Source organism: Mytilus edulis, chromosome 10, assembly GCF_963676685.1.
Source record: "Mytilus edulis chromosome 10, xbMytEdul2.2, whole genome shotgun sequence".
In the NCBI taxonomy this organism is placed as follows: Eukaryota; Metazoa; Mollusca; class Bivalvia; order Mytilida; family Mytilidae; genus Mytilus; species Mytilus edulis.
Genome location: NC_092353.1, coordinates 42,543,160 through 42,664,958, shown reverse-complemented (window position 1 = coordinate 42,664,958; position 121,799 = coordinate 42,543,160). Strand labels below are relative to the sequence as shown.

At 32.1% G+C, this 121,799-nt stretch overlaps 2 protein-coding genes and 1 long non-coding RNA gene across 4 annotated transcripts; all 3 read left to right on the top strand.

The window, feature by feature from the left end:
* The first annotated feature begins 11,190 nt into the window (after positions 1 to 11,190).
* On the top strand, positions 11,191 to 38,714 carry LOC139491213 (zinc finger MYM-type protein 3-like). 2 transcript variants are annotated; one of them, XM_071278684.1, is made up of 19 exons: positions 11,191 to 11,461; positions 13,004 to 13,076; positions 14,150 to 14,821; positions 15,409 to 15,510; positions 16,113 to 17,107; positions 18,511 to 18,544; positions 19,359 to 19,462; positions 20,103 to 21,348; positions 22,664 to 22,798; positions 23,804 to 23,877; positions 28,037 to 28,196; positions 28,942 to 29,123; positions 29,922 to 30,054; positions 32,508 to 32,642; positions 33,108 to 33,584; positions 33,989 to 34,114; positions 35,077 to 35,337; positions 35,875 to 35,983; positions 36,791 to 38,714. In XM_071278684.1, the coding sequence occupies exons 1-19, from the start codon at positions 11,417 to 11,419 to the stop codon at positions 36,978 to 36,980; spliced, it is 5,253 nt and encodes a 1,750-aa protein (XP_071134785.1). In that variant the 5' UTR covers positions 11,191 to 11,416; the 3' UTR covers positions 36,981 to 38,714. The 2 variants fall into 2 exon arrangements, with proteins under 2 accessions (XP_071134785.1, XP_071134784.1); XM_071278683.1 differs by having other exon boundaries at positions 32,466 to 32,642.
* A 4,173-nt stretch (positions 38,715 to 42,887) lies between these two features.
* On the top strand, positions 42,888 to 65,638 carry LOC139491210 (uncharacterized). Its single transcript, XR_011656488.1, has 2 exons — positions 42,888 to 42,995; positions 63,338 to 65,638. It is a non-coding gene; the product is annotated as an uncharacterized lncRNA (long non-coding RNA).
* On the top strand, positions 46,472 to 48,807 carry LOC139491209 (zinc transporter ZIP1-like). Its single transcript, XM_071278681.1, has one exon. It carries the CDS (start codon positions 46,560 to 46,562, stop codon positions 47,631 to 47,633), a length of 1,074 nt encoding a protein of 357 aa, XP_071134782.1. The 5' UTR covers positions 46,472 to 46,559; the 3' UTR covers positions 47,634 to 48,807.
* Positions 65,639 to 121,799: the final 56,161 nt, after the last annotated feature.

Genomic DNA, 121,799 nt, shown 5'->3' with positions numbered 1-121,799 from the left:
TATTGTTGACATGTACATTGGAACTCATACTATTGTTTACATGTACATTGGAACTCATACTAATGTTTACATGTACATTGAAACTCATACTATTATGCATGTACATTGGAACTCATACTATTGTTTACATGAACATTGGAACTCATACTATTGTTTACATGTACATTGGAACTAATATACTATTGTTTATATGTACATTGAAACTCATACTATTGTTTACATGTACATTGGAACTCATACTATTGTTTACATGTACATTGAACTCATACTATTATGCATGTACATTGTAACTCATACTTTTGTTTACATGTACATTGGAACTCATACTATTGTTTACATGTACATTGGAACTAATATACTATTGTTTACATGTACATTGAAACTCATACTATTGTTTACATGTACATTGGAACTCATACTATTGTTTACATGTACATTGAACTCATACTATTATGCATGTACATTGTAACTCATACTTTTGTTTACATGTACATTGGAACTCATACGGTGACATCTTCTCATATTTATGATAACAGATCTTTCAGTTTATAGAATTTTCCTTATAAAATAGACTTGAAATACCGCCATTTAATCTCTAGGAATAATGAGTACACAGACATCAGCATGATCAGTGCCTAATAAAAGTCAAGTTATCTGTGGACATGTTTTGCTGAGACCAGAATAAAATATAAGTAAATTTTGTAACCATGGACAATTTATATAAATAATTTGTTCGCCCGCGGACACATATTTACAGCAGGACTGTTTTATCTCCTGTGCTGTTACTCCCTCTATCATCCGACATTTGTTGTACAACGTCTCAGTTGACAATTACTAAAATATGAAAGTTACCAATGAATTGTAGAGTAATGAGTGTCGGCAGTCGTATACACTTTGAAAGACAATCAAATTAAGACTGGTAATGTGTATTCAATATTTTTCAATGTTGTGTTTGGTATACTGCTTTTGTCTTTTATTTTTTGCTCTGACAATTTCAGTTTGTACTCGGCTAGTGAGTTTGAATATTGGGATCCATAGGCGGATCCCCCCCCTTTATGGTTAAAACAATGGTTGATTACAGACGGAATCACTGATGTATGACTGGAGCGCCCCTTTTATTTAGGTCAGTCGGTGGGTCCCCCTTACAAAAAGGTCTGCATCCGTCACTGGGATCAGTCACTTCTCTTCTTTGTTAAAGTCTCGAAGTTCCATTTTATCAGTGCAGGTTCTAAAGCTTCATTCATGCATGGATAACATTATACAGAAAATATAAGCTCTGTTAAGCTTTAAATCGATCCCCCTCCCCCCCCCCCCCCGATTTGTAATGACCACATCCTTAAAATTGAGTAGATTAGTTAGCATATGCATTTGGAAGATCTTCTGCATGGTCCTAGCTGTGCAGTTATATGTTGATGTATGCTAAATACATCAGGAATCTGATGTACAGTAGTTGTCGTTTGTTTATGTAATTTATACGTGTTTCTCGTTTCTCGTTTTTTATATAGATTAGACCGTTGGTTTTCTCGTTTGAATGATTTTACACTAGTAATTTTGGGGCCCTTTATAGCTTGTTGTTCGGTATGAGTCAAGGCTCCGTGTTGAAGGCCGTACATTGACCTATAATGGTTTACTTATTTAAATTGTTATTTGGATGGAGAGTTGTCTCATTGGCACTCACACCACATCTTCCTGTATATATATCTATAAACATTATATCTGATAAAATTTAATTCTCCTGTCTGTATATGGTATATGTGTCGTGTACATGTTATTATTTTGAACAGGTTATTATACTTGTACAAATATTTTTATATTTTATACAAGTAATTACTTGTATGAAGCATAATATAAGTTATTATACTTGTACAAAAACAATTGTACAAGTATAATTACTAGTACAATTTTTATTGAGAAAAAACATAATAACTTGTACAAATCATCATTGTACCTTGGCCTTTTTGATTATCAATTCACGTTGTAATAGTTCTTGAATGTTTATTAAAGTTCATTATTGGTTATTAAAATAGTGTATAACTGTGATATCTAAAGCTTGCATATCCCCTATTCTATTAGGATTGCTTCTATAACAGTGCTAGTAGGTAAATGGCAGAGAAAGCGGTTCATGCTTTGTGGCAACTATTGTATGTGCATTTAAAGTATTTCTATGAAATTTAAGTGATATTTTTGACATATGTAAAGTTTCTGGGCCAGTAGGAGAATATTTATAAGTCTTTGTAGATATTTAATATTCTGTACTTGGGTCCAATCTGGACCAGAGCCCATTAAGGAGCATTTGTTCTTCTTGCTAATTTAATACGGTATTTAATATATATTAATTCTTATTATCTCGTTTTTCGTTCGTTTAATACATAGATCAGTGAGTTGTTGGAATTTGTTGGATCAATAACATTTCCGTTCAGTTACCATTGGTATGCTTGGTGTTGTTGTTACTAAGATGCAGTGTACACTGTATCACTTTATAGTTTTGGTCGGAAGAATATTATATTGCAATCTGTAATTAAAATATTGATCTCTGATTACGGTATACTAGTATAACGAAACCAGAGATCAATATTTCATGTAGTATAACGTAATCAGAGATCAATATTTTTATTAGATTGATTATATTGATATTGATGCGTATAGTCGAGCATAGTTGCACTTCAGATGGATTATAACTAAAGATATTACCCAAGTGCATGTAATCCTATTGAAGTGGGCTTGATATTGACGGTGCGTGAGAGCAATTTTGAAACTCATAAAATACTCGGTGCGCACACTACCGTGTGTCTTCTAGTTCTATGTGGGTCCATTCGATCACTGTTTTCACAAACTGAAAAGGCAGAGGCGGATCCAGGATTTTGGGATAAAGGTGGGGGTACATCATACATGGCATCGATCACTCCCGGTTTTGGTTGGGATCACGCTGCCAGTGATCAGTCTTTCGATGTTGTCTTCTGTAGACTGATTATGTCGCAAGTTTCGTTATGTCTTTTATAGCTATGACGTTGTCGTCAAATTGTGTTCAACTTATGAGTTTGAAATGATCCTTTGATATCTTCCATCTTTCTTTGATTTTATTGCAGTTTATGTTATTTAATTAAACTGAACATTCATCTATCTTTAAAGTAGAAAATAGGACCTATATATGAACGTGCTTAGTATATGAACGTGTTTAGTTTTGTTTTCGCCGCTAGAAGAATAACAAATGCCAGACTGAGTATATACATTTTGTTTAGTATGACGTCCAATTTCACTGAAATAGAACACATTTTTTTCGCTGTGTTGAAGACCCATGTGTGCATGGCCTTCTGCTGTTTTCTTCTCGTTGGTCGGGTTGTTGTCTCTTTGACATATTCCCCATATCTATTCTCTATCTTATATCTTTTAATATACGAACCGGGACTAAACATGAGACGTTGAAACTTACAGATATTCATGCAATGAGTAATTCACTGACAGATCTAATTAATATTGGTTTTATTTTCTCTCAGTTTTGATTTTTAATTAGACTATCTTATGATGTTTAGTAAGAAATCATTAAAATGTGCTAGGAAATCACATATAAACAAAAATTTAAGCGACAATAACATGAATAAGGCAGTAACCATTTAATCATTTGATTTTTTTTGCTGGCTGGCGGTGGATTGGGTTGGGTTGGGGGGGGGGGGGGGGGGGGGGCTATGTATTTTTTGGAAAAAAAAAGTTTGTTTCCAGTTTTTGGAGAGAGAAAACAAAATGTTTTTGACCCTGAGAAAAACATTGTTTTGTTCACCCTCAGCTGCCACTATACCGAATTAAGGCTAAATCAGAAGTACAAAAACGATTTCAACTTGTTGCCGAAAAATAGATTGTTTTTCGCCAATGGCGGGAAAAAAGTTTGTCCGGACAAAAAATCCATAGCACCTCCCAGAAAATCAAATGATTGCTGCCTAATTGAAATACTCACGAATGATAGAATGATATTATGTTTCTTGCACATTAATTTTATTTTTAAAATGCTGCCATATACGCTCATTTGATAAATTCCCCAATTATTTCAAACATTCCCTAACTTTTCATCATTTCCTCCCTTATTGAGATGATACAAATCATCAACAGTCCGGCCCAGGCTGATTCAATATAACTTCTTTGTATTTGTTTGCTTACTATTTCTTATAAGAGTAAAGACTGTGGAAGAAACTACCCAACGTAATTGTACTATACTATAGTTGATCATTATAGGTCATTATAAAGAAAATGACAGGTACAAGTTTCAGTGAGGGTCAGCCTCGGGCTATTTTATCTTTCAGGTTCGTAATATATTTTTTAAACAACGTTGTTTATATAGGAATCGATACTGAAGAATACAGATGAAAATAAATTTTCCAAAATGAAAACATTTTGGTCTTATATTAAAAACAAAAAAACTTACTACAGTGGAATGACATCACTTAAGCAGAATGGGAAACTTATAACTGACATCAAATAAAAATCTGATGCACCCAACAGGCAGTTCCAATCAGTTTTCTCAGAACCAAACAAAATCACTGCTACTAAATTTGAAAACAATCAATACATGCAACAGAAAACAGCTTACCCTATCATGCCCGACATAAATATAACCATCCAAGGTATCTCAAAACTACTTCTAAATTTAAATCCATCCAACACGGCCGATACTCGGCTAACCGAAAGATTGGTCGGTTAATCTATATTGAGTATGCGGCTATATCGGCGGTTGGTCTGTTAATCGGGTTGGCTAAAGTCTGTTAATCAGGTGTTATCGAAAAAATCATTGAAACTTCAGCATGTTTCATTGTATAACTTTCTAAATATATTTTCATCATAAAAAGTATTCATGTCTAACAAAACAATTCAATGTACTGAATTCAGTGATGTAATTATCATTTTTCTAGCTTCGATGTACGATCTATAAAATGAAAAGGCGGGTTACTCATCAATAAATTCATACACATTTACACACATAAAATGTACACAAAATGACACGTTGGTTAAATTTACTTGCATTCAATATTTTGAGCATCGAAAAAAAAAGGCATTATGTTTGTTAACCATATTGATATCATTGTGTGTGAAAAATTTACACGAAAATCTGTATTTTGGTTACATAAATCAATCTTTTTTAAAAACCTGGTCTGTTAATGGGTCGAATGTATAAAACCCGGTCTGTTAATTGGTCTGTTAAGAGTTATGAATGGCAATAAAAGTATAATTTTATTGCTATATGGGGTGTTATCGGATCAAGTGAGTAGCCTCAAGACGAGCGGCTAAAATATACGAAAACAACACATGAGCAATGAAACATAACATATACGGAAACAACACATAAAATTGAAAATTGATAAAAATGGTTTCAAAAAGTGTAATATTAAAGTAATATTAATTTCATCCAAGAATGATCGCATATATCATGTTGATTCTGTTTAATTTTCATGAATGACACAATTTTGTCATCTACATTGGTAACCAGTATATAAATCAGAGATAAACGTCGTAATGTTTCTAAACATCAGTAAGTAAAATATATTGGGATGACAAAATAAAGAAAGAATAATGAGTAAGATAAATAAAATGTAGAAAAAAATGTCATAACAATTTTAAGAATACAGAAATAAACAATACTCCCAATCAGGACCCTCATGGTATACACGAGAATCTGGATGGAAACGCAGAATATAGAATAATATATAATGACAGTAGAGAGTGATACATTACGAGAGAAAAATAATACTTGTTTAAGAATACACACATGAAACACCGATGGCTGTTGAAACAGTAACGGATTGCGATGTACTTATATTGGTGACAAATTCTAGAAGTTTACATGCGGACAACTATGGTGGCAGGTTAATGCCTTTTTGCATTTTAGCGCTTTAGCGTTTTCGCCTTACATATTCTATATAGCGAAAACGCGAAATTGCGAAGTCGAAAACGCGAAAACGCGAAACCGATTTCTCGTTTTCGACTTCGCGATTTCGTCTTTTCGTGATTTCGCGTTTTCGCCCTATAGAATATGAAAGGCGAAAATGCGAAATGGACTTCACCGGCCACCATAGACAACTGTAGTTCTCCTCTGCACTCATGTAGAAAGGAACTAAACGGAATAAAATGAATTGAAACTTAAAATAACCAAATGTAGCTGCATTCGCTCCTTTCCGTTTACTTCTTTAGAGTGATTTGTAAACAACATATGATTAAGTAATAGAAGAGATGATGCTGACGAATTAGGGTTTAACGTCCAGTGACAAATCTCATGTTCATATGTGAACGAGAACACGTTATATGTATCCTGTGTTGTATTAGAAAGACACTTTCAGTCGGAATTGAAAACGTGCTACTTCGAACAGACACAAAAATTAAGACTGATTGAAAACGTCAATAAAAAATTCATGCATATTCCAGAGGTCAATCCATATCACGCTATATTGAAGTGACACACCCTTCAATAAAATGCAAAGAAAGTCAAAATAAAAATGCTCTTTCTATGATACTGTGGCACCGTATTGTCATTTTTGTTTACTCTGGAACATCTCATTCTTAAATTTTTCAAGGGGAAAATATAAAGGTATCAAAATTATTGTCGTGGCTAAATAACTCTTAACTGACACAATTTCAATTGTCCAACCCATTAACAGACTTTATTCCCATAATTTTCACTAAAACTTGGTATTATTCACGTTATTTTACAGTTATGAAATATTTACTAATGTCAATTTATTTTTAGAACCACAGTAATATTGTTTGTCCTTTAAATGATATCTAAATTTGTTTATTTTGCCTTTCATTAAAAAAAAATGCTATGCGTATAAGCATAAATACTACATACTTGCTCGACGCCTTTTAGTTTTACTGAAAACTACGCAGACTAAGAAATGTTTTTACAAGTGCAAAATGTTCTATGATAGATATCATTTTGTCAGACACTTTTCTTTTTTTGATTTGGTTCTTATAACATGCCAAATTTCTGTATATTTAATAGAGTTTAACATAAAATTAAGCGTTTTACTCTTAACAGACGTATAACCAACCCGATTAACAGACCAATATCCCATATAGCCGCATCTCAATATAGATTAACCGACCAATCTCTCAGTTAGCCGAGTGTCGGCCGTGTCCAAGGCAAGTGGACAAGACGTACTCAAGCCACGTCTCCTTAGTGAGTTAGCACATGAGATTTCACCAATACTATGCCTTATATATAAAAAAAAATCATTAGACACTGGCGAAGTCTCTACTGACTGGCGTACTGCACATGTTTCACCCATCTACAAGAAAGGTTCCAAATATATTCCAGAGAATTATAGACATATTTCTTTGACATGCATATGTTTTAAAATGATGGAACATGTTGTAGTTAGCGCAATCATGACACAAGCAGACAAACATAACATCCTGTATCCCCTACAACACGGCTTTCGAAAAAAACAGATCTTGTGAAACTCAACTTTTGGAATTTATAGATGATGTCACTAAAAATATGGAAAACTCAAAACAAACAGATGTACTTATAACGGACTTCTCCAAAGCTTTTGATAAAGTCAGCCATAACTTGTTAACACACAAATTAAAGTACTATGGGATACAGGGGAAAACAAATGCATGGATACAGGGCTTCTTATCATGTCGTACCCAAGCAGTTATCCTAGCTGGTGAGACTTCAGGCTTTGTCCCTGTAAAGATCGGAGTGCCTCAATGATTGGTTCTGGGCCCAAGTCTGTTTGTATTTTACATTAACGACATACCAGTAGGGCTAAATTCCACCATACGCCTATTAGCAGACGACACCATTGCATATCTGGTAATAAAATCAAACAGTGATTGTGAAACCCTTCAAAAAGACCTCAACACACTAGTCATTTGGGAAAATACATGGAAAATGGCTTTCCATCCTAACCATTGTTATGTCATGTCAATCAGCCGACATAAAAATCCGTTCGCATATGGCCATTTTCTTGAACATGTTCATAAGGCAAAATACCTATAGGTGTGACAATTCAATCAGACTTAAAATCTGTAATAAAGCAAACAGAACACTCTAAGGTTTCCTTCGAAGGAATATTAACATCAGTTCCACCTCAGTAAAGGAACAGGCATATAAATCCTTAGTCAGACCATCACTAGAATATGCCTGTTCAGTTTGGGACCCTTACTAATACTGATGATATTAACAAAATAGAAAAAGTACAAAGAAGGGCTGTTAGATATGTCACCGTAACTAACCGACACAGAAACACCTCAAGCGTTAGTGACACGATAGATAATTAAAATTTGAGAGACCTCGAACACAGAAGAACAGATTAACGCCTGGTCATGTTTTATAAAATAACATATCATCTCATTGCAGTCACAAAAAACAGACACACTAATTCAACCGCTCAGACAGTCCAGGAACATGCACACACTCTCATACCAAATTCCATCCTGCAGAACACAAATAAGGCAACAATCATTTTTTCACGCACAATTAAAATCTGGACTGACAACCTTCCCCTGAGTGTTGTGATGAGCGACTCTATAGAGTCGTTCAAAGTAGCCGTCTCAACCTACACCTACAGTCAGCAATTCATCATGTGTAAATAGTCGTATCTTAATATTAAAATAATAAATTAAAAATATGCACTACCACTATGTAATTTTAGTTGTTGTTTATAATCACAAATTTGTTATATTTCACCGTATATATATATATATATATATATATATGTCTTCACCGTGACAAAGCAATGCGCAGTACAAGTGACGTAAACTTCAACGTGTCGAAGGACTTGAAGGCGGTCATTATATATAGAGTGGGGTGCTCATTTTCGCCATATCTTTCCATGTTTTCTTCAGTTTATGTTCAGGTTTTTGCGTTGTTGAAGTATACTGATATTTCTATATGAAGATAACTTCAAATGCAAAATATTCTTAGCTTGAAAACGTGTTTGTTTTGAGAAAAATCATCGGAAATTTGGATTAAAGTGTGTTTGAAATTTCCTGATGTTTTGTCAACGGGGGACACATATTCGCCGTTTTTACACATCTATTTAAAACCAAATATCTGTAGCTTTAAACAATATTTATTAAATAAATTTCATTATAAATGAATAGCAGACATTTTGAAAGTGTATAAAACTGAAATTTAGGGCAATCAGTCAAAGAATTACTAAGATATTCTTCTTTGAAATCTTTTCTTCATTCAGGAAATTGGCTGAAAATCGTTGTCCGTTTTTCGGTCCATTCCTGTAAGTGCTGAATGTTGGTCTCATTTTCAAAAATAATCATATTTGTTATAAAAATATAATTTACCGGCATATATTTCTTCCATTTCTACCATCCTTTGAAGTTTTTGCACCTCAAAATCTTAAAACGGCGAAATTGTGTCCACGGCGAATATGACTGAGCGCCCCACTCTAGTAGAAGTAGAAGCGAAGAAACAAATAATGATGTATAACACCATCATGTCAGTTTATCTTTGTGCAGGGACTTTCTATAATAAGTATGATCAAGTATAGACTGTCACGGTTCTGTGTTATACAGTGGCGGATCCAGAACTTTTCCTAAGGGGGGGGGGGGGGGGGGGGTGACTGACCTAATGGGGGGCCCGCTCCAGTCATGCTTCAATGATTCCCTATATAATCAACCAAATTTTCCCGCGAAAGGGGGTCCCCCTCCCTGGATCCGCCTATGATTCCAAGGACGTATATTAGATGTTAGTTATACGTCCTTTAATAGTGGTAATTTTTGTATATAATTATTCAGTTTTCTATTAAATATTTGCTAACAGTGTTGATAAAATGTTTTAAAATTTATGAACAAACTAATTCTTTAATAAAAGCATCTGGGAGTAATATTATTTGTGAAGACCCAGAAAAAATCTTGAAAATGATATTATCAAATTATGGGGAAGTAACTCTTGATAATTTTTTCGATTTAAAGGGCAGGTCGCAAGCAAACGCTTTGTTTTGGTTCGATTTCGAAAGTGAGGCTATTCGCCAGCCATTCATCATTTAAATGAGTTACCGCACTTTGAGATGCGAATTCAGAGAAAATATTAACAAGTTGAAATTACAACATGTAATGAAAATTACTTTAAACCATAGAAAAGAAGAAATTTGATTTTTAAACCGGAAGTGCTTTTGCGTTGTTGAAGTATACTGATATTTCTATATGAAGATAACTTCAAATGCAAAATATTCTTAGCTTGAAAACGTGTTTGTTTTGAGAAAAATCATCGGAAATTTGGATTAAAGTGTGTTTGAAATTTCCTGATGTTTTGTCAACGGGGGACACATATTCGCCGTTTTTACACATCTATTTAAAACCAAATATCTGTAGCTTTAAACAATATTTATTAAATAAATTTCATTATAAATGAATAGCAGACATTTTGAAAGTGTATAAAACTGAAATTTAGGGCAATCAGTCAAAGAATTACTAAGATATTCTTCTTTGAAATCTTTTCTTCATTCAGGAAATTGGCTGAAAATCGTTGTCCGTTTTTCGGTCCATTCCTGTAAGTGCTGAATGTTGGTCTCATTTTCAAAAATAATCATATTTGTTATAAAAATATAATTTACCGGCATATATTTCTTCCATTTCTACCATCCTTTGAAGTTTTTGCACCTCAAAATCTTAAAACGGCGAAATTGTGTCCACGGCGAATATGACTGAGCGCCCCACTCTAGTAGAAGTAGAAGCGAAGAAACAAATAATGATGTATAACACCATCATGTCAGTTTATCTTTGTGCAGGGACTTTCTATAATAAGTATGATCAAGTATAGACTGTCACGGTTCTGTGTTATACAGTGGCGGATCCAGAACTTTTCCTAAGGGGGGGGGGGGGGGTGACTGACCTAATGGGGGGCCCGCTCCAGTCATGCTTCAATGATTCCCTATATAATCAACCAAATTTTCCCGCGAAAGGGGGTCCCCCTCCCTGGATCCGCCTATGATTCCAAGGACGTATATTAGATGTTAGTTATACGTCCTTTAATAGTGGTAATTTTTGTATATAATTATTCAGTTTTCTATTAAATATTTGCTAACAGTGTTGATAAAATGTTTTAAAATTTATGAACAAACTAATTCTTTAATAAAAGCATCTGGGAGTAATATTATTTGTGAAGACCCAGAAAAAATCTTGAAAATGATATTATCAAATTATGGGGAAGTAACTCTTGATAATTTTTTCGATTTAAAGGGCAGGTCGCAAGCAAACGCTTTGTTTTGGTTCGATTTCGAAAGTGAGGCTATTCGCCAGCCATTCATCATTTAAATGAGTTACCGCACTTTGAGATGCGAATTCAGAGAAAATATTAACAAGTTGAAATTACAACATGTAATGAAAATTACTTTAAACCATAGAAAAGAAGAAATTTGATTTTTAAACCGGAAGTGCATAAAAAACCGCGACCAGAAGCGGCGTGGAGATGGACGAAGAGAGCGGAGAGCTATTGTCCCAGGACATAATAGAGGTTTTGTGTTATAATTTTCTTAAATTAAGCTTAATAATTAGTCCACATTATTTCAAGAAGGTCTATTTGAATGTCTGATTACACTTTTCTGTGCGTCCAGGTGGAATCAATGCGGACAGCGTGTATTTTCGAAATCGTTAAAGGGCGACAACTCCAGCGCGGCATATATTAGAAATTCAGAAAATAAACAAAAGATTAACAGGTGCTGCATAAAAAAAGTACATTATAAACTAATTTCATTATGTTGTTTCAACACAGTTTCAAGTTAAAAATTGACAGGCAAAAAGCTCCTGGTATCATGATAAATAAAAAAAAGAAGTGGACTACTTGGGGCACTACTGGATTAGTCCAAATAATTATGGCTATTATAAATTTTGATGCCTTCCACCGACAGACGGAGAAAGGCGTCCAAGAAAAAATTAAAATAGCCTTGCACGTAATAATTATTTGGACTGGCACTGGATCTGCTTACCATTACAGAGTATACACCTTATCTCTATTTGTCCGCCCTTTGACATTGCAAAGGTTCCCCGTATTATTTTTTTTAAGTACCAATAGAAAATATGTGACAACATAATGAAAGCAATTGTTGTGTGACGTCAATAAATGCTATTCTGTCCCGGTTGGCCGCTTCAACTATTGACGTCACACAACAATCACTTTCATTTATGGTTGTCTTTTTAGAAAACTGTACAGGTTGTCTTACTTATATCTGCCAACTGTCACTATTTCCCCCCTGGAGGTTCCCAAATTGAAATTTTGAAGAGCAATTTTGTCCACAATTATAAACAACCTGTACCGTTTTCATTAAAAAGACAACTAACATGACTCAGTCGCCAAAAAATTATGCCAAGTCGAAAAAATATGAAATGAAATTTACGCTTTTATTCCAAATATAGAATCACTGTGATCATAGATTATTTTCAATTGGATGTAAAGTTGTCCCCATTTATGTAAAATCATACAAGTTCCCAATAAAGTTGACATCACAATTTAAAGTAAGTTTTATTATCAATTAACATGATTAATGAAGAATAAGAGTAAGTAGAAGTTTGGCTTCACTTGACTTTGAACAATCTATTTCTGTAAATTCACCAATTCTTTCATGTAAATATATGCATCCAAGGTTATCCTGCGGTAAAATTTCATTTGCATGTACAACAATTTTATAAAACATCTATAAAAAAGAAGATGTGGTATGATTGCCAATGAGACAACTGTCCACAAGAGACCAAAATGCAAGGTTATCCTACAGTAAAATTTCATTCGCATGTACAACAATTTTATAAAACATATAAAAAAGAAGATGTGGTATGATTGCCAATAACAACTGTCCACAAGAGACCAAAATAACACAGACATTTACAACTATAATTCACTGTACCGCCTTCAACAATGAGCAAAGCCCATACCGCATAGTTAGCTTTAAAAGGCCCTGATATGACAATGTAAAACAATTCAAACGAGATAACTAGTGGCCTTATTTATATAAAAAATGAAAAAAATGTATGTTTATCAATTATGTATGTTATTTTCTTTCAGGAAACCAACACAAAACAGGATTCTGTTTCAACAGAGATTAATGGAGATCAGGAAAACTGTTCTGTGTCCAAAGGTAACCTATATGCTCAATATATATAGATAATAATATTATGATTTTTTTTCACTTATTTCTTTAATTGGTTTAATTTTATTAGGCCAAACAAGATTTATATGTGGCCTGTCTCCAGACAGTCTAAAATAGGGGAAGCAGCTGGTCAATCAATTTTGTTTTGCTTAACTGCAAATGTCTAAAAATTGTTAGGGTTAGGCATTGCAATTTATGGGAAGTTAATTTGTAAATGTAGGGAGACGGGAAACTGAACTATGTTTTGCCTAGGAAATCTACATCAAATTGTTTTCAATGAATTCTGGTAAAGAAGAAAAGGCTGTGCACAACATTTGTTATAATTATTGTCTAGTTTTCAAAAGGCTATTTTCCTTTTTTACTCTTTACATTTTCTAATTGAGCTGGTGTCAAATGTCATTTTCTTTGTTTTGACCTGTATACAATGTATATTGCAATCATTTAGAAAAGCTCCATGTTTAGAAGAGCCTGTAAATGTGACCAGTTTAAATCAATATGTCTGGGTTATATACATGTATGCATTAGACTCATTTAGGTTTAAATTACAATGTTTGATTTTAATATACATACAGGACCCATCTTAAACAATAACAGTCAGAATTCATAAAAAAATATGTCTAAACATGATTAGACTCTTCTAGTCAGTCTGCGCATTTAGCCACAAGACTGATTCCCCAGACTAGTAAAATTTTATTTGGACTAATAAGTTTTCGTAAAACTTTGTTTAGACTTGTATTAAAAATGTTAAGTTATAAGTCTCCGGATAAGTAGTTGGAAAAGATTTTTGGTGCAGATTGCACTAGTCAAAATAAGTTTGATGGAAGAGTTACTTTTCAGTTCCTTATTAGCCTCTATTCGACATAAACAATATGATGCAGTCAAATTTTAGTCATAGTTGACCTGCACAGGTCTATAAATGCCAACAGTAGCTGTGTTTATACATTTTCTTTGTAATGATTTATAAATCCAAATGCAGCAAGTTATTCTTGAAAAGAATAATATGATGAATGATCTTTTCAATAAACTATCTAAAAGGTTATTAGTAGCTGTTTTTATTGTAGATTTGAATATTGAAGAAAGTCAGAGGATAAATGGAGAAGTTGGTGATAACCTTACTACAGAAAAATTAATAGGTGATAGTGGAGAGACAGGAACAAGCGCAAGTGGAGAGACAGGAAATAAATTGACAGACGAAACTGGAGATGGTTCATCTGGGGATGCATTAAACAGCTTGGCTGAAACAACAGACAATGGACCAGGTGTGGTTCAGGCATCAGGAGAGGGTGAGGTTAAGGAGACAACTGATGGTTTGGAAGGAGAAATGGGAGACTCCTCTGATGTCATGCCAATACAACTTGGAGACACAAGTCAACCAGACGATGATGATGATGTACTAGATTTAATGGAAGATAATGGAGATGACTTAAAGAATGATCAGACTGATGGAATGGTCACCTCTGATGGGCCAGAATGTGATGGGAAAGTTACTGACTTACCTGAGGAAAGTGTACAAGTTTCACCAACAAATGAAATATCTGAAATTGTTGAGACTAATGAGCAGACAACTGACCTGGTGGAGGAAAATCTGATAGAAGATACCAAGTCAGTGGAACCAGAACAAATATGGCTATCTGGAGAGCATGAACAAGTTCCCGAAGTTTCTGGTGGAAATGAGCTAAATACAGAGCAGGAGGATTATGATGTTCTGGATTTAAATGATGAGTCAGACTTGCGTAAGAATAACTCATTAAATCTAATTACAGCTTATGTTTAAAAACATGTTGAAACATACCAAAGTACTTTCAACAAGTTACAACCTTCATTCAAGATGTCAGATATTATTGTCATGGAACAAATGAGACCATGTACAATAGAAAAAAACTTTAATAAAAATGATCAGTCATTAAGAATTTTATAAAATATATGTGCTCTAAGAGAGTATGAATATCTATCCACATTTGAGTGACACCATGCTTGCAAACAACAAAACACACATCTGTATTGGTCCCTGGTTAATATTTTGAATACCATTGCAGTTTAAAGACTCAGCATTTTGACATGTTGACAACAGCTGTGTTTTTCCACCAGATAAAATTTTGAAAAAGCAATTTGCAATATTAGTGAAACACAGCATGATCACTATTTAAATTATACCATATTTTAAGAACAAGGGAGATAATCACTTGCCAAACTGTCATTTGGAACTTTTAAAATGTGACAGAAAATAACTAGATAAAAGTTTTGCCCAAAGATGGGCAATGACTGTTATGTATTTCTTATTCCACATACATTGTGCATGCATTAACTTTGTGTTTTTCAGCTGCCTCTTCAGACCAGAATAAATTGTTATCGAATGAGGATGATAAAGATGTAATAGCAGAAGCCAGAGATGTCATTGAAGATATTAAACAGTTAGATACAGGTATTAATCATCCTATGTGTTATTCAAGAATAACTATTTTGACTTGCCATGATTAACATTGAAGGATTCACAGAGAAATTGAAAAAAAGGTCGCAAACGTGCAAAAAGGCAGCCTTTATAAAAATGTCTAAAATTTTATTGTATTATAAAAATGAAGATGGGGTATGATTGCCAATGAGACAACTTTGCACAAGAGACGAAATGACACAGAAATTAACAGCTATATGTCACCGTACCTCTTTCAACAAAGAGCAAAGCCAATACTGCATAGTCAGCTATAAAATGCCTCCAAATATCCAATGTAAAACAATTCAACCGAGAAAACTAATGGCCTAATTAATGTACAAAAACTCATCAGATGGATACAAATAGAAATACATATAACAAAAACATGTGGACGTTACCAGGTACTTGTACATCCCAACTACAAAAAGATACTAAGTACAGATCTGAGAGTTGACTTATTCAGGGATATTTTTAAGCCCAACAAACAGTGGAGACTATATGTAGAAAAACGACATTGTAATTTGATATGATTGTATCCTGTTGTGTGTTGTTTGAAAACAAACATGTTTTTTTGAAACATATTTTTTATAATGCAGAAACTGAAAACCAAAGTGACATGGAAACAAAAGATGAAATAAGTCAATCTGGAGAAAAAGATGAAGTCATGGAAGTTTGTAAAGATGACACTGAAGATATTGTACTGAATACTGACATAAATGATGATGATATCACAACTTCTAATGATCAGGAAGATTGTCTATTGAATACTGAAATGGAGGCTGAACCAGAAAATGCTTCAACCATGGAAACAGGAAATGATGCAGGGGAGATAAATCTTGATACAGGTGAAATGGTTCAAAGTGAAAGTGGAGTGGAAAATGTTGACATGGAAAAAGCAGATGAACCAGTTGAAGCAGTGATGGAGAATGAAGAAACAGAAAAAGATGTAGATATGGTAGGAAGTGAGGAGAAAGAAAATATAGAAGATAAAAACAAAAATGAAAATGATGCTGATGTTTCAATGGAGATATTGGAGGATAAGGAGAAAACAGAAGTTGTTGAAAACGTAGACAAAGAGAAAGAAACTGATGTTAGTCAGCCAGAGGATTCAACAGTTCAGGAAGCAGCAGTCGACAGTGATGGGGGACTTAAAATTACTCAAGTTGAAAGTATCGTTGACTTGAAAGAAGACAGTGGAGAAAAAGAAAGTGGGGAAGAAGTGTCTGTTGCTGCTTCTGGAGTGGAAAAGGAAAGTGGAGATCAAGATACAACACAGGAGAAGGCTGTAACTCCCAATGAAGAGGGAAAGAAAGAAGAAGCTGAATCAGAGGTGGCTGTTAATACCACTGAAGAGAAGAAAGATCAGCCAGAAGAGACTTTAACTACAGAAAATAAAATTGAGAAAAAAGTTGCTGAGATTAAGGCAGATACTGATGATGTACAAATTGTTGAAAAACCCAAAGAAGAAGAGATTGATATCATAGATTTGGATAGTGACACAGAGAAAGAGGTAAAGACAGAGACAACTGATGGTACAAGTGGAATACAGATAGCTTCTGTTAGTGGTGGTACTGATATATCCAGTGTTAAGGTAAGTTTTGATGTCAATTAAGTAATATAAGATACAAAACTTTAAACTTTAGTCTTCATATTTCATCAGATCATATCTTGTTACATTATATGAATTCCAAAAATAAATGGTTGGGGGGGGGGGGGGGTGTAAATTCTGCAAAAGTAAATATATAAATAAATTAGAAATATGAATGTGTGCTTCATGTGAGAACATTTTCTGCCAAAAAAATCTCATTGTAGGACAGTCATGACACTTGTTTATGATGTCAATGATATTGATACCAAGGGTCTGGAAACGGTCATATTTGCCAGTCATGTCCTAAACTGAAACTATAATGTCCTAAACTTTTAATTGGGATTTAGGTCAAATTTTATTTTTCAACAGTAATAATTTGGTCATTTCGTTGAGATTGACTTTCAAAATCGCCATTTTGAACATATTTTTGTTTTGTTATCGACTTCCTGTAATTAAACTGCCAATCCAATAAAGTGTTATCATGTTATAATCCTGAGGGCCCTCCTAATAACTATATTAATGCCTCTGGGAGCTATTGGCTAATGATTGCTAATCTCTTTACCTGTGTTTTTAATTCACACCTGGCAATTAATCACAAGCTCCAAACTATTATTATAAAGAAATAAAAATTCCATACCAACTGGCTTCATTATTTAATTACCCAACAGGTCAGACAATTGTCAATTATGATTTAAAATTAAATTAAAACTTGGTTTAATTTATGTAGAAATTTTTTTTTTACTTCTAACACACGTGCTTTGTTTACTATGTAATACGCATGCTTGAAATTCTCTTCCACAGATTTAGACAATTAATCGTAAATTTAAAATAATTTCATCCTAATTAAAGCTAGTGCAACTATTTTAATTAATATTCTTGCACTATTAAAGGTAAAATATTAAAAAGCCGATGATTTCCTGTGATTTGGGTAAACAAAACTAATCCCGGAAATGAGTCCGGAATTGTTTGTTTTAGTATTGTTGCATTACATCCGGTTTGAATTTTGACTTCAGAATCGAAAGAAACATAAGTGATAACTGAGAATATTATCGTTTTGAGTCATTAAAATCATTTTATTTATAAACTGTTGCCTTCCCTTAATTGCTCTTGATCGATTTTTGAAAAATGGTAGGACAAATCATGAAGCAAATGCGATGCAACAGTGAAACAAGTTTGTTGATGCTACGAACATGACGATCGAGTTTGAGCATACTCATAATGAGTCTCATGCAGTAATGTGATTTTGACAATCATTTTTTGAAAAGGGGCATCAACTTTTAAGTTGTATGAAAATAACCGAAATTAGGTGAAAAAATTTCCGGATCCTTGATTGATACTATGTATATTTAGAAAATTAATTTGATGTTTTTATATGATAGTTAACTAGTATTGTTTAAACTTTGTAGGAATCTGAAAAGGTCAAAGTAGAGGTGAAAAAAGGTAAATACAAAATTTATGGAAGGCATCATATAAAATGATTTATTCATCAATATGTTGTATTTCAGAAAAGTAGAAGAAGACATATACAAATGTTTAAAAAGTAGAAAAATAAATAAAATATTAAAACTAGATGTTACCATAAAAGCAGAAATTTTCATTAGGGATCTGATTTCATTTATTTCGTGGATAAGAATTTGATTATTTATATGAGTCAGCTATACAGTGTCTGTTCTTTAATATTCAGAAGAAAAATCTTATTTAAAGCATCGATTAGACCGTGATTCGTTCGTTTTAAACAAACACCGCATAGCACTAAATTTCCGGAAATTGAAAATTGTAAATTGTCTAGACACACAGGCTATGATGAAACAACTTATCCTAGACCAATCGCAATTCTTCTAGCCTTGGGCTATCCATCCTGCATAAATTTCGAACCCTGCTGTCTGGTGCGTTTTCAGATTCATTACTCAACAACTTCCTGTTTACCGAACACTTACATCATTTTATACATGACGTCCAAGTTGAAAATTTTCTTCACATTTTCTCAGGAACTACATTACAAGGATTTCTGAAATTTGGTTTCAGGGTTTATATAAGTCAGCTAAACCGTGTGATGCAATTTCATATTCATCACTCAACAGTTTCCTGTTTACCATCAAATATTTGGGCCGGGGTATCTTCAGTGAGAATCAGCTCACAGTTTTGCTTGTTCTTTATCATTACAATGTTAAAACACGTAAAAAATGTCATATCACTAAATATCAAGGTAGAGGCGAATCATTTTTTAGAGTAATTTAAAATATGGCTTTTTCAGATGTTAAACCAGTTGTGCCTGTAAAACAAGAGGTGAAGCATGAAGTTAGAACTGATAATAAATCTCCAAAGAGTAAAATACAGACTTGTATTGTGTGTAAAAAGGTAGGACTAAATTAGTGAATATAAGAGAGGCATACACATTTCATAGCCATACATAATTTACAGAAGCTCAGTGAAAAATTTCAAGATTAAATAATTTATTTGTTTATTGTTTACTAATAACAAGAATATTAAATTAATTCCTATCAATGTGATCACTGTAATACCGTAACTAGAATCAAACAAATTTAATTGCAAAGAAAATATTTTAATGGTTTAAAACCAATAAAGTAGTTTACTAAGGCTTAGGTATTAGGTCTGTAATAGTAGTTAAATAAAGTATAACCATTTTTAACTTGATTTCCTAAGGAAAAATCGGTTATTGATTAGGTAAAAAAAAGGCCGGCATCTGGTAGGGAATCGGGTTGGGTGGCCAGAATTTGGTTTTTGGGCGACTGTCAAACAGTGTCTGTGCATTTACTTGTAAATCATTCAACCCAAGCTTTTCAAATTTTAGATGTTGCTACTGATTACAAAATGGAGGTCAAGTTCAAAATTGATGATTGTCACTTTTATTGATCAGGAGTGATGATCCTTGGGATACTTAAAAATGTCAAAACACAAATAAATTCAGTGTACTGTCATTCTGACAGCTCTTGTTTAGGTATTTTATTGATATGACAAATATATATTTGTTTTTCAGGTTGGAAAATGTAAATATAACATTGTTAGAAATGGTGACATCAAACATCTATGTGATGATGACTGTTTTAAACGATTCCGATCCAACCCTACAACATATTTACGATCATCAACACCACCGCAGCCGCCACAGGAACCCAAGACAGCGGCTCCAGCAAACAACCAACATGGACAATTCAAAACCTGCCAAGTCTGTCAAGTTATGAACATAAATGCCTCAACAGCAAAACCATTTCTGAATTGGCAGGGTATGGATTTTTGTGGTGAAGATTGTCTTGGCAAATTCCAGAGTAGCCTGAATACATCATGTTCAAGCTGTTCGAACGTTATACAGCAAGCCACTAAAGGAAAATTTTGTTTCAAGTTCGGAAACCAGATCAGGCAGTTTTGTTCTCAGGGTTGTTATAACGATTTCCTGAAAAAGCAAAAACTTTGCGAATGTTGTCAAAAGGACATTACTAAAAGTTCAGATGCCTTTGTAGCCCCAGCAGGTCCGGATAGTTCATTTAAAGATTTCTGCAGCCAAAGCTGTCTTCAAAAGTATGAAGAAAAAAATAATCGCGACATTGAAATCACTGGCGTTGACCCTGGGAAGAAAAGTGGTCCTGCTCCTAAAGGTACACACACTTGTTCCGTCTGTTCAAAGGTCAATACCATGAAACATCAGGTGCAGCTGGAAGGGAAAACCAATTATCTCTGTGGAGATCCCTGTTTCTCAGCATTCCAGTATGCCAACAAATTGACAATGAACACTTGCGACAATTGTGGCATTTATTGCTACAATGAAGGGATGCATCCTCAGTATATTCAGTTTGAAGGGCAGCAAAAACGCTTCTGCAGTTTCATGTGTGTAAATACATTTAAAACATTAAACAAAAAAGGGGTCTCGTGTTCATGGTGTAACTGTAAGAAAAGTAACTTTGACATGATTGAGCGGGTTGATGCTAATAACAAGTACCAGTTATTTTGCTCGCTTAATTGTCTTTCCTTGTATCGTGTGAATCTCCAGGCTACTTCGAATCAAGCAGTGCTATGTGACCAGTGTAAAAGATATGTTCCTGCACAGTACCATCTGACCATGAGTGATGCTTCTGTTCGGAACTTTTGTTCTTATAATTGTGTCATGAAATTTCAATCACAGTTTACCTCCAATGCTGCACCGTCGGGGACAACAACAGCTGGTCCAAAACCTGGGGGGATACAGACCAGATCAACAACTAGGCCACCCCAGCCAGTGCAGCATAAACGTGAGTTACCATGGTTTTATTAAACAGTATGTACACAAATGTAATCAGTTAAATCAGTCAGGACAGTTTCAAGTTAATCTCTTTGAAAAAAAATATTTATTTGGCGATTGCCTTAAGTTTTCTTTCAATAAAAGATAAGAACATCCATTTAAAAAAATGTATTTTCAAATTGGGTCATCCATCAGATTTACAGACAATTAGCTAAATGTGGTTTTAAATTGCATGGATTTTTCTAGCATTCCACAGGGTCCGGTATTCGGACCCATTCCCAACGGCAAAAACCCTACATTTTTCCCAATTTTGGCAGCAAAATTCCCAAATGATCACAAAATTCATTTTAATCTTTATTATTCATGACAGAGATGTTTATTTTATTCAACCGCTAGCTTTATGTAAAAAAATCGCCAACAAGTAATGTGTAAATCCAAGTTGAAACATATTGAATGAAAACAACATTGACAAACAATGGCTGCCATAAATAAATAAACAGGAAGTGTGGGAATAAACTAAAACCAGGTCAAATCCGGAAACGGACAAGTATATAAATCCGGGTTTGTCAATCAAATACAGTAAATAAAAAATGAAAAGAACCAAACATGTGACAGCTATCATAGCAACACTAAAATTGAAAACTAAAAGATATATAAAAAAGAAAATAGAAACAGAATATATTTTATACAGAACTTAAAATATTTTATTTCACAAATTTTCATGTCAAAATCAAAAAAATGTAACAATCCTTTAAGAAGTTGGAACTCATTATTTTGATACTCAAATAAACTGAAATGCCATGTTGTTATATTTAAAAAACAAAGAAGGTGTAGTCCTTACTTTATTTTCACCAACAAAAAATAATTTTATGAACTAATCACACTAAAATAACATCTGGTATATTGGGTTGTTTTTCCCAATTTCATTGAAAACTGCGTTAAAAAAATCCCTAAACTGGCCAGGGTCCTTTTTCCCAAAATACCCAGATAAACCCCTGAATTGGATTAACCTGCAGGAATAGAGTGATAGCTCGATTGTTTGAATATTTCAAACCTTTACTGAGGTAGAAATATACTTAAGAATTAATCTATTTAGATATATACCTTTATCCAACTCAGATGAGTAGTTGTCTCTTTAACAATAAAAAAAGTATGGGTAGAAAATTTGCCTTGCTATAGGTCAGATATGAACTCTTCAAAGAGATTTTGCAAGCATTCTTGTCATAAAATGCTTATCATAGAATAACAGTCAAATATTGCTGAACTCACATTTTCATCTTTCAAAATATGCATCCAAATGATTGTTATCAAATTATTTTTTTCAGCTGCCAATCCACAAACTGCAATTAGGTCTGTCGCACCACACAATATGATCCGACCGCCATTACAGAACAGACCAACCAATCCAAATATGAATCAGATACCAATAATATCAAATGTGGTCTCTCTGGCACCTCAAGGTAAGTTACATGTACTTGCCATTACAGAACAGACCAACCAATCCAAATATGAATCGGATACCAATAATATCAAATGGGGTCTCTCTGGCACCTCAAGGTAAGTTACATGTACCTGCCATTACAGAACAGACCAACCAATCCAAATATGAATCAGATACCAATAATATCAAATGGGGTCTCTCTGGCACCTCAAGGTAAGTTACATGTACCTGCCATTACAGAACAGACCAACCAATCCAAATATGAATCGGATACCAATAATATCAAATGGGGTCTCTCTGGCACCTCAAGGTAAGTTACATGTACCTGCCATTACAGAACAGACCAACCAATCCAAATATAAATCAGATACCAATAATAATGGAAGTTGGTGCAGATTGAGGGGAGATAATTGTATACACAATGATGAACGTAAAACATGCCATTGTTACAATGTGTGTTTATGAAGACTTAGTAATGTCAGAATCTTACCTCTGAACTTCAAATCTTTAAAATAAATAATTCATTAAAATTACATGTACCATGTAATGAGTTACCAAAGAATATTTTTTTATTGTTTTAAACTTTTAAGTGAAACTGAAGACATATAGCTTTCATCCTTATTGTTGGTTATTTTGCCAGCATATTGAATTTAGTGGGAGGAGAAGTCAAACTTTTTGGAAGTTGGAATGTTCAACAGTGATTTTCCTTCAAAATACAAGGCAATAGCTTTTTAGTATCTACAAGAAGTAATTCCTATGTGTTAAAATATTAATATATGTGATTATGATAATAAAAAAAATGTGAATGAAATGAAAAATCATAACTTATGAAGAATACAAATTTATATTGTATTTAAATACTCTTTCTTGCTTTTACTGTTACACACAAGACTGATTTTATACACAACACATTTTACCAGTAGTGTTTAGAAAACTTCAGACAAGAACTAAACCAAAAATTATTTGAATAAGCATTACTTTATAATAAAGCTATATTTATATTTCACTGTTTTATTTTTTTTAGTGAACCAACAAGTGAATTTCAAGTCAAATCAACAAGTTCCATTGGTTATCAACAATAAAAATACTAATATCAGGGTAAGTATTGCATCATGGGAAGGCAATGGTTTGGTGAAAAGAAAGATTGCATTATAAATGTCTAATCTGAATTCTCTATTAGCTGTGACTTAATTACAAAATGTTAATCATGGTTAAATGTATTTAAGTAGACATATCAAGGAAAAGATTATTGGAAAATGTATATTACACTTCACATATATATATGGGGAAAAAAGGAAAGCAAAGGAAATACAAAACTGGTTCTTCAAACTTTTTGTAAAACTAGAACTTTATACTAAGGGTTCCATACTGGAATACAGTTGGCTTTTCTCTTATATTGGTTTACTTGAAAGTCGACATGAAATGAAATATTTCATTGATCCAACTGTTTAAATACTCCTTTGAAATTGCAATTTGTGATGACTGGACCCTAATCTATAAATACAGAGGCGGATCTGTCATTATAAAGGGGGGGTTCCAACTATATGTCCCCAGTGTTCTCCCCAGGCTGTTTTAGCGTCGCGGTAACGCGACGCTATATTTTTTCACCGTGATGCTATAATAATTCCCGCGACGCTATAACTATTTTGAAGATGCTATTTTACTTTTCCTCAATTTTGAACTTTCATCTATTATCGATTATGATCATAAAAATTATATCACCTTTAATTGTAATCCCTTTAAGTCGGACACTAAAGGCAATTAAGAGATTAAAAATAGCTAGGTGTTAATTGCCCTCAGGGTGATAACTGTTTGGATGCGAATATCCCAAACTGACACTTGTGACATGACGAATACCACGTGTCTGCAATCACCAATATCGACATGGAAAAATGCAATCATAAAACAATTCGAAATCTACGTTTTGTATTACGAAATTTCAAAGATTAAAACGATTTATATTTTTTTTTAAAAAGGTCGTTTATTTGTGCAACTTTCCAAAAATTACTTTCTTTCTCTTCTGGTAATACGAGAGCGAGAATTTTGGTTAAGAGCTAAAATAAGTTTAATACTTCTTTAAAAAGGTATCATAATTGGCTTCAGTTTATGTTTAATCCATTTCATGCATTAAAAGCGTCTTATTCATTCACAATCTCTTGTCAAACAATGTTTATTCTCGGACTCATTTTCGTAAATTTTACTACGACCGCCATTGCACATTTTTGTGTTAACTACGGATCGGCACCGGACCAGATATGACAAAAATCGGCATTTTCACGATAATGACAACAGATGGACATTAGACAGAAAAATTAAACCAAGAGAGAAAACTATGCATTACCAGACTTTTTGTTAGATAACTTTGTTAAAAATACATATGATTTTGATGTAAAGATAAGAAACAACTGGGACTAATTCATTGAGTGGCATGAAACAATGAATTTCATAAACATGATAAAAAAAAGTTTTTAAATTGATTTTTTTTGCTTCTTTTGCTACTTTATCTTTACTTGATATAATATAAAAAGCAGTTAATTTTGTGTACTAGATAATTTAGTTTTGTATATATACAGGTTGCACTATAATGAACCATTCATTCATTTGACTTATTGGGTAACTGAAACCACATATTTATTTTTATTTGGCACAAGAGGAAAAAAATAATTATGTAACTATAAATGAATAAAGAAGACATAAACTGAAACAACTGTTTTTGTGGTTATAGTTTAATTTTATTCTCAGTTATGAATTGAACAATATAAACTAAAACGTATAAAGGAAATAGAGCATCCACGCGACGTGACAAACGACATTAAAAAAAATACAGTTATTTTTTTTTACGCAAAATGTGATGCTATCCAAAATTTCTGGGGAGAACACTGTGTCCCCATTCAAATGCATTGATCGTTCAAAAAAAGGAGGGTTTACAACACCGAAACCCTCCCCCTTGATCCACCAATGAAATAGATATCAGTGTTCTCCCCAGAAATTTTGGATAGCATCACATTTTGCGTAAAAAAAAATAACTGTATTTTTTTTTAATGTCATTTGTCGCGTCACGTTGATGCTCTTTTTCCTTTATATGTTTTAGTTTATATTGTTCAATTCATAACTGAGAATACAATTAAACTATAACCACAAAAACAGTTGTTTCAGTTTATGTTTTCTTTATTCATTTATAGTTACAGAATTATTTTTTTCCTCTTGTGCCAAATAAAAATAAATATGTGGTTTCATTTACCCAACAATAAGTCAAATGAATGAATGGTTCATTATTGTGCAACCTGTATATATACAAAACTAAATATCTAGTACACAAATAAATAATAAAAATTGTTTGACAAGAGATTGTGAATGAATAAGACGCTTTTAATGCATTAAATGGATTAAACATAAACTTAAGCCAATTATGATAACTTTTTAAAGAAGTATAAAACTTATTTTAGCTCAAAACCAAAATTCTCGTTCTCGTATTACCGGAAGAGAAAGAAAGTAATTTTTGGAGAGTTGCACAAATAAACGACTTTTAAAAAAAAAATTGTTTCAATCTTTGAAATTTCGTTATACAAAACGTAGATTTCATTTGTTTTGTGATTGCATTTTTCCATGTGGAAATTAGTGATTGCAGACACATGGTATTAGTCATGTCACAAGTGTCAGCTTTGGATATTCGCATCCAAACAGTTATAACCCTGAGGGCAATTAACACCTGGCTATTTAATCTCTTAATTGCTTTTAGTGTCCGACTTAAAGGGATTACAATTAAAGGTGATATAATTTTTATGGACATAATCGATAATAGATGAAAGTTCAAAATTGAGGACAAGTAAAATAGCATCTTCAAAATATATTATAGCGTCGCAGGAATTATTATAGCATCACGGTGAAAAAATATAGCGTCGCGGTACTACGATTCTAAAACGGCCTGGGGAGAACACTGGATATTACATAATGTAAATTTTGTTTATTAATTAGAAATGTTACAGTGTTCTCCCCAGGCCCTTAAAGGACCACGGGCTCGCGATGTATAATTTTCTACCGCGGTGGTATCGTTCTTGCCGCGATGTATAATTTTTCTCCGTGGTGCTAAAGTTTTTGGTAAAAAAATCATTAATCGGTAAATATTGAGACGACTTTCCGTGAGGTTGAAAATTGACCAGTTCTAACCAGTTTAATCCAGATCTGACAGGTAGATTGTTTACACCACGTGATCGATTTACCTTTTGAGGTTAACCTTGATGATTGGATTTAATCGATGTACATGATTCTTTTGTGTTTTAATTAATAAAGAGATCATAATTTTAATAACAGACTTGTGAGTGACAAGCAGACATTTGTTAATGAACTCTATTACGCCAGTCTTGAGTCAAAATAATTTGCCTGTTGGAAATTAATTGTGGAGTTACTTCCCCTGATTTTGCTTATCACAAATAAATGCTCCTAAAATATAATTTCTCATTGAAAATAAAAATAAATAACAAATTGAATGCAAAATTATATTAGAATGTTACATTAAGGATAAAAACTTTCTTAGAACATACCAACAAAAATGTTTTGAAAATGATTTTTGAGAATCATACTTTTATTGATGCACAGACATATTATATTAAATTAGTAGATTTTTCAATTTTTGAAGTATATAACTGTGCCAGGGCTGACAAGCCTACTGCCAAAATTATATCAATTGAAATGTTATATCCAAAGTCCATACAACACAGTACCACAGTTAACAAAACAAAGGCAAAAAGGTAATGACAAAAACTAACAAGAAAAAAATAAGCGACGCAACGTGACACAAAATATTGTAAAATTCATTTCGTCACGCGTTACCCTGGTGCTATCCAAAAATCCTGGGGAGAACACTGTGTTACTAAGACTGTTGATAGCTGATTTGTACCATACTGTTATATGCTTCTAATAAATTTTTAATTATTAACTATTGACTTTTGTGATTTCCCGATATTTAAAAATGAATTGTCAAAAAACCTATAGGATAGACAAGATAAGCAGAATTTATTGTTATATTGTTAGAATTTCAGAAATTATAAATGATTTATTCTTGGAATCTTCTCATTAGAATAAGAAATCGGTCATGTAATGCATAAACATGATATTGTAACATAGCTAAAGAACAAAGAAGAAAATACTGATTCTGAATCACTCTTGTAATAGGTGAAATTGTAAAAACACACTAACTTTGCATGGCTTACCAATTAAAGTTCATTCAAAATATTTTGCATACTAATTTTTTTTCCAGACAACCGTTCCAGCTCAGGCTACACAAACTATTCAGACAGTTATCATCCAACCTCCACAACCAAAAACATTCAAAAACAAGTCATGTCTATGTAAACCATTTGTACAGACAAAGGCCACATCATGCCGTCCTCACACACAAACAAAGGAAACACAAACAGGTATGGCTTGTATTCTCCAGTACTTTTGAAGTGCAATTAGTTTGAAAATTTAGTATTAAAAAAATATTTGGTTCTTGATAACTTTCTTACAAATCATATATCTGATTGTTCAGACTTATCTTTAAATTGTTGTAAAATGTTATATGCAATATCTCCAAACATAAGTCAGAAGTAGAGAAAAAAGGATATAGTTTATCAATTCGAAAGTATAACATGCACATGAGAAAAACAAATTCAAAGGAAAGTGAATTTATTGCTGTTCTTTGTCTTAAATGCAGTATGGCCTCATTATGGAGCAATCAATACCTTTTATCTCATTACATTCAGGACCCCTCTTGCCTCAGTTTGAGGAATGTTTTTTTAAAAGATCAAGAGTTCTGATGCATTTTGAATATTTCACATTGAAAGAAACAGTCTGTAAACTTATTTGATGGTTAGATTAATTTAGGATCATTGATTAATTCTTTTATTAAGAATGTAAGGCTCTTATCAGTTTTATGTAGTGGATTGATATAAAAACACACCACAAAGTATATATTCTAGTAAGTGTTTTATTATTGTTTGAGTTTGCCTTTACTAGTTATCTAATTATTACCTCTGATTTCATGAATGAAACTTTCAAATATAAACAAATAAGGTAACATTTATATTCAAACTATATTTCCATGTTAAAATGCATAAATGGACAAATTTGAATGAACATGTAAATAATGCACTGTTTAATAATTTCCATATTTTTTTTCAGACAAAGATATGGAACCCCAGAATGTTCTGATACCTATTCCGATCCCTTTCTATGTGCCAGTACCAATGGCAATGTACTCACAGCCAACACCAATCCCCTTTCCATTCCCCATACCTATACCTATACCATGCTTTATACCAACCACCAAGAAAAGTACCAACAGTATTCTGAAACATATAAAGGTACGTACTAAACAGATGGTTGCAGTGTTTTGCTATGGATGTTTTTAAAAGGAAACAACTGTATGTACAAATGACCCAAAATGTGCCTTCTGAACGATACAGTTGAATTTTCAATGCAAGGGTCAAGCTTCATGTTTTGAAAATTACTTAAATCAACCTGAGACCAAATAGAAATAAAAAGATGTGGTATGAGTGCTAATAAGACAACTAGTTATCCAAGTCACAACATGTAAAAAGTAAACAATTATAGGTGAAAGTAAGGCTTTCATCACAGAGCCTTGGCTCACACCGAACAGCAAGCTATAAAGGGCCCCAAAATGTCTAGTGTAAAACCAATCAAACGGGAAAGCCAATGGTTTTATCTATGTAGAAAATGAGAAACGAGAAAATACACATCTTCATTCTCGACCAGTAATCCTGGCTACCATAAAACATTCAAGGTAGCTGAAAGCAACACTAACAAACCATACCTTTGGTCCTTCTTTGTCAATACAAACAAAAGTAAAGTCAAATACCCTGAAATCAAATTAATTGCTCAAATTAAAAGTCACTTTATGTAATTTGATAACTGTAAAAGCAGAAATGTTTGTGGCGGATTTGATTTCGTTTAATTTGTGGAAAGAATATATCCACGAAATTAAAACCACCACGAAAATTTTAACCTACATTTAATGTCACTTCAATGTACTGGAAACCACGAAATTTTAACCCCGCGAAAAATTAATGTTTGTACAGTATTTACATTTACATCTATTTATTTAAAGATAAAGCATTTGGAATTTTTTCTTTTGATTTAAGGAGATTCGCGAGAAGATACCTGACGATCCTTTAGAAGCTGAACTTTTAATGATGGCAGAGGCAGTGAGTGCTGTGGCAAAGGACTCATCAGACTCAGAATCAGAAAATGAGGCAGAAATGGAACCAGTAGAAGGTATAAACAGAAAACCAGTCTTTAAAGCTCAAATAAAGATCCAGTATATTATAATATCTCACTGTGCTATTTCTTGCCTTTAATGTTTATGTTGTTTTCTGTGTATATTTATATATCTGATCTGTTAAAATAGTATGTGTATGTTGTTTCTGTGTGTATATATGCATCTAGCCTATTAGAGTAGTTTTTGCATGCAAAATGTTATGTAGATATTTATATTATGTTATATCTTACTAGCAGTTAGCTATTTTTTCACTAAAAATGATTTTTTTCAAAGAACTTGTTTTGACTTATTGAGAGAATTTAAATGAGGGCTATTCCAGAAAAAAATGTATGGGGGGGGGGTTGGGGGGTTGGAAGGCAGTTTTTGTCAGCACCCGCCACCCAGACAATTGTAATTGAGAATTATAGTGCATTATAGTGTGAAAAGTTGCTCTGATACCCATCACCCATGTATTATTAATATAATGTGCCTTCCAACCCCCCCATACATTTTTTTCTGGAATAGCCCTGAACAAAATGACAATTGATGTGAAAACTTAGTTTTTGTTTAAAAAATCATATATTTTGGAAATATATCTTTGTGCTAGGATTTTATAAAAAATTGAAATGCAGGTACAATTTGCTGTATTCAAAATTTAACCCAATGTCCAAAATTTATTTTTCTGAAGTTGGAAAAAAATGTGAAGGAAAAAATTGCCTTTTTGTCCCTGAATTTCGATGAAAATTCATTTAAGGGAATAACAATTTACAAATCTTTTTTGTGCAAATGGAAATTGATATAAACTATTGTATTCCAAATACATTTTAATAAAAATTGATAATATGCGTTTCCAAATTGGTTCCCAGTGTCAAAAATGATCCTTTGTCCACAATTTTCAAAATTTGGTGTCAAAATACATAAGTAACACATGGTGCTTTGATTTAAACAGAAATTGATGTTCATGTAGAACATATCCTGATTTAGTTTTGTTGTCACAGTTGAAAAACTATGTACATATATTTTGCCTTGCTTGCATCAGCATTTATTTGTTTCTGTTATCTGAAAAATGTACAGGTAGTGCCCTTAGTTACATGTCAGATTTCTAGTTTACATTCTATGCAATAACTATCGCCTGCTTTTTACCAAATTTGGCATGTTGTAAAAAATGGTGAATTTGTATGAATGTTATTAGATAAGATCTAGATAACATTGCAATCTTTTTCAATTGAACCACACATTTAGTCCAAATAATTAATACTTATATTTTGTAATCCATTTAAATTTGAAAAAGAAGGGATAAGAGAATGTCCAACAAAAAAGATGTGAAGTACAAGGAATTAAACAATATATTACTGATGAAAGTAGTTGGGGGACTTAACAAAAATGACAGAATGTGTACATGCTGAATCGAAATATAGCTTATTCCTTGCTATAATATAAAAATAAGAATAAGTATAGGTCACCAAGTTTATATATATTCAATCTACAAATTTTGAAAAGTTGACACAATTTGTAAGTAATATACAGAGAAAAGGCATTATTATTTGTGCATGTAAAGAATGAAAACAAAATGACAGAATTTTGAAATAAGATATGATAAGAAAATCATATAAAATAAGTTTGGAAACTTATATTTATAACCCCTGTAGCAGAGATTAAGTTTAACCCTTGTCTGTCTGTCTGTATGCATGTCAGTCTGTACGTCCAAAATTGGTTGCTGTTCTGTAAGTTTAGATTGCCTCAACCAATTGTTATGAAACTTATATACAATGCTTATTTACCACAAACTCAGGTCAAGTTTGAATTTTGGTGTCGTCACTTTTACAGTTCAAGAGTTGTGCACTTTTACAAACGGAAAAATTGGTGTTCTAAAAATATAAATGATGTCGTTTTTAAAATCTTCTTTGAAAATCTGAGTTTTCTTTCTTTGTCAAGAATGGTAGTTGAATCAACTACAACCAATGCCTTTATACAATGCAATATTCAATTTTACTTCCCACTGATGAATTAAAGCAATCTTTACCTTTCAGTGCTTGCAAGCACTTTGATTACAATACTAGGGTTAAACCCCTTTATAAACATGATAAATGGAAAAATTGCTGATTTTTTTTCATTTTTGTTCCCTAACTTAAGTTTGTCTCAACTAAATTTACTGAAATGTATATATATAATGCTAATTAACACTAAACTCAGTTTAAGTTCAAATTTTGGCAGCTTCACTTTTACAGTTCTTGAGTTATGTCCCTTTATAAAATAATTTTTTTAGATAGGTGATAAAATTTAATTTACATATTTTTATACAATGTATTGAAACAAAAATTTGAGTCTAATTTTATTGAGATTGTGAAGGCAATTTCTCCTATGAGAGCTTTCAAACACTTCTAATTTTCATTTGGCTAGATGCATAAATGTACACTTCCTCCTTCAGAAATAGCAGACACCAAAATATCTCCCCCTTCTGATTCCCCAGAACCTGAAGTTCCAGAAAAACCTGCTGACCTTGGAGAGGACATGTTACAGATGGCACTCAGAATGGCGACAGAGATGACCCCTGAACCCGTGATGGATTTAGAAGAAACCATTGAACCTGTTCCTGTCAGTACAGGTATGATAGATTTGTGAGGTCATGCTTAAATAATACAATATGGAATGCAAGTACAGGATTTTTTAATACTGTAAATATAGATTTTGTTGCAATGCTCTAGCTATTGTATATAGATCTATAGTTGTTAATTTCTGTGTCAATTGGTCTCTTGTGAAGAGTTGTCTCATTGGCAATCATACCACATCTTCTTTTTTATACACACAATTTCATCTTGAAATAATAAACCAAATTTTTTTCTGTCAGAGAGAATGCTTACCAAACATAACCTACCTTTTAGGCTGGATATAAATAACTGTTTTGTGATTACTAAATTTTCCTAAGACATGAGAAGAGACATTAGGGGGATTGCTGTCACACACTATTTACTTTTTCACAAAAGTTAGTGGTAGAATAATGCAATTTCTTGAAACTGAACTTTTATTTAAGATATAGAATTATAATTATATTTTTGTTTCTATATTAAAGAACCCCCACCGAAGCCAAAACCAAAAGAACAAGAGGATACTGAAGAAGACGAAGAAGACGATGAATACACACCTGTCAGAGAAACTAGGTCACAAAAGGGCAAGGGGACAAAGAGATCAGGCAGCAATCAGGCAAGACGTAGATCAAAAAGACAGAAAGCACCTGTAGTCTTGAAAGCGGAGGAGTCACCTGCTCCAGAGCCTGAACCTGAACCAGTAAATGAAACACCCCCTGATGCAAATATGTATCTCAAATATACATATGGTGTGAATGCATGGAAACATTGGGTTGTACTGAAAAATAATCAGTTGGACAAAGTTACTAAACAAGGTTCTGGGAAGTTAAAACTGTTTAAGACTGACATGTTACAATGCTCGGCAGATGAACTTAATTATTCTTTATGTTTGTTTGTTAAGGAAGTACGGAAACCAAATGGGGAGGAATATGCACCAGACAGCATATATTATCTTTGCATAGGTATGTGATATTACTTCCTGGCATGATACGTACAGAGAATAATGTTTTAATAAAGAAGTTTAATTGAAAAATTGCATAGATAATAAAGAACTTTTATATAGAGGTCATAAAAATACCATCCATTATCCCAAAAAACAGGAAATCGGTACTCATAAATAACCTTGGTGTCATTTTGATTATAAATTATTTTTTTGTAATAATTTAGGTGTATTGAAATTGACAATAATAAAAGAATATTGAAATTGACATATTGAAGGTTAATAAGTTTGAATGTTATTTTTACTATTTTGTATAATAGGTTGAAATATTAATAGCAGTAACTTTTGAAAAAATTGCATTCTTGATTTTTTATATTTTTTTGCAAATAGTATTAAAAACATTACAGAACTTTTGAAATTTTACAGGTATTCAGATGTTTCTCTTTGAAAACGAAAGAATAGACAACATCTTTACCGATATTTACTATGAGAAGTTTACAGAATGTCTTAATGAAGTTCTGCAGCGATACACACCTAAATTAAATGCAGCAGGTATATCAGTTTGTTAGTTTAATTTCAAAAGATGTTTCTTGAGTAAACCAATGATTATGTTAAATTTTCTTAGATACTTTTCTTTGAAGAAATTTTTCCTGTCTGTGTGTCCGTTGTTCATCTGTTTGTCTATTTGTCCATCTATTCGTTCGTCCGTCTGTTCTGCTTCAGGTTAAAGTTTTTGGTCAAGGTAGGTTTTGATGAAGTTGAAGTCCAATCAACTTGAAACTTAGTATACATGTTCCTTATGATACGTTTTATTTTAATTTTAGTTTCTTGTGTACAATTTGGAAATTAGTATGGCGTTCATTATCACTGGACTAGTATATATTTGTGTAGGGGCCAGCTGAAGGACGCCTCCGGGTGCAAGAATTTCTCGCTACATTGAAGACGTGTTGGTGACCCTCTTCTGTTGTTTTTTATTTGGTCGGGTTGTTGTCTCTTTGACACATTCCCCATTTCCATTCTCAATTTTATCCTTATGATATGATCTTTCTAATTTTAATGCCAAAAAAATACCCCAATTTCACAGTCCACTGAACACAGAAAATGATAGTGCGATTGGGGCATTCGTGTATTATGGACACATTCTTGTTTAAAGCAACTTTTCCTGTCTAGTGTTCTTCCAAAATTTCTTTGAAGTAGTTGTATAGTTTTCTTGACTTGCAACATTGGTAATTGTTTACGTCATCATTTTCATAATCAAGTTCACATTAGATGCTAACTGAGAAAAGCTCAAAACTTTATTGTTCAGAGACATGAATGATCTAAATTTTCCTTTAAACAATTATTATTGTTTTTACTCTAAAATAAAGAAAAACTGTTAATGGCAAAATTGGAATTATATTCAGATAAAATCTTAAAGACATTTTAATTATGTTAGAATCTGAGTTTTGACTTTTAAATTCAAAATCATTATTTATAATTATTGTTAATAATTTTGTTATTTGTTTACTTTGTAGCTCAGATTGTGTGTAGGATTGAAGAAGAACATTTATGGGAATGTAAACAATTAGGTGCTCACTCACCACATGTACTGCTGAACACATTAGTGTATTTCAATACCAAGTTCTTCCAACTAAAAACACCTGAAGATCATTTGAAGTTGTCGTTTACACACATAATGAAACACTGGAAGAAAACGCCTGTTGGTAAAGGGAATACCCAGGGCAGAAGTGTGTATCTGAGATATTACTGTCCTGCCCCTGTGAGACCTGCATCAGGTATGTAGTTCACATAGCATTAGTATCTTAAATATATACAATAATTAAAATATAACATTTATTGGCCTTTATAAGACAGAAAGAGCAATATCTTACCTTAAATGATTTGGTGCCTAGCTAGTACCATTAAATTGTCCTTTGAAAGTGTTAAAAATATTTTTATTCCTTGAAAAAAGTTGAAAAATTATTTAACAGTTTGAGAATTATGTATTTATTTTAGGAGGAAACCCAAACCATATTTTATTTTGGCCTCATTTGTGTACAGTATGTGAAACCATGTAACTTCTACATTTAAATTTCATTACATGAAAATGTTATAGGGACAATTTTGATTGAATGAGAAAAAACTGCATTTTCATGGATATTTAATAAGTTTGCATAGAAACCTACAGAAAAGTAGTACTTTGTCTAAGAAGTTGAAAGTTTGTTGTTTATTTGAACCCACCAAGTTCAAGAAAAAATTGTAATCTAAAAATAATGAATCTGAAGGAATATTTTTTTGTAAAAACAAGCTATAGATTTCTTTCTATATTACAGAAAACAACAGGAAGAAGAAAGAAGAACTCCCAGTATATGAGCAGGCAGAGAATTTGGATAATCCTCTGAGATGCCCTGTCAAGCTATATGAGTTCTACTTATCTAAATGGTAAGTTTCTAATCATTTAAGGATTTACTTAAAAAAGGAAGAAGATTTCTCAAACTTTTACCTTATATTTGCATTTGTACTATTTCGGTCCCAAATTGAAGGAAAAGAAATCTAGAATCTGCTTACATTTTGGTAAATGAACTTGTACGAACTATTTAAGTCTTATATGAAGGAAAAAACAAGTGTTCTGGGGCAAAATATTTTACCCTTAATTGTAGGAAAAAAAGGACACAAATTCTTAAACCTGACTTAAGTACATCATGAAGAGAAGTTATTCTGTGCTCGAGTAATTATAAATAAAGGTTTAATCACTAGTTTTCATGGAAACCAGATATTGGGCTATGTTTTCAAACAAAAGGAACTAGTTGTCTGGTTAACATTTGCTGTTTCCAGCTCTCTAAAGGCAAGTTAAGCAAAGTGATTCTGATAAACTTGCATAACAAATTAGATTACAAATAGGCTCTGATGCTAATTTCTAAATCTCTTTTTATTTCATTGCTTAATGAATTTTCTATACATTTATATTATACATTTTTTCTATGCCTACATGTATTTGTCTTAAACAACAGTTTTGGGGATATGTCAAGAAGTCTGGAAGACGACTGGGTGTTGTTTTGATGGCACTTAACAAATACAATGTTGTTAGTGGGGGAAAAGAGTATTATTAATAGAGAAAAGTATGAATTCCCATCAATCTTAAACATATTTTCCAACTTCTTTCAATTTCACAGGAAAATGACCATATAGCACATATCCATTATATGATATATCAACATCCATGTACAATACATATTTACTCTTTTATAGTCCAGAAAGTATAAAGAACAGAAGTGATGCATTCTATCTGGTACCAGAACGATCTTGTGTTCCTGACAGTCCTGTCTGGTACTCAACATCCAACCTTCAGACTGAGGCTATGAATAAAATGTTAAATAGAACATTACTAGTCCGCGAAATACAGGAGTCATTTATACATACACAACCTATCTATGCATAATATCATTGTTCAGCTTTAGATCATACCTTTACATTGATCATGTACATTTCACCCAAGCCAGAATAGCTAGTACTTATAATTTTTGTAATGGTTCGATGATTTTCTTTTTAAGTGTACAAAGTATTCTGTTTTAGTCTGACAAACTTGTTCATAAGTATGTGGTTATTTCTAGATCATCAACAGCATCATGTTAACATCAGTTTTCAATAAAACTTTATTATTTCTAGAATTTGAAAGCAACTAATTTGATTGTAAAACTTAGAATAAGAAAACTTTGAATATTCACAAGATCTGCAAATTGGTTTATCTAATATACCGGTAAACGAAGTGTTTACAGTTTTACAATGACACACTTTTAAAAGTTGTAATCTGTCTTTACATTATTGGGCCATGCAGGAAATACAATAGTCATGTAATTAACCTGCAATCTCATGACTTTTGTCTTATTACAGTTTTATGGGTGTATTTAATTGTTAAAACCATAAATAAAACATTATTTTAATCAAGTATTAACCACCAGCATAATCATACATAAAAGATGATGCAATTATTGATCATTATGTAGATATATGTTTTGATGTATATATAAAGGTTGTATTATGACATGCATTTTATTTTTATCCATGAATTTATATGTTGTGATCAATAAGTTCACCTCAAATTGTCTCCTCCACAATTGTATCGGTAGACAGATTAGTCATGTCCCTCTGTCTGTTTGTCACAAAAAACTTTGTCAACAGACATATCCCCTTTATTTTACATAGGAATGGACTAAAACTTGACTAAACTACTAAATAATATGTTAAGTTGTTTAATTCTAACATATTATTTGTTTTTATGCCCCATTTATGAGCATTATAATTTCTGGTCTGTGCATCTGTTCGTTCGTTCGTCTGTACCGCTTCAGGTTAAAAATTTTAGTTGCAGTAGCTTTTAATGAAGTTTAAGTCCTATCAACTTGAAACTTAGTAGGCATGTCCCTTATGATATGATCTTTCTAATTTTATTGCCAAATTAGAGTTTTGACCCCAATTTCACAGTCCACTGAACATAGAAAATGATAATGTGATTGGGGCATCTGTGTACTATGAACATATTCTTGTTTTCTATCTTTCTATCTAAGAAAGATAAAAAAATCCTATCATTGTCTGTACAATTGATATTTCTTTATTGTTCATATTTACCATTGAATATCATAACATTTAGTATTTCATTTATCAACCATAAGATATAATATGTTATATATTTCATGTAATTGTTTTGTATATATAAGTAGATAGTGTTATGAATTGTTAAAAGTTTATGTGACTATGTACTTATGATGTTGTTGGTTATTTTTTCAAAGTTTTATATTATCGACCATCTTATGTGTATTTTTATGGTTTGAACTTAGAAATAGTTGTTAGTCAATTAGACAGCTGTTTCCACCCTCTGTTACTTGAACTGTTTAAAGAGGGATTAATTTGTTATGTTTCATAGACTTATTACATAATCTTCAGTCAATAGTGTACTTTAGAAAAGCTTAAATCATTTGAACTTTAAGTAAATACAGTTATAATGCCTTTTTAAGATTTCAACCATTATTACACCATTTGTAAAGATTATTGCATACATTTGCATAAATAAATTTAATTTTTGCCATAATGGAAAAAATCACTTTGAAAGGTGTTGTTAAGATTGAATGTAGTAAACACCCAATGTATTTAATTTGACCTGTAAAAAAATTAAACAAAATTTCACATACTGTAAATTCAAATTTTTGCTTTGTTTTTATCATTGTGAAAACTTAGACTGGATAGGGTTTGTAAAAATAAATCTCATTCTAGGTTTTGATATTATGAAATAATTACATTAGATGTATGTTTCATTATAATACGTTACTCTGATTGGCTAACTGCACATCACATGTTATTCCTTAAGCAGTTGTATCACACAATAAAACTTAACATTCATGATGACACGAGGTCCCATAATAAAGTGCACAGGTAAATTAAATAAAAACTTGATGTAAATCGTGTTTTCATGATCCTAGCTCAAAAATGTAATTATAAGTATTGAATGCTTCTTTTTGTAACTTCATAGGGTTGTAAAAGCGTTGACCATGCGCACATTTTTAGAATGAAGCGTTTCCGCGCTTCATACAAAATGTACTTCGGTCAACGCTTTTACACCCCAATAAAGTTACAAAAAGAAGCATTCAATTCTTAAATGCATGCAGTCTTTCCTGTAAAAGCAGTAGTTTAATCTCATACTTATGTTCATTGTTCACCAATTATAATAAAAATTGCATGCAAACATTTCTGAATTTACCATTTTACCATAAAATTTGTTACGGATGTTAACTGTATAAAAATGCCAAACTTAATTATGTATTTTTTTTTTACATATATGTACTTGAAACTTGTGAAAATTGATGTACTTATTTGTTATAAATACAAATTGTAATTTTTGCTACAGAATTCTGCTGCTTCACAATTAAAAACTAATTTTGTACAATCGTTTGTTTACAAATCTTTCTCCCCTACAAATATGTTGCTATAGATTCATTATTATTCGTTGAATAGCAAATTCATAGGCGTGTATGCAGACTTCAACAAAACTATGAAATAAGATATCCACCAACATGCAACTTTTGCGTCATCCCTGAAAAATTGGTACCCACGAAAATATAAAGTGGATCCACAGTAAATTTTTAAGCCGCCGAAAGTCAAGGTAAATTGTCTGGAGGTGTATTTCACATAACTATTATAACCTTTTTCTGAAGGTTTACATAATATTTTCCGAAATTTGGTTTCAGATTTATTATTTGATGTTTAAAACAAATATAATCAGCATTCAACTGCCTTGATGGTATAAAATCAGGATATTTAATTATGGGAGGGGGGCACATTTCTTCCTCCAGACTGTTTGTTTACCTATGGGCTAGTTCAAAGCATCCAAATGAATTTAATAATTAAAAAACTCATCATTTAAATCAACATCAAGAAGCTTGGGCTTTTATATATTGCACAAAAAATGTATGCCCTGACTAAGATAGTAGAGGGGATTTATGTTTTCTGGTTTGAGGGTCTTCCATCCATTTGTTTGTAAGGGCTGATGTCTGTCCCATACAAGGTAAAACATGTTGTTCAAGGGAGTTTGTGGTAACGTCAACATGAAGCTTTATACATGTGCTTATTTTAAAGGGAACTGTTTAATATATATTCCGATAGTTGTTTTGAACCAGATTTCATTGTTCACTGAACATGGAAAATTGGAAATGTGATAGTGTGACTTTGGCTTCTTGTCCTAGAACACATACTTATGTTGAAGTAATGTAGAAGTTTTTACATTAAAGATACTGGGTAAATTTTGTTGCGGAAGTTTCTGTCTGCATTGGAAGGCCCATAAAGCTCTTTGGTCAGGTTTGCTCTTTGAGCAATTCCCAGTTCCCATTCTCTATTCTATTCTTTATTCTATCCTTTCACTGAAATACTAGTTAAGAGGGATAAGTTAAATTCCTCTACTAGAAGACTGCTCATCAGAGACCAGGGTGATTATGAAAATTGAAAAAAGAATTTCAGAGGCTCCCTTGATACAAGTAGATACACCTTTACCTAGTAATTAATATATATGAGGTAATGACATCATCTGGGGTAGAGGAGGTTAAGACATTGTCTAGGACAAATGAGGTTATGACATTGCCTATGATGGAGGGTTCAAAACATTGCCTAAGATAGAAGAGGTAAACACATTGCCAAAATTGAAGAGGTAAAGATATGGCCTATGATAAATGGTGTCAAGACATTGCCTAAGATGGCAGAGGTAAAAACATTGCCAATGATAGAAAAGGTAAAACATTGCCTATGATAGAGGAGGTAAAAACATTGCCAAGGATATAAAATGTAAAGACATTGCCTATGATAGAGGAGGTAAAAACATTGCCTATGATAGAGGAGGTAAAAACATTGCCAATGATAGAAAAGGTAAAACATTGCCTATGAAAGATTGCCTATGATAGAGGAGGTAAAAACATTGCCAAGGATCCAAAATGTAAAGACATTGCCTACGATAGAGGAGGTAGACATTGCCAAGGATAGAATGGGTAAAGACATTGTGAAGGATAGAAGAGGTAAAGACATTGCCTACGATAGAGGAGGTAGACATTGCCAAGGATAGAATGGGTAAAGACATTGTGAAGGATAGAAGAGGTAAAGACATTGCCTACGATAGAGGAGGTAGACATTACCTATGATAGAGGAGGTAGACATTGCCTACGATAGAGGAGGTAAAACATTGCCAGGGATAGAAGAGGTAAGGGCATTGTCAAGGATAGAAGAGGTAAAGACATTGCCTACGATAGAGAAGGTAGACATTGCCAATAATAGAAAAGGTTAAACATTGCCAAGGATAGAAGAGGTAAAACATTGCCTATGATAGAGGAGGTAAAAACATTGCCGAGGATAGAAGAGGTAAAGGCATTGTCAAGGATAGAAGAGGTAAAGACATTGCCTACGATAGAGGAGGTAGACATTGCCTATGATAAAGGAGGTAGACATTGCCTATGATAGAGGAGGTAGACATTGTCTACGATAGAGGAGGTAGACATTGCCTATGATAGAGGAGGTAAAAACATTGCCAAGGATAGAAGAGGTAAAGGCATTGTCAAGGATAGAAGAGGTAAAGACATTGCCTACGATAGAGGAGGAAAAAACATTGCAAATGATAGAAAAGGTAAAACATTGCCTATGATAGAGGAGATAAAGACATTGCCAAGGATAGAACAAAAACATTGCCAATGATAGAAAAGGTAAAACATTGCCTATGATAGAGGAGATAAAGACATTGCCAAGGATAGAAAAGGTAAAACATTGCCTATGATAGAGGAGGTAAAAACATTGCCAAGGATAGAAAAGGTAAAACATTGCCAAAATTGAAGAGGTAAAGGTATTGCCTATGATAAATGGTGTCAAGTCATTGCCTAAGATGGCAGAGGTAAACAAATTGTCAATGATAGAAAAGATAAAACATTGCCTATGATAGAGGAGGTAAAAACATTGCAAAGGATAGAAGATGTAAAGACATTGCCTATGATAGAGGAGGTAAAAACATTGCCAATGATAGAAAAGGTAAAACATTGCCTATGATAGAGGAGGTAAAAACATTGCCAAAATTGAAAAGGTAAAGGTATTGCCTATGATAAATGGTGTTAAGACATTGCTTAAGATGGCAGAGGTAAACAAATTGCCAATGATAGAAAAGGTAAAACATTGCCTATGCTAGAGGAGGTAAAAACATTGCCTATGATAGAGGAGGTAAAACATTTTCAAGGATAGAAAAGGTAAAACATTGCCTATATATATAAATAATAGAGGAGGTAAAACATTGCCAATGATCGAAAGGTAAAACATTGCCTATGATAGAAAAGGTAAAACATTGCCTATGATAGAAAAGGTAAAACATTGCCTATGATAGAAAAGGTAAAACATTGCCTATGATAGAGGAGGTAAAAACATTGCCAAGGATTGAAGCGGTAAAGACATTGCCAAGGATAGAAGCGGTAATGAATAGAGGAGATGAAGACATTGCCTAGGATAGAGGAGTAAGACTAAGAGACATACAAACAGGTAAATCATTGTTCGAAATGACAACATTACTAGGCTCAAATATATCAAAATACATTTTTGATAAGAAATGGTATAGGTAAACACTATTATAGATTTTTTAGAGTTTTCTCAGTATTAAAACTTTGTTATGTTTTTTTTTTGTACGCTTTTTTTAACCACTCATAAAGATAAAAAAAACAAAACGATTTCAAGCTGTTACTGGCTATCATTGCAGAAGATATAATAGTATTTGTCGTTCAAAACAATTGATAATCGTCACGTGTAAAACAGATTTCTGTTTGATTGCCATTACAATTGTATCGTGAAATCAGGTAAAACTCCAAAGTTGACTGCTTGCATCAGGTGGAGGAAGTCCTGTAGATTCTTACCACAGTGAAAAAAACTAATTGCTGAATCAAAGCTATTAGAAGTAAGTAAACAGACTAGTTGACTTTGATTCAGCGTAATTTGTCCAAGTATGACAATTGTCTTTCAACGGGTACACAATTTACCTTGTGTTTTTGCACTTTAAAACCCTGACCATCACGCTAGTCTTGTTCAAATCGAGATATTTTCATGTGACCTCTATGCATTGGCAATTTGCGCTGAATGTGCATTAGTTAATTGGCACTTGACATGAGGCAGTCGTCATGTAATCAATCGATCAATCAATCAACCACCCAATCAATCAATCAATCGATAATTTGTAAATCCGTGTATGCTAAATTATCAGGTGTGCTAAACGTAAACATTCATGAATGAGTTTTCAAAGACTCATACAGAACGATTCACTTTCAACTTAATTTCTGATTAGATTCGTTTTATAACCTCTAAATTTTGAAATTAAGCCGTTGTGAATTTAACAAGTATATTGATGTTTAAAATATCAGAGGCGATTTTGAGGGGGGCAGGGGCCTGGGCCCCCCCTTTTAAGAAAAAAATGTGGTTGCTTATATAGGGATTCACTGAAGCGTGAAGCGATCGGGCCCCTTCTAAGGCAGCCAGTGGGCCCCCACTTATGAACATTTCTGGATCCGCCACTGAATATAATAATAGTAACTGTTTGCATACTTGAAAATGCATGTTTGTGTAATCGACAAAGATGTTTCATTTTTAAGTGGAACACAGTTGTAAAAAAAATGTTATTACTAAAGTGTGTCCGCTAAGTACAAAAAGAAGGTACATGTATTTTAATTATGTAAGTCACTGGATTTGTTGCGGACTAATTGACGTTTACCCTACATAGTTCAGTGGCCGTAAGTTTTTATTGTTGGAGGAATTTGGATTGCCCGGAGAGAACCACCAACCTTCGGCAAGACAACTGACATTCCTAGAGTTTAGCACATCTGTCACTGACGTGCCTGGTTAGAACTAATATTAGGGATATAGAACTACTTTGACCATGTACTCGCAGGGGTTAACATTTTTTGTTACAGCTAACTAGCCCAGGACTTATGGCAGCAGGTTTTTACTAGCCCTGTTGGAAGAACTGCTAGTCCATCAAAACTGACCTGCTAGCCCTAGTATGCCTTAAAAATCAAGAGTTTGTCGCATAATACAAAGTGGGTGTCCTTTGTTTTGAAGGAGACATTATACACTGTATTTAATATTTTTTGTTGAATTGCTATTTATTGTTGGTGCTTAACCTAACTTAGTTGTTCCCACATTCAAAGCAGACTTTTTATTGGCATGCTTTGGGCAACTAACGGTAATATTCACAGAGCATCGTCTGTTTTTTTTATCAGCAACAGCCAACCTTCGAGGGGAATCATTGTATCCCAGTTTTGCCAAATTCTCAGGAAGTAAATGCGTGATTTTTTGGTCAAATTGTAAAGATCAAAGAGAAAAAACAAAGGAAAATGCCGCCAAATAAGCATGAAAATGTGTGAGTCTCGACCTAAAGACTTGGCAGGTTTGCTGTCTTGGATAATATAATTTTTTTCCCACTTTTCCCGGTCGTATTTTGCATTTTTGGGGGATGAATTTTCAGTCTCGTTACCCCTCCATCTACCATTTTTAGTTTTGAAACTGATGAAGTTCATAGAGTGTGTGCGACTTGGCAGCCCTGTTCCTGGGGTTCCCGTACTAAAATATTAAGAAATAATATGTTGCATGGTTTCGTGCTCAAGAGCTTTGCGACAAGACAGGTCAGTACCGATCAATACATCATATCCCCAAATACCGTTAATTGAAAATCTCGGCATAAGCAATGTACAATACCCCAGGCCATGGTATGAGAAATCGATATTTAAAGTACGAGAATTGCAATCAACACATGATACCGGGCCACCTAGAGTTATTTGTTCTGTTTTTAAAATATGTACAATAGAACCTGTACAAACCAGTTCAAATTCTTGGAATCCCTGATGACTTATTAATTGAATCGGATTGGCTAACATAGAATAGTAATGAAGGGATTTTCCACTTTTGAAAACGTCAAGATTTTTTTGTTACTAGTCCGTCGGGCATATCGGGTTACACATTTTAATTGCCCGAGGCATAAATGATCTAGTCCCGGGCGTCGGGCTAGTGGATTTTTTAACCCCTGATTAATTTAACTCGGCCATTGAGATTTGATAGACGTATTCTGTTATCAAATACAGTCGTACTGAATGTTGAATTGTTGATATATTTGTCATATGTTTTATACATACGGAGAAAAAAGCCATAGTTTTAACTGAACATATTTCAAATAATAACCAGAGGCAGATTTAGAGAGTATGTTAGAACCATTTGGTTGATTATTTTGGGAATCACTGGAGCGGACACCCTCTTTTTGGCAGCTTTGTGACTGAAATGGCAATTTCCTGGATCCGCAACGGATAACGTCGGCCTCAGTGAATATCATTTTTTCAAAAGTCAATAAAACCGCATATTTTCCTTATCAAAAGACAGTAATTGTATATTATTACAGTCAAAGACTGTTATTCATTCGACTATTAACGTTTGAATATATACAATTTCAAAGGAATCATGCGGCCGAAAAAATATACTCCGAATGCACACGAAGCTGATACACAGTGGAAGCTAACATTAATGAATTGTTAACAAGCTTGCTGTTCGGTGTGAGCCAAGGTTCCGTGTTGAAGACCGTACCTTGACCTATAATGGTTTACTTTTATGATTTATAAATTGTTACTTGGATGGAGAGTTGTCTCATTGGCACTCATATCCCATCTTCCTATATATCGATTGTTGATGAAAATCATTTGAGCTATAAAGTTCATAATATTTTACAATTTGAGATATATAAATATATATGTATGTATATATTAAATGACTGAATAAATAGTCAACGATAAATCTTACGGGGAGATGGATCATATAATTATGATTCAGCCGTACACTACAAAATATAATATATATCAAGTCTATCGTACAAGCGTCTATGATGTTCGCTTTAATTGTATAAATTTCAAGATTTTGATAGTGTCTTAATTTGAATATATTGACATGATTCATTTGACATCGTGCTATTACCGAGGAAGGATATCTGTTATCCGAAATATTTAACATATTGTTCGTTTTATTATGTTTTTTTGGTGATGTTGTACCCTTTTAGACTTGTTATATATATATATAGCAAAACTTCCAATCGATTTCTTTTATTATCTAAAAATATATAGAAACATCAACATTATTTAAACTGCATGACATATTTTACAACTCACTATACGATTTCAAATTCGGGTCACTTGTATGCCCCATACAGATTATACAGAATAGAATGTTCCAAATAAAGATAGCAATATTATAATCTATGTTCTGAAACATGATATTATTTGGGTAGTTTAATATATCAAAAGGTTTGATAATCGATTCATGATAATAAAAGAAAAGTTTTCAAACGGAATTTTCATACTTTATACCGGTATTGGTCCATCGTTTAGTATACATCAAAGTCACATGACTTACATTTTTACACATCAACAACAACATAATTTCATGATCATGAACAAATTACTAGCATGACTAGTAAAACTTATGTGACAGCATGGAGCTTACCACTTTAAAAGTTGTCATTATTTTTGGACTTTTTATTGCCACACTACTTTTGGGATTTTTTCCAATAAAACTAGTTGCACACATCAAAAAGAGAAATGCCAGTAGAATACGATACCGACGTGCGATAAGTATTTTGAGTTGTTATGCGGCAGGTGTATTTCTTGGAACATGTTTACTTGATTTACTACCGAGTGTCCGGAGGGATCTGGAGACAATACTCAGAAAAATGCATCTTCTATCTGGATTTCCTGTGTCCGAATTCGTAATGGTGTTTGGTTTGTTTTTAATTCTAGTTGTTGAACAAATCATTCTTTCTTGGAAAGAAAATCAGCAAAATTCGTCATTTCTAACAACTGGTAAGGACAATAGTCGAAAATCGTTGCTGTCTGATACAGATGACAGAGATTTTATGAGCTCTACAAGATCTGATCTAAGTGAACATTCAATTGGTGGAATTAGTGATGAACCTTATGGACAAAAACAGCTGTCAACTTGTTCAAATGTACATGTATCAGGGGACGTTTATAATGACACTGAACAGGAACCATTTTATTCAAAAGAAAAACATGAAAAAGGGAATGAAAACGAATTTGAACACAATCATTCTACTCTTCGTTCTATTTTATTGCTAATAGCCTTATCTTTACACTCCGTTTTCGAAGGACTTGCAGTGGGATTGCAAAGAAAATCTGCTCAAGTCATTGGAGTATTCGCTGGACTATTTCTACACAAAATGGTGCTGAGTTTTAGTCTGGGGATGAGCTTGGTTCAAAGCAAACTTTCATATAAATCGATGTTGCAATCTGTTACAATATTTTCTCTGTCTTCACCATTTGGTATAGGTCTGGGTTTACTGATCATAGACTTATGGGATTCAAGGATATCTGTACTAATACAAGGGTTGTTGCAAGGGATTGCATGTGGTACCTTTCTGTATGTAACTTTTTTTGAAATTTTGCCACATGAACTGAATTCTAGTGATATTAGACTAATCAAGGTTGTATTTTTAATTCTTGGATTCAGCACAGTGACTGCAGTTGTGTTTATTAATGAAAAGTCGTGAAAAAAAATCGTGTAAATAACAGTTAATATATTACATTTTATTTTAGCATTATTAGTATTTATATTTTATTGTCATTTAAAAATACATGTATTTAATTTGTGACAAAAAAAAGAAACAAGCATAATATATGTTGGTAGTTTTGGGGGATGAAATGCAACCCAAACTCTCTTGTAATTAGCTTGATATACATTTAATACAAACTTACTTCGAAATGTTTGACAGTTAAAACAAAATAATACAGCTATATGTACTTAAAAATCTTCTGGACTTATCCAGTTTTTTAAAACAGTGACATGTTCATATGTACAAGTATGTAGGCTTTTCATTTGGTAAAAGTTAATTAAGCACTGTCAAAGTCGGAATGTTGCTCCCATAGACTCAATGTTAAAAAAAAAACACCCTAAAAAATCCCTTCCTACCTACCCACCCTAACTTGTTTTTATAGATTAAAAAACTAAATTAAACTGATTAAATGATTGGTGATGTTTAATGGTTCTTTCAATACTACATGTATTGGCTGTATTGTGACAGCCAGAATATATTTTGGTGGAGGAAGCCAGAGTCCTCGGATAGGACCACTTATCTGAAGTAAACTTAAGGCACTTTCTTTTATCATGTTTTTTGAGACATATATCAGATAGGATACATTGATTTTAAAACCCCTGATTGCTATGTCTCATTAAAAAAAATATCGTAGTAAGATACATGTATTTCATAATTGCTGAAGAGAACACATATAAATGGGTGTGATTGCATACAGATATGTCAAAGAGTTCATTAAAACGATGTTTTGGAGAAAAAAAACACACATGTCATGATTCAATACACAAACATGTATAGTTTCAAGTTTGAGCAATTGTACCATTGTACACTGTGGATAATTATAACACTTAAGAGGGATGACACATACATTTACATTTATAATATGATAAACATATGTAGGTACATGTACATTTTTTAATAGAAATAGTTTGCATGGTACAGAATCTCAATTTAAAAATAAAATGCAACAAAAAAAGGGGAAGGTCGTACACTTGTGTCTGTGACCTCAATTACTCATTATACATATATATGTTTGTTCATGCAAATTGTATCTACACAATGTTGATATCCAGATGTGTTCATTACTATTTAATATTTCATGAAAATAAATATAAAATAGTTATCAAAGGTACCAGGATTATAATTTAATTCGCCAGACGCGTGTTTCGTCTACATGAGACTCATCAGTGACGCTCAGATAAAAATAATTATAAAGCCAAACAAGTACAAAGTTGAAGAGCATTGAAAAACTTGATTTGATATGATTTGATATTGTTATCAGAGACTTCCCATTTTAATGCATCTTTGGACACACCAGTTTTGAAAATGGTGAGTCCAGACAGATTCCCATGCGTCCAGGACTCATGGACTCGCCTTAGTGAAAACTCTGTCAGAGACATACAGTGTACAATATAATGTATCGTATGTCTCTGTTGAAATTAAATGAATAAGCTGTACGTGTATATCACATTCATGGGGAAAAAATGAAAAATAAAAATACCAATTTAGAATAATAAGTTTACAAATAATATTTGTTTAATAGTTCTCTTTCTTTATAAATCACTTGGTTAACAGCTGTTTAGTTAATGATTCTCAATCATTTATGTTGCATGCATATTACATCGATTTCATAAGATTTTATTGTTTATTTTAATCTACTCCATATAATCTGAATTTTAAAATATTCACAAATACGCCTGAAACTCGAAATTCAATAACGACACCCTGTCTGCAGACTCGTAGTTGCCCACACAAGGTTAGGGACCTGGTAAATGCTTAAAAGAGACGATTGTTCAAGATAGGATGAACAAGAATGTTTCCCCAGTACACGAATGCCCCACTTTCACTATCATTACTATCAGTTTCTATGTTCAGTGGATCGTGATATTGGTATAAACACTCTAATTTGGCATAAAAATTAGAAAGATCATCTCATAGGGAACATGTGTACTAAGTTTCAAGTTGATTGGACTTCAACTTCATCAAAACTACCTTGACCGAAAACTTTAACCTGAATCGGGACAGACGGACGAACGGACGGACGCACATACCAGAAAACATAATGCCCCTCTACTATCGTAGGTGGGGCATAGAAAGAATATATATTCCCTCACATAAAAGCAGAAATAATTGAGTACAAAAGCTTAAGTAATGTACATGTGTTTGCCAGAAAACAGTATGTGTAGTAACGTAGGAATTTGATGACAAGTCAATCTGCAGAAAAATTCTCCGACCAGTTGAGTTGGCATTAGTATTTTCTGTTTAATGAATAAAAAATCTGATAATACATTGTTTTTGCCATAAGGGTCGTTTTTGCTTGTCGGGCGTATATATTTTAATACTGAAATTAAAATTACTTAGTGAACTGTTTGATATCACATGCTGTTGTTTTAGGCATTCAGTCACTATCGAATCATCTCTTCTATTCAGTTCTGTAACAGAAATAAAGCTTTTTTAGTCTGTAGATGTCTCCATGGTTTTACATTTTCACAACACCACCTCCCCTCCCCTTTACCCGAAAGAAATATCTTGAGATTGATTGAAGTCTAGATAGCTGTGCATCACATGTTTTATAAGTATAAGAATACGACATATGCCAATGAGACGCAATTACTATCAACCAAAGTTCAAATGAATTGAATATGTAAGCAATTATAGGCTACGTACGGCCTATAACAATGAGACATGGACGGCTATACCTAGGTAACATGTCATGACATGAAAACTATAAAAAGTTACAACTTATCATTATCAAAACGTTTACAAGTATCAAAATGTCCTTATAAATAATTAATTTATCCAAGGATTTGTATAGTCTAACTTAACAAATCCTTGATTAAACATTTGTTTTCTGAGATTAGTACACGATTTGTTTTCAAAGTCATATACCTTAGAATGTATTGCTGGTAGTTCAACGTATACATTTCAATTGTGATAATGTGAAGAAATAAAAACGTCTGTAGACGTTACCGTTGAATAGTTATTATTTACCCAGACATGTAATGCCGGGAAAAGACATCCAAATGTGCGACTTTTTGAAGTCAATACTAATTTAAACGCAGATAACTTAATGTATTGAGCTATCATTTATCATACGCTTCCTGGTCCGAGTACACAATTATTTCGTAGTGCATTTTTTTTAGACAATAAATGGAAATATAAAAAATCCCACCTGCGCTTTCTCAATAATATTTTTACAGTGTTATGTATTACTTTTGGGACAAATTATTTCAAAATTATAGAAAACTTCATCGGCTCTAACTCAAAATATGGACAATTTTATGTTCAGGGGGTCTTGAAATCTTTTGACAGCTTCCGAAATACTTATTTTTAACCTTTTTCAGCTGGACCAAATCACTACTTTACTTTCAAATTCATGAACAAATTTTTTCACAGTGTAATTTTACCCCCCTACTTGCTATTTGAGGCATAAAACATGAAGAAATAAATTTGGAAGGGATATAAAAAAGATTTGCAAGTAACACACTGTCCACACTAGGGACTATATACGTGGATAACAATCAAGGGACGATAACTACATGTACTCGGACCTCCTGCAGCGGATCGCAATAACCAACTGACCTGAACAATTTATTGACGGGACTCTTTGTTTAGGCGTGTATTACCTTTTCTTAATATGCTACATTTTCACGCAAACTTGATAAAATACTTTTAAAATCTTCACTTAGTAATAATTTAAGATTTAATCAGTTATGTTTTAAATCGTATATACTTAACAATCAGTTATTCAAGATTCGACATTTTATTTCTAGATTTGCAATATCAGAAAGCTAGAAAGTCAGCTCATTCTTTGCCATTAGGAGTTGTCGAATATCTTTCATATGATTTTCGTTGGTAAGAATTTAGATTGGCGAATCGCACCATGCAATATCACAATTCCATTTTAAAATGTTATGTTTAATGTGTACAAAAAGATTCTTATGAAAAAGTAAGGTCTCAGACAAAAAGAAATCTTCATTTTCATTCAGTCTCTGTTTAATTGTTGCATATATGTGTTGATAAGACGGGATACTGGCACCAGTCGTATACAAGTGATGGCTTTATTGAGAAAAAATACCGGTTTCACATATCCGTATGCATGTAGAAAAAAATGAACAGATTAAAACAAAATATTAAATAAAAAAACCATGAAATGAATTTTTGCTCACTAGTATTTTCAGCCGATTTCATTGAGTGTGAAGTCAAAGGTAATATCTTTAGTTCGCTTGCTTGTTAGATGAACCGTGAAGTCAATGTTAGGTCAGGTTAACTACCCTCCTTTAAGAATACACTAGTCCAGCAGATTACCAATCTATCTGTCTGATGGACTATGCTACTTCTAAAGGAGGGTAGTAAACCTGACATAATAATGACTTCACGGTTCAGCTAACAAGCAAGCTTACCAAATATTTTACCTTTGGCTACACACTCAATGAAATTGGCTGTAAATTAAAAAAATATATCTTTTTTTGTGCTAAGCACTATAAATAGATGATTTTCTCTTTGTTCAATGGCATCGAAGTATTCTTTTGAATTTTTATCACCATAGATTTAGCATTAATTGAGGCAATAAAAGAGATAAAACTATGAATAATTTATTTAATATGTATTTACTAATGGTTTACCTCACTGATGTTACAAGCAATCAAAACCTACGAACACGATCCACTTGATATTTCACGGTGATTTCACTTTTATATTAGAATTTAGTTTTAAAAACATTCAGCCAAATTTTGACCATAAGTAATGTTATTTTTGTAACTTTATGTACATGTTGATTTGTAAAAGTCGCCAATGATTAAATGAGCTTGAGGGAAATACTATTAAACGGGTGGATACTTACATATTTAATTACTTGTGACGTATGTAAAAACTACTATTAGGAATTACAGATATGCGACGAATGACGAGCCAAAAAAAAGGAGTTAGTTTTAAAAGATAAAAAAAAGTACTTGAAATTTATTCAAAATGAAATCATTGTTCTGTTTTGTGATATTAGGAACAATTTTGTTGGTCAAGTCTAATTGGACTTCATTACACAATTCATGTAAGTATAACACCATTTACTAGTTAAGATTGTATTGGTTATATTTATCTATTCTGTGGATTCATTATTATTTGTATCTGGTCCTCAATGCTCTTCAACTTCGTACTTTATTTGACTTTTTAAACTTTTTTGGATGATGAGTCTTTTGTAAACGAAACGCGCGTCTGACGTAAATACAAAATTTAATCCTGGTATCTATGATGAGTTTATTTATTACAAAGACATTTCTTTATTTTAACAAATCTCACTAAAGAAATAAAGATTACAAAAATAACATAAGCCTTCAATTTACCTGTTCACAATCGGCGCAAATAAAAGACAAAATCGTCGCAAGTGAAATTCAGATCGGCGCAAATGCAAAAACGCCGTCTATAGTATATTAAAATAATTTTAAATGTTTTAGCTTAAATCCGTTTTTGAAAGAAGCTTACATGAGAAACAGAAGGACTAAACTTCTGGTACCTATACAAAGTACATGAACTTAATTTAGATATTACACAACTACAACAACAAAAAAAATAGTTCAAACCTAAACATAAATAATTCATATATTCTTAATGAAATAGGGAACTGAAAAATAAACTTTTCAATAAGTTTGAAAGAAACATTTCTATTCAAGATTTATCTGATAAACCAATCTTTATGCTAAATCCACCAACACATCACAAGTAAATACATTGCGGTCGGTTTATTCCCGATTGTCCCACTTTTTTAAATTTTAGAGTTCTGATTGTCCCAGATGAAAATCTCGAATGGTCCCACATTGTTTTATGAAGTTAAATATTCTTAGATAAACAAGGTTACTGTTGTTTGTTTTGGTGGTGTCTTCCTCCTATTCCCACTTTTTAAAAATACTATTCCTTCTATTCCCACTTGCAAATAACAATAGATGTTTTGATAAATAATTTGTTTTTATAACAATCAGGGTTAATTAGAATTTCACCTAAGATTTACCTGTATTTTTTTTTAAAGCATAACATATTTGGTACACTGTTTAGGTATAATACCTTGTTTATTTGTAATATGTTTCTTTTTTCATCAAATTGATACTTAAAAATAGAGAAAAATTATGATAAATAGATTGGAGTTAGATTTATTTTTAAACTTTTGAATTTGTACTTAAAAATGAAGAAAAATTATGATAAATAGATTGGAGTCAGATTTATTTTTAAATCTTTGAATTTGTAACTTTAAAAAATTGTCTGCTTTACTAATAAATCATGAATTATGATGGTATTCATCACCAATGGCATCTGAATCACACAATACACATTTTCTGTTTTCTCTTTCTATGTTTTGCCATCTTCCAGTTTCTTTTGGAGATTTCATGTTCAAAGTTCCAAAGGAGTAGGTCCAGTAAGACCCCTTTTTGGCCCCAAAATATAGCAGTTTTACAAAATTGTTAAAATGTAAACTTTTAGTCATTTATTGGATAGTAGAAAGGTTCTGTTACATAAATATGGGCTCTTTTTGCCAATACAATGCACATATATTGAGAACTAGCACCATTAATTCATACTAAATTACTGAAATCTTCACAATTCCAGCATTTTAGTTAAATTTTAGACGGTTTCCGTGTAAAACGAAAGTGGCCGCATTCGTGTTCATCCAAAATATTGAAATGGAAGTTGTATTTAATGATAATACATAACATATATAAAGATTGAGGATGAACACGGATGCGGCCACTTTCGTTTTTGACAAAAACCATCTGAAAAGTGACATTTTTTCACATATTTGGTAGATTTCTAATATTTGAGCCAGAATCGGATCGTTTTTAATGACTAAATAAGTTAAAATCTTTCACATAAATTAAAGCATAACATATTTGGTACACTGTTTAGGTATAATACCTTGTTTATTTGTAATATGTTTCTTTTTTCATCAAATTGATACTTAAAAATAGAGAAAAATTATGATAAATAGATTGGAGTTAGATTTATTTTTAAACTTTTGAATTTGTACTTAAAAATGAAGAAAAATTATGATAAATAGATTGGAGTCAGATTTATTTTTAAATCTTTGAATTTGTAACTTTAAAAAATTGTCTGCTTTACTAATAAATCATGATATAAATAATATTATAACCAAGTATAATCTTATATGTATATATATATATATCTTTATTCTCACAAACCAAATTACAGAAAGGTATAGAGATAATTATACATATTTCAATACAATTACATAAATAAATAATGTATGATTGTAGATAGAGGCATTCACAATTGTTCACCCAGAAAAGTTCAATTTGTTATTGATCTCCTTAATAAGTTTACAAAGTTCGTTCAGTTCTGTACATTTTGGGGAATTCATGATCATTAAGTCATAAAACTTCAATGTGTTTGTTCTATTTCTATAATAATAATTGTAAAATGCAATACATTGTTTTCTATAATTATCGAAAGCTGAACAATTAAAAATGTAATGGTATTCATCACCAATGGCATCTGAATCACACAATACACATTTTCTGTTTTCTCTTTCTATGTTTTGCCATCTTCCAGTTTCTTTTGGAGATTTCATGTTCAAAGTTCCAAAGGAGTAGGTCCAGTAAGACCCCTTTTTGGCCCCAAAATATAGCAGTTTTACAAAATTGTTAAAATGTAAACTTTTAGTCATTTATTGGATAGTAGAAAGGTTCTGTTACATAAATATGGGCTCTTTTTGCCAATACAATGCACATATATTGAGAACTAGCACCATTAATTCATACTAAATTACTGAAATCTTCACAATTCCAGCATTTTAGTTAAATTTTAGACGGTTTCCGTGTAAAACGAAAGTGGCCGCATTCGTGTTCATCCAAAATATTGAAATGGAAGTTGTATTTAATGATAATACATAACATATATAAAGATTGAGGATGAACACGGATGCGGCCACTTTCGTTTTTGACAAAAACCATCTGAAAAGTGACATTTTTTCACATATTTGGTAGATTTCTAATATTTGAGCCAGAATCGGATCGTTTTTAATGACTAAATAAGTTAAAATCTTTCACATAAATTAATTGCATCATATGAAATAGACACTTAAGTGTTTAAAAAGTGGTCAAAATCTTTCGTCAGATGAAACTGAAATTTGAGGCCAAAATCGGTCCTTACCGGACCTACTCCTTTAAGAAATAAGGATATCTGCCGGTCATCCAAAATAAATGTTTCTCAAACTCCAAAGTAACTTTAAATAAACGATAATTTAATGCTTTTGGTGATTCCTGTTGGCTTAAGATGTGGAATAAAAGTATACTTTAAAATATAATTACTTGGAGCAATAATCAAAGATGTAAAATAATGGGTGAAAACTGTTAACTTTACTTCATTATTTATCTTGTTTAAAAAAAAACAGAATTTAAACAGATGCAAAAATAACTTATTACCTGTTCTAATAAAAAAAACCTGGTCAATTAACAGTTGATTAAAAAATGTTTGTACAGTATAATCCTTTGTTTGCACAAGTTTTCCTTCTATTCCCACATGCAATTTTACCTTTTCTTACCAGATTTATAAAAAGTGGGAATAGAGGGAATGAACCGTTTTGGTAAATAAACAAGAATTAATTATTTCACATTTGATATTAATGTTATAAAAGTATATAAAAAAAAATCATTAGATTAATGCACTTTTAATTAAGAAAAATGTATCTACAATGTTCAATTTCAATACCGTAACTTTACATTTTCTTTACAATGTTTTTAAATAAATTCAGAAATAATGCATTCAATTTAAAAAAAAAAAGGTATGAACTTATTGACCATTTAAACTATACACGAACTTGTTGATGGAGAGATGTTTCCACTAGTCTTTGTAATTTTAATATGGAAGTCAGAGGACATTAATATGTAGCATTCTCTGCGCCATCAATGTCAGATTCACCTAAACAGCTTTCTTTATTGATTACGAAGTTGTTGCCTAGAATTCTGCCAGATCAGTCTTTCCAAGAATGAATAATAAAATTTTGGTTTACAATATTCCGCCATAAAGCGCAGTCAACAAGACTCGTTAACAACTAAAAAGAACCAGACTTTCATAAAAAAAAGGATGATGTGATATGATTTCCGATGATTCCAAAATGATAAAAAAATTAAAAACTGTATGTCACCATACGGCCTTCAACAATGAGAAAATCCACACTGGATAGTAACCTTTCAAAGGCCTTGATATAAAAAATGTTAAAAAAAAAATCAAACGGTATATACTAATTACCTAATCTATGAAAAATAATGAACGAAAACAAATATGCTTCACAGCAACTAACGACAACCACTAAATTATAGGTTCCTGACTTGGGACAGGCACACACAGAATGTGGCGGGATTAAACTTTTTTGAAGACGCCAACCCGCCCACTAACACGTGACAGTGTTAGAACAGTACATCATAAGAAGAAACAAAAATCAGTTGAAAAAGTCTCGTCTCATCAGATGGATACAAATAGAAAAAAAGCTAACAAAAACACACAGTTGAAGTGGATGGTTAATTATTCATCCCCACAACAAAGACACTAAGGTCTGAGAGTACTCACAGTTACTGACGGTTACATGTAGTTCAAAACCAATAACTTTTTATCTGTAATTTCAAAAAGTGGGACAATGCAATGCATTTTGGTGCCACGATATATCAGTAGCACTAGTTCGAATCCCGGCCAGGGAAGAACGAAAAATTTGCTAACACAAATTTACAGATCTAACATTGTTTGGCTGCTATTTGGACGATTTTTTGTTATGCGTTAGTGCAATAACATTATTATTTAGTTTTTTTAAAGGAAAAACGTTTTTGTGATTAAATTATTGATGAACTTTTACAGATATACAAATCATACATAAGAAAGAATGAGACGCCTTAGAGGCTAAACTAAACGGGTCAAGTAAAAGACCAAATCAGAGCCATTTAACTAGCTGTTTCTACTGTTGACTTTAATTAAATTTTGGTTTACTTGAATGACCATGCGATTAGCCTTGCGGATGTAAAATAAAAAAATATAATTCAAAAGACAACATACTTCAATGTTAATAAATAACGAGACAAATAAATGAAAATTGCTACATAGAGATTATACTAAGACCCAACGACGGATCAAATCCAAGTCATATAGCTTTTTCAACTGTTGACCTAAATTTAACTTTTGCTATGCCCTCGCGACAAAATCTCGATGGACATATTAATTTACTCCTGTCCGTCCGTACGTTTGTCCCTCTGTATGTAGACTCATGGTTTGCCCGGTATTATCTTCTACAGTTCTTGATGAACAGCTTTAATATTTCTAGACATGTAGAGGTGTGCATGTCCACAGGATTTTGATTACTAGTATTTTTATTTGTACTTGATTTTTTTGGTACTACACAAAGTGTTCATGATTTGTTCAAGATATTTGGACTTAAGATAGATTCATGGTATACCGCCATCTTAGATTGAACAATCACAGTAAAAATTCGGTCTAGTTATTTGCCTAAATCTGCAAATTTGAAGACAGATTTGCAATTTAATGGTTAGACTGTTTAAAAATATAAAGAAAACTTGGCAATTTATTGTATAATCCAAAATATTTAAACAAATATAATTTTTTTTTGCTTTTAGAATCATTTTTTTCAAACAAGCCATTTAAGGGAAGATAACTCTTTTAGTAAAAAATTTATACTGGACAGATAGGGAATTTTTTTCTTTTTACTTGTAGCAAGAAAACAAGTTCGGTGACACCATTTTTTCTTTTTATTTTCTTAAAACATATTACAAAACCTATCTTTTCACAATTTTTTTCAAAATTCTATCTCGTAGATTTTTTTTTATGCACACAAATGTGTTTTCCCATGAACAATCTAACCAAATTTCGGTAATTTACAACGACTTATAGCTTGAAAAATAGCACGGTGACCCCTCCTTTTTATTATATATTTGAATAGAGCATATTAAAATCTTCATTCTGGCTAAGTATAAGAAAATTCTGTCTCAAAAAATATTTACTTATGATCAACCTTAACCTTTTTCTACACTAAAAATCAGCCAGAGGATGCAAGATATTCACAAAAAAATAGTTGGACTTCATTTCCTTCTCAGTTGCTATATAATTGAAAACATTGATTTCACTACCACAATTGAATGTCCCTATAATGCAATAAATAAGATTAATTCTAGCAAATATTGAATCAATACCGGGAAGTTGAACTTGGTGACCACTGGAAAAAGAAAGTTGAACTTGGTGATTATTAAAGTGAAGAGTTGAAAATATTTGGCTGAAAATTTAGTCCTGCAAGTGTCAGCCATTCAGAATAAAATAAAAGTAAAATATACAAAGTGTAAAAATTACAATTTCTAAGGGAGCTACCATTTGATTTTTATGGGGGGGCTAGGATGAAAAATTTTGTCCTGCATTTTTTTTTTGCTGTAATCTCTGTCCTGCCTTTTCATTTTTCACTCTGTTCGGTCCTGCCTTTTTTTTTTTTTAGTTTATCCTGACTTTTTTTTACCTAAATTGTCGTCCTGACTTTTTTTTTTTGCAAGTGTCTCATCCTGCCTTTTTTTTTACTCAAAACTCCTGTCCTGCCTATTTTTTTTCAAATTTCATCCTAGCCCCCCCATAAAAATCAAATGGTAGCTCCCTAACGGTCAGGCGGGGGCATTTTTCGTGTCTTACAGACAGCACAACAATTTCATGTTGTACTTCAACGCCACTGTTTGTCAAATCTAAAATATATGGAACTATATTCATCAGAGTTGAAAAAGGAGGGGGAGGTCATCGTCCATATCTAGTTAACTTGGATGACAACACTTCTTAGCCCTTAGTTTTGAAAAAAAAACCAGAAGTAATATAATTCAAAATATAACGAACTTCAATGTTTCTATAAAATGAGCATATATACAAAGATCATACAACAATAAGACAGAGACACATAATTATGTTTAAATTACTTTAGTGGTTACATTAAAAGGCAAAGAGACACAAAATACAATCCAAAAGACAACAAACGCCAATGTATCTAAATTAAAGAAAACCGATTTATACTAAAATTTTAATGTCATATGTACAGATATACAAAGGCGTATACAATTTAAACAGAGAAAACAGAAGTGAAATTAGTTTATTATATGTTACACAAAAAAAAGGACATACCAAACCAGAGCCATAAAGGTATTTCTACTTTTTACTTTGAATAAAACTGAGAATGGAAATGGAAACTAGGGAATGCGCCAAAGAGACAACAACCCTACCCCTTAATTAAAATGTGTTCAGTGAAAATAGACGTCATTCTAAACTCCAAACCATATAAGTGAACTAAAATTGAAATTAACTATTTATTTGTTACATGAATGAACGAACATTCTCCTCAGCCTTACGGGTGTAAATACAGAAAAAAAAATGATCTTTCAAAAAGCAACAAATGTCAATTTTTCTAATCTATTGAAAATCAATTTTTATAATCAGATAAATCAAAACCACATACACAAGCACGTCATAAATAAATATATCGAAATTAGTTTATAGGTGACACTGATCAAACCAGAGTCGTATAGCTATTTACACTGTTGACTTAAATCAAACTTATTTTTACGTGAATGACCCCATATTCTTAGTCTTACGGGTTAAAAATCAGAAGAAATATAATTTAAAAGACAATAATCGTCATTTTTACTAATTTAAAGAAAATGAATTTATAACAAAATTATTAATTCATATGTACAGATATACCCCAAATACATACAAAAGTAAGATAGAAAGAAATATATTGAAATAAAGATTTAAAAGCTGCCACTTGTAAAAAATGATAGATTAAATCAAAGCCGTATAGCTATTTCTTCTGTTGACCTAAATTAAACATATTTTTTTTTACTTGAATGACCCCCAATACTTTGAATAGCCTTGCGGGTTAAAAAAAATAGAAGAAATATAACTCATCTTTACTCATTTAAAGAAAATTAATTTTTAACAAAATTATTACTTCATATGTACTGATATATCAAAAAGAAGAATAAAATACATACAAAAGTAAGATAGAAGCAAATATATTGAAATTAGTTTCTAGCTGACTCTTTTGATAAAAAGATAGTTTAAACGAAAGCCATAAATCTATTACAACTCTTGACTTGATTTTTTTTTTAATTGAATGACCCCCAATTCTAAGCCTTATGGGTTTAAAATCAGAAGAAAGATAATTCAAAAGACAATTAACAATCGTCATCTTTACTTATTTAAAGAAAATAAATTGATATTCTAATATGACGTTCTGCTTTAGCTTTGGGTACAAAGTCATGTTCTAATTCGAATAGAACATGGGCTGCACGTGATTGACGTCACAATTGAAATTGCAACGTCAGATGAATTTTGAACAACGCCAGAGATCAAAATGGACATTTTGTATGGTGTTGCTCGCTAGGAAATTAAATAAAAAACATTCTAAAAGTAAGATTAAAAGTAAGTAAATGTTTTTGTTCTTTTTTTTATTGACAAACTGTTGATTTTTCTATAACGTTTTTGTTCATCAAATCAAAATGGCGACATTTCGAGCGTCTACTATAGGTCCGCTTCGAAGTAAAAAACTTCATAATATTCCTATTAGAATCGAAATAATTCTATCATGCCATGCTCTATGCTCATTTTAACATGGGTAGGCATTATATTTGTAAACATTAATACCTCGCTAACGCTCGGGATTAAGATATTATAATTCTTATATGATTTGCATATCTATAAATACTTGAATTGGATTGGTCAATTAGAATTTTTCTCTAAGTTTACACTTCGATAAACCATGTTTCCGAAACTACTTTTGTAATCTATTCATGCGCGATACACAAGCTTGCAGTGATCCCGGGATTTTCAGCAAATTGAGATTATAAAACAGTTGCATATAACAGTTGTGACTATTCTAGTGCATATATAACAAAAAAAAAGAAATAAATTTATTGCACTAAAGCTTTGAAAATGTACAAAAAATAAATTTAATAAAATTCCGCGAAATTTCATGAAGGATTTGGCGAATTTACGTCATGGCAAAACACGACGTCATACGAATGGAAATTTTCAAGGGAATGATTATTTCTTTACGTGTACGCTTCAAATTCGGATAAAATTTAATTAAAATGAAGTTTTTGAGGTAGGTGCTATTTCATTTAAGATTCCGTTGTATTTATCGGACATTTATGGTTTTTAGAAAGTCAAGATGGCGGCGTATTCCTTCGTTACGACTTGCCATTGTGCTTTTGGTGGAAAATATTTATAGTAGCCATCAACAAAAAAAATGTTTGGCTGAAGCATTATAAGGATTAAACCCATTTTTCTAGAGGTTATTGATGTGTAAACCGGGGCTCTTACTCACAAACTCAACATAAAAGTTCTTCGGACTTTTATTCAGTTTGTGAGTTAATCGCCCCGGTTTACACATCAATAACCTCTAGAAAAAAATGTGTTTAATCCTATAAACAAATATAATGCCTACCCATGTTAAAATGAGCATAGAGCATGGCATGAAAGAATTATTTCTTAAACAAAATTATTAATTCATATGTACATATATACCCCAAATAATACATACACAAGTATGATAGAAAGAAATATATTGAAATTAGTTTCTAGCTCACACTTTCAAAAAAACCTTAAATAATAACTTTATTAAAGCACAAATTACACCCGTAAGAGGGCCAAAGGCGGCATGATAATTACATATACATTGTAGTAACAAATAATGATGAAATTAAAATTAACATAGACAATAAAAATAAATCAAAACATTAAACACAACAAATGACCTCAAGTGCCCCCTGTCCTCAGTTCCATAGACTGTTTAATAAAGGAGCCTAAAGATTTCACTTGCAGCCCAGTGGTTGGATTTAGTATATATTTCCTCATTTTATCAGAAAAAAATCTTTAGATTGAGTTTTTAAATCATTAAAAATGACATGTCTTAAATCATCATGTATTTTACATATTAAAAAGACCTGGGATTCATCATCCAGAACTTTGCACTTATTACATAGTCTTTTAGGTAGTGGACTATTTTTATACCTTCAAGTTTAAATAGCTAGAGAATGATCACTCAATCTAAATTTGCATATAAGTTTTCTTGTATCAAGATAAGGGTAAACCAAATAAAAATCTTTAAGATAGATTAAACCAAAGCCGTTAAGCTATTTCAACTGTCGACGTAAATTAAACATTTTTTTACTTGAATGACCCCCAGTTCTTAGCTTTATGGGTTTAAAATCAGAAGAAATATAATTTAAAAGACAACAATCGTCATCTTTACTAATTTAAAGAAAATAAATTTTAACAAAATTAGTAATTCATATTCAGATATACAAAAAAATAATCATAATCTAATATAAAAATTCCTGCCAAGAATCCTGTTGCATCCTAGAAAAAAGTAAAATCACAAAAATGTTATCTCTATACATACAGCCACGAATCAAAGAACATATCATTGTAAATACAATTTTGTGTTTTGTTATTTGATTTTGCCGTGTGATTATGGATTTTCCGAATTGATTTTCCTCTAAGTTCAGTATTTTTGTGATTTAACTTTTTTTTTACCAGGATAGGTACCTTTTGTACATAACTTTGTTTCCTCTTAGAAAATAATCTTTTGATATAGTGTAATTTAGATGTGTTTTTTTTTTATATTTCAGCTGAACAATTGCAAGAACATTGTCCCGCAAAGGATATTTATGAAATAGCTTTATCTACTGTCGGCGGAGAAATTTTTTCAATGTTGAATGCCAATCATTCTATTATTGTGCGGTTTGATGATTCTAATTTTTATTCTATTAATATCAACAAAGAATGTTATGACTTTCAAATCGAAATCGAGGTATATTTTGGCTATTATATTGATGTCCTCGAATTACAAGACTTGTTGGAACTGTGTGAAAACGGAACCGTTATTGAGAAATTATTTTGTGATCCGTTTAGCATTTATAATGTAGACTATGTTGATGATCCAGTGTTTCCATATTTTTCTGGTGTAAATATGTTTTTTACGGACGAGCTCCATCACTGTACCGCTTGGTTCAGAAATTTCATCACGCAAAAGAACTATACAGTGTCTAACGTTGATTTAAACTTTTTTCTTTACAACATGACTTCCTGTTGGGGAATGATGTCACTACTTAATCAACAGAACGTTTTCATTCTACCACCGAATGAATATGATATGCAAGGAATGTTAGTACTTGGAACGGTGGCAGCAGGATTTAGTCAACCTGATTACAAAGAGGTTTTTATTGGGACACAAGATGGCTCTTGTATGAAACGTTTTGTCGAGTACTTTCGTCTAAACAGTTATTATACTAGTGAAGAGTACCTTCTTAGCCCTGATGTGATCATTGAATTTAAAAATGAGAACTCTTGCCTAGAAGTTTATTATAATTGCCGCAAAGATTGGGATTTTATTTTACCTGTTGATATACCAAATAAATCACTTGCATATTTGCAGATGGTAATAGCCGGAGAAGTGACGCTTGTAAATTGTTTCGTACTATATATATTTCTTCAGAAATCCAACCGTTCGCCTACAACAATACTATTATCAATGTTGGCAGTGTCTGACACTCTAACAGCGCTGTTTATATGTATACCAACGATTATCGCTTACCAGCTATATCAACACCACATCAGTTTCAATGGTACTGTTCTTTCATGGAACTTAATTGATTACAATTCGTGCATAATAAGCGGGGCAACACATTTTAAATATGCTTTCCATCTATTGTCCGTTCTCATAACAACTTTGTTGAGTATACAGAAGGCAATAGCTCTTCGTTCTCCATTATGGAGCATTAGAGGCTTAACCAATAACAGAAGTGTCAAAACTTCGGCTGTTGCATTAACACTGAGCATAATTCTATTCTTACCAAATGTCGTAATATGGAAGATTTTGTCAAAAGACGTTGATGGAAGATGTTGCATAGATGGTGACTTAATCTTAAAGTATTACGACGTGTACAGAAATATTAATCTAACAAGCGATATATTGACTGTTATTGCTATATTCATTTCTTTAATATGTACATTTTACATAACTTGTAAGTTGACATGCCTTCGACGAAATCTCCCGTGGTCTGACAACATGACTGTCAGGAAAAAACACCTTATGTCCGCCATTACTGTCGTTGTCATCTGCGGCATATTCATTGCATCAGAAGTATTGCATATCATGACAGGTGTAATGTTCTGGATTGTGACCTATTATGAGAGTGATTATAAGCTTGTAACTTTACTTGAAAGTACCAAGCAATATTCCGACCTTAGTTTATTGATAGGATTTTCCTTAAATTTCGTCGTCTATCTTGCAATGAGTACGCAACTGCGAGAAAAACTTTTAAATGGTGTCAAAGAAATAACTGGATCCAAACGGCGTAAGAAAAATGACCGCAAAAATGGGTCAAATAGCACTACTAGGAAATATACAAATTCGAATTCGAATGAACCTTTATCTTTACAAACACTTATCATATTGTGATATTAACAACAACACGGTTTGCACTGTGCCCACTGACATAGGCTAACTGACCAACCAGCATAATGATAATAACAATGTCAATGACTCGATGCACAAATACATATAACTGTGTGTAATGAACCGGTCGATTGTTTTACTTCCCGAACACGTTCGAGACACTGATGTCTTTGGTGCCTCAATTTGAATAGTCACAACCAACCGAGGAATACCTATTTATGAGAGTAATATTTGACATCTGATATTTTAAGAATTATATATTTATTACATTTGTGTCGTATTTTTACTCTCATTTTCAATTATGTATGGGTAGTTAATAATTTTTCATCGATTTCAAAGTTTAGCTAATCTACTTATATTAGATATATGATCATCCATTAAAAAAATTAGATTGTTGTTTAATGTGTATATAGAAAATGCTAATTTCATTTACATGAGCAAGATTTTAATTTAAATATTTGCTTTCTTTTAAGTTCTTTTTCTTTTATTTGTCCTATATATATTATTGATAGAATATTTTAAAATAGACTCAGAAATAAGCGAAAAATATCAAAAGAATATTCAAACTCATACCTCGAACACAAACTGACGATGCCATGGCTAAAACTAAAATGAATCAAAAGACAAAACAAAATAACATAAAACACAACATACTAGTAGAACACAAGACACAAGACAAAAACACACCAAATAGTTATCAAAGGTACCAAGCTTATAATTTAATACGCCAAACGTGCGTTTCGTCTTATTTCTAAAAAATTCGTACATTTGTAAACAGGAAACTTATTAAAATGACCATATAACTGATATTCATGTCAACACCGAAGTGATACCTTCGGGGACAAAACGTCCACCAGCAGTGGCATCTACCCAATGGTGTTAATAGTTATCAAAGGTACCAGGATTATAATTTAATACGCCAGACGCCTAGGTTATCTTAGTGCCTCTGGAAGAATAGCTGATCTGGCGCCATATGTGACAGAACCTGACACAAACCAGGTGATTAGTCATAGGTGACGTTCGAGGAAACGAGAACGGGTTTGTAAATGCGACAGTTGCAGCATACTCGTCGTGATCTGTGAAACAATTTTTCCATAAATGTCAAATAAACCATGATGGCATCCATACAATTTTGAAGAGATGGTTTTAATTTGAAAAAGAGCTTTGAGAGCCCAGGTGGTCGTGTGGTCTAGCGGGACGGCTGCAGTGCAGGCGATTTGGTGTCACGATATCACAGTAGCATGGGTTCGAATCCCGGCGAGGGAAGAACCAATAATTTGCGAAAGCAAATTTACAGATCTAACATTGTTGGGTTGATGTTTAGACGAGTTGTATATACATTATGTACACAGCCATGTATCACCATCATTGATGGCGATCCGATGGATACATCTGTTGTAGGGTTGTCACTGACTCAGTGCGAAAGCAAATTTACAGATCTAACATTGTTGGGTTGATGTTTAGACGAGTTATATATATATTAGATATATACATATTGTATGGTTTGTCACTTGTTTAGACTTGTTAGTAAAATATACTTATTTCTAGTGACTGTATAATGAAATGAATCATGATCCTATATGATATATAAAAATTGTTGAGTTAGATTGCTGACAAATAATAAATACATTGTGTATGAAAATAATAATATAACATCTACACACGCTTAAAAACACGTGTCTCATGTCTATCTCTAGATTCACCTTCCGTGACAAGGTAACACTACGACTATTGAAGTTATATTTTTATATAGCGGATGTGGTCGAGTGGTCTAGAGCGCTGGACATGAGGCTAAGCGATTGGTGCTGTAGTGTATCAAAGGTGTGAGTTCGAATCCCGCTGAGGGACGGACAAAAATTTGTCAGTATAAAATCTAACTCTAACACTGTTTGTTGTAATTTTCAGACTTATATATATATATATATATATATATATATATATATATATATATATATATATATATATATATATATATATATATATAACTCGTCTAATATATATATATATATAGTAATAATGACATGTATGTAACTGAATAGAAATAAGATAACATGATGTATTATAAATTCTAATTCATGAAATTAATTTAATTTTTTGTTGCAACCAGATTATGGAATTTTTCATATTTGCCTTCTTTATTTATCAATATTTCATGATTTTGAAGAAATTCTTTTTTGAAAATTTCAAAACATATTAATTTGTTTTGTTTTTTGTTCGGATATATAGTATCCTTTGTATACAGTAATAAGAATAATTGTTATTAAATCATTAATACTGTAATAACTTGTATCGTTTATTTTGTATCCGTACAAAAGTGATCTAATTGATATTATATGATGTCCTATTTTAAGTTTATCAAGTAATAGTTTTATTTGATCCCAAAATGATTTTAGAAATTTGCATGTCAAAAAGTAGTGCTCATAATCTTCGATGACATCACAAATATAACGTAGCGGAGTTTTAGTTATTTTCCAAGAGAAAAGTAATTGTTTGGTTGGTAAAATGAAGTGCAGAAATTTCCATCTTTACATTTTGAATTTATTATCTTGTATATAATAAAAGATATAATTTAGCATTTGTTGTCTTTTGCTTGTGTTGTTTTCCAAGATAAATATGTTGTCCCATTTTTTAAAACCTATTGGTTTTTCATAATATCTATTTAAGAGGGAGATGTAAATGTCTTTGGAGGAACTGTTTTTAAGTGATACCATTTTTCCTTTTTTATCTTTAAATTTATATTCGGAGTCAATGGCAACTTTTGATTTTATTGATTCTTCTTTAGTTAGTACTTGTAACCACTGTTTTGGTATTGCTTTCATTAATTTAGAATATTCCGAAAACTAGTGAGCATGACAGGATAGTTTATCTAAAATCATGTTTTGATTAAATTTTCCTTTATTATCAATAATGTCATTTAAAAACAGAATTTTACTGTTTATCCAGTTTTTGAAAATGAGACTTTTACCGTTTAATTTGATATTTTTATTGCCCCATATAAGCTGCTGTCTAATTTGTTTATATAATAGATGATCTGATTCTTTTTTTAGATTTTGAATTTATCCATGATATGATTATTCTTAAGTAAAATTGTGGAATTAGTTCTTTCAGTTTGTAGACCGAATTAATATTGTTGAAATTCATTTTAAATATAAGGAATTCTTGTCCAAATTTATCAAAATAAAATTTTGGTAAGACTTTCCATTTTCGTTATCGATGAGTTTTTTTACCCAACTAATATTTATCGCTTCTAGATATTTATCTATGTTTATCATTTTAAGCCCGCCAGCATGGTAGTTTTTACTTATTATATCCCTTTTAACTTTTTTCTGATTGATTATTCCATATAAAACGATATATTATTTTTTTAAATTTTGCTAGGTATTCGTTATCAATATCGGTTACAGATGCAACATAAGTAATATTCGGTAAGATTAATGAGTTAACAAGAGTTATCTTACCTAACATAGTTAAATTTCTTTTATTCCAATCTTTAATACTTTTTTCAGATTTTTCGTATTGTCGTTGCAAGTTTAAATTTTTACACTCATTTTTATTAAGTCCAAAAGAGGGACGAAAGATACCAAAGGGACAGTCAAACTCATAAATCTAAAATAAACTGACAACGCCATGGCTAAAAATAAAAAAGACAAACAGAAAAACAATAGTAACACGAAACAACATAGAAAACTAAAGAATAAACAACACGAACCCCACCAAAAACTAGGGGTGATCTCAGGTGCTCCGGAAGGGTAAGCAGATCCTGCTCCACATGTGGCACCCGTCGTCTTGCTTATGTGATTACAAATCCGGTAAATAGTCTAACTCGGTAGGTCATATTCATGAAAGGGAAGGGGATTGTAGTTACGACGTAAGGAACATATCCGATATCATTTGTGAAACGGTTATTCCATAACGGTCAACCAACTCGTGATGGCGTCCGTAAAATTTACGAAGGGATGATTTCAACTTCACCATTTGGAATTCTTGGTTTAATAGCTTCCTTGTGAGCAGCAAACCTCTATCATGAAAATCATGATAGGAAATGCAAGCACGGGAATATCGTATCAATTGGGAGATATATACCCCGTATGCAGGTGCTGCTGGAATGTTGCTACTTAGAAATGGAAAGTTCACAATTGGAAAGCTGAAATCATCTCTTTTGTCGTAAAGTTTTGTTTTCAACCGACCCCCATTGTCAATTTCTAGATGTAAGTCAAGATATGAAGCCGACTTAACTGTATCTGTAGTATCCTTTATCTCTAGTTCGATTGGATAAATGCGTTCCACATAGTCACCAAATTTTGAATTGTTTAGTGAAAGAACATCATCTATATAGCGGAAAGTAGAGTTAAAGGATATTGCTAACTTCTTATCTTTCTTCCTAAGAAGTTCCTGCATGACGTCAGCCTCATAATAATAAAGAAACAAGTCGGCGAGTAGAGGTATATTCAAAGTATATTCCCAAAACTTTTATAGGTTTTTGTGTAAAATTAATGTTTTCAACTTTATCTTTGCAGGACTTTAAATTGCCGAGCCATATTCCTTCTGTTTTATTTCGGTTAAGCTTTAGGCCTGAAAGTGTCTAAAAGTGATCCAAAAATTTCTATAATATTCAAAGTTAATGACACTTCTTGTTTTGAATTTAAAAACAAAGTGGTGTCGTCTGCAAGCTGGCTTAATTTTAAGGTATGGGTTTTATTATCTAATTTAATTTGAAAACCTTTAAATTTTTTATTTTGTCCTAATCTACTATCTAAAATTTCAACAGCAATAACGAAAATTATAGAACTCGCGGGACACCCTTGACGGATTCCGCGCTCAATGTTGAAGGGTCTTGAAATCCAGCCATTACTTAATATGCAACCCTTTATATCTGTGTATAAAGTATTTATCCACCTCAAAAGAGATTCCTGGAAACCAAATTTCTTTAAAGAACAATACATAAATTCCCATTCTAGCGAGTCAAATGCCTTTGTGAAGTCTAAAAATAGGATTGCTCCATCTACATTGAATTTATCCGAATAATCTATAATATCTTGGATTTGTCTAATATTAAATCCAATATATCTGTTTTTTTACATAACCGTTTTGATCACTATGAATGATTTTATGCAATATTGGTTTCAGTCCTTGTGCAAGAGAGTATGCTATAATTTTGGTATCTACATTTAGTAAGGTAATTGGTCTATAATTATATAAATTTAATGGGTCGTTTTTCTTGTATATATGGGTAATTAATCCTAGTTTCTGAGAATTTCTCAATTCTTTTTTTTCATAGCAATGATTAAAAACATCTACAGCAAAGTTTTGTAAGTTTGACCAGAAAGCTCTATAAAATTCAATTGGGAGACCATCGATACCTGGTGTTTTATTAGGTTTCATTTTAAAGACAGATTTTGTACATTCCTCTATTGTCAGGTTGCTGTCAGTTTCATTACCTTCTTGTGAACTTAGTTTGTAATTTATTTTAGTTTTTTCAATATAATTTTCAATTTCTCTTAATTCAGGGTTAGTTGACTTATATAAATTGACATAATAATTTCTCCCCGTTTCTAATATTTTGCCTTGATCTTCTGTTATTTCTCCTTTACTCTCCCTTATAGCAGTAATGTTTTTCCTTGTTTGTCTTGATTTTTCTAATCCCAAGAAATATTTTGTATTTTTTTCGCCCTCTTCTATCCATTTAACTCGTGATCTTATTTGTGCCCCTTTTATTTTATCTGAATATAGAGTTTGTAGCGTTTCTTCTGTTTTATTTATTGAATCTATTATGTTTGGCAAATTATTATTTTTTCCATCCAGGTTGTTATCATGAATTTCATTCAAAAGTTTAAGTTCTTGTTTTAATTTTGTAATTTCATCTCTTTTATGTTTAGCTTTTAATTTATAATGTTCTATAGTTTTCTCTCTTACTTCTATTTTAAAGAGATCCCACACAATTGCTGGACTTTTTTTATTTCTTAATTTTTCATATTTATCTATTAAAGTATTTATTTTTATTTTGTATGATTCTTCATTAAGAATACTGTTGTCTAATTTGAAATATCCCTTTCCTTTGTTCCCTTGACAATGATTAATTTTAAGTGAAATTGCTAAGTGATCTGTATATTGAATTGTTGCAGGTCGTATATCAGTGCTGAGTACTCTTGGTCTCACATCTTGACTAACTAGAAAATAATCAATTCTACTAGTTACTTCATTATTTTTTCTTTTCCAGGTATATTGCGTTTTATTTGGATTTATTGCTCTCCATATATCTATAACTTTTAGTTTTTTTTTTATCAGAGTTTTAAGCCAATTTATGTTATTTTTTTATTTTTTGTTGATCTTTTCTATTACTTTTTCTATCTTTTATATTAAGCGTTTCATTCATATACCAAGACTATATTTTTCAATGACACTTAAAGCTTTTTTAAAGATTATATTTCTATCTTTACATGTATTTGGGGCATAAAGGTTTACAAAAGTAAATATATTTTTATCGATTTCTGTGTTGATTAAAACAATTCTTCCGTCTTGATCTACATATTTATCTATGATTTCATGCTTAATTTTTGGGTTGATATGAATCGAAACATCTCTTGATTGTGTGCTTCCAAAACTATGCTAGAAATCGCCCGTAAATTCTTTATCTATTGAACATGTTGAATTGTTCGAAAAATGTGTTTCTTGTAAAAATATTATGTTGCATTTTTGTTGTTTTATCCATTCTTTTAGTCTAATTCTTTTTTCATATTTTCTTAACCCCTGACAATTCAAAGAACATATATGCAATGGATTAAGTGACATCTTAGTTTTGTTTTAAAAAAAGTATTTGGTACATATATTACAAATATAAAAAGCAGAATATACATACAAATATATACAGAATTTAGAGATAAAATTACAATCATATGTGCATCTCTAATGACAGTTTTAGCTTTGACTGTGTGAGTTGCTAGACTAAGTATAAATACATGTACACACATACTTTTAATTTCATATTGACCGACTTTAATAGGTTTCCACCTATTTCTATATTTAGAACGTTAGTTGGTAAAATATATTGACCTTCACATGTAAAACGATTAATTCGCACGAGGATTAACTTAAATAGACTAACATCCTTACATAGAAATAGATAAATGTGTTTGATGTTATATATATCTTCCTAAATTGGTGAGTATTGAATTTATTTTTCGTTACTGTTTATTTTTAAAACACGTTTCAGAAAAAGAGACATTAATAAACAAGTAGCAAAAACAACGGGAGATTATTATCAAATACTTTCGCATGCTTATGATAACAGTATAGATATTATAACTATTTTGTTTACGGGGCTTGACTTTAATTATACAGATATTTAGCAGGACACGGAGATCTTGATGCAAATAATAAAGAAAATGAAGACAAAATACATGAATCGAAACTTTTGAGGCTACAACTAAAAAAGGATAATTATCTATATATAAATACAGGTATATATAGATCAAACTGATTTGTTTACATTTTGTATACAGGTGTGTGGAAATGGCGATGTAATTAATTTGCATATCTATATAAATATAGTAGAGTGCTATTGCTATTATGTTTACAGGATTATACAACATAGCGCACGTATTGATATTGTGGTACATTAAAACACAAATTATTACATATGCATATTTAACTATACTAGTTATTTCCTATGAAAAAAAATGGAGTAGTTTCATGATCTACACATATTATATTGACAACAATCTATATAGAATTTGTTGTTCTATTTGTTTTTTGCAGAGTATATACAATCTAATGTTATTGAATCATACACTGCCACATATTTTTTTAATTGTTTTTTATAAATATATATAAAATAGGAGTATATCCATTAACTTAGGCATTGTTGTATGGATAATATATTTTGAATGGAAATGGTATATGGTAACTGTTCTTGTATCTATGTCTTTGAAGATTTACTGTCTGTTGTGATATTCATCTGTAGGGGTTACTGCTGGTCTTTTCCCCTGTTTTTGTACTGGTGTTGTTGATTCAGGGTTCACAATAAATTGGTCAATTGGTGCCTTTGATTCAACCTTTTGTTTATTTTTTGTTTTGTTTTGTCTTTGTTTTTCTTTTTTCTTGTTTTTTTCTCCTGCAAATCAGGATCAATTTCTGTGATGACTTTACTGATAGCTGTTGTTGTTGCTATTATTGCTTCTGTAGGTAGCACTATGGACTGTGAAGGTGGGGTTTCACTGTGATCAACATGATCACCAATATCAGTCTCTTCCACACTTTCACTCTCACTAGAATCAGACTGGTCATCCGTTTTATTAGCTTCATTGTCTGATGCTGCTTTATTAGGAGTTTGACATTCTTTTGCTTTATGCCCTTCTTTTCCACATTGATTACAAACCCAATCGTTTTGGCATTTGTCTTGTTTTTGTCCCATCGTCCTGAATATGCATGAAATATTTGCCACTGGACGTTAAGCAACCAACAATCAATGTTTGTGTCCCTTTTGCAGGCATTTTTGACAAGTAATATGAGCATTTATGTAGATTTGGCCTTTATAATATATTTTGGCATTGTACTTGCTTATTCTTGTGAATCTGGGTAGTGTGCCCTCCAATGGTTCGACATAAAAGATTCTGTCTCCAGATTGGCAGTCAGTAATAGCGCCATCTATTCTCACTCTCTCTCTGAAATAGCTTGTAACGACTACGCCAATAGATTGAAAGAACGAGAAAATCATACCGTCATCAGCTGATAATGGAATGTTGGACACACGTACTCGGAGGTATTCTGGGTGTTGCTCAGCTACAGGGATTCTTTGGTTTTTATTGTATACTGTTAAAAGTTTATTACGTATAGATACACCAGTTGTAAGGAGGTGATATCTTGCTAGTTTTTGTGGAAGATAAATACGTCACATTCCCTTGACTCTTTGTAACCCTTTCATTTGGATTCTGGGTACCTCTGAACCGATACTTTTGTAAACTTCTTCATGTTGTAAAAAGTATTTTTGTTGGAGTTCTGTATTGCCAAATTAATCTGTTTCTAAAATGAATACCGGTTTTACTGACCTCAGTTCCTCAAGACCTTCATGTATCGGGTAAAAGTTGACATGTTTATGATATGCTGGTTGTGAAACCACGTCGGAATATGAGTTATTGTCAGCCATGTTGTTTGTTTTGGTTTACTTGACTGGTTGGATATATTAAATTAACGGTTTTAAGCGTTTGTTAAATTGTTAAATATACTTTTCTAACTTTCCTGATTATTGTTTTCTGTAACACTATACAAATTGGTAATCCTAGACAAATATTTCTATGGTTATTAAACAATTTTTAAGGAGCACGAACAGTTCCGTGGATATCGTTCGATGCCCCTTACGACCAAAGAATTTATTTTTAGTGTACAGAATGGATCATCTACTCATCTCTTCAGTATAATTACAGGATGCTAATCTATTTTTAGAAGCAAACAATCACTGTAAATAGATATATGTATATGTCTGCCTGTGTGTAGTGACAACTGCAAATTATACCTTGTCCATCGGATTTCTTATGATTAAGAAATACCAGGCCTTAGAATATGTATAAAGTGCCTATAAAATCAACCTAACGATGTTAGAGTAGATTTGATTCGTAACTTCCTCCCCGGCGCCGGGGCTGGAACCTGTACTTTATTTTCTAACTTCAACGACAACACCGCCTAGCATTGCGCAGAGAGAGACCTTAAGGTGGCACGGTAGTATTTGCATTCCAGAATTTAGGTTGCTTTTTTGTGTACCCTACTTAGGTAAATGTATCTAAACAGTGTGATTGGACAAAAAATACAGTATAAACTGAACATACTTTTCCAAACTGAGGGATGAATCAGGTGTAGAAAAATATGATATAATTTTACATACAGATGAAAATGAATTTTTGAGATTTTTTTTAAATTTTGTATTCACTGCACCGTAAAAGACCTAAAAGTACTAGTGGCCTTAGGTTTTTAAAAATAGCAAAAAAAGTAAACGGTCATGATACATATTCAAATTCATTTCTGAATAGTAAAATGAAAGTACTTCAGTTAACTGTGAATGTGGTATTTTTTGCAGTGTTAGAAAGTGGTGAAAATTCTAAAAAGGCTATCATTATTTTTGACAAAAAATGTATTTATTATGTTATATCAGCAAGATTAAATGGTTTATTCATTTTCAATGCAAATACCATTAGTTGTTAAGATTTTCTGACAGTGAAAAGCACAATAAAGGCAAATTGATTATGTAAGGGGACATAATTTAACTTAATGCATACATGAGAAACAGACAAACAGTCAACTTAGAGATGTATTCTAGTACATGTATTGTCAAACAGATTTTGGAATAATAGTTAACTGCAATCTAAAGTCTCTTGTTGTATTGCTTTCATAATCTGGAAATGTTAAAAGTAATATAAGGCATGCTGTAAAATGTGGAATGGACTTTAATATCAGTTTTCATAATTTGGTGCAAATATTCCATTGGGTTAAAGTTATTTTGCAAGGAGAGAACTTCATTATACCATTTTCTTGATAAGACTGTTCGGTTGTCTGTATCTATCTTGTCAACACTACTTACGCTACTTTAGCATGCTCTATTATTACTTATTCCTGCTATGGAGAAACGTTTTTTTATCACGCCGAACCAGTTAGTTCAAAATAATGCGTACTGTACCTCTATATCTGGTCATGCAGAATACATTGACCGTTTAAGCTAAGTCTTTGAAATTTTGGGTCCTCAGTGCTCTTCAAATTCGTATTTTTTAAAATTTTTTTTTGCATTTTTTTATTAGAGCGCATCATCTTTTTTAGACGAAAAAGCGTCCGGCGTAAAAAAAAATATAATCCTGGTATTTACGATGAGTTTATTTATACTGTAACTTGTCATGTCTCGTTAAACGCCTTGCATTGTATCGGTTTCTAAAATGTTTATATCTAGAAACAATGTATACTAACATAACGGTTCCAATTTGAATGCACTAGATGTGCATATATAATGATTTCAAGTCAATCCCACATGTGATCAAAGTGTCTCTCGCAATAAATCTGTGATTTAAATTACTGCAATTGGTAGCTTATCTATCATATAATTTAGAATAATTTTGTAGACATTCATTTTTTAACTGTTAACTTTATAATAACCTTTGGCTGAAGTATCATCAGAATGTGAATACATCTTTTTTTTAAAACATACATATGTGATAAGACTCCTTCAATGCAGGTAGCAACTCTATGATTTTTTTTTCGAAACAGTATCCATTGGCTGCATAATGAAATGAAGTAAATTTTTTTCTTAGTGTTATATAAATAATTGGTTTTCCTTATCTGGAGCAAACGAAAACCCGAATTTTTTTCGTTTTTGATATGGTATTCATCCCAGTTAACAGATATGTCAAACTTTTGAAAAAGGGAATTTGTTGGTTCGATATACGTCCTTGCATTTTTATGTGTGTTTGATTAGGGTCAATTGTTTTTTCAAATGGTCTATATACAGATGCTCTATGGTCTTTTTTTCTTTTTTGCCACGGCGTTGTCAGTTTATTTTCTCTTTTGTAAAAAAAACCCTGTTCAGTTCGACACCTCAAGGTGACATAACTGGATATAATTCAAATCACCAATTTCAATTATAAAAAATATATAAAGATATCCTTAAAGTATCAATTTTGCTGATTGGTATACGTCGGTGAAACGAAAGGAAGGCTTAACAAACGTATGTGCGGTCATAGATCAGACATTAACATTAATGCTAACGATATTCTATACCAGCATTTCAATCAGCCCGATCATTCCATCGTTTCCATGACAGTTCGCATTATCGAAAAGATATACCATAGCTCTAACAATCCTAATCTTTCAACAACTCTCTGTAGACAAAAAGAGGACTACTGGATTAGACAATTGGGAACTGCGACACCTTATGGTTGCAATGACAAAATTGATGGTATAGGTATTCTATCTAGTCCTTCGTGTAAATCGGTGAATGTGATGAATATTTTCAACTCGACTCCTCGACGTAGACGCAGTCATGGTCATCGTCATTATACATCACCTTCTATGCATGATGTATCTATTAATGACTTGCTGCCATTTATACAAAAGCCGTTAGGTATTCATCACATTCGCACGAAACTTTATTCGTTACCCCTTTCAAAACTTCATTCTCTGTTCAATTTATGTTTGGAATCCACTGTTACAAACCCTCATTCAAACCTATAAAAATTACAGCTATAATTTCTGATATTGCAAGTCACAGACTTTTCAAGCCAGTCCGCATTGGCCAAGATGAAAAAGAAAAAAGATCTTTCCTTAATCTTTCCTTTGCCAACAAAGGTATCGATGGCGTCAACTTAGGCAATATCCTTCATCATAAATTAGTTCAATCGAAAATACCTCCTTATTTCAAAGACCAGTCTGTACCAATCATTTCTTATACCTATACCAAACCTATTGCAACTAAAATTTTCAATTACAAACACGTTTTGCAGGATCTCGATATTGACGACTTCAAGTCTAAACCTCCCGATTGCACTTGTGCTAGTTCCCAATTCACATATAATCCCGCTGGCCACGTTATTACCGGTGACCTCAACATTGTTAATAACACTTCTCTACGAAATGTGTTATCGAAAGGTCCGAATTATCGTGAGCCTAAATCCATCAATTGGAAATTCAACTTTAAAGTTTTGATGGATTCAGTTGAGGATTATGCCAGGCAATGGGCTAAGCGCGAGAAGGAAGATGTAGACACTCTTTCCGAATGGATTAAGGCAGTGCGGTCGTTGATACAAATCAGAATTAAGAAACTGAATGAGTCAATGCCCATGCTACGTCAATCTTTAAAGACCCAAATGTTGCAAAACACCTATCCTACCTCCATGACAAATATGTTGTTGTTCCCGCAGATAAAGCCCCAAACAACATCGTTTTTGTATGTAAAACTCATTACATTAACTGCTTGATAAACGAATTAGGTATTGACAATTCACTTGGAAACTCAACATATACCCTCACGACACTTACCAAAGAGGAAATCCTGGATAATCATAGGTCTGTTCTGTGTTCCTTTGGAATTTCAACCAAAGATGAAGAACTGGATCTGCCATCACTGTATTGGATACCTAAACTACATAAGTGTCCTTACAAACAACGGTATATTGCTGGGTCTTCCAAGTGCTCCACGAAACCTCTTTCTAAATAATTAAAATTTATTTTATCAGCAATCAAAGACGGGCTTCAAAGTTATTGTGAAACTGCCTATTCTAGAGGGGGCGTGAATCAGATGTGGATACTTAAAAATTCCAAAGATCTTTTAGAGTACATACAATCTAACTCTCTTTCATCTTGTAACAGTATTAAAACATTTGACTTTTCTACTCTGTACACTAGTATTCCACATTCCAAACTAAAAGACAAATTGAAAGAGTTGGTATTGCTTTGCTTCGTAAAAAAGAATGGCCAACGTAGATACAAGTATCTTGTCTTAGGGAGGGATAAATCCTACTTTGTAAAGGATCACTCTGATTCGAACAAAAAATTCTCTGAAACTGATATTATCAAGATGCTTGATTTCTTGATTGACAACATATTTGTTACGTTCGGAGGACGTGTTTTTCAACATACTGTCGGCATTCCAATGGGAACAAACTGTGCCCCTCTACTTGCCGACTTGTTTCTTTATTATTATGAGGCTGACTTCATGCAGGAACTTCTTAGGAAGAAAGATAAGAAGTTAACACTATCCTTTAACTCTAATTTTCGCTATATAGATGATGTTCTTTCACTAAATAATTCAAAATTTGGTGACTATGTGGAACGCATCTATCCAATCGAGCTAGAGATAAAGGATACTACAGATACAGTTAAGTCAGCCTCATATCTTGACTTACATCTAGAAATTGACAATGAGGGTCGGTTGAAAACAAAACTTTACGACAAAAGAGATGATTTCAGCTTTCCAATTGTAAACTTTCCATTTCTAAGTAGCAACATTCCAGCAGCACCTGCATACGGGGTATATATCTCCCAATTGATACGATATTCCCGTGCTTGCATTTCCTATCATGATTTTCTTGATAGAGGGTTGCTGCTCACAAGGAAGCTATTAAACCAAGAGTTCCAAATGGTGAAGTTGAAATCATCCCTTCGTAAATTTTACGGACGCCATCACGAGTTGGTTGACCGTTATGGAATAACCGTATCACAAATGATATCGGATATGTTCCTTACGTCGTAACTACAATCCCCTTCCCTTTCCTGAATGTGACCTACCGAATTAGACTATTTACCGGATTTGTTATCACATAAGCAACACGACGGGTGTCGCATGTGGAGCAGGATCTGCTTACCCTTCCGGAGCACCTGAGATCACCCCTAGTTTTTTGGTGGGGTTCGTGTTGTTTATTCTTTAGTTTTCTATGTTGTTTCGTGTGTGCTGTTGTTTGTTTGTCTTTTTCATTTTTAGCCATGGCGTTGTCAGTTTGTTTTAGATTTATGAGTTTGACTGTCCCTTTGGTATCTTTCGTCCCTCTTTTATATTTGTATTTCATATGAAAAAGAGCAAGAACATAGTCGGAACCGTTATTGAGAAATTATTTTGTGATCCGTTTAGCATTTATTATGTAAGCTATGTTGACATGGTTGATGATCCAGTGTTTCCATATTTTTCTGGTATAGATATATTTTTTACAGACGAGCTCTATCACTGTACCGCTTGGTTTAGAAATATCATCAAGCAAAAGAACTATACAGTGACTAACGTTGATTTAAACTTTTTCCTTTACAAAATGACTTCCAGTTAGGGAATGATGTCATTACTTAATCAACAGAATGTTTTCATTCTACCGCCGAATGAATACGATATGCAAGGAATGTTAGTACTTGGAACGATGGCACCAGGATTTAGCCAGCCTGATTAAAAAGAGGGTTTTTTTTCTCGACAAAAGATGGCACTTGTATGAAACGTTTTGTCGAGTACTTTTACCTTAACAGTTATTATACACCTAGATAAGAGTGCCTTCTTAGCCATGATGTGATCATTGAATTTAAAAATGAGAACTCTTGCCTAGAAGTTTATTATGATTGCTGCAAAGATTGGAATTTTATTTTACCTGTCGATATACCAAATAAATCACTTGCTTATTTGCAGATGGTAATAGCCGGAGAAGTGACGCTTGTAAATTTTTTTGTATTATATATATTTCTTCAGAAAGCCAACCGTTCGCCTACAACAATACTCTTATCAATGTTGGCAATGTCTGACACTCTGACAGCGCTGTTTATATGTATACCAACGATTATCGCTTACCAACTATATCAACACCACATCAGTTTCAATGGAACTGTTCTTTCATGGAACTTTATTTACTATAATTCGCGCATAATAAGCGGCACAACACATTTTAAATATGCTTTCCATTTATTGTCTGTTTTCATAACAACTTTGTTGAGTATACAGAAGGCAATAGCTCTTCGTTTTCCATTATGGAGCATTAGAGGCTTAACTAATAATAGAAGTATGTCTATTGCATTAACACTGAGCATAACTCTATTCTTACCAAATGTCGTAATATGGAATATTTTGTCAAAAGACGTTGATGGAAGATGTTGCATAGATGGCGACTTAATCTTAAAATATTACGACGTGTACAGAAATATAAATCTTACAAGCAATATATTGACTGTTATTGCTATATTCATTTCTCTTGTATGTACAATATACGTAACTAGTAAATTGACATGCCTTGGACGGAATCTCCCGTGGTCTGACAACATGACTGTCAGGAAAAAACACCTTATGTCCGCCATTACTGTCGTTGTCATCTGCGGCATATTCATTGCATCAGAAGTATTGCATATCATGACAGGTGTAATGTTTTGGATTGTGACCTATAATGAGAGTGATTATAAGCTTCAAACATTACTTCAAAATACCAAGCAATATTCCGACCTTAGTTTATTGATAGGATTTTCCTTAAATTTCGTCGTCTATCTTGCAATGAGTACGCAACTGCGAGAAAAACTTTTAAATGGTGCCAAAGAAATAACTGGATCCAAACGGCGTAAGAAAAATGACCGCAAAAGTGTCAAATAGCACTACTAGGAAATAAACAAATTCGAATTCGAATGAATCTTAATTTTTTACAAACACTTATTCTATTGTGATATTAACAACAACACGGCTTGCACTATGCCCACTGACATAGGCTAACTGACCAATCAACATAATGATAATAAAAATGTCAATGACTCGATTCTTAAATACTAAGTACATATAACTGTGTATAATGAATCGGCCGACTGTTTTACTTCCCGAATATATTCGAGAAGATGATGTCTTTGGTGTCTCAATGTGAATAGTCACAATCAACCGAGGAATAACTATATATGAGAGTTATATATTACATCTGATATTTTAAGAATTATATATTTATTTCATTTTTGTCGGTTTTTTTTAAAACTTTATTCGCTCATTTCAATTATGTATGGGTAATAAGTCAATTGTCATCAGTGACGCTCAGATCAAATCAGTTAAAAAGCCAAACAATTACAAAGTTAAATGGCATTGAGGGCCAAAAATTCAAAAAAGTTGCGTCGTATACGGCTAATGTCATCTAAGGCTGGGATAAGAAAATACTTAGTATTTAAAAAAAATCATACATTTGTAAACAGGAAACTTATAAAAATGACCATATAATTGATATTACCGAAGTGCTGACTACTGGGTTGGTGATATCTTCGGGGACAAAACATCCACCAGCAGTTACATCGACTCAGTGATGTAAATAATTATCAAAGGTACCAGGATTATAATTTAATACGCCAGACGCCCTGGTTATCTTAGTGCCTGTGGAAGAATAAGCCGATCTTGCGCCATATGTGACACCAGCGTGACACAAACCAGGTGAGAAGTCACAAAACGAGAACGGGTTTGTAAAAGCGACAATTGCAGCATATTCGTCGTGATCTGTGAAACATATTTTCCATAACAATCAAATAAATCATGATGGCATCCATAAAATTTGGAAGTGATGGTTTCAATTTTCCACTTGGAACTCTTGATTTAATAGCTTTGTTGTAAACAGCAAACTTCTTTAAAATAATTCATGATAGGAATTACTCTAGAATATCGCATCAACTGGTTTATTTATACACAAGATGTAGGCACAGTGCAGCTAGAATTTTATTACATAGACATTGAAAGTTAACAATTTGAAAGCTGAAATCATTTCATTTATCATCTCTTGTATCGTAAATTCTTATTTTTAACCAATCCTCTTTGTCAATTTAGCTGTTAGTGTTATATACTTTAGTTTGACGGGATAAATACGTTCAACACACTTGTAATCATCACAATTTTAATCATCTAGTGAGAGGGCATCTATACAGCGGAACATGAAGTTAGATAATAGATCTAGTTTTTATTCAGGTATGGAATCAGCCTCTTATGAATAAAGGAACCTGTCAACAAGAAGAGTATGACAATAGTTTCCAATTGAATAACGATTGATTTTTGAAAAATACGTCATCTAAACGTTACAAATATGTTGTCAATCAAGAAATACATTATATTGATAATGTCAGTTTCAATTTCCTCAGGAAAAGTTGACATTAGATGGATTTGGCAATGTTAAGGTTGTTTTTTTTTATATATAGTTCTTCTGATGGTTCTTTTACTTTCTTGGCATTCAAATATTCGGCTTTGAGCGTTCCTTCTGAAGGTAAAGCCAGAAAAGCGCATCGGAAGTATATAATTTATAAATTGTTGTTTTCATTTTATTCATAGATTTTTATGTTTGAATCAGAGAGATAAGTTTTATAAACTACGATATTTCCCTTCCTAAGACAAGGCACGTATATCCACGTAGGCCTTGATTTTTTTAATTAAACATAGAAGGACCAATTTTTCTAATTAATTAGTTTTAAATCGGGAATACTTGTTTAAAGGATAGAGAAGTAAAATGTTTTAACACTATTGAAACGGGAACTTAAATTGCTTGTACTCTAATATATCTTCGGAATTTTCAAGTATCCATGTTTGATTCACGCCACCCTAAAGTAGATAGTTTCACAATAACATTGAAGCCCGACTTTGATTGCCGATTAAATTGACTAAATCGGTGTTAATATTTTAGAAAGAGGTATGGTGATGCATTTGGAAGAACCGCAATATCACATTGTATGTAAGGAGATTTGTATAAACTAGGTATTTAATACAGCGAAGGAAGAAACATTCTCATCCTGGCTCGAATTTCCAAAAGAACTTAGAAAAGACCTTTGAGTATTCAGGATTTTACTTGGTAAGTGTCGTGGGGTAAATGTTGAGTTTCCAGGTGAATTGTCAATCTTTATTCCTTTATCAAGCAGGTTTTTCTAATTGTGATATACACACAAAATGATTTTGTTAGGGTTTTATCTACTGGGAACAACATATTTGTCATAGAGATAAGTGCATAGCATCATTTGTAGATCTTTAAAGATATATGTAGCATGCGTATTCATGACTCATTCTGGTTTTTAATTATACTTTGTATCAACGACATAAAATCCCTAACCGATTTAGAAAGAGCTTTTAGTAATTTTATCGGAGAGTTGATCACCTTAACTATCATACTAGTGAGAAGTTTGGCTAGTAATAAATAAATGCAACAGAAAAACACCGCTGTTCAATAGTCATTAATCGATTAAACGAAATCACAAACAAAAGTCGAGGGAACACATCAACTATAAGAGAAAAACAACAGAGTAACAAAAACACAGAACTGCTACAAAAACAAACGCCAACATATATTTTTTTTATAACAACTGCCATATTCGCGACTTGGAACAGGATATTCTAAATTTGGGGTCCTAGAGACTTTAAAAAATTTTACCAAAAATTGTTAAATCACATTCTTTTAAAATTCAATTGTTCATGCCATTATGATTCGAATTGGTTACCTCGGTGTAAAAAAAATATATGATATCTAGGTACTTAAGCATGAAATAATGAAAACAAAAGTTCATACGGTTTACACTAGCTCAGCGCCAGTTGACTTCTGACACGTCTCAAAACTTTATGAAAAATGCCCTATGGCTTTATCATGTACTGGTACCAGTGTGAAGTTATACTAAATATCAAAATAAAGAACGTATAACTTACCTTTGACTTGACCTCAATTTCAATGTCAATTGTCATGGACTCCCGATCTACTGTGGATTCATTTCCACAGTGTAGATACTATTCTGTATGCTATCCGGAAGTCGCGATTTTCGAATCGATGATTTCCAACTGGTTAATCGGACGGTTTTGCCTACGGTGACTTTTCTCATCATTTGTTTACTCCTTTATCTATAAAGTGCTTTGAACATCTTCAAGGTATGTATAGCATCATAAATATGAGTACCTGTAACAAAAACATGCATTAGATTATAAAATATACGTGTGCATCACACCAACTTGATAGAAAAAGTGAAATCGATGGACTATTTTGCTCTCGTAGTACAGAGCAAATAATCTTTTATTGCAAATATTTGCATCAGTTTACACCTAAATATATACTGTTTCAATATTCTTTTCGTATTTAAGCAGAATATTCGTATTTCCCATAAAAAATATGTTTTCCTTGAGGATCCCAAAATAAATGACTGTACGATCAGTCTAGAACTGACTGTATTCTAGAAGCGATTTCAGATTTTTTTACTGTATGGCCAGTCGTGATTTTGAAGGATAAAACAACGGCAATTAGAAGGTATATACGTGTCTATGCGATATTATGAACTGTCCAGGGAACTATAACATGCAATTTCTTTCATCGGACAATACAAATATAATTCTGATGATTTTTGTAGACGGCAAAAAAATTGTGTTTTTGTTCCGTCAGCCTTATTTAAAATCAAATGCCTACAAAGCAATACATGATTCGCTTGTGGACTTTTTTTTATAGTGTATCGTTGCAGTTATCTGTTCAGCTATTAAATTTTCAAAGACTATTTACACTGTCCGCCGGTGACCAATTGATGATAAGATAAATCAAGCTTGTCCATAATGCATTGATTGATAAAAAATGAAGCAATTTCAGAAAACTTTAATAATTGGTTTAGGAGATGTTGGAAATACCCGATGGGTGGCCCCATATAATGCAATGTTAAAGTCCGTATCTTATATAAAGAAACCCCATAAACGATTTTACTAAAATTCGATATAGACGGTGCACAATACAGTCATTATCATTTATGATAAGGAATTCGAGAAAGATTAATTAATAGTTATATATCAGTGACGGATCCAAAAAAAGGAAATCCGGCCGTTTGAAACCCTTTTTTTTAACTATCAATGAATTTGTATGGGAACATATATTTGGAATCCCTTTTTCTCCTGAATTGGACCCCTCTCCATTTAAAAATGGCTGGAACCCCCAGTGTATATAAAGTGAGGAGCTGATCTTACAAAACCGACGAAACATATTGTACCGGTCCAGAAAGACGGACTTCATTATCACTATAAACCCCCGCTTTACAAAGTGGTGTACAATTGAGTGTCAAAGGGACAGCTCTACATCCAAAACAAAGTGAAGGAACTGTGATCAATTATAGGCTACAGTACGGCCTCGAATGTGTGTAAATACATGCATTTTTATATAACAATTAAATCTCTGTGTTTGTACAATTTTAAGTATAACGGATGACATTTCTGAAACTTATATTTACAACAAACCTTCCTCTTATTTTAGCAACATTTAAACATCCTTATACTTAATGAAGTAAGTCGAGTACACCATATCAAGCTAAAACATGTTTCATAAGTTTTCAGGATGTGGATTTATTGAAATATATTTGTTTTATTTAGAAAAATGCCACCTTCTAATGTATCGTAAATAATTTTGAAATCACCACTAGAATACAGTGAAACAAAGACTGATCATACAGTTTCAAAATATACAAGCGAGACTGATCGTACAGTGAAAAATTCAAAAAAGTGTACTTTCTTATTTCTGGCTTCAAAGATATGGTTGAAACTTTTACCACCTCTTGAAATATACTTCATTTAGTTAATTAAGTCTGGTGTTTACTTTGATGTGTACACTAAGAGGGTGAAAAGATTGTTTTTAGGTTCACCGACTGATTTTCCGTAGTGATGCACTTGAAAATATCTTGATTAAGGCAAAGATAAGAATAATAAATGTGCTGAATTTAATTCTAAATCATTTGAAAATATCAATGTCAGCTGAATTAATCATTAAGCAACGTACAGATGATCAACTTACCGTTTAATTCAGTAATTATCAAATTTAAAATGTGATCCAAAAAGTTCTCGCTTCGAAAATCGCGACTTCCGGATAGCGTACAGAATAGTATCTACACTGTGATTTATACCAACACTTTTTAAAAACAATATTCTGGTGCAAGAGACTGAAGTTGTCAAATTATTTATTATTGTGTTGATGGTATATGTCATTGTACTTTAAAACTTTGTTTTGTGGTAAACATATGTGATATATCTATTGTATATAAATGTTGAATAATTGAATCAAGATAAAAAAAAAAATTAAAAAATATGTAAGGATTATTATGATACTGTAGTCACTACACTTACTATCTATCACAGAGGCAAATTTCATGAAATGTTATAATTTATTTAGTATCAGTTAATGAGCTAGAGGATATTCAAACTGCGGTGTGTTTAACTATTAAAGCAATTAATATAAAGTAATATGCCAAACCCTAATAAATAAGCATGTAGTAATAGTGACCCATAGATACCATATAGCAATGTCCATACACCAATATTGTTAAATAAATCAAATATATGAGATAAAAACATAAATTATAATTCCCTGTTTCCTTATAGATAATATTACGATAAAAAAATTCTTGCAAATGGATGCATACCTCCACATACAATAAATCCTTTCGTTTGTTATATAACTTAAGTGTTTGAACTTTTGAATTTGCCATTTGATTTGGGACTTTCCTTTTTGAATTTTCCTCGGAGTTCAGTATTTTTGTGTTTTTACTTTTTTAGTAAGTTTTCTCTCGATCTCTTATAAGCTATATCATTATGTCTGATCTTAAACAAGGAACAAGGACCACATATCAAAAGAGTTAATTAGTGACCCAACCCACATTTTGATAAAGGACACAAAAAGGGAAATAACGCATATTTCAGTTACCGGACAAACAATTAACCGGGAGATAATCTCCATTTGGAAAAGTATCGATTAAAAAGGGAAAGCTTCAAAAGTGCAATAAATGTTCGACATCAAATATCTTATCGACAAAAGCGAGATTTCAGTTTCAAGAGTGGCGGGGGTATTTATAGATTTTGCGGTGAACCAAACACAACTGATTAGAGACATTTGCGTCTGGCGTAAATATAAAATTTTAATCCTGGTATCTATGATGAGTTTATTTGTACCTGTGTTTGTTCACGGATTGACATGTTCATAAATTCATAACTCACAAGCCGCCGTAAACTTACTTTTGTTTGTTGATCAAGACTTCTTTGTAAACGTGATTGGTATGAGATCCACATTTTATTTGAAACTCTATCGTTGTCTAATTTATAATTAAATTTCGTTTTGTGTAAGTAATTTGAAGTCCAATATGGTTTTTTTTAACAAATTATTAGACAATATTAAAAAGACTCCACAGGAACAGATGATACCGACTGTGTGTCAAGTCTTTTTGAATATATTTATGGTTTTAATGAAAAGAACTAGCAACACACATAACTTAGGATCAAGTATTTTTTATAGTCATACAGTTTGTGTTCTGCAACAATACATGTGTCTTATGTTAAGATTTTAAACGATGTCATCATATTATAATAGGGTTTATAAAGGTTATAACCAAAATACCACATCCTAAAAGAAATCAAAACTTTTCACTGTACGTTATAGTTTTATCTGAGTACATGAGTACTCGCGACTATCATGACCGAGTACTCAAGTATTAAATTTCAGATCTTTTGACATCCCTATCAAAAATATCTATTACAGTGTAAGTTTTATAATGGTCTCTTTCAAGTATTTGAAAATCATTGTGTAGTGTAGGAAGTTTAATTTTCCCCAAAGGAAGGTAAGAGTAAAAGAATTATTTACATTTATGAAATGGAAACGTTTGAATAGGACTCATATCTTGATTTTAAACAAAATAGACAACCTGATGATTTATACCATAAAAGTTGTATAATAAACAAATATTATTCCCTTTGATCTATAGTTTATCGATTTGGTCCGAGACCACAATTGTCGTCCCTTGATTTTCGAATGTAGTCCCAAGTGTGCACAGTGTGTTACCTGCAATTCTTTGTATACCCCTTCCAAATGTATTTCTACATGTTTTATGCCTCAAATAACAAGTCAAGGGAAAAAATGACACTGTCAAATAATTTGGGTCATGAATTTTAATGTAAAGTAGAGATTTGGTCCAGTTGAAAAAGGTTAAAAATTAGCACTTCGGAAGCTGTCAAAAGATTTCAAGACCCCCTTAACATAAAATTGTCCAAATTTTGAATTAGAGCCGATGAAGTTTTCTTTAATTTTGATATAATTTGTCCCAAAAGTAGTACAACACACTGTAAAAAATTTTTTTGAGAAAGCGCCGATGGGATTTTTTAAATTTTCATTTATTGTCTAAAAAAATGCACGACGAAATAATTGTGGTCTCGGACCTGATATGAAAATAAACTCATCATAGATACCAGGACTAAGTTTAGTATATACGCCGACGCGCGCCCCGTCTACAAAAGACTCATCAGTGACGCTCGAATCCAAAAAAAAGTTAAAAAGGCCAAATAAAGTACGAAGTTGAAGAGCATTGACATTAATTCAGCCTTTTTCTGTTATTGCTTGTGCAATTGGGATTCTTAAGTATTTAAAAAGTAAAATCACAAAAATACTGTACTCAGAGGAGAATCCAATCGGAAAGTCCATAATCACATGACAAAATCAAATTACAAAACACATCAGAAAACGAATGGACAAGAACTGTCCTGACTTGGTACAGGTAAACTATACAAAAAGTTCATTTTCAGTTTTTATAGATGTAATGATAGATTAAAATCACCTTGTTATTTGGTTCTTGCCTAAAATAGTAAATTCTAGTTTCAATATGACAAAGCTTAAGTTAAATTTCTGCACAAGGGGTTTGTTGAAAAATGTAACAAAATTATTAAGTATTAATGTTTCGATTATTATATAAATATGTATCAGTCATAAACTTGCCCTTCTAAATAGCTACAAAATGTGACGTGAATTCCATATGACTTTAAGTAAATATTTGATGTAGGAAGTCTAACAATAATTATAACTATAAAATTGTAGATGGAACAGCAAGTATTCCATGGATTAGGTGAACGTTAAAGTTATTTGCAAGGAGATAATTTAATTATAATGTTTGTGTGAGTAGACTGTTCTGTTGACTGTATCTATCTTGTCTGGCGTACTAAATTATAATCCTGGTACCTTTGATAACTATAAACACCACTTGTGGACGTGGTCGCATTGTATCGGTTTCTTAAACTTCTACAAAAAATGTTTTATAGTTTGAGACATTTTATTATAACATAAATGGTACATATTTGAATGTACTAGATACGCATATATGATAAACAAGTATACCCCTCATTTATTCAAATTGTCTCCCGCAATTTATCTGTAATTTTAAGTGCAGGAGTTGGTGGCTTTTTTTTTATCATAAAAATGTATTATATTTTGTAGATGTTGGTGTTAATTTTTCAACTTTTCCCTTCATCACGACCTTTGTCTCAAGTACCTGCAAGCATATGAATATATCTTTTTTAAAATATGCAAATGCGATAAGACACCCTTAATACAGGCAGTATATTTTAGTCTATGATTTTTTCCCCCGAAACAGTATCCATAGTTGCACATTACAATGCAGTAGACGATTAACTTGGTGTTATATAATTGGTTTTTCGTATCTTTGGCAAATAAAATCAAACGCGAACAAGTTCTTAGCATAGTATTTATATAAGTTCACAGATATGACATACTTTTAGAAAACAGCAATTTGTTCGTACAATATACGTTCTTGATATTTTTAAGTTTGTTTTCTTAGGATCAATTATTATTTTTCAAATGTTTATATATCGATGCTCACAACTTTTAAAGAGCAATTCTCTGTAACCACCAACCATTTTAAATAGGGGGACCGGCACGCATAGTCACCGATTTTCATGAAACTTAGCCAGAACATGTGATCATGTAAAAAAGTAAGAAAAATGCCACCCAAATGTTGCTAGGTTATGGTTGCCATGGCAACCAAGTGAATGAGATTTCCCGCAAATTTTGAGGAATTTAGCATCGAAAAAACAACTACTTTGCAGTCATTCGTAATCAAAACTAGGTTTTATTTAATGATATTTGTAAATATTTTTTAGAAACATGAAACTTAACAAACAAAAAAGCAATAACATACATAAAAAATATTTTGACTGAATATTGTCACAACCGCAGAAGCAGAGGTCATTTTCAATATAGTTCAGAAGACAAATTTTACACATTTTGTATGAACAAAATAGACATTTTTGCATCCATCTCCATTTAACATGTGGTGATGAATAAAAAGTATCAATGTTTCTTATCAAAAAATTATAACAAAATATTTGGGAAATTAGGTTCTAAGATGGTTGCTATGGAAACAAAAATGTGTCATTTTTGCCTTTTTACCTCTAAAATGTAGCCATTTTATTAAAATAATCCATAAAAAGTCATTAATGACCTTAACCTTTGACCTTGTCTATATTAATTGAATTTTGAAAGGAAATATAATAGAAAAAAGGCTACTATACATTGAGAAAATTATCAGGATGTTTTTATCCACTTTTTATCAACATATGAAAAATAAAGACTCAATTTCATGTCAAAAGTGCTTAGCAACCACCCTTATTTGATAAAAAATGTACCTAGCAACCATACATGATTTCATTCAAGACTATATAAACTATTACATAGATCTAACTTCAAAGGTCTAGAGTGTGTCATAACATAAGTTGTAAACAATCATTCATTTAAAGTTTAAAACTGCCTAGCAACCATTTATTTATATTAGGAAAATGTATAGCAACCATCGATTTATATTGAAAAAGTGCATAGCAACCAATTAATTATTTAGAAAAAATGCAGTGTAACAGTTTATTTTAGATTTCATTTGGACAAAAATTAGAAAAAAATAATATAAAAAACACATGTCTAATCCGGAAAAGTAAATAATATAGCAAATTTAATTTCATGAGACTGATTACACATATATACAAAAATTTAAAAGATGTCTCCTGATGAGAAAACTCTCCAGAAGACAACCAAATGTTATTTAAAGACAAATAATTCATATCTACAAGAAGAAGAGAAAAGGAATATAACTGCTAAGAGATCGGCCAGTTTATTTTGGTTGGAGTTGGCCTTTCAAGCACAGAAGTTATACATAGACAATACAATATACTAGTATTCATTTTCACTCGTTATAACTTATAAGGCTTGATTATTTAATATTTTTCATCGATTTTTTTTTCATTGCGTACATACTGTTTTTGTATTTTAAATAGTTTTAGATGTGCATCTAAATGTACAGAAATTTGTTTTTATCATGTTTTGGGCAATATTATTATCTTCAGATCAAGACACTATCACATTCATTAAACTTCCATCATCCCCATCACAAAAGATAAAATGTTCTTTCCTAACTAATATAACTACCCTGCATCTATCCATTGCTACAAGTTTTTTTTGTATATCAACAGTGGAAGATTTAAAAAAAAAATACTTTGTGTGTTTAGCAAAAGTTATTTTAACAGAGTCTCAGTGCCAATTGAGATTTAGTAATCGAACAGACTAGGCCAATAAGGACCCCTTTTGGCCCCAATATATAAAAGTATTACATTTGCTTAAAAAGTAAACTCTAACGCTATTTATAAGAAAGAAGAAAGCGTGTGCTAGATAAATATGAGTCATCTTTGACAACACAGTGAAACAAGCGTACAGAAATTGAACACTATTTATACAAATGTTGAGACAAGATATGAATTGAATTCAACAACTTCCATTTTAGACTGAAACATTCTAAAAATGAAATGTAATAGCAAATTTGATTCATTTCCATTTTTGAACTTGAATCTAAGTATTTGTAATGACCAAATCTGTTCAAATCTTTAACTCAAACTGATTGATTCAAGTGAAGTACACACCTTTTTAAAGTGTCTAAAATGTAACATTTTTGGAAAAAATATCTTTAAACCAGACATCTCCACAAACAAGATTTGAACACAATCAACATTAGAGTTATAATATACTTTAAAAATGTATCCCATGATGGCTTACATGGCTTAAATAGAAGATAGGAATAAAATGCAAGTTCAAATTGTCCATCATCATAAAAAATGAAAAAAATGAAAAAAACCTGAAAGGACCTTTAATAATCGGAGTGAAAGGGTCTACCTACTATCTATTTACATGGGGAATTTCTGGCCTGAAATGATGAATGTTAACCGTTTTATGCCCCGCTGAAGCAGACGTGGCATTAAGTGATACCCTTTCCATCTGTTGTACGTTTGTCCGTCCGTACTTCCAAAAAGTTGGTATCCGTTCTCTTATTTTAGTTTGCCGTAGCCAAATATTGTTTAACTTGCATACCATGCTTATTGCCACATAATACATATCAATTTGACAATTGGGTGGCGTCACCTTTATCGTTTTTGAGTTATATGCCTCTATGAACATAATAATTGCACTTTTACAATTGTTTGGTTATGTCCCTTTATAATTTTATAAATATGATCTGCAAGCCGGGGGGGGGGGGGGGGGGGGGTCCATCTGTCTTCCACGGACACATTCCTTATTAATTGATTATCAGCAGCACTAGACCTTTCGTCGAAATCGTCAGCTGATTTTTATTGCAGTTATTGACATATTAAGACTGTGTGTGTTTTTGCCTAATATCAAAAATACCATATTATAGCAGAAGGATTAACCAGAAATTCAAAAATCGTCAACAAGACACGATTACAAATAATTTAACATGGTTAAGGTAGATCATAACTTTTTGAGACAGAATTTTCTTATTATTTGCTAAAATAAAGACTTTAATATGCTTTTTTTTTCAAATATAATAAAAAGGTTGGGTCAACGTGCTATTTTACAAGCTACGAATCATTGAAAATTGCCTAAATTTGGTTAGATTGTTCTTGAAAAAACACACTTATGTGCATAAAAAAATTCTTTGAGATAATATTTTGAATAATTGTGGGAAGATAGGTTTCATCATATGTTTTAAGAAATAAAAAGAAAAAATGGTGTCACTGAACTCGTTTTCTTGCTACAAGTTATAATTAAAAAAATTCCCTATTTGTCCAGTATACTGAGTTATCTCTCTTTAAATGGCTCATTTTTAGAAAAAAAAATAAGGACAATTGTTTTTATGAAATTTTTGTTGCTAGATTCATACTTCAGAGGACACAAATCACCTTTTATTAACCGTTGCTCAGGAATATTTCGGTTGCTAAGTAGTTGCTAAGCAATTTGTGAACTCAAATTGAATTGACTATTCATTTGTTACTTCAAGTTATTCTCAAACCAACCATCTTATCTGGAAAATATGGTTATTTGTACAAATACATCAATTCGTATGTGCTAATTATATTATGTAGTAAAAATGGTTGCTAGGCAACCTTTTTTTTACCGAAACAAAAAAATATCATTTTTTTTTTAAAGTTTCTATACAAAGGCTAGCAATGGTTTGAATTAAGACTTCATTTGAGAGGGGGCCAAAAACGCCCCTTTTCATATGTACCTTCTCTTTTGTCGATTTAGGCAAATACAATGTAACTAGACCAATTTGTAAGTGTGCTTGTGCAATCCAAGATGGCGGTTTACCATGAATCTACCTTAAATTTATTTGACAACCCCTAATAAGAGTAAATACCCTTTAAAGTCATTTTGGGGTAACTATCGTTCGTCATTTAGTATAAACATAAATATATTCGTATAGAATAAGCTTTACATACTAGCTACAAGAGTAACTAAAAACGAGTACATAATTAGGATAAGGAAACAAGAAAAAATGCTGTTATTTGAATTTTTCTCCTTAAGTACTAGTATTCATTAAAAGGCAAAACGCCTATATGGAGTAAAATATAATTTTCGAATATTTTGAGTAAATGATTGAGTCTTGTTGGTAATTTTTACTATTAAATTGTTCAATTATCCATATAAGACTCAACAAAAATAATGTTTTGTTACATTACTTTTTTACATGCGTTGAAGATTCAAGATAAAGAACATAAAAGTAAAACACGAGCCCCCCTAGTAAATAATATAATGATTCAACTGGTATTTTTTCGTAAAATTGATCAAATAGTTTGGAAAAAACAGCATTTGCAATTCAAGTATGAACAGGAAACAAAGTTGCTTGCAATTAACTGAAATTTACCGGAGTAATTTCATGTATGTGAATAATTCAAGAAACACAATACATGTTCTTTAAAGAAATTTGAGAGTCTAAATGGAAGAATGAATTAAAACTTTAGTAAAGCACCAATACAAGGATGGTTGCTATGCATTTTCTGATTATATGAGAATGGCTGGTAAAGTTTATGTAGAAAATATTGACCCCTCAACTTTTCATTAGGATGTATATGATAGTTCGTATCAATCTGAACCCAACTATGTATGGTTGCTAAGTACTTTTATATCAAGTAATGGTCTTTGCTAAGATGTTTAAACATGACCTTGACCTCTGGCATTTTTTTTTTCAAACAAAATGAAAGCAAAATTTTGTCTAAACACTTTTTCTAAATACTTTTTGGGTTTATTTAATAAAATTTCTAACAAAATTAAATAAAAAAAGACCGAAGGTCAAAGTTCAAGGTCATAAATGACCTTTGACCTTGAGGTCAACTTTCAGGTCATTGAATGCGCAGCATGTTTCAAGTGATTTTTTATTTTGTATTTGTCACTGTTTTTAAAATATTCAAATAACAATGTCAAAATTTTTCTTCAAAATACAAAAAATGACACTTTTATATTCCCAAAGCAACTCCCCTAGCAACTAATTTCCCAAACCTTTAATGATGAATTATTCCTAGGCAACAGTCATTATTTACATTTATCACTTTAGTATAATTGGTTGTGGATGCAAAAGTGTAAAATTATGTCATGCAAAATGCCTATCATTTGCCTTTTTGAATACATTGAAAATTCCACTATTTGAACCAGTGCTGTCCCCTTCTTCACTTTTTGTCATAAATCATTTTTATCTTTCATCTTACTTATAAAGTGTTATATTTTAATAAATTATAGTCAAAATATTCATAAAACTTAAAATGTTTGCATGATAACTGCTTAAAATGGGTCATTTTTTATCCTCAAAATATGCATTTTTGAGGCAAAATCCAAGGGGACCCGTAACCATGGCAACGGGGGCATAAACATATTTTTTGTCAACATTTTTCTTGTTAGTTTATCGATAGCTACCAACATACCAAGTTTCAAGAAAATCTGAGACTATGCGTGCCGCAACTTGATTGGTGGTTACGGAAAATTGCTATTTTAAAATCATGAAAAGCTAATGTTTTTATTACTCCTGTACTGTTGTCTGTGTTTTGGTCTTTTTCTTTTTTTCATGGCGTTAGATGATCAGTTTATTTTCAACTTACAAGTTTGAATGCCCCTTTTGTGTCTTATGCCTCTCTCTTTTAAAATAAGGATTGTTTACTTATTTTGGAATTCGTATTTACTAAATTTTGACGTATCACTTTGGATTGATTAAAACCGCAACGTCATCATATTCTTTCATCTGGCTTAACAGTTATTACTGACAATAATAAATCTGAATTTGAGTGAAGCATAACGATAGATAGATTTGATTGAACTGGACATCGAATTGAGGATGGATATGGCCGCCATATTGGTTATGATGAAGATTTTTAATACTAAGAAAAAGACGGAATATTCATTACCTCATCTTTTATGAACAATTGCTCCAACTATACTGTCGTATACTACAAAATACAAAATATGTTAACTTTATACATTTAGTCACAAGTCAAAGAACATATAATGGGAACTGGGTAGATCCATTTTGAACATATCCTGTTCAGTTCGGTAATTCAATTAAAAAAGTGACACAACTGGATAAAATGCATATCAGCAATTTTGTTATTAAAATTTAAAAAGAACCAAGAACGGGTACCACTATCAAAATACGATCTTAAAATCTCCTTAGCAAATAATTTGTTTATATAGTGTAATGTAGATGTGTATATTTGTATTTCAGATGAACAAAAACAAGAACCTCGTCCCGCAATGAGAATTTTTGAAATAGCTTTATCTACTGTCGGCGGAGAAATATTTCGACTGTTGAATGCCGATCACTCTATAATGGATGATTCTAATTTTTATTCTATTAGTATCAACAAAGAATAATCTGACTTTCAATTTGAAATCGAGGTATATTTTTGCAATTATATTGATGTCCTCGAATTTCAAGAATAGTTGGAATTGTGTGAAAACGGAACCGTTATTGGGAAATTATTTTGTGATCCGTTTAGCATTTATAATGTAAGCTATGTTGATGATCCAGTGTTTCCATATTTTTCTGGTGTAGATATATATTTTTTACAGACGAACTCCATCACTGTACCGCTTGGTTTAGAAATTTCATAACGCAAAAAATCTATACAGTGACTAACGTTGATTTAAACTTTAAAACACGAATTCATGATTGGGAATGATGTCATTACTTAATCAACAGAATGTTTCATTCTACCGCCGAATGAATATGATATGCAAGGAATGTTAGTACTTGGAGCGATGGCACCAGGATGTAGTCAACCTGATTACAAAGAGGTTTTTTTTGGACAAAAGTGGCTCTTGTATTTAACATTTTGTTGAGTACTTTTATTTAAACAGTTTAATACAGATTACCTTAGCCGTATTTGGCCCAACTTTTTGGAATTTTGGATCCTCAATGCTCTTCAACTTTGTTCTTGTGTGGCTTTATAAATGTTTTGATATGAGCTTTATGTAGACGAAACGCGCGTCTGGCGTACTAAATTATAATCCTGGTACCTTTGATAACTAATTATAAAACACCTAGTAATGAGTATCTTCTTCGTCCTTATGTGATCATTGAATTTACAAAGGAGAACTTTGTCTAGAAGTTTATTTTAATTGCCGCTAAGATTGGGATTTTATTTTACCTGTGGATATACCAAATAAATCACTTGCATACTTGCAGATTGTAAACTTATTTGCGCTATATATATTTTTCCAGAAATCCACCCGTTCTCCTACAACAATTCTCTTGTCAATGTTGGCAGTGTCTGACACTCTAACATCGCTGTTTATATGTATACGGTTATCGCTTACTAACTATATCTTCATCATATCAGTTTCAATGGAACTGTACTTTCCTGGAATTTAATTGACTACAATTCGTGAATAATAAGCGGCGCGACGCATTTTAAATATGCTTTCCATTTATTGTCCTTTATTATAATGACTTTGTTGAGTATACAGAAGGCAATAACTCTTCTTTTTCCGTTATGGAGCATTAGAGGCTCATAACAGAAGCGTCAAAGGTTCGGCTATTGCATTTACACCGAGCATAATTCTAGTTTTACCAAATGTCGTAATATGGAAGATTCTTTCTAAAGACTTTGATGGAAGATGTTGCATAGATGGCGACTTAATCTTAGAATTTTACGACGTGTACAGAAATATAAATCTTATATTGACTGTAATTGCTATATTAATTTCTCTAGTATGTAAAAGGAGTAGGTTCAGTAAGCCCCCTTTTTGGCCCCAAAATATAGCAGTTTTATAAAATTGTTAAGTTGTAAACTTTTAGTCATTCTTTGGAGAGTAAATTGCTTCTGCTACATAAATATGGGCTGTTTTTGACAATACAATGCACATATATCTGGTGCCAGCATCATTAAGTCATGCTAAATTTCTGAAATCTTCACAATTTTAGCATTTGAGTTAAATTTTAGACGGTTTCCGTCTTAAATGAAAGTGGCCGCATTCGTGGTCATTCTTAATATTGAAATGTCAGTTAAATTTTATGATAATACATAACATATATAAAGGTTGTGGATGAACACGGATGCGGCCACTTTCATTTTTGACAAAAACCATCAGAAAAGTGACATGTTTTGGCATATTTGATATATTTTTCATATTTAAGCTAGAATCGGAGCGTTTTTAATGAGTAAATCAGTTAAAATCTTTCACATAAACTTATTGAATCAACTGAAATAGACACTTAAGTGTTTAAAAAGTGTCTATAATCTTTCGTCAGATGAACTTGAAATTTGAGGCCAAAATCGGCCCTTACCGGACCTACTCCTTTACATTGTAAATTGACATGCCTTCGATGGTCTGACAACATGACTGTAAAAAAAAACCACCTTATGTCCGCCATTACTGTTGTTGGCATCTGTTGCATATTGTATATTATAGTTGCAGAAGTATTGCATATCATGACAGGTGTAATGTTTTGGATTGTGACCTATTATCTTAGATGCTCATCATAAAAAATAACAAGATTGTTATTGGCAGGAAATGGCCACAGCATTTATTAACAGATATGATATATGTACTATTATATGAAATGCAATTTGTGATATGATATATGTACTATTATATGAAATGCAAGTTGTGATAGATGTAGATCTATGAACTAAAATTAACTGATAAAAATGCATATGTGTCTTTGAAAATGTTATATATATATATATGATGATCGCCGAATATGTTTAAGGTGGCAGACCATATATGAAAAGGGGAAGTTCAAGATAAGCTTTTAACCCTGGAAATCAGAGGCTAATGCTATCATACGATTACAATAAGTCTGTAAACTGCAAATATGTTATCTAAGCGCAGCGAAATCTTCCAAATTGGCGGTGCTGCGACAATTTTAGCCTACAGTTAAAATTTTCACAGAACCGTCAACCGCCAATAAAATTGGGGGGGAGCTGCGCGAAGCTGTGCCATTTCAAGCAAAATTTGATTAAAATAATTTCTGATAAATGAATATACTATTATATGGTATAAATTGTAAATTAACAAGCAACTATTTGTATTATTTATAAAACAGCCCAATAACGCCGATGTTTCGTTTAACTATTCACTAAGATCATATATAGGCATGTGTTACTGTCAGACAACGAGTCAACTATAAAAATTCAAAGCATGGAATAGTCGTCTGGAAAAGTAATGCTACCCGTCTTACTAGAAATTATTGTTTCTAGGGCTCCCTGTATCAAGTTCAGAAAAAATTGTTCTTCTCTTTGTTAAATAAATCCCGTCTTCTAGAGACTCGTGTTTAGCTTTTATGTAGGGATATCGAATGTAACATCCATGCTTTGTCACGTGGACAACAATGGAGCTGTTTAACCGACGCCTGCACTTGTCCATACATTACAAGTCCCAGTGTTTGAAGACCGTCATTGCAGTCTTGGCAATAAAACTTGAGACCAAATCAAGTTGTAACAGGCAAATCAATATATAACCTTGACATAAATTGAACAAGCTGATAATGAAAGTAACCTAGTTTGATATTTTATATATGTCGTTTCCCACTGTGCACTATAATATAGCTGGGAGGATATTCAAATCTTCGCATTATATTAATGCAATTTTTCACCTTAGAGATAGTTAATCCATCGGTAAAAACAAACATACCATCAAATGTTCGCTCTTCCCGGTCGCTGTCTTGCTTCCAAAATCACATTCTTGATAATTGTCGACCTAACAATCCAAACCCTTATAGGAGAATCAGCAACATACACACAATTAAATGGGAATTCGTATATGTATCGCAAATATGCACCCACTTTCAAACGACCTAAATATTTTTATTGGATAATCCATCAACGACACATGCTATCTCCATATATAGATATAGGAAGATGTGGTATGAGTGCCAATGAGACAAATCTCCATCCAATTCACAATTTATAGAAGTGAACCATTATAGGTCCATACCTATGTTGAATGAGTTCGACGAACAACGAGAATATTTAATACCTAAAGCATGTATAGATATTTTGAGTATTGCAGAAAATTGGTATTTTATTAGTCAAACTAGCTAACCATCAAAAGACAAAATAGCGGTCCACCTACTACAAGTCTATCTGGCAAATAGTAAAGCAATAAAAGCCACTGGACAAATACATTTGTCTAATTGCGCAGGAATGTGTATAGTTAACCCTCTACCAAACTGATCGGTCTTAGATGAAACCAAATGAATTTCTACATATTTCTTGTAAATTTTGACATCATGTCACTAGCTTTGTATGCAGAACTTCATATACCTGATAATATTGACAAAATACGATGCAATATCTCTTAAAAAGTCAGCCCAGTGTCCATCTGAAGCAACCTTGAACGCTCAAAACCATCGCTTACTATTATTTTTTAGTAAAGTCTTTATAATCATTTAGCTTAAATTGTAAATGCTAAGCCTGATCAAGCCTGATCGATGTGTACGTATGGTTGAATGAGCAAATCCAAATTTAACATATACGCAGTAAGAGCAACAATGACCAGCAAGGACGAAAGCCATACTTTGGCAAGACCGAAATCTTTCCTGAAACTGTTTAACAAATTTAAAGCCCGGGTAACTTTTCTGTACTATCAACTACCGAATTGTTTATTTGAAAGTCTATTCCAGTTTCGAAATGACCATATGAAAGTTCATATTAGGAATGTCTGGTATAATAAATGCTTCCGGTCCCAATGGACGGGAACGGATCACCCGAAAACGAAACAGAGAATCTACACCTGCATCACTTGAGTCTGAAAATATTTACTCATTATTAACAATACTAGAGGACGATTCAACATCCTTACTAACTCTGATTTTGATATTTGCTTGTTAATTATCAAATATAGTGCTTGATTTTAATATATTCTTAACAAATAATAAAAAAAAAATTGTTGCTAAATTGAAAGGTTCAAATTAACATTGAACAATTTAATAAGATTAAAAGTATCCGATCCCAGCTCTTGATTGATTTTCACATGATAATACGAATTTCCGTGCTTAAGACATTAAGTTTATTTGCGGTAGTTCATATGATAACCTGAAGCCAAAAGTAAACCCCTCAGTCGGAGCTAGGAATCTACACTTTTGTATAACCCCCAAGTTACATTCTTTTAATTCAGTTGTGTTTAATGTAGTCAACCCTTTATCCAATAGATGATACACCAGTTTGAATTCGAAATCAATACAATCCAAATTCTATACAAAATTAAACATATTAAGATAAATGTCACAAAAATTCTCAATTTGATATCTCTTTAAGATCAATTGTAATTGCATTTGCTAAAAATTCACTTCATATTTTGCCCAGTATACGAGTTCGTATTGATGGGATACTGCAACGAGTTGCTTACACGTGCCTTAAATCTCGGTCTAAACTGAGGTCTAAACTGAGGCCTAGTTTGTTTCAATCTTATATTTTGCCTGCCTTCAGGAAAACAGTCGTGTCTGGAGCACTGAATCATAAGTGGGTGCTGATCAAAGCATCTTAAACAAGAATGAGTATAAGCACATGATTGATTCATGCATGGACCTTGGTAATTGAATGCGTAACATTTTAAGCGCCCCATGCTTATTGCCAATACCTATACTAGACGGAGGATACATATTGAGCAGCCATAAGTCAGGGTCAACGAAAGCCCAAGAACCAGCTGGATCCTGTGACATTCTGAGACGAAATTGTTCATCGTACGACTTCCATCCTAGTGGGCACAGCTTATCGCCTAGCCGTATACTATGCATGTACTTGAGTAAATCTTGAAAAACAGTTGAGTGAGCAGTAGTACAAAATATACTAATATAGACTAAAAAACGCATCTGTCCAGTTACACAATGTACCTATTTGTGCATATTCCGTAACTGACTATCTTTTCGGGTATAACTGTGCCGACAGCACTTTCCAAATCATACCCTGTTCTAACCAGAAAACATTGCAAAACATACCCTGTTCTAAACAGAAATATTGAAAAAAATCACCTGTTCTAGACATGCTTAGAATTCGAAAATGTATACCCTGTATTAGACACGCTCAGAAAATGTATACCTTGTTCTGGACAGAGACCTATATTTTCTAGACTAGTTCAGAAATATAAAACCTGTCACCCAACAGTTTATTAAGTAAGCAAAAACATACTTGTGTCAGTACCCAGTATCCAATATGTCCTTTCAAAATCGATTGTTTAAAAATAAACCTGTTCCCGACAGCAGGGCATGTAAAAGCAACCCTGTTCTAATCAGCAAGACATGAAAATAAGAGACTCTGTTTTTGCGTCATAATCGTACATATAAAAATATAGGAAGAACCCCCCCCCCCCCCCCCCCTTTTCCGGGGTATCAAAAGTTCCTGTGAAATTACTACTTTCTACTTATCCCCAAAAGAGGCCTGTGAATAATCTAGTGGTAAGGCCAGATCAACATATTCTCCTGAAATGTTTTAACTTATCGACATTTCTTTCAAGCTCATCATTGTCCTTACTACACGGAGATGGGTTTTGAAAAACTGGAAATTACCTGATTATCATCAGCAGAACTAGAAGTAGCGGTCGTGAATACCGGAGCCATAGTCATAGACATATTAACCTCTGAACTGTGTAAAGTTGTTGCTACTGGACCCTCTATAGATCTGTTAACACCAGAATCTCCATCAATGTTTGAACGCAAAAACAGTTTTCTTAGCCGATGTAGACCACATTGTCGCCTCTTCCTACCAGATACCCTAAGCATGTTAAACTGAAAAAGACATGTTATGATAAATCATGAAAATATGTATATGAACATATAAGAATTAAAACAAAGCAAAAGAAACAAACAAAAACAACAAAAAAAAATGTTAAAAAAAAAACCACAACACATCTGCTGATTCTGCTGTGGCCGATCGTGTTTCAAAGCACGAGGAAAAAAAATTGAATATAAGATTTGCCAATGCCCCATCCATCGTAAAACAAACACTATTTTTTATTTAGTATTCAATAATCCAGCCATCTTAACATTTTTACGTGCGTCTCTAATCAACCAAAATAATGCTAAATTTAGATTTAGAAGTTTGCTCTAAATTTAAATAAAATTCAAATTGTCAAAATTGCATAACGGAAATAGAATTTAGAAATGATTCGATGTAGAAGTAATCTATTTTCTTCTCGGAATGACGACAAAACCTGACCATGCCGTCTGCTAAGAATCATAATTTTGCTATGACCCTTCGACAATTGTATCCATCGAGTCAAAATAAACGACAATTAAATCATTGATAAATATTATTTGAAACAGTTTTAAAAAAATTAAGGTTTTTAACAACTTATGTGTCAGATTGGTGTCGATTTTTTAGAAGATAAATCTCTGGCTAAAAATGCGTCTGCTTTTTCTAAATGTCGACTTCAAAAGGAGGATTATGGGTAAATCAATCACTTGTAAAGATCGATAATCCAACTAGAAACCAAATACTATTACTTGACGAAGTAGTATAACGACGGACAGTGGTATGAGCACTACCGATAACTGATTTAAAATTTAGATTTTAAATCTTATTATGAGAGTGATTATAAGCGTGTAACATTACTTCAAAATACCAAGCAATATTCCGACCGTAGTTTATTGATAGGATTTTCCTTAAATTTCGTTGTCTATCTTGCAATGAGTACGCAACTGCGAGAGAAGGTTTGAAATGGTGCCAAAAAATTAACTGGATACAAACGGCGTAAGAAAATGACCGCAAAAGTGTGTCAAATAGCACTAGGAAATATACAAATTAGAATTCGAATGAATCATAAATCTTTACAAACACTTATCCTATTATGATATTAACAACAACACGACTTGCACTGTACCCACTAACATAGGCTAACTGACCAATGATAATAAAAATGTCAATGACTCGATGCACAAATACATATATTTATGTATAATAAACCGGCCGACTGTTTTAATTCCTGAATACGTTCGCGACGATGATGTCTTTGGTGTCTCAATTTGAATAATCATAATCAACCGAGGAATAACTATTTATAAGAGAAATATTTGACATCTGATATTTTAAAAATTATATGTTTAATACATTTGTATCGTTTGTGTCGTTTATAATCAAATATTTGTGTCTTTTTAATAGTTCATTTCCACTTTTTTGTAATATATATTTTATTGATAGAATATTATAAAATAGACTCAGAAATAAGCGAAAAATATCAAATGAATAGTCAAACTCCTACGTCGAACACAAACTGTAGATGACATGGCTAAGACTAAAAGTAAAATCAATCCAAAGACAAACAAAAGTACAAAAAACATAACATAGAACACGTAAGCCAAAAAACACCAAAAACTCTTGGTGATCTTAGTGCCTCTGGAAGAATAAGCAGCTCTTGCGATATATGTGACAGCACGTGATACAAACCGGGTGATAAGTCATAGGTGACATTCGAAGAAACTAGGACAGGTTTGTAAAAGCGACAATTGCAGCATATTCCTCGTCATCTGTGTGACATATATTCCATAACTGTCAAACAAAGCATGATGGCGTCCATAAAATTTTGAAAGGATGGTTTCAATTCCCCACTTGGAACTCGTGATTTAAAAGTTTTCTTGTAAACAGCAAACATCTATGAAAGAATGATCAGACATAGTCTAGAATATCGCTTCAACTGGTTGATTTATACTCCATATGTATGCGTAGTCAGCTAGAAATTTATTACACAGACAAGAGAAGTTCACAAATAGAAAGCTGAAATCATCTCTTTTGCAGTATATTCTTATTTTAAACCAACCGTCATTGTCAATTATAGTCTTTTGTTCCACAGAATAGATACGTTGCACACACTTGTAACCATCACACTTTAAATTATCTAGTAAGAGGACATATATTCAGTAGAACGTGAAGTGTTAGAACCAGCCTCTTATAATAAATAAAGGAAAAAGAGGACGAGAAGAGAGACACGATTTGTTTCCAATTGAATACCTATTATATGTTGAAAAACACATTATCCAAACGTTACAAATATGTCGTCAATCAAGTAATCAATTATATTGGAAATGTAAGTTTCAACTCCCTCAGGCAAAATTGACATTAAATCAATTTGGCAATGTTTAGGTCCTTTTTGGTCACATAACTCTTCAGCGTTTTGGTTGTTATACATCCTTGGCATTCAAATATTCAGCTTTGAACGTTCATTGTGTAGGTATGGTCGGGTTGTTGTCTCTTTGACACATTTCCCATTTCCATTCATAATGTTATCTTGTATAGGTAAACACACAAAGGCGCATCGGAAGCATATAACTTATAAAGTATTGTTATGATTTTATTTAGAGAATTGTTCTTATGAATTAGAAGTATATTTTTTTAGAACGTACGATTTATCTCTCCCGGAGACAACATGTGTATCTATGTAGGCCCTTTTTCTTATGAAACAAAGAATGATCATTTTTTGAAATTTATCTTTTAGTTTTAAATAGGGTAAACATGTGTAAAGGATAAAAAGAAATATGTTTTAATACTATTACAAGGGGAAAGAGACTGGTATTGTTTCTACTCTAACAGATCTTTGGAAATTTTGTGTATCCATTTCCGATTCACGTCAACATAAAGTAGGTCGTTTCACAATAACATTGAAGCCCTCCTTCGATTGTCGATTAAATTCGTGATAAAAATATGGAAAGATGTTTGATGATGCTTTTGGAAGACCCGCAATATAACAGACATTTGCATAAGTTAGGTACTTTAAATAATACAGTGAATGAAATTAAAATCTTCATTTTGGGTTAAGAGTCCTTGACACATTACAGACCTATGAATATTCAGGATTGAATAGCAACATTCGGGTCTTTCAAGAGCTATATAGAATGCATATTCATGACGCATTTTTTATTCGAAATTTGTACTAGCGACTTCAAAACTCTAACCGATTCCGAAAGAGAAGGTTAATCGGATAAAGCGCTTTTGACGCATGCAACGTATAACGCCTTTTTCTTCTTCCTTTTCTTTTGAATTATTTTGTGAGAGAATTGTTTATATATAACTGTCATACTCGTGGGAGGTTTAGCTAGCTTAAAACAAGCCTTAATACAATATTGTCTTTGGGAACTGTCTGTACACAAATTTTTTTCAATGGCTCTGTTAGTCGATATAGTCTAGATTTTGTTTTTATGAACTTTCTCCTTTTTGAATTAATTAAGTTCGGTAATTTTGTTATTTCATTTTTCAACATAACCTCATATGATAACTTTATAAAACAGCTATTAAGCAAGTCCGATGTTTATATTATTCACAATGAATGAACATTCAAAGTGATTAAATCAACGTTGAAAGTTAGTAAAATCCAGCTCCGTATAAATTTAATTATCATTCTTGAAGACTAACTGGAACAATTTGGAATATCCTGTCTGTCGTATTTTACCATGAATTACAGAAATACCTATATTAAGTAATGTGGTATATACTTGTTTTTTCAGGTAAATGTCAACCGTTGAGTTATAAAAAAACCGCATATTTTTTCAACATAACTTCATAAATCAGGGCGACAGTTGTTTACCGATGTTCAATTATCGTAAATGGATTTTAAAAATAGAGACTCACAAAGATAATAAATAACTAGAAAAATCGAAAAAGTCTAAAAGAGCGAGACAAAGACAGGATAAGCATCTCAGATTTGAATGCAACACATGTATAAGAAATTACACTCAAAATACCCGAAACCAGACCACTGTACTCGTGTCTGAAGATCTAAGTCATCGAAGACATGTTGCTAGATAATTGAATAACCGACATATTGTATGGCTAACATAATTTAAGATTTTTTTTAATGAACTTCACACATCAACATAATCTTATCCATTTGTCTGGCACCAATAAATGTTTTAATAGATGAAACTTGTGTTATAAAATCTTTATTTTTAATATTTTTGCCTTCCTATGATTCAAAATATTCACATATAGTAAAATTAAAGTCGACAATGTTTGTTTCTTCGGACAGTATTTTTTAAATATTTGGACTTTGTAGAAAAAAATAAGTAATTTCGCATGATGCATTACTATAGTCTTGTTATTTCTTTTGTGAATAACGAAATAAGAAGTAATGGAAAGGGTCAGAACATAGGGTACACAGAAGCATATATAACATGTATAATACATAGTTTATAACAAATTACAGTATCATGAATGCAAAAATATATTAATGTTATATTTTGTTAACACAATCTGGAGTTTATCCCATTGTTTTGTTATAAATCCAATAGTGATTATCCCCCTTTTATTATATTCATAGTGTTATTTTTGACTTTAATCATATCAAATTAAAAAATAAATAAATAATCACAAAGTTCTGGGGATCAAATTGAGTTTTGTTTTATTTTCATGTTTATATATTCTCCCTTCTAAATGGTCTTCCAAATATTTTTATATCATTCTAGATATATTCACAAAAAATGACCATATAATGTGCATTGAACCTTTGATACTTAAGACGACGAAACAAAACTCGAAGCAGTTTTGCATTAGGAGACAAAGTACACTAAAACGAGAATTGATATATTTGTTGCTCAATTTCAATAATAGGAAGAACTCTACATGGAGTCTCATCCGGCTATTAGTATAGTAGCATGTAGTGTATCATATATGATTGTAGCTGTCATTTTGTTTCGACTAATGAGATTTGAATGTGCCCTTGGTATCTACCACTTCTTTTGTAAGGCTTGTTGTGGAAGTGGAAAAGACAAGAACCATGATATTGCCTTCAATGAGACATATGCGTAGTTTTTTTTAATAAAAAGATAATAAATGAAAATAATCTAAAAAAAAAGAAAAAAGATGTAGAAATATAACAAACAAATAAATTGTAAAACAATAAATAAACTGTTATTTCTAAAATGTAACATTTCATGGAATAAGTTTTGTCTCTATTTTGTTTACATTGAGTTACTAGATGTTAAAGGGGCACTAGCTGTCAAATTCATTGTAACCGATTTGACTCAAATTCTCATATTTGGTTTATAACAATGTAAAACATTTATCCAAACTATCAAAAGTCTAAAATAAACAGTTTACAGAGCATGGGGTAGATAATATATAGGTTCGTTTCGTGTGTATTTTAGTCCAGACGCCATCTAATTAACTATCGATTTGACCTCAGATGACCATATAAGCGATGTCAACAAAAATAAAGATACGAATAGATTAAACCAACACGTGCAATTGCATTTTTATAGGTCTGTTTGATTTTATTTTATAGATTAAAAATAGATGTTTCTCATTGTTTTTAACCATATAAGAATGAATTTATGTGCATCGAATTAGTAATCAAATGATTTACCGTAGTTTCACTTTCATTGTTGACATTCTTTTTCTTTAAATAACCAGTACACGTACAATGCATGCGTTGTCAATCTCTAGCTAGGGGTTAACTTGAAGTTCACATGAATACCGGTTAGAATGATGATGACGTTTTCACTTGCAAGTGAATCAGTCAAAAATTATGTGTAATCGCTTATTTCAACAAAATTAAAGGAAATTGATTGCTAAAAGCAAATTATTATTTCATTATTCCAATTTGATTAATGATTGATCTAAAAAAAATCATACTTTATTTTTTTATATATATCGTAGCTAGTGCCCCTTTAAAAATGTATTGAACTTAAATTGTTATGATTAAACTCGTCAAGACTTATTTACATCGACATTGAATCAATCCTTACATACTGAAAGTAACAAAAATGCGCCACCCTTCTGATTTATTTAATCAGATAATGATCGATACTTGAACGAATTATTCCATATGAATTTGCCTTTTTTTTCTTCTAAAAATAAGAAGATGGACAACACTCCAAAAGAGACCAAATGACACAGAAATTAACAATTATAGGTCATCGTAAGTCCTTCATAACGCATAGTCAACTATAAAAGACCCCTAAATGACAAATGTAAAAAAAATCAAACGGGAAGGAGGGTTAACATATTAATCTATTTCTAATAATCAAATTAGAATAGGCCGTTTTATTTTAAAATTTGAGATTTATAATGATTTGTTGCATTCATCGATAAGGAATTCAAACTGATGCAAACAGAGATTATAAGTATCGATAGAACTTATCAGAAAAGTACACATTGAGACACAGATAACCTAGTTTGAAAACGACAAGTAGCTAAACTTAAGCCTAAAGTACATACTATAGATAACATAAATCAACAAACCTCTTGTCAAAACTGAATTTAAACAAAGATGTCCTTGTAAAATAAAATATTTTCTTGATTTTTATTTGATAGCTTTAATACTTTGAAGAATTGCTTGATGTAGGACCACAACAGAACAATACACATTTATTCTCAACAATCTAAGCTCTTCAACTTTGTTCTTGTTTGGCTTTATAACGGTTTTTTTTATCTGAGCGTCACTGATGAGTCTTATGTAGACGAAACACGCGTCTAGCGTATTTCAAAATTATAATCCTGGTATCTTTGATAACTATCAGTACCCACAAACACAAAAGTATTTTTTAAGCACTTATAAGCGTTTTATTTCTAATTGTTTCGTGTATACAATTACCTTAGTCGTCTAGGTAACATGATAAAGGTCCCTATTTACAAAATGAACGATCTATCCAGAGGTAATAGAGGGCAAAACGTGCAGTTTTTACCCTGAATTTTCAATTAGTTTAAAAAACATATCCACACAATGTTGGACGCAGTTAACAGTTCTATACTACAATACACATGATAGCCTAACACTTTTAAAAATAATTTCTGTATGTATGTATGTATGTATGTATATGTTAGCGGCAATAAGTGAAATTAGGCATTAAGCTTAAATCCTAAGCAATAAGCTATCGCCTATAATTAAGTCATTGCCTGAAATTTTCAGGCATTAAGGTTATTTCCTGTTATAATAATTTTAGGCAATAAGTAAACTGTGGAATTTTTGCATTAATGGTGATTAATTCTTGATTTAAAGTCGTTTCTAAAATTATATTTCTAATATTACATGACTTTTGTATAAATATACATTCATTTGACAGATCTTTAAATTTAGTTAGTTTATTTAGTAATTTTAGCAGTTAAAAAAAACCAGAATTAACTCATACTTATTTCATGTTTTTGTGGTATTACAAAATATTAAAAAGATTTAGAAAGAAGTGATTGTATCCAATTAAAAAAGGGGCAGATTTTACAGAATAATTATAAGATTAATTTGAAAATTTGTACACTTCACTAGTAGAGCTGGTTTGAACAGGTCAAAATTAGACAAAATTAAAATATGTGTTTTTGCTGACACCATTTTCCATTTTTTTTTATTGGATAAGTAAATTTTCTTTTTTAGAAAGTTCTACTTGTGATAACAAAATGATTTTAACACAAATTTCTATCAAGTTTTCATATTTTCAAAATATTATTTGATGCGTTTTAATATAAACAAAATATTTTACTAATGATTTATTTCCAGTCTCATGAGAACAGTTGTCGCATTGGCAATCATACCACATCTTCTTTTTTTATATTTAGGATGAAACTGGGCCCTGTAGTTTTGCATCGGTAAATTTTTTTTTCTTCTGCTCATATTCAAACGTATGTTAATTGCAGTAATAAAATTAAATAGTTGAAGTACTCAGTATCTTATTTATGAAAGATGCACGAAAACTTTTAAGTATGAAACCGTGACACTTCGAATTCAGCTCCCTCAAAGCATATAATAATTTTATCGATTCTATATTTAGTTTAAACTATTTACAATTAGTTTGTTCAATTCTAATATAAAACGTAGTTATATTTTTTTTACTTATATTTTTAATGTAAAATTATAATATAAACATTATTTATTACCATTTAATTTAAAACTAATAATTATTTTCTAATAATTAATCGGTTTTCAATATTTCATTTTTAGCCCACCTGGCCCAAAGGACCGAGTGAGCTTGTTTCATCACTTGGCGTCCGTCGTCGTCGTCGTCGTCTTCGTCCGTTGTCGTCGTCTTCCGTCGTCGTTAACTTTTACAAAAATCTTCTCTGAAACTACTGTGCAAATTTAACCAAACTTGGCCACAATCATTATTGAGGTATCTAGTTTTAAAAATGTGTCCGGTGACCCGTCCAACCAACCAAGATGGCCGCCATGGCTAAAAATAGAACATAGGGGTAAAATGTCGATTTTTGGCTTATTACTCTGAAAACCAATCACTTAGAGCAAATACGACATGGGGGTAAAATTGTTTATCAGGTCAATATCTATCTGCCCAGAAATTTTCAGATGAATCGGACAACCGGTTGTTGCGTTGCTGCACCTGAATTGGTAATGTAAGGAAATTTTGCCGTTTTTGGTTATTATCTTGAATACTATTATAGATAGCAACTGTTAACAGCAAGAATGTTCAGCAAAGTAAGATCTAAAATCATGTAAACATGACCAAAATGGTCAGTTGACCCCTTAAGGAGTTATTGTCCTTTATAGTCAATTTTTCAAAATTTTCATTAAATTGGTAAATTTTTGTAAATTTTTACAAAACATTTTCCTCTGTACTTAAAGGGCCAAGTTTATTATAGATACAAAAATTGTAAGTAGCAAGAATGTTCAGTAAAGTAAGATCTACAAACTCATCATCATCACCAAAACATTATTTTGTTATGCATCCATCTGTGTCCTTTGTTTAATATGCACATAGACCAAGGTGAGCGACACAGGCTCTTAAGAGCCTCTAGTTTCATTTGCTATTTTCTTTTACGCCAATACTTAGGACAGCGGTTAGGATATTCTAGCTAAGATAGTCATAAGATAGCTTAGATGTGCATGCTTAGACAAATCATAAGCCGGTCCTAACTTTATCAAAATTACTGTCCTAAGAATATCTTATAAGACCAATCTTAGGACAGTTTCGATAAACAGGCCCCAGTTATCATAATGATATTATATAACAAATATATTTTTATTTAAATGAATAAATGTCTTTTATTAACTCGCATTTATATTTTAGGCATTACGCTTAATGCCTGCACACATTTTTCAGGATTTAAGCTGATTTCACCTCTTGCCGCTAACATATATATTGATAAAATCGATATTCTTATACAATAAACCATAAATAAATTAACTTTGTTCACGTTAGTACTATTGTCTAAATTTTCATTATCACCGATGATGCAAATGCCTTTCAAGAAGAACACATTGAAGATTATTTTTCAAGTTATATTTCCAGATATTATAAGTATCTTGAGGTGCTTTATGCGTTTTATTATATACAGTAAATTCAGAATATATGTTAATTGTGTTTAGTAAAATAATCATATTTGTGTATTCCTGTGTTTTTACCTAGCAGCATGTCCCTTTCAACAATAGGATTATTTACTTATTGCTATGTTTGATTTGATAAGTGTTTCTAGGAGCTTTTTTACAATTAACTATGATGTACTTCAACAGAAATATAAGTTTTACAGGGTTAAAAGTTGTTGTCATTTTGACAAATGTGTTATTTTCATTCGATATCTTCATTTTTTTTTAAATCTTTCTTCAGCATATCAAATATTGTGCATGAATCTGTATTGTAATTATTTTACTTTATTTTCAATTGTCAACTGTTTTAGTTCCGTCCACATATTTTCCCAAAGTATATTGTTTCTAATTATCCCCCCAACTTAATTAACATTTTGGGGATACAGCTGTATTTTATAGCGCACGAATATATTTGAGTTTTACCTTCGCTGGTTTTACTGTTTGGTTGTGTAGGTCCATAATCTCAAGGTAATTCGATATCTTTGATTTCATTTCATTATGCAAATTCTGGTTTCCGCAAGGTTTCAAAAATATGCACGAAATCTTCACTGATTATGTTTAGAAAATTTTGAAATACAGTTTCTCCTATCAATAATCTACCTATACATTTCATTACAGGTAACAAAATCTATATTATCTGAATTCCAAATGTTCTTGATGGTTGTGGTATCACTTTTAAGAAAAGAAGGGTATAACAATGGTTCATTTTTGAACAGAATAGAAGAGTTTCCAAATATTCTCGTATTTAAAATATCACTTTTAATACAAGGGAGTTTTAATTTTAGGTGGATCGTATCTTTATTTGTAATCACAATTATAATTATAACATATAAATTTCAATTCCATATCTCATAACTATGAGGTTTCTACACGTACAGTCATACTTTGAAACCAGATCCACGCTATATAAGTTTGAAATGATGATCATAAGTTTGCATATTTTATGCGGAAAAGATATTATTTAAAAGATTTAATACTAAGGTAGGAGAAGTTAAAGTGAAAAGGGTAATCATTTATAGATTTGAGTATTTTGAAGGAACCCGTTTAGAATTATTAGCCTTGATATTATATATTAAATTGCACATGTATTTTGTTCGCATAAACGGATACCAAAAATATCTGATACCTGATATCTTAAAAGACAAGTACACAAAATACGTATACTACATGTGCAGCAGATTGAAGTTTAACAAAGGTGTACTTACAATACGACTAAACATTTACTTTACTTGGACTGTATACTTGATGTATTGTTTGTTGTAGGACAAAAGTAGAATATCAATAAACATGTAATCATATATAAAACTAAAATTGATATCTTTCATAATAAGTTTAAACATTTATTTGGATCGTGTTGTCATTTGCGAGCCCCAATATAGTTATTACCCTAACAACTGCGATTTGATATCCCATAGCTATGATGTTTCTTCACCTCATTCAAACTTTAAAAAAAAGAAAAATAATAAAAACACCGAACTCAAATGAAATTTTAAACGAAAAGTCCTTCATAAATGAAAGGATCACCATCTGAAAAAAGTTTTCACTTGTTTGGCTTTCTAAATATTTTGATCTGAGCGACACTGATGAGTCTTATGTAGACGAAACACGTGTATGGCGTATTAAATTATAAGCCTGGTACCTTAGATAACTATCTAGCGAATGGAAACCAACTGGCAAAGCACAGGCAGTTCCTTGCGTAGAAAAGGGTAGACTAAACCTTGCTTTAAAGCTGGTAAAACCTCTCACTTTTATGACAAGGACAAAAAAGTGGAACTTTTACACGTAGTTAAAATGAAAAACAACGTCAGTATCTGAAACAGGACTCGGACGAGACGTTCTTTAACATACCCCTGGTTCATCAACTTTCTGCTCAAACACGAGTGACGCGTTATAAAGCATGTAGTGTTGCTGCAAAACTCAAATTGAAAAAACCAATGTGTGTGAGTTTTTTTAAAGAATGTGTGTCCTAATTGCAGCCCCACATTATGGGCCTAAACACGAGATTATTGTTGGTAATTCATTGAATAAAATTGAGAATGGAAATGGGGAATGTGTCAAAGAGACAACAACCCGCCCAAATAAAAAACAACAGCAGAGGGTCACCAACAGGTCTTCAATGTAGCGAGAAATTCCCGCACCCGGAGGCGTCCTTCAGCTGGCCCCTAAACAAATATATACTAGTCCAGTGATAATGAACGCCATACTAATTTCCAAATTGTACACAGGAATCTTTGCTTTTAAATTCTAAATTTTATTTACTGCTTGAATGAACATGATTAAGCCAGAAATTTGTGTCAAGGAATAGATTTGGACGGCTTATCAGTAACATTGGGATGCATATATCACGTATTTCCTGCGTCTATACCACAATGGCAATTTTTCTGTGTCTATCAGACATTGCTCGGACACAAACACTATACCATTTACACCCTATTAGCGCAAAAAAATGTTCCCCACCATTTTTAAAAACTTTTTCCGAGCAAGTCACGTGACTTTAAAAAAGATTTGGAAACAACTAGTCCTTTTTCTTAAAAAGACCATCGGAAGGTACCAAGACCTTTGCTGATAAATATTCCGTATTAACTTTACCAATAATATACGATGGTCTTGAAGTATAGATTCTGGCTACTACCATTATTTATCGTATCATATACGCGTAATAATATTCTTTCATTAGTTTTTATTAATATCATATTTACTTTTTACTCTGCTTTTGGTGGTATATATTTGACGTGGCTCTGTACTTTTACATCCAGTCAGTGTGTTATCGTTCTTTGCTAATATGCTTCGTCTATTTTGTGTTTCATTGTTACATAGGACGTGGCTCTGTAATTATACATCCCGTCATTTTGTTATTATTCTATGCTTTTGTATTCTTATCTTTTTATTTACTAATATGTTTTGTCTATATGCCTTTTCGAGTTTCGTTGTTACCCCGTTATTGGCCTTGGTAAATGTTTGTTTACATATGTGTTTGTTTTTATCGCGATTTATAACACAATGTTGACTGCTGTTTTTGACATTTTTACCTTTAATGTCTGTTTGTTTTGTTTACACATCGATATCAACATAATGGAATTTTATGCGACTGTCATACGAGTGAAATGTTAAGCGAGCTATAATTGCATGTTTAATCCACCATTTTCTACTTTAATTAGTAAAAGTCTGTGCCAAGTCAGGATTACCAAAGTTGTTGTCAATTCGTTTGATGTGTTTTGAGGTTTCGATTTTGCCATTTGACAAGGGACTATAGAATTTTTCTCTAAGTTTAGTATTTTTGTTACTCTCGTTTTGAAATTGACAAAATAGTTAAGTTCAGTTACATTTTAAATAGGAAATTAATGTTCACCACCGGCTTTGAAATTCGAACATTCAATATGCCCGCAGTGTACTTCTTCCCACTGCATAACTGAAATTGTTAACTCAACTGTTAATGAAGTGAAATAATAAAAAAAAATTAACCTCTTTTCATTTAGAGACGAAGTGTCGAGATAACATACAATTGTTTTCAACTCCATCATTTTAAGCAAATATAGCAGGATATCATACCTTAGTCTGTCATTTTGTTCTTGACGTATGTCTGTTCCTTAATTTCAACAAAGGTGTATATGAAATCGAATTAAAGGGGTCTATCTCAATATAAAGGAAACATGATATAATTTTATTTCATTTTTTCTAATATTAATCAAGTAGCCTTTAATGACAATTTTAAAACAAGGTAAACATCGACTATAGTTTCTGAAGGAAAGTCGAAAGATACTAGAGGGACTCAGAGATAAAAAAATAAACTGACAACGCCATGGCTAAAAAAGAAAAAGAAAAACAGAAAAAAAATAGCACACAAGACACAGCATAGAAAACCAAAGACTAAGCAACACGATCCACACCAAAATCTGGGGGTGATCTCAGGTGCTCCGGAAGAATAAGCAGATCCTGTTCCCCATGTAGCACCCGTCATGTTGCTCATGTTATATCAAATCTGGTAAATTATTTAAAGTGATTGCCTCCAAAAGGTCGTTTAAGTTTTAACAATTAGATTTTAAACCGAGTACTTTGTTTTTCGAAATAAGTTTGTTGAGCTGCCTATGAAATAATAAGTAACCGATAAGAGGGACCAACATAAGGTTGACAGTTAGGATGTGAAACTGATTATACTACATAAAAGAGATAATTTTTTAAAGGTTACAAAACCTATGATGGAATATGTCCTTTAGGTTAAAAAGGCAGAAACCCATTTGAAAAATGTAAAATTAACAATTCTTTTGTTTTTGTTTTTGAGACAGACATCAAGCATACTTACTTACATTGTAGATAAGGGTCAGCAGTATTTTGAGATCACCCCTACTGTTTACCTGTACATGTAGTATGATAGATTGCTCAGTTATCTAAAACGCCAATATTGCACAGTCGGAAAATATAATGTAAGTACTAAGTATCGTTAATTCTTTTTTTTTACAGTTGTTTTGCTATCAATTCTTGCTTCCATTTTTTATAGCATTTACAAAAATTACCTATGCTATTGATCTGATATAGCTTCTTGCTTGAAAGAAGGTGTGAGTCGATTCTCTTTCCATATGCTGGAAAATTGTTTTCTTAGACTCTGTCCCAATTTTAAAACTGAAATTTCAATTTATAAAATTTATTAACGAATGTTTTGTCACCATATTCAAACAAAATAGATCATATATATTTAATCTATTTTAACAGAGGTACACTACTGTCATCTTATCTAAAAAAAAAAAAAAAACTTGTGATTTGATTGTCCCTTTAGTATATCTTTTTCATAAAACTGTAGTATTCTAAATAAATAATATGATGTGAGAATATGAATAATACTCGATTTAAGCGAATTAGAATACAAGGTAATGCGGTAAAGACATAACCACAATTATTGTTAAAGAAGGCATATTTACAAAAAGGATTATTGTAAAAAAGAATTGTTTTCACAAATTATCTTAACATTAATACTTGAATCTTTTAATAAACGTTGTTACAGATTTTGTCTTATTTAACAATTAAAAGACGATGGTTTTAATTATTGTATTCTGACGATAAGCGTAATGGATTGTTTTCAAAAAAATTATACACTGAAGGTACCTCACGAGAAAAATGAAATAAAATATGTCTCATCTCGGATCACAATTGTTGGTATTTGGCACAACTTTTTGGAATTTTGGATCCTCAATGCTCTTCAACTTTGTACTTGTTTGGCTTTATAAATATTTTGATATGAGCGTCACTGATGAGTCTTATGTAGACGAAACGCGCGTCTGGCGTACTAAACTTGGTAACTTTGATAACTATTTGGTTTATTTTTTTTCTTGAAATAAAAAAAAAAAATGAAATTAAAAAGCAATTTATTAACATCAATCTTTTTTCAAGAAAACACATGATACGTCAAATTTAAAGGTAAAATATTACCACAAATTTGTGAGAAACGTTTTATTAAATAAAAACGATTTTTTTTATGAACCTTAAATAAATTCTCCCAATGGTGACTGCGGATGGTCACTTAGGACTTCTTCCGACCGACAGTTAAACTTGCCTTAGGACGATTTGGCTGCACGTGATGTATCAAGTACGCAACCACGTCCGGTCAGAATGGGGACGTTAAATCCTATGCCTCTTGTGCTCTTTAACAACCCTTGTAACTACTCTTGGAGGGGTATGTAGGTAAAATGTATGTTTCTTTCAAATATACCCTCATTTCCAGTTAGAGTCGAAATATCCCCGACATTCATCATAAACGGCCTGTTTTTCAAATGCTATCTATTGTTAATGTATACTCGTCCTGAACATACACTTTATATTTGTAAAACGAACAACAATCACATAAAGAATTTTCACATGGTTTGTCGATGTTTTGAACTCATTGTATGGTTCCTATAGACACGGTTTGGGATTCCGTGATGTATAAAGTACAGCTGCACACCATTGTGACCTTAAATAATTCAAAATTATGAAGCTGTTATTCATATTAAAACAATATTGCCGAATTACCAAATGAAAAGTTCTAATAATACCACAAATGATATGTTTAAAAAAACCCTGAGAAAATCTATATTTACAACTTATGTCCAATGCGTTGAACATTTTTGTGTAAATAAAAACGCAAAAGTTATAAGGGATGCCACTAACTTAAATATCATAAATGTGTATTATTTTCTTTTAGTACATTCATATATAATAATGAATAAATTTTTAGTTCCACGACTAGGTGGAGTTTCTTTTTTTTCAAAACGCTGGTATCTCTTACTCAACGAACTAAAATCAACTACAGTTAGTGTACTAAAATACACAGCGTTGAACGTGTTGATTACATGATAATAAAGTTGAGAATGGAAATTGGGAATATGTCTAAGAGACAATAACCTTGCCAAAGAGTAGAAAACAATCAAAGGAGTTGAACACACACAAAATAAGTAAACGCTTGTGTTAAAGAGGGACGAAAGATACCAGAGGGACAGTCAAACTCAAAAATCGAAAATAAACTGACAACGCCATGGTTAAAAATGAAAAAGACATGCAGACAAACAATAGTACACATGACACAACATAGAAAACTAAAAAATAAACAACACGAAACCCACCAAAAACTAGGGGTGTTCCGGAAGGGTAAGCATATCCTGCTCCGCATGTGGCACCCTTCGTGTTGCTTAGGTAGCACTCCACAGTTAGAAAATAAAATCAAAAATGAGCCACAAAATGTTTTATCATCTCCTATTCCTGGATTTCTAATACATTAACCTAACTGTTTGTGTTGTACATGTGCATATGTATGTAATCAGTATACTCCATAGATTTGATTTTCAATAGTTAAAAGAGTGAAAATTAATTCCTTTTATGTGTATCCATGGCAACATTCTGCATTTATTTACCATAAAATATTGCAAAAAGGGGGGTGGATATGTCACATATCCCCCCAAAATTTGGATCAAACTAGAATTTCAATGCCTTTGAGTGATACCTTTTTAGAAACTGTTTTCATAAATCTTCCTAATGATCAAATAAAAAATGGGTGTCTTTCGCCTCATTTTTTCGTAAAATCCAATCACAAAGTTCGTGCGATAAAAAGTTGGAAAAAAACATTACAATAATTGCCGGACCAATGTATGGTAGGAACATGCAAATACGGACTGTCATACAGAAAACAGCCTATATTACATACATTACATAATCTTGATGTTCATATAAACCCAATACAAAGGCTATTTTAATACTCAGCTATCCAAAAATGAATTTTATTGCACACTAGCTCTCATATTTGAAAAATCCACAGGGGCCAAAATGCGAAACTACACACCTAACTGTGGAGTGCTACCGGTGAAATTTTCCCCCTCCTGCCTCAATTTTTGTTATATTTTCTGTGTTCTACTAGCTGTTACGATGAAAATGGTACCTTAGTTTTTAAAATTGGTTCAGTAATAAAGATTTTATGAAGGTTAGCAGTTGATGTTGAAACGCGACAAAAAGTGATTTAAAAATAAATGCTGGATCATAGTGAAAAACTTCAAGTCTGTCTCATTTTTGGGGTAAATTTCTAAAACTTTTCCCATTATGTTATTCAAAATCATAAAATTACCTTAAGAGGACAAATTGTACAATTTTTAGGTATTTGAAAGCACTTATAGGTCAATTTTGCTGTAAATAGCATACCTAACCTTGGTTTAGAAGCTCTCAAGCAGGGTATAAATTTCTAGCAGTACTGGCATCATTAAATCTAATTAATGCCAAATTATAATATAAAATCCTACTAAAAATGTTTATTTGACTTACTCGCATTCAAAAATATGAAGCGATACATTCTGAGGATATCATATAAAGCGCAATCTTTGGTTACAATGGCGAAGCTAATGGAGTACAAATTTAAGACCGCAACATGTCTAAGTGCCAAAATGTGTATATTTGGTTGCTAAGGACAGTAAACAATAAAATAAACATAAATTGCATTCCTAGCAGATTTTTAACCTTCAGAACTTAAACAAGAACATTAAAGACTAAAGATTTGGGGTAAATTTTATCTTAAAAAGTGCATTTCTGTGCTTTCTGATGTGCCATAAGGTAGCACTCCACAGTTAGAAAATAAAATCAAAAATGAGCCACAAAATGTTTTATCATCTCCTATTCCTGGATTTCTAATACATTAACCTAACTGTTTGTGTTGTACATGTGCATATGTATGTAATCAGTATACTCCATAGATTTGATTTTCAATAGTTAAAAGAGTGAAAATTAATTCCTTTTATGTGTATCCATGGCAACATTCTGCATTTATTTACCATAAAATATTGCAAAAAGGGGGGTGGATATGTCACATATCCCCCAAAATTTGGATCAAACTAGAATTTCAATGCCTTTGAGTGATACCTTTTTAGAAACTGTTTTCATAAATCTTCCTAATGATCAAATAAAAAATGGGTGTCTTTCGCCTCATTTTTTCGTAAAATCCAATCACAAAGTTCGTGCGATAAAAAGTTGGAAAAAAACATTACAATAATTGCCGGACCAATGTATGGTAGGGACATGCAAATACGGACTGTCATACAGAAAACAGCCTATATTACATACATTACATAATCTTGATGTTCATATAAACCCAATACAAAGGCTATTTTAATACTCAGCTATCCAAAAATGAATTTTATTGCACACTAGCTCTCATATTTGAAAAATCCACAGGGGCCAAAATGCGAAACTACACACCTAACTGTGGAGTGCTACCTTATGTGATAACAAATCCGGTAAATGTTCTAATTCGGTAGGTCACATTCATGAAAGGGAAGGAGATTGTGTTACGACGTAAGGAACATATCCGATATCATTTGTGATGATTTCAACTTCACCATTTGGAACTCTTGGTTTAATAGCTTCCTTGTGAGCAGCAACCCTCTATCAAGAAAATAATGATAGGAAATGCTAGCACGGGAATATCGTATCAATTGGGAGATATATACACCGTATGCAGGTGCTGCTGGAATGTTGCTACTTAGAAATGGAAAGTTCACAATTGGAAAGCTGAAATCATCTCTTTTTTCGTAAAGGTTTGTTTTCAACCGACCCTCATTGTCAATTTCTAGATGTAAGTCAAGATATGAGGCCGACTAGACTGTATCTGTTGTATCCTTTATCTTTAGTAAGAGAACTTTGCTTGGTATATTGACTATTGATTTACTTGATGTCATTCTAGGACCGATTGCACTCAAGGTTTAACATTTAAAGTTATGTACAAAAGTCATTGTTACTGAATTCTAGCTCAAAATGGCCCTTTGATATCATATTGGTGATACAGGGAAAACTCAATTTAGATATAACAAGTGAACGTTTTGTAATCAGTCTCATCCTGGTAACTTTAATACTATTGTAAAG

Bases quoted from the DNA above. Each gene is read 5' to 3' on its own strand.
- LOC139491213 (XM_071278683.1), top strand. From the start codon at position 11,417: ATGGACGAAGAGAGCGGAGAGCTATTGTCCCAGGACATAATAGAG. The intron at 11,462-13,003 runs GTTTTGTGTTAT...ATTTTCTTTCAG, and splicing joins TGTCCCAGGACATAATAGAG to GAAACCAACACAAAACAGGA. The intron at 34,115-35,076 runs GTATATCAGTTT...TTTACTTTGTAG, and splicing joins ACCTAAATTAAATGCAGCAG to CTCAGATTGTGTGTAGGATT.
- LOC139491209 (XM_071278681.1), top strand. From the start codon at position 46,560: ATGGAGCTTACCACTTTAAAAGTTGTCATTATTTTTGGACTTTTTATT.